Raw genomic sequence first — 144,179 nt, 5'->3', positions numbered from 1 at the left:
CCATAGTTCTATTGGCTTTCTTCTTAGTTTCTTATCTTGACAATCCATTACTTGTTTAAACTCACAATGGATTTTAATCACTAGTGTCTCCCAAGTCATAAGAAGGTGAGTTCCTAGAAACTCTCCCACTACGACAAGGTACCGTGAATTATGTCAAAGAAAACTAAATGGTATTAATCTCTTCGGTTGTGACAAGACAACAGAGGTAGTGGGATCATCATATGTCAAATAAGATGATAGAACACTTTTGGAATCAAGAATTAAATATCTCCTTTATTTGCTACTTGTTTTTCAGACTTAGTCATTTTCTTAGAAAAGTAGTATTTGTTTGAACAAAGACTTTCTTATCTATTGACAATGGGATGGTCCACCCCTAATCACTTAGAATAGCTAACAAACCATGGTTAACAGTTCTAGCTTTTCTTAAGATTTTGATTAGGTCATCCATGAATCTAGTAATGATTTACATTAAGTACCCAACCATTACATCATTCTGAAATTGTATTACCATAGAAGGATTTAGGCAACGACTAGTAACTAATCATCAATATGCAACTCGAAATTTCTGGGGAGGTAAGTTTGGATATAATTCAAAAATCAATTTAATGATCTTTGAACTGCATATCTACTAACTATTTCTCCACCCCTATCAGTTCGCAAGATCTTTAACCACTTACCTTAATGTTTTTAACCATTGCTAGAAATTAATGAAATTTTTCAAACATTTCAAATTTCTTTGCTAAAAGGTATAATCTAGAGTTATCGTTTTAAGAATACAACGAAAAATTCATATCCACCCCTGAATGTACATCCATCTGCGAATGAGATGAACTACTTTGAGTGGATATAGGCATATTAACTCTTTGCAGAGATTGATCTTGTCAAATCCACTATGAACAAGATACAAATGCCATAGATTAAAAAAATGTGGTAGTGTCTATTGATGACATAGGTTTAGTTACATCAAAGAGTTCTTAGAATACTGCAAGTGGATCCTGGTCACAGAATACCTAACTCATATTCCATACAGTTTTAATCCATCAATAGAAGATGGATATTAAACACTTGAGAAAGTGTAACTGTATTGTATTCTGGAATTAGAAATATAAGAAAATTTCTATTTGGAATCTAAAATTAAAGTCAAAGACTTAAATTTATACCAAATATAATGAGTAATTCTATCTTGGACCAGCACTACTAATACAAACTCTAAGTCAGATTTTCCCATACAAGTAGGAGATTTCTAAGATTGAGGATTTATATCAATTGGGAATAGAATTTCGGGATTATAATTATATGCGTCATTTAATTTCTTAAGAGAAAATATAATGACATGAAATGATTTATAGACCATTCATCTAATGATATATTATTGAGCTAATTCGAAATGAATAAGCTAAGAGGAATTAGGATAATTTCGTTTATAAATAAGAATCCAACGATGCTTCGATTAGCGAAAGACAAAGTAATCTTATTTATGTAATCTTCTTATTTCATATTGTAAAAATACTAGTCTAAGGTGTCATCAATTGATGAACAGCTAGATGTCGCATATACAATATTTATCTTTCGAGATCTAACACTATTATGTATGTCTAATGGTGAAAATCTATTAGGGATTTATCTCATTAGAAAAACAAATATGTTAGACCAACAATGAAGATTCGAAATTAAACTACAACTTAATAACAGAAAATAACATGGTTCAATATAAATTCATACACAATTCAGAAATTATAAACATATAGCAAGTAGGAATGACCAGTGAAAATACTAAAACATACAATCCTAAATAATTTCCAAGATTTTCAACAAACTGATACAGTGTCCCGGTAGGTGAGAGTCAAAGTATCATTCATTGAATAGAGTTGTCAGCTCATCTAAAATAGAAATCATTCTAGCAACCTTTTATTCGATCAAAATAAGAATCCAACGTTGTCCCGGTAGGCGAGAGTCAAGGTTATTCTCATTTTATGAGCTTCCACTATTGTTTCATGTTTTATGAGTTTATCTCTAAGTAGTCACCGTAGGGGAGAGTCTAAATAGAGACGAAAACTCACAAAACACTTATCAAATGAAATCTTACGGTGTTAAATGCGTTCAACGAATAACCATCCATAGGGGGACGAAGTCTAGCGTCTCGAGGTTATATTGAAAACATTTAACTTTTGTAAGACCAACAATGGAGATCGAATATCTTAATAATAATCAAGCTCATTATTTAAAGTGAGTTGTATTTTCTTTGATTCTCTTTATTTAATTTATTTATTTTAAATATATATTTATTTAAAATTTTCAATTTAGAATGAAAAATTCTAAATATAAATTTTAATTTAATATTTATAAATTTTACTTAGATGGATATTAAAATAACATGAATTATTTCCATCTTAGTAATAAGTTCCAATAAATATTTAGAAAAATATTCAATTTAAGTTGTTACAAAATTAATTTAAATTAATTTACAACTCAAATTTAATTTTCTATAAATATATATTGCATTTCGAAAAATTAAAGTATTTAAGAATACAATTTTCGAAAAATGCATATTAAAATAAAAAATAAATCTTGGAAAAATTATTCTAATTTAATGTTGGCCCAAAATTAATTAATAAAATTAATTTACAACAAAAAATATAATTTTCCTATTTAATTAATATATAAGAAAATTTCAAATATTTAAGTATGATGATGAAAATCAACTTAAATATTAATTTTCTATTTAATTAAATACACTAGAAAAATACTTCAAGCAAAAATATCATCTATCTAGATTTTTCTTTGACTAATTAATTCAATTTCTAATAATATACTTTAATTCAATTTATTTTAAATTAATCAATAAATGAAAAAAAATCATTGATTTAAGTTGATCCAAGAATTAATTAAAATAAATAATTAATTTACAACTTAATCTATTTTTCAAGATAAAATTCGAAATTCTAGCATTTAAGAAATGCAATTTCGAAATTTGATTAATAAAATAAAGAAAAAATATATTTTGAAAATTATTTAAATTTAGTTGAAAAAATAAATTTCAACTAAAAATAATTTTCTATTTAATTAAGTGTCATGAAAAAGAAATATTTAAGTATGATGATGAGAATCAACTTAGATATTTAATTTTCAAGTTAATTAAATTCAAGAAATAAATAATTAAGTGTAGAGAAGGCTTAATTATTAATCTCTAGTTTAATACTAGGAAAAATATACTTAAAATAAATTGTACCAAAATTAATTATATAAATAATTAATTTCACAATCTATATGATATTTTCCTATTTAATATTAGAAATAATAAGTAGTCTAGAAATAACTATCTAGAAAATATCTTATTTGACTAAGTATATTTTTCACAAAATTTGAAAAAATATCTAATTTAAGTTGTATTAGAAAAAATCTAGAACTTAAATATTTTCAAATTTAAATTTAATTAAATATCAAAAATTAAGTTGTAACCACTTAATTTAAAAATATTCCATTTTAAGTTAATATTCGAAAAGATATTAACTTAAAAAAATATCTAAAGAATCTTAATAACCAATGCCTAAAATTCCTCAACTTAATTTTGAAATTTTAAATCCAAAAGATATTCAGATTTAAGTTGGTTAGTTGTAGATAACTAAATATCAACTTAAATAGGAATATTTAATGAAAAATTAAAATTAAGCTTCAGAAAGAATCTAGATGGTTATAATTCTATATTTAATTAAATACAAGAAAATACATATAGTTTAGCTTAGAATAAAAAATTCTTTAAACTATAATTTTCTTAAATTAATTTCAAGATAAATGAAATTAATTATGTTGCTAATCAATTTTATTAGGTTAAACCAGTTTAATTAACCCAGTACAGTTATTCAAATCAGGCAAATGGGCCTTCACAATTGGGGTGGTTCATGTGAGGGGGTGCTGGGTTCAGTATGTCGTACCCACTACTATGGCTCCCAACTCTCACACAATGCCCAAAAGAGAGGAATTTAACCTTAAAAAGAACAACTGTTATTAATTGAATAAGCCCAAAATTAAATGGGCCTAAATAAAATCTATCAAGAACTATTATAATTTATTTAGCAACATTAACCTATATGCATCTATAATGAAATTAAACACATAGGCTCACACAGGCACACTTTGGATGGGTCCTATCATGTCGCTAGGTCATACACAGATGAAAGAAGATTGTAAATATACCAGTTACAAATTATTTACTTGACCAAGGGAGCCATCAGATCATTAGATCTGGCACAAAGTAACCATGGCTATTTGCAATCAAGTAATAATAGGTTTTGAAAACTTACAAACAAGCTAAAACACATACTCCTGCAACAAGGTTAGCTGGATAGTTGGATGTAGGATTTATTTAATTTTAAATTAAATAATTAATTTCGAAATTAAATAATTAATTTAAAAAAAAAATCGAAAATTTTAAAAAAATTTGAAATAAAAAAAATTTCGAAATTAATTTAAAATTAAACCTACAATTTTGAAAAATTAAGTTTCAACCAACCTAAATATCATTTCAAAATTTGCTAACTACTTTTAAAAATTAAATGTTATTTTATAAATAAAAATTAAATAAAAAATTAAAAAAGATAAATGAATATCTTTTTCAGATTTTAAATGTAATTTAAATAAATAAAATAACAAAATTTAAAAGTTAGCAAAATATCTTACATATATTTAAAATTACATGATTATAGTTATCTTATTTTAAATTTAAATAAGGTCAATTTAAAAAAAAAATTAATTTAAAATATTTTAAATCTGACCTTAAATTTAAAAATAAGATAAGATATAATCAATTTTTAAAATAAGATAGATTATTAAGCAAAAAGATAGATACTAATTATTTTTAAATTCAAATTACACTAATATCTTGAATTAAATTTAAAAAATATTAAATTCATTCAAAATGATAATAATAATTGAATTAGGAATAGTAATAGTATAAATACAGAACTACACAAAAAATCGGAAGTTAATTCCATGAAAAAGCATGAAAAAACGAAGAAAAACAAAAAAATTGTGAGCTGTACGGACAGTTTTCGCGATCGCAGGAAAATTTCAGCACACCTCCGATTTTTTCGAATCTTCAAAAAATCATAACTAATTCAAATTAAATCGAAATTGAGTTCTGTAAAAAAGTAACTTGCTTAATTTTTTCCATACTATCCAATAAAAATAATTCCAGAAACAGAATCGCAATTATTTTTTACAAAAATTCACAAACATCAATCAATCATCAAATAACACTCAATACAACATGATACCATCCAAAATCAAACAAACAATCGTTTTAAAGTCCAAATTTCTTGCAAGTAAATCAATTACCATGGCTCTGAGGCAAGTTGTTAGAAATTATTTTACCAGGATCTTAGATCTACTCACAAGTATGTTGATTAACACCCTAAATATAAACTTTCTAAAACGATAAATTACACATATAAAGTTTAAGAAACCTTACATTGGGTGCAGCGGAATTAAATGACTCCTTCCGTTCAGATATCTAGCCCTTGATTCCTTTCTGTAGCAGAGCATTATCAATATCTAAACCTGGATCTCTTTCTCTGAATCTTTGATGCTGAAACCTCCTTCTTGCTAAAAGTCTTTCTTCACGATCTTCCTCACTATGATTGAGGTATCACTTGCTGTGTGTGGGCACTACTCTTACACTAAGAATTTCGAAATCTCAATGAGGAAGAGAGAGAGAGAGTGGGTTCGGCCAAAGATAGGAGAGAGAAGGCTCAGGTTTTTCTCTGAAGAAAAAATAGAAAATTTAAGTGTAATTTTCCTGAAGCCTTCACTATCTATTTATAGCATTCCACTAGGGTTAGGTTTGAATTATTTGGCATTAAAATAATGAAAATATCAATTTAAATTTCCTACAAAAGTGGCTGGCCCTATACTAGTGGATTTGGGCCTCACTTTTTGCAATAACAAATATGCCCCTAAAACTCTTTCTTTACAATTTCGCCCTTACTTAGTGAAAATTCACAAATAGACATAGTCTAAATTGAGAATTATAATTGATTAATCAAAACCAATTATATGAGTCTTACAAGCAATATTATCTCAACTAGTGCGGGGACCATGGGTCTATATAATCGAACTTCTAATAAGTAGATCAAGAATTTATTACTAAAATTCACTAACTTATTAATTCTTCGTTGAATCCACGCATAGAACTTAGAATTGCACTCTCAGTTATATAGAATGCTCTATATGTTCCACCATATAGACACATCATTCGTTATCCATTGTTATAATCCTAATGCGATCAATGATCCTCTATATGAATGATCTACACTGTAAAGGGATTAAATTACCGTTACACCCTACAATGTGTTTATTCCTTAAAACACTTGACCCCGTATAAATGATATTTCAGCTTATGTGAAATGAGTACTCTACCATTTATGTTCGTTTGCTCAAGCTCGAAGGAGATCATCCTTTGCTTACTATTCGCCAGATAGAAGCTATAGATTCCATGTTTATGCTAGCGCTCCCACTCAATTGCACTACCGTGTTCCCAAAATGTACGTATCACCCTGACCTAAAAGTAGGCTTAACTAACAAATCAAAGAACACGAATAGCCTTTCAAGATTGAGCCTAATCATAACAGGATTAAGAACATTTAATCTAGGATCAACTAGGAGATATTGACTTGAATAGATATTACGGTAAGTTTAATAAATCTAAGTCAAAGTTCAATATCGGTCCCTTCCGATGCATACTCCATGCATCCAACCTGAGCTTTACTTTAACCAATGCTCTGGAAAGAACATAGCACTTCTCCAATGCAAGTAAACTCTGTTGTAGATTATCATATCAGTAAAACCCTATGTCTGATAAATCTAGGAAACTTTATTCACATAGTCATGTTTACTTTCCAATGTGTTGACGACACAATAAACAGGATCAAGTATGTGAGTATGTGAAAAGGGTTTCAAATAAATTTATACATTATGTACATATAATCATGAAATAAATCATGTGAACCATGCAACATATGTTATTTCTGATCTATATTAATAAGTAAATCTGATTATATTGAAATGAGTTTTATTTAGGGCATAAAACCCAACACTAAGTGTTTTAAGGGGCAAAATACATTGAGGGGTGAGAACGGTAAAGAAATCCCATCTCGATGTAGATCATCTATATAGAGGATCTTTAAATCACAATAAGATTATAACAATGGTTAAATGAGATAGTATATTGATATCGTGGAACATACAATATGCTCTATATAAGTCTGAGAATGCAATTCTAAGTTCTAAGAGTGGATTCAACGAAGAATTAATAAGTAGGAATTTACTTGGTAAATTTGGTTCACTTATTGGAAGCTCAGCATATAGATCCATGGTCCCCATTCTAGTTGAGAACATTCTGCTTGTAAGACTCATTAATTGATTCGTGATTGATCAATTATAATTCTAAAGTTAGACTATGTCTAATTTTATGAATTTTCACTAAGCAGGGGTGAAATTGTAAAGAAAAGAGTTTCTAGGTTTATTTATTTATTAATGGACTTTATATGTCTAATTAATAATTAAATTAAATGATAATATTATTTAATAATCTATTTTAGTTATTAAATAAATAGTTTTGGCATTTAAAAGGTTAGAATTGGAAAATTGGCGTTTTTGAGAAAATAGAGATAAAATTTGATAAAACTGCAAAATCAAGTGAGGCCCAATACTACACCATGGCCGGCCACTTAAATAGGTTTTTTAAATTAATATTTTCATTATTTTAATGCCAAATAATTCCTAACCTAAACCTAGTAGTAGCCTATAAATAGAAAGTGATGGCTCAGTCACAAAACATGCTTTCATTAGTAATCTGACAGAAATTTCTCTCTTCAGAAAAACTAAGCCTTCCCCACTTTCTATACCTGGTCGAAATCATCCCTCTCTTTTCCCTTCATCAATTGCGTGACCCTAGTGAAAGAGTGAGTGCCCACACACAGCAAGCAGTAACTCAATCATAGATTGGAAGACTGTGAAGGATCAAACTTGAAGAAGAAGGACATTCGGGCTCAGATCATGATTATACTCTGCTACAGAAAGGATACAAGGGTTAGAGATCTGAGTGGAAGGAGACATTAATTCCGCTGCATCAATGTAAGGTTTTCTTAACTTTATATGTGTTTAATTTATCGTTTTAGAAAGTTCATATTTAGGGTGTTTAAACAACATACTTGTGAGTAGATCTAAGATCCTGGTAAAATAATCCAACAACTGGCCTCAGAGCCATGGTAATTGATTTACTTACATGAAATTTGGACTTTAAAACGATTGTTTGTTTTTTTTTGGATGGTATCATGTTGTATTGAGTGTTATTTGATGATTGATTGATGTTTGTAAATTTTCGTGAAAAATAATTGCGATTCTGTTTCTGGAATTATTTTTATTGGATAGTATGGAAAAAATTAAGCAAGTTACTTTTTTACAGAACTCAATTTCGATTTAATTTGAATTAGTTATGATTTTTTGAAGATTCGACAGAATCGGAGTTGTGCTGAAATTTTCCTGTGATCGCGAAAACTGTCCGTACAACTCACAATTTTTTCGTTTTTATTCGTTTTTTCATCCTTTTTCATGGAATTAACTTCCGATTTTTTGTGTAGTTTTGTATTAATGGATTTACTATTCCTAATTCAATTCTAATTATCATTATGAATTAATTTAATATTTTTTAAATTTAATTCAAGATATTAGTGTAATTTGAATTTAAAAATAGTAAATATCTATCTTATTGCTTAGTTATCTATCTTATTTTTAAATTTGATTATATCTTATCTTATTTTTAAATTTAAGGTCAGATTTTAAAATATTTTTTAAATTAAATCTTTTTTTAAATAATTTGACCTTATTTAAATTTAAAATAAGATAATTATAATCATGTAATTTTAAATAGATGTAAGATATTTTGCTAACTTTTAAATTTTGTTATTTTATTTATTTAAATTAAATTTAAAATCTGAAAAAGATATTTCATTTATCTTTTCTAATTTTTATTTATAAAATAACATTTAAATTTTAAAAGTAGTTAGCAAATTTTGAAATGATATTTAGGTTGGTTGAAACCTAATTTTTCAAAATAGTAGGTTTAATTTTAAATATTTATTTTTAAAATAATTTCGAAATTTAAATTTATTTTTTTTATTTTCGAAAATTAATATATTTTTTTTAAAATTTTATTTTTTCGAAAATTAAAATATTTTTTTTATTTAATTATTTATTTTTCGAAATTATTTATTTAAAATTAAATAAATCCTACTTCCAACTATCCAGCTAACCTTGTTGCAGGAGTATGTGGTTTTAGCTTGTGTGTAAGTTTTCAAAACCTATTATTACTTGATTGCAAATAGCCATGGTTACTTTTTGCCAGATCTAATGATCTGATGGCTCCCTTGGTCAAGTTAATAATTTGTAACATGTAAATTTTACAATCTTCTTTCATCTGTGTATGACCTAGCAACATGATAGGATCCATCCAAAGTGTGCCTGTGTGAGCCTATATGTTTATTTTGTTTTAATATAGATGCATATAGGTTGTTGCTAAATAAAATGTCACACCATGATAGATTTTATTTAGATCCATCTAGTTATTGGACCTATTCAATTAATAACAGTTATTTATTTTAAGGTTAAATTCCTCTCTTTTGGGCCTTGTGTGAGAGTTGGGAGCCATAGAAGTGGGTACGACATACTGAACCCAGCACCCCCTCACATGAACTACCCCAATTGTGAAGGCCCATTTGCCTGATTTGAATAGCTGTACTAGGTTAATTATATTAGTTTGACCTAATAAAATTGAATTAGCAACATAATTAACTTTTAAAATATATGAAAATTTATTTTCATTTTAATATTTTAAAGTTAATTTTAAGAAAAACACTTTTAGTTTAGATATTAATTCTAGACAAACTATTTGTATTTTTCTTGTATTTAATTAAATATGGAATTTTAACTAACTAAGATTCTTTCTGGAGCTTATTTAATTAAATATTCCTATTTAAGTTATAAATTAGTTGTATCAACTGATTTTTCTTATCTAACTTAAATTTGAATATTTGATTTAAATTTTAAATCAAGTTGAGGAATCCTAAGTGTTGACCGAGGTTTCGGCAACTATTAAAATATAATTATAATAATGAGCTGTAAGAAAGTGAGATGAAGACTTTTTACGTGGTTGGGGCGTTAATGAGCCTTAGTCCACGAGCCACTGCTATTAATGGATGTATTTAATACAGATTCTACACTTGAGAGAATGTTTTTCTCTTAAATACAGAGAATGTTCTTGGTGAGTTTTTTCTCTTCTTGCTCTTTTGCAACCAAGATTCTCCGACCCCATTAAATGAGCTTTGAGGGGGTATTTATAGTGTTTTGGTGGGGTAATCCCTAGAATTGTTCTTACACATGTGTCTGTAAGTATCCATAAAGTTGGGCATTTCCGATGAATATACCATGGGTGATGCATGGTCAAATCCCTAGGTGCTGTAGGGTTTTTATGGAGAATGTCCTTTTTGTCTTATGATTGACGTGACTCTTCGCAGAGTAGTCGTCGCTAGACTTAAATGATCATTACTGTAGCGCTGCTGTTCGGGGGTTGTGCCGTCAGACTTTATTGCGTGTTACAGTCCCAACACGCTTCCTCCCATGCAGCATTAAATGCGACTTGATTTCTCGGGAGAGACCTGACACATCCCGGAGTGCCTTCATGCTATGCTAGCTTCCTGGAGTACCTTGTACTCCGGGTGTATCCTCCGGGACCCATGCGAATAGCGCTTCCTGGTGGCATAAAAAGACTTAGCAAATCTTTCCAAGTTATCTGATCCACGTGTCCCCTCTTGACTGGTCCACGTATTTTGGGCGAATTTTGGAGCAACATTTACCCCCCAAGCCTTGTTTACTTAGTAAAAATAAACCAAGGCTTGTTCAAGTGTCTCCGGTTGACCCCTCGTTCCCCTAGCTCGAGCCTCGAGCGCGTGGGGGCACATTAAATGATGTCATTTAATGCAGCAATATGCTTGTTTGCAGGAATGTTTCCAGCCGCCTCCTCGGTCTTCTGATACGACTTGGGGGCGCGTGGAGGTGTGTCTAATAATGGCATTAAATGCGGCGATTCACTTTTGCAGAGGTCGATTCGTTTCACGCCCCATGATTGATGCGGCGCATTGATGGTGTCAGACGGATACTCAAACGTTTCCACCGCCTTAATGGTAGATTGATCTGGTCCGTTGATCTTTTGGGAATTCGAATCGTGCGTTTCCCCCACCGTGCGATTGGTAGGTGAAGACGCCTGTTCCTCATGCACTTTTGCCTATAAAAGCCACCACCTTTCCTTCATTTCGGTTACTTTCCATTCCTTGCCATTTCTGCTCGAATTTCTCAGAGAGAAAATTCCTCAAAGTAGCACAAACTGCTTTAACACTTAAACACTTCTTTTAATTTTCCAGTGTTCGATTTTGCCAGTGCTTCTCAACTCTCACTCAACCACACTCAGTACCCCCAGTTCAACAATCAACTGTAAGTTTCTTGCATCTTTAGATAATAACATGCTTACATTTACTTCGTTTGTTTTCTGGGTTCGCACTTAGAGGCTTCTGGGTGTGTGAGTGTTTAAGTTCTTCGAGTTCTGCTTTATGTTTACTGTGTTAGTTGTAGAGTCGCCATTGTCATGCCTCTGTTGTTGGCATACAGCTTTGTTTGAAGAAGGCCATGTGTTCTTCGTTTAATAATTGCTTAGGGCATAGGAAGGCTTTTCTCTTTTCTTTTCCTTTTTGCAAAACCACTTTTCTGCGATTTTACTGCACCCGACACTTGTTCAGGGATTCTCTCCGCAGTTTCCTGTGTGACACGTGTCCGGAGGGGGCCTCTTTCCAGCGGTTAGGGGACCCCCACTCCCTTTTTCCTGATTTAGGGTTTGGTATGGGGCCTAACTGCTGGGTTTTTTCTTTTTGTTTTTCTCAGAACATAAAATGTCTGCTTCTGGCTCGAAATCTTCGAAGAAGAAAGGGAAAAACATAGCCACCCTGGAGGAGGTTTCTCTGGGACCCGTTGCCCAGGAAGGGTACAAGTCCCGCGCCACTGGTTGGGAAGCGGCCGAGCTTCGATCGACCCTGACTTGCCCTCACCAGCTGGAGAACATCATTAATGTGGCTGGGATCAAACCCTCTACCTCAGGGACCTTCCACCGGCCTCCTCGTGACTCGGAGACGCCTAATCACAACTATGACGGCTTCGGGGCTTGGAGTCAGACCCATTTGATGGCCGGTGCCATGCTCCCGCTCCAAGATTACTTTGTGAATTTTCTTGTATTTGTCGGCCTTGCGCCATACCAACTTATTCCTCAAGCTTACCGCCTGCTCTCAGGCTTATTTATTTTTTACACCGCCCGCGGCTGGGGGTCTCCCAGCCCGGCGGAAATTTTATATTTTCATGAACTTGTATCCGTCCCCAAGAAAGGGGACAAACTTAAGGATGGTTTTTATGGGTTCCGGATCCACCCTGCTAACGAGGGGATGGTTCCATATAATAGGCAGACTCATGTTAAGGAGTACCGCCACCGCTTTTTCTTCTCGTCCGGGTTCAGGGCCGTGGACCACCCGAAGCTTCTCACGGAGTGGGTGCGGATCCCACCTTATCAGCGGACGCTCCCCACTCAGGCTTTCCTTCGAAGGGCCCAAGCCTTCGCCTCCTACGACCATGCCGATCTTGATGTCGGGGGCCTGGTCACCACGGAGAATTGCAGGAAGGCTAAACTTATCCTTTCTCATCAATCCGTGGATGACTCCAACCTCTCAAAGGTCATCTGCCCCAATGTGAGGGCGCCGGTTGCGGAGAAGGCCTTCCGGGATGAGCTCATTGCTACGGCAGAGAAGAAGTACCAAGATTATCTCTACCGGAAGGCCCAGGAGAAGGCGTATTCTAAGGCCTGTGGCTGCCTGCGGGAGAGGGCTTCGCGTGGGGAGTCCGGTGGTGCGAAGGAGCCAAGCCATTGGCGGGAAGTCCGAAGCTAAATTTTTTGACAAGATACTTCAAGAAGAGATTGGGGGTCCTTCCGCCGGGAGGCCCCTTCGTCTTGAAGGTTCTTCTGAGAACCAGACTTCCCGGCCTCAGCCTTCAGCCCCCGAACCAAACTCGGGTGCTCCCGGTGCTAGCACTTCCGGTGCCGGTGGTAAGTCTCCCTTGATAATTCGCTATGTTCCTTCCGTTGATGAATATACCAGTCATAGGCCCATAGGGTTTGACGAGCGTCTCCGTAGGTTTAAGATGCCGTCGACCCGGTGGGGGGATCATTTGAAGGAATTTTATTTTACGAACTTAGGAGATTACCTAGGTCGGTCCCGGATGGGCTCCGGCCCTCCGGAACCTATTCCCTTAGGTCCGTCGGCTTACATAGCGTCCAGCTGGTTTCGGCCCTCGGACAGTTATCTTGGAGATGATGCTGCCAGCATTAAAGTTCGGGACTTTGCTAGGGCCGAATTAGGAAGTTCGGGTAGGAGTAGTTTATTTGCTGCACCTTTTATAAGCAGTTTCTCACGAACTTCTAACACTTGCTTATTTTATTGGAACAGGTACCTCCATGGATGCCATCCTGGAACAGCTTGCCGGGGTTCATACTCCCGTGGCTCCTCCGGCTTTCACCCCCTCTCCCCCGGCTCCTTCCTTGAAGGTTCCTTCCGGCGCTCCCCCCGAAACCATTGACTTAGTGGATGACGAGGAGGTGCTTCCGGGAGAAGGCCAAGGGAAAGGGTGGGACTTCTCGGAGGAAGCCGCCGAGGGTACTGGAGAGCCTCAAGCCCTTCCAGTGGTAGCAGAGGAGGACGAGGAGGAGCCTGAAGTGGCTCTGATTCGCAAGCGCAAGGGCAAGATGATTGCCCAGGACGAGCCGAAGAGGCCTCGGAGGGCCGACACTCCTGCTCATGGCCTAGACGGCGGGGTTTCCCCGATGGAGGAAAATCCTGCTCCTCCTCACATTGATCTTACCCCGATTCCGGGGGATGAGGTGAGGCAGGAGCTTCGCATAGCCAAACACAACTACGCTATGGACGAGTACTCCCGGGGGTATGCCGAGGTGGAGGCCCTTAGGAGGATTCTGCGAGCTGAGGTTGAGGCGAGCATCAACCATCCGGACTATCATGATCCTTGGAACCTCAACCTGGACCCCTTAACGGACTGGTTCCGTCCCCTCCTAGGGCCCACTTTGGCTCCCTTTGCCGCGGAAATGACCGGTGAGTTCGCTTCTCAGCTTACACGCTGCGCGCCCAAGCGGTTTGCCACTTGTGCCTCCTTGAACTCTATCTTCCAGGTCCAGGACCTCAGCCATTCCCTCACAGTAGTAAGTACTTTGCAATTTTTTGCGTTTCCTTTTTGTTGTTTGTATTTTGTTTTCTTCCTTTGAGAAATTTTTCCTTATACCTCGTTATGGTTCAGCTTGCTGCTGAGGCTGGTCGCCTCTCCAGGAACATCATAAACCATGGCTTCGCTCTGTCCGACTTTGGGGACATGAACGACGTCAGGAAGGTCCTCCAAGACCTCACAGCGGAGAGGCAGATCTACCAGGAGGCTGCCGAGCGCCAGGAGGCAGCGGCCAAGGCCAAGGAAGAGAAGGCCAAGGCCAAGGAAGAGGAGGCCACCCGGAGGGAGGCTCAGGCGGAGGCCATGATCCAGGCCGAGGCCCAGCGGAGAGGCAGGATGGAGGCCCATCATCAGGAGGAACTAAGGGCTCAGACCGAGGCCGCCGAGAAGGCCAGGCGAGATCTTCGGGAGGCCAGGGAGGCTTTGGATGAAATGGCCGCCAAGGTGAGGTCTCTAGAGGAGACTCACCAGTCGGATATCGAATCCAAGGCCGCTCTAGCTGCGGAGTTGAAGGAGCTTCGGGACTACAAAGATCAGTCTACCAGGAAGGCCAAGAGGGCCGAGCTCCTTTCTCCTGTCTCCTGCGCTCGGTGCCCGAAGCGCTTTGATGATGGGGTCTACATGGCTTGGGCCACCAATGATCAGAGTATCAAGCTTACTTTTTATCCCAAACCCGAGGACATGATTGCCAAATTTCGGGAAAAGAAGAAGAGGCTTGACGCTGAGCTTGAGGCACGGATTGGACCTCGTCTTCCACCGCGGGCTGACTGAGCTGCCGTATTATTGACCCAGATTCTACCCGTTCTTCTTATAACTTTTTTTTTTGTACATATTTGCTGCTGCCTTAGAACAATTTACATATAGGCGGCAGCTTTTATTTGAAGGGGAGACAATTATATCTTAAGGCCTGTCCCCGGGCCATTTACATGTGTATGACCTGCCCTTTGGGCTAGGATATTTTTATATATGCGATCTTTATTTATCACACTTATATATTTCAACCTGTCCTTTGGCTCAGGGTTTTTATACTTACGCTCTTTATTTTTTTGCGCATATTTTTTGACCTGCCCTTTGGGTCAGGATATTTTACTTAGATAGATTGACCTGCCCTTTGGGTCAGGATATTTTACTTAGATTGACCTGCCCTTTGGGTCAGGATATTTTACTTAGATTGACCTGCCCTTTGGGTCAGGATATTTTACTTGGTTTGTTTTTGTTTGTCCGTGCGGTATACCCTAGTACCCCCCTGAGTGGCATAGAAACTTTGTTTTTAAGGCACTCAGTTTTATTTGATATAGAGGAGGCATACATTTGGACGGTACAAACCCTTTGAACAAAATCTAAGTTTAATTCGCTATTGGTAATATTTTCTGAGGTGATCGGCATTCCAGGCTCTTGGGACAGTAGTTTCGTCCATTCTTTTCAGTTTGTAAGTGCCAGAACCGATTTCGTCCTCGATTTCATATGGTCCTTCCCAATTTGGTCCAAGTACCCCCACTCCGGGTTCTTGGGTGGCTGGGAAAACCCTTCTTAGGACCATATCCCCAATAGCGAATTTTCTATTTTTAACCTTGGAGTTAAAATACTTAATCACCTTCTTTTGATAAGCGGCCATCCGTATTTGGGACTCATCCCGGAGTTCTTCGACTTGATCCAGAGCTTCTTGGAGCAGGGCCTGATTGGTGGCCGGATCATAAGTCGTCCTCCTGTGGGACGGGAATAATGTTTCCACCGGGACCATTGCTTCACAACCGTACGCCATTGAGAACGGCGAGTGACCGGTTGTGGTTCTGGGGGTCGTCTGGTAGGCCCACAATACCCTTGGCAATTCTTCAGGCCAGTTATTTTTACAGGCCAGTAGCTTCTTTTTCAAGGTGACCTTTAGGATTTTATTGACCGCTTCCGCCTGGCCGTTTGTTTGAGGCCGGGCTACCGCGGAGAAGCTTTTTACCACTCCGTGTTGGTTGCAAAAGTCAGTAAATTCCTCGCAATCAAATTGCTTTCCATTGTCTGAGACTATCTTGTGAGGCAAGCCGTATCGACACACTATGTTTTTGATAACAAAGTCCAACACCTTCTTAGCAGTTATTGTCTTCATAGGCTCAGCCTCTGTCCACTTGGTGAAGTAGTCCACTGCTACTATTGCATACTTTACCCCTCCTTTTCCCGTAGGTAAAGACCCGATGAGATCTATGCCCCAGACCGCGAAGGGCCAGGGGCTGGTCATCAAAGTGATCTCATTTGGAGGAGCTCTCGGTATGTTCGCGTACCTTTGGCACGAGTCACACTTTTGGACATAGTCTATACAATCTTTTTTCATTGTTGGCCAGAAGTATCCCTGCCTCAATATTTTCTTTGAGAGGCTGGGTCCTCCCGTATGATCTCCACAGAACCCTTCATGGACCTCCAGCATGATTTGTCTAGCTTCAGGGTCCGATACACACCTTAAATAAGGCATGCTGAGTCCTCTCCGGTAGAGAATTTGATCCATCATTACATAACGATGAGCCTGATACTGAATCTTTCGAGACAGTGCCCTTTCTTGGGGCAACTCACCTGTGGTTATGTATTTTATGATGGGGACCATCCAGCTGGGTTCTTGCCCAACCGTTTGTGTGGTCTCTTTTATTTTGATGCTTGGCTCTGCCAAGCGTTCCACTGGTACTACCCCCAGCTCTTCGATTTCGCTGTCCGAGGCTAACTTAGCCAGACAGTCCGCGTGAGCGTTCTTTTCTCGGGGGATTCTTTCTATTTTATAGTCCGTGAACTCGTGGAGCAGTTCTCGGACTATTGTTACGTACGCGACCATCCTTTCGCCGCGAGTTTGGTATTCTCCGGAAACTTGGTTTACGACCACCGAGAATCGCCGTAGACTTCCACCCTCTTGGCTCCTACGGCCTTTAGCCAATTTTAGCCCCGCTATCGTGGCCTCATATTCGGCTTCATTATTCGAAGCTGTGAAGTTGAATCGGAGTGCTGCCTGGAGCCGCAACCCAGTAGGTGATATCATAGCCACTCCGGCTCCTGAACCGTTTTCATTAGAAGCTCCATCCACAAATACTCTCCAAGTGGGGATGGGTGGCTCCGGTGTATTGGTCGTTGCCTCGCCTTCATTACATTCGGTGATGAAGTCCGCCAAGGCTTGGCCTTTTATGGAAATCCGGGGCACGTAATGTAAGTCGAACTGACTCAGCTCCATTGCCCACTTGAGGAGTCTTCCGGATGCTTCAGGCTTCTGGAGAACTTGCCGGAGTGGATGATTGGTCAAAATTCTGATCGGATGGGCTTGGAAGTATGGTCTCAACTTCCGTGATGCCATCAGGAGGCAGAATACTAACTTTTCAATAACCGGGTACCTTGTCTCGGCCCCTACCATGCGTTTACTAACATAGTACACGGGGTGCTGAATTTTTTCTTCCTCCCGGACCAGTGCAGCACTGACCGCATGCTCGGAGACGGCCAAGTAAAGGAACAAGTCTTCTCCAAGGACGGGTTTTGATAGGATAGGAGGTTTGGCCATGTGGTCTTTTAACCTTTTGAATGTCTCCTCGCATTCATCTGTCCATTCGAACTTTTGGCATTTCTTCAGTATGTTGAAGAAGGGTATGCACTTGTCCGTGGACCGTGAGATAAAGCGGCTCAGTGCGGCTACCTTTCCGGTCAAACTTTGCACGTCCTTATGTTTCTTGGGGGATGGCATGTCCAGGAGAGCTTGGATTTTCTCCGGGTTCGCCTCGATCCCCCTTTGGCTGACTATGAAGCCCAGGAATTTTCCCGACTTGACCCCGAAGGTGCATTTTTTCGGATTGAGTTTCATGCCGTATCTCCGGACGACTTCGAAACATTCCTCTAAGTCGCTTGCATGGCTGTTGCATGCTTTGGATTTGACGAGCATGTCGTCTACATATACTTCCATGTTTCGTCCCAGGAGGCTTTTAAACATTCGGTTAACCATTCTTTGATAGGTTGCTCTGGCGTTTTTCAGTCCGAAAGGCATGACTAGGTAACAGTATACCCCCTTATCGGTCCTGAAGCTAGTGCACTCCTGGTCTGCCGTATGCATTTTTATTTGGTTGTACCCAGCATAGCCATCCATGAAAGACAGCAGCTTAAATCCGGACGTGGCGTCCACCATCTGGTCGATCCTGGGCAGCGGAAAGCAGTCCTTTGGGCAGGCTTTGTTTAGATCTGTGAAATCTATACAAACCCGCCAAGTCCCGTTTGGCTTGGGCACCAGGACCGGATTGGCCAGCCATTCCAGATAGTATACGTCGCGGATCATGCTATTGGACAAAAGTTTATCCACCTCTTTCTCTAAGGCCTCGGCCACCGAGTCGAGCGGGCGTCTCTTTTGTTGTACAGGGGGCATGTCCGGGTTGACATTGAGTACATGGGTGATGACATGAGGGCTGATGCCGGTCATGTCTTCTTGGCGCCATGCAAAAATGTCGATGGCGCCCTTCAGTGTTTTTATTATTTTATCTTTTTCCTCCGGATCTAGGCTTCTCCCTATCCGGAGTACTTTGGTGGAGTCGTCGTCGCACACTGGTATTTCTTCGACGTCCTCCATTGGTTCTACGACCCTTTCGGATCCTATGCGAGGATCCAGCTCGTCTTCTTCAGCCTTCTCTATCTCAGGGGGCCCCCGGACCATGAGTACTGGCAAGTGGGTGGCAACATTGTAACATTGCCTGGCCTCTCCTTGATTTCCCCTCACCGTTCCGACTCCGGCTTCCTGGGTAGGGAATTTTAGGCATAGGTGTCGGATTGAAGTTATTGCACCAAAGTCGACGAGGGCCGGTCGGCCTAAGATTGCGTTGTAGGCTGTTGGACAGTCTACCACCACGAAGGTGCAATACTTGAATGTGCTTTGGGGGGTATCCGGGCACAGGGTAACTGGGAGCCTGACTTTTCCCATCGGGATTAGCGTTGTCCCGTTAAACCCTGTGAGCTGCGATCCACTAGGAGAGAGGTCCCGGTCGGTCAACCCTATCGCAGTGAAGGCTTCTTTGAAGAGCAAGTTCACGGAACTTCCATTGTCAATCAGGACCCTAGCCACCACTTTATTTGCGATGGGGGTCGCTATGACCAGCGGGTCGTGATGAGGAAAACGCACCGTCTTGGCGTCTTCTTCCGTGAACGTTATGGGTTGGTCCATTAGCCGAGGCCTTTGAGCTGGGAGTTGAGTGACCTCCCACACCTCACTGTGTCTTGCGGCCTCGGCATATCTCTTTCGCTCCTTTCGAGTGTTTCCTCCGATATGGGGACCTCCGGAGATCATGGCTACCCGTCCATTAGGCCGGGGCGGTAGTCCGGGTATATGCTGGGTGTCACCTGCGGGAGCAGCTGGAGGCAATACTCCTGCTGTACCCCCTGGTGTTCCCGAAGGCATACCCCCTGCCACCTGCCCCGGGTTAAGGTGGGGCAACCTATTTTTGATCCACTCATAGAGGTGGCCCAAACGGATCAGATTCTCAATCTCATCTTTGAGATTTTTACACTCATTGGTGCTGTGGCCAATGTCGTTGTGGTACTCGCACCTTTTACTCGGATCTCTCCGGGAGCTGTCTCTGTACAATGGCTGGGGTCTCCGGTAGTGCGTATTCTGCCTTGTGGCAAAATATACACGTTCCTGAGAGTCCGTGAGCTCTGTGTACTGGGTGTATTGGGGTGTGTACCCCTTCTTTTGGCGCTTCTCTCCCGTTCGGGTGCTGCCCTTGGAAGACCTTTTGCTTCTCGACCCCTGGGTAGGGCCTGTTAAGCTAGCAGTCGGGGCAGCCTGTGAAGGAGCCCGTCCATTCACCCCGGACGGGTTGCCGTAATGGGAAGATGCCGGGGGCAAAGCTTGGCCCTGGCTGTATCCGGGAGTGGCAGAAAACTGTATGCCACTTATCGGAGGGGTCGCGGTCGGGACAGTACCCGAGGGCGATACTCCTGGCATGTATCCTGCTATCCCGGTGGGATAATAGCCTCCGTAAGCCACGATCTGGGCTTCTTCGAGGTTAATATATTTTTGGACTCGCTTCTGGAAGTCCTGAAGGCTAGCAGCGCCTTCTTGCTGTAATTCGTTCCAGAAGGGAGTCCCAGTGCGGATTCCTGCTTGGAGAAGCGCAAGCTGTTGTCCGTCGTCGACCTTCTTGGTCTTCGAGGCTTCCTCTCGGAACCTCTTGATGTAATTCTTCAAGGTCTCGGTGGGCAGTTGCTTGATGTTGGTCAAGGCACTAACCTCCAAGTTGACCTTCCTGGCGGCGACAAATTGTCTCCGGAAGTTGGTTTGGAGTTTGTTCCAACATCCCACCGATCCTGGTTCCAATTTCTTGAACCATTCCTCTGCCGATCCGCTCAGAGTAAGGGGGAAGCATAAGCATTTGGCGTCATTGCTGGCCCGCATGACTGTCATGACTCGGTTGAATCGTGACAAGTGATCACTGGGGTCGGAGTTCCCAGTATATGCCGCCATCTCGGGCATCTTGAAGTTTTTAGGGAGCTCCGCCTCCAGGATATGTTTGGCCCAGGGCTCCCGATCCTCACTGTCCGAGTCGGCGTCATCTCCCTTCGCCTCCGGAGACTCGGGCAATATCTTTTCGAAGTATGGCAAGCTCTGCCATAATCCCTTCGTTTACAGTACCCGAGGAGACTACGGGTCATCTTTTTTGGTCAAGGTGATCCCGGAGGTCACCTTGATTCCCATTGATTTGATTTCTCAGATCAATGGGTGGACATCTCTGTCCTCCTCTTCCTCTACCCCCTGGTTCCTGGTGCACGGAAACGCTTTTCCGGTCCCCTCGATCCTGAGGGCCAAGACGCCCTCTTTGGGGCTTGCCCCTCTGCGGACCTTTCCCTTTAGGGAAATCCGAGCGGACCTTTCGCGGATCCTCGCGCCTTTTTCTTTCGACTCAGGGGCGAAGTAGGGTTTTTTGTTTGGTTTTCCTCAGCAGGGTGCCTTATAGGGCTAGGTTCCCTAGGCCTTTGCTGCTGGGAATTAGGCGAAGACGTCGCTGGCTCCCCGTCGAGTCCAGCGGCCATCGCCTTGGGATGCACGTGAATACCAGCTGCCTCCATGGCTTTCTGCATGGCTAGCATCACTTCATGCATTTTTTGATTTTGCACTTTCTGAGCTTCGATCTCAGCTTCATGATCGATAGCTTTTTGTCTGAGGAGCACCAGCTCTTGGTAGCTTCCATCATCATAAGCATACTCGTCGAGGTGTTCCTCGTGGTTTTCATCGGGAACTATTCCTTCTTCTTCTTCCTCGGACTCCTCTGCCGCCCTTGAGGCTACATCTTCCTCATTGGGATCTTGAGCGTCTTCTAGAGGGCGAGGATGACGTGTAGCTCTTGTCTCCACCATTATCGTGAAGTTAAATGCTTGTTGTGAAGCAGCTTTCCTCAGCTCTCAATGAAAGCACCAAAATGTTGACCGAGGTTTTCGGCAACTATTAAAATATAATTATAATAATGAGCTGTAAGAAAGTGAGATGAAGACTTTTTACGTGGTTGGGGCGTTAATGAGCCTTAGTCCACGAGCCACTGCTATTAATGGATGTATTTAATACAGATTCTACACTTGAGAGAATGTTTTTCTCTTAAATACAGAGAATGTTCTTGGTGAGTTTTTTCTCTTCTTGCTCTTTTGCAACCAAGATTCTCCGACCCCATTAAATGAGCTTTGAGGGGGTATTTATAGTGTTTTGGTGGGGTAATCCCTAGAATTGTTCTTACACATGTGTCTGTAAGTATCCATAAAGTTGGGCATTTCCGATGAATATACCATGGGTGATGCATGGTCAAATCCCTAGGTGCTGTAGGGTTTTTATGGAGAATGTCCTTTTTGTCTTATGATTGACGTGACTCTTCGCAGAGTAGCCGTCGCTAGACTTAAATGATCATTACTGTAGCGCTGCTGTTCGGGGGTTGTGCCGTCAGACTTTATTGCGTGTTACAGTCCCAACACGCTTCCTCCCATGCAGCATTAAATGCGACTTGATTTCTCGGGAGAGACCTGACACATCCCGGAGTGCCTTCATGCTATGCTAGCTTCCTGGAGTACCTTGTACTCCGGGTGTATCCTCCAGGACCCATGCGAATAGCGCTTCCTGGTGGCATAAAAAGACTTAGCAAATCTTTCCAAGTTATCTGATCCACGTGTCCCCTCTTGACTGGTCCACGTATTTTGGGCAAATTTTGGAGCAACACTAAGCATTAGTTATTAAAGATTCTTAAGATATTTTTTAAGTTAATATCTTTTCGAATATTAACTTAAAATGGAATATTTTAGATATTTTTTAGGTTAATATCTTTTCGAATATTAACTTAAAAAGATATCTTCAAATTAAGTGGTTACAACTTAATTTTTGATATTTAATTAAATCTAAATTTGAAATTATTCAAGTTTTAGATTTTTTCTATCTAACTTAAATTAGATATTTTTCAAATTTTTGAAAAGATACTTAGTCAAATAAGATATTTTCTAGATAGTAATTTCTAGACTACTTATTATTTCTAATATTTAAATAGGAAAATAATATACTTTGTGAAATTAATTATTTAAATAATTAATTTTGGTACAATTTTATTAAGTATATTTTTCCTAGTATTAAACTAGAAATTAATAATTAAGCCTTCTCTACACTTAATTATTATTTCTTGAATTTAATACATTTAATTAACTTGAAAAATTTAAATATCTAAGTTGATTTTCATCATGATACTTAAATATTTATTTATTTTTCATGACACTTAATTAAATAGAAAATTATTTTTAGGTTGAAATTTAATTTTTTCAACTTAAATTTAAATAATTTTCAAAATATATATTTTTCTTTATTTTATTAATCAATTTCGAAATTTGCATTTTAATTATGCAATATTTTCGATTTTTTTTTTTTGAAAAATAGATTGAGTTGTAAATTAATTATTTATTTTAATTAATTCTTGGACCAACTACAATCAATAATTTTTTCATTTAATTGATTAATTTAAAATATATATATAACATTAGAAATTGAATTAATTAGTCAAAAGAAAATCTAGATAGGTAATATTTTTGCTTGAAGTATTTCTTTTTTTTATTCTTTTCGAAAATTGTATTTTTATATACTTTAAATTTTCGAATTCAATAAATATATTCTCAAAGGAAATTTTTAAGTTGCTAATTATTTAATTTAATTCAACTTAAATTAATTTCCTTAATATTTATATTTAAGATTATTACTAAGATGGAAATAATTTATTTTATTTCAATCACCATCTAAGTATAATTTTATAAATATTATATTAAATTCTTATTTTTGAATTTTAATTCTTAATTTCGAATTTAATGAGAATTTATTTATTGGAATAATAAAGAAAATACATTTTAAAGAATGAGCTTTATTATTATTAAGATCTTCGATCTCCATTGTGGATTTTACACCGTGTTTGTTTTAGTGAGTAATCCTCCCTAATGGAGGAACGTTCATTAGCAATTTCGCACCGTTTAATCTTGCATGATAAGTAGTTTGTAAGTGTTTTATATGGTATAGATCACCCTAATGGTGGCGACCATATTTGACTTGCAAATTGCGAAACAATGGTAGAAGCTCATAAGATAGAATAGCCTTGACTCTCGCCTAAACGAGACAACGCTGGATTCCAATCTTGATCGAATAAAAGGTTGCTAGAATGTTTAACATTTTAGATGAGCTGACAACTCTATTCAATGGATGGTAGCTTTGACTCTCGCCTAAACGGGACACTGATATCAGTTTGTTGAAAAACCTTAGAAATTATTTAGGATTGAATTTTTAAGTATTTTCTCATATCATTCCTACTTGCTATGTGCTTATAATTTCTGAATTGATTTTGTGTTAAACCATTATTAATTTCTATTTGTTGATTTCTATTATTTTGTAGTATCCTGTATTATCAAAATGAATCCCATGTTATCACTGTTGACTGAAAACAAGCTGAATGGATCTAACTTTAATAAGTGGAATGAGAACATTAATATTGCTCTCATAGGAGAAAGTGCCTTGTTTGTTTTAACTGAGCCGTCACCTGAAGTGCCTGGGGATAATGCTTCCAAAGCTGTGAAAGAAAAGTATGAGCGTTGGCAGAAAGCAAATGACAAAGCTCTATACTTTATGCTTTCTAGCATGGTTGACACCCTCAAAACTCGGTTTTCTAAAACCGAGAAGGCTGTTGAAGTTATGACGAAGTTAAATGAGCTGTTCGGTAAGGCATCACTTCAGTCACGCTTTGACGCGACTAAGAAGTACATTAATGCACGGATGGAACCTCATCAAAACGTGCGTGACCATGTTCTCCTCATGTCAAGTTATTTCCAAGAAGCCTAGGATCATGGTGCTGAAATGGACAGTGCTACTCAAGTAAGTCTTATCTTGAATAGCCTGACTCCAGCATTTCTACCATACACATCAAATTATGTCATGAATAAGAAGGAAATTGACTTTCATGAATTAGTCAATGACCTTCAAATTTATGAAAATTTGATTGGAGGACCCAAGAAGAAAGGGAGCAAACCTCATAATCCTGGAAATGGTAATGGGACGATAAAACGTGAAGCAAATGTTGCCTCTGCTTCGAAGCCCAAATCAAAGAAGAAGTGGAAGAACACCAAGAAGCGAACAAAAGCCATGAAGAATAAAAAGGCTGTTCCTTCTGGTGATGCTACACTTAAAGGAAAGTGTTTCTCTTTAACGATGAAAAAGGTCATTGGAAATCCCAGTGTCCTAAACTTCTTGCAAAGAAACAAGGTATTTCCATTTATAAACTTTAAGAGTTTTAGTGAATTATTATCCAATTGGATTTATGATTCTGGACTAACTTTGTTTATATGTTTTCTTCTTCTTATAGGCCAAGCTACTTGAACTCAATTGAGTTGGATCAGAAAGCTGGACTAAAGGGTAAAATCGTCCAGATGAAGCTCTTCAATTATTTTTGAATTAATTGTTTTAGTTTAAAAATAATTTGGATTTCAAATTTTAGTTAGGGATTTTTATCCCTGTTTTTCTCATATTGTTGCAATACATTTTTTATTATTTTATTAATAAAGTTTCTTTATTGATTAATTTAAAATAAATTGAATTAAAGTATATTATTAGAAATTGAATGAATTAGTCAAAGGAAAATCTAGATAGATAATATTTTTGCTTGAAGTATTTTTCTAGTGTATTTAATTAAATAGAAAATTAATATTTAAGTTGATTTTCATCATCATACTTAAATATTTGAAATTTTTCTTATATATTTAATTAAATAGGAAAATTATATTTTTTGTTGTAAATTAATTTTATTAATTAATTTTGGGCCAACATTAAATTAGAATAATTTTTCCAGGATTAATTTTTTATTTTAGCATGCATTTTCGAAAATTGTATTCTTAAATACTTTAATTTTTCGAAATGCAATATATATATATATATATATTTATAGAAAATAAAATTTGAGTTGTAAATTAATTTTGTAACAACTTAAATTGAATATTTTTCTAAATATTTATTGGAAATTATTACTAAGATGGAAGAAATACATGTTATTTTCATATCCATCTAAGTAAAATTTATAAATATTAAATTAAAATTTATATTTAGAATTTTTCATTCTAAATTGGAAATTTTAAATAAATATATATTAAAAATAAATTAATTAAATAAAGAGAATCAAAGAAAATACAACTCACTTTAAATAATGAGCTTGATTATTATTAAGATATTTGATCTCCATTGTTGGTCTTACAAAAGTTAAATGTTTTCAATATAACCTCGAGACGCTAGACTTCGTCCCCCTATGGATGGTTATTCGTTGAACGCATTTAACACCGTAAGATTTCATTTGATAAGTGTTTTGTAAGTTTTCGTCTCTATTAGACTCTCCCCTACGGTGACTACTTAGAGATAAACTTATGAAACATGAAACAATGGTGGAAGCTCATAAAATGAGAATAACCTTGACTCTCGCCTACCGGGACAATGTTGGATTCTTATTTTGATCGAATAAAAGGTTGCTAGAATGGTTTCTATTTTAGATGAGCTGACAACTCTATTCAATAAATGATGCTTTGACTCTCGCCTACCGGGACACTGTATCAGTTTGTTGAAAACCTTGGAAATTATTTAGGATTGTATGTTTTAGTATTTTCACTAGTCATTCCTACTTGCTATATGTTTATAATTTCTGAATTGTGTATGAATTTATATTGAACCATGTTATTTTCTGTTATTAAATTGTAGTTTAATTTCGAATCTTCATTGTTGGTCTAACTTGGTTTGTTTATCTAATGAGATAAATCCCTAGTGGATTTTCACCATTAGACATACATAATAGTGTTAGATCTCGAAAGATAAATATTGTATATGCGACATCTAGCTGTTCATCAATTGATGACACCTAAGACTAGTATTTTTACGATATAAAACAAGAAGATTACATAAATAAGATTACTTTGTCTTTCGCTAATCGAAGCATCGTTGGATTCTTATTTATAAACGAAATTATCCTAATTCCTCTTAGCTTATTCATTTCGAATTAGCTCAATAATATATCATTGGATGAATGGTCTATAAATCATTTCATGTCATTATATTTTCTCTTAAGAAATTAAATGATGCATATGATTATAATCCCGAAATTCTATTCCCAATTGATATAAATCCTCAATCTTAGAAATCTCCTACTTGTATGGGCAAATCTGACTTAGAGTTTGTATTAGTAGTGGTGGTCCAAGATAGAATTACTCATTATATTTGGTATAAATTTAAGTCTTTGACTTTAATTTTAGATTCCAAATAGAAATTTTCTTATATTTCTAATTCCAGATACAATACAGTTACACTTTCCAAGTGTTTAATATCCATCTTCTATTAATGGATTAAAACAGTATGGAATATGAGTTAGGTATTCTGTGACCAGGATCCACTTGCAGTATTCTAAGAACTCTTTGATGTAACTAAACCTATGTCATCAATAGACACTACCATTTTTTTTTAATCTATGGCATTTGTATCTTGTTCATAGTGGATTTGACAAGATCAATCTCTGCAAAGAGTTAATATGCCTATATCCACTGAAAGTAGTTCATCTCATTCGCAGATGGATTTACAATCAGGGGTGGATATGAGTTTTTCGTTGTATTCTTAAAACAATAACTCTAGATTATACCTTATGCAAAGAAATTTGAAATGTTTGAAAAATTTCATTAATTTCTAGCAATGGTTAAAACCATTAAGGTAAGTGGTTAAAGATCTTGCGAACTGATAGGGGTGGAGAAATAGTTAGTAGATATGCAGTTCAAAGATCATTAATTTGATTTTTTAATTATATCCAAACTTACCTCCCCAGAAATTTCGAGTTGCATATTGATGATTAGTTACTAGTCGTTGCCTAAATCCTTCTATGGTAATACAATTTCAGAATGATGTAATGGTTGGGTACTTAATGTAAATCATTACTAGATTCATGGATGACCTAATCAAAATCTTAAGAAAAGCTAAAACTGTTAACCATGGTTTGTTAGCTATTCTAAGTGATTAGGGGTGGACCATCCCATTGTCAATAGATAAGAAAGTGTTTGTTCAAACAAATACTACTTTTCTAAGAAAATGACTAAGTTTGAAAAACAAGTAGCAAATAAAGGAGATATTTAATTCTTGATTCCAAAAGTCTTCTATCATCTTATATAACATATGATGATCCCACTGCCTCTGTTGTCTTGTCACACCGAAGAGATCAATACCATTTAGTTTTCTTAGACATAATTCACGGTGCCTTGTCGTAGTGGGAGAGTTTCTAGGAACTCACCTTCTTATGACTTGGGAGACACTAGTGATTAAAATCTATTGTGAGTTTAAACAAGTAATGGATTGTCAAGATAAGAAACTAAGAAGAAAGCCAATAGAACTATGTTTTAATCCATTCACATGGAATAACCTAAAGTTTTCTATTATAAGGACATAAAAGGAAATTTTAGTTAATAAGTCTATTCTATGGACTTAACAAAACTTCCTGTTCCTTGTATTATAGGTTTGAGTTTATCTAAACCTATGGCTTGTGGTATACCGTGTAATTACTTACTCTAATGCAAGCAACTTACTTTAGTAAGATGCTGAAGCATTTTCTTTCTAATGGAAATCTATAGAAGCTTCACAACTTCTTAGACATAGATTTTATTTATCTAAGGAAAAGTCTCAACTATTCCAGGAAAGATAAAGCCATGAAAGAATTTCTTATATCAACAGTGAGAGGTCTTAGATATGCTTTTGTATGCCTTAGACCAGACACCTGCTGTTGAGTGGGAGTAATGAGTAGGTATCAGATTAATCCAGGAGAAGAACATTGGAAGACAATCAAGTAAATCTTAAGATTAAGAAGAGGAACTATATGTTAGTCTATAAGGGTATGTTTAAAACTCTTAGACTACACCATATCAGATTTCGAAATTTGCCTTAGTGCTAGAAAATCTTTCTGATAAGATGGTGGTTACTCTGTGGGTGGAATAGTGATTTTGGAGAAGTGTAAAAACCTATCTGAAGTCTCTAGGTCTACCAGAGAGGGACTAAATGTTAAGGTTGCAGGAAAGGTACTTATTCAGTCTAAGGAAAGTTCTATACATCTTTGGCATCATTCCAAATTGCCTTAAACTACTAGTGTTAATTTCCTGATTAACCAAAAGTAGTTGCCAAAGATATAGAATCCAGTATCCCAAGAGAGTAGACATATAGAGAGAGGAATTTCACATTATCAATGATTTTGTGATTAAGGAAGAGTAATGGTGGAGAAAAGGTTGTGGTTAATTCAACCTTTCAGATCCTATTACGAGGAGGTTACTACTACTACACTTGATTTGTATATCAAGGTGTTGAGATTATTTGAAACGCACTTTTTGTTTTATATTAGTGCAAGTGGGAGTTTGTTGGGTTTTATGCCCTAAATAAAACTCATTTCAATATAATCAGATTTACTTATTAATATAGATCAGAAATAACATTTAATGTTGCATGGTTCACATGATTTATTTCATGATTATATGTACATAATGTATAGATTCATCTGAAACCCTTTTCACATACTTGATCCTGTTTATTGTGCCGTCAACACATTGGAAAGTAAACATGACTATGTGAATAAAGTTTCTTAGATTTATCAGACACAGTGTTTTACTGATATGATAATCTACAAGAAGAGTTTACTTGTATTTGGAGAAATACTATGTTCTTTCCAGAACATTGGTTAAAGTAAAGCTCAGGTTGGATGCATGGAGTATGCATCGGAAGGGACCGATATTGAACTTTGACTTAGATTTAATTAAACTTACCATAAAATCTATTCAAGTCAATATCGCCTAGTTGATCCTAGATCAAATGATCTTAATCCTGTTATGATTAGGCACAATCTTGAAAGGCTATTCGTGTTCCTTGAATTGTTAGTTAAGCCTACTTTTAGGTCAGGGTGATATGTACTTTTTGGGAACACGGTAGTGCAATTGAGTGGGAGCGCTAGCATAAACATGGAACCTATAGCTTCTATCTGGCGAATAGTAAGCAAAGGATGATCACCTTCGAGCTTGACCAAACGAAAATAAATGGTGGAGATCTCATTTCACATAAGCTGAAATATCATTTATACGAGGTCAAGTGTTTTAAGGATAAAATACATAGTAGGGTGTTACGGTAATTTAATCCCTTTACTGTGTAGATCATTCATATAGAGGATAATTGATCACATTAGGATTATAACAATGGATAACTAATGATGTGTCTATATGGTGGAACATATAGAGCATTCTATATACTGAGAGTGCAATTCTAAGTTCTATGCGTGGATTCAACGAAGAATTAATAAGTTAGTGAATTTTAGTGCTAAATTCTTGATCTACTTATTGGAAGCTCGGTTATATAGACCCATGGTCCCCCCACTAGTTGAGATAATATTGCTTGTAAGACTCATGTAATTGGTTTTGATTAATCAATTATAATTCTCAAATTAGACTATGTCTATTTGTGAAATTTTTCACTAAGTAAGGGCAAAATTGTAAAGAAAGAGTTTATAGGGGCATATTTGTTAATTATGATACTTTGTATGGTTCAGTTAATAAATATGATAAATGACAATATTATTTAATAATTATTTATAGTTATTAAATAGTTAGAATTGGCATTTAAATGGTTGAATTAGGAAATTGGCATTTTTGAGAAAATCAGATACAAAAGGTGTTAAAATTGCAAAATTGTAAAAAGCAAGGCCCAATCCATTAAAGGTATGGCCGGCCACCTATTGTAGTATTTTAAGTTGATTTTTTCATTATTTTAATGCCATATAATTCAAATCTAACCCTAGTGGAATGCTATAAATAGATAGTGAAGGCTTCAGGAAAATAACACTTTTCTTCTGACTTCTTCTGATTCAGAAAAACTGAGCCTCTCTCTCTCCCTATCTTTAGCTACCACTTCTTCTTTCTTCTTCCTTTGAATTTCGAAATCCTTAGTGATTAGAGTAGTGCCCACACACATCAAGTGATACCTCAATCATAGTGAGGAAGATCGTGAAGAAAGATCATCAGCAAAGGAGTTTCAGCATCAAAGATTCAGAGAAAGAGATCCAGGTTCAGATATTGATAATGCTCTGCTATAGAAAGGAATCAAGGGCTAGATATCTGAATGGAAGGAGTCATATTATTCCGCTGCACCCAATGTAAGGTTTCCTAAACTTTATATGTGTTTATTTCATCGTTTTAGAAAGTTCATATTTAAGATGTTAATAAACATACTTGTGAGTAGATCTAAGATCCTGGTAAAATAATTTCCAACATCTTCTGTTTATTCAGATGTACTTTTAAAACAGTAAAAGATTTCAGTATCCCTTGATGAGTAAAGCATATAGTAAAGGATGTTTCATAAGAGTATTTATGAACTAGTTTCCAGAAGTTTGGGTGGATTCAAATATACTACACTTGATCTGAAGATCAAGACATCAGATTGACCTATTTGCACAGTTTGTTTTATATTAGTGCAAGTGGGAGTTTGTTGGCTTTTATGCCCTAAATAAAACTCTTTACAATCTGATTAGTTATCAATATAAGAAATTTGAAGTGATTGATGTTTGCATGAATTTTACATGCTAATGGTTTAATATGTTTAACATGTTTAATATGTTTATTACATTCATACACACAAAATCAGTTAAATCCAGATCATATGTTTATTCACAATTACAGTATCGTCAACACAGTGGAATGTGATTGTGATCATATGAATCAAAAGTTTTGGTCCCTGTTTCATCAGTGTTATTGGATTTACACTAATGTGATAATCAGCGATGATGTTGTTGGGTTTTATGCCCTAAATAAAACTCTTTACAATCTGATTAGTTATCAATATAAGAAATTTGAAGTGATTGATGTTTGCATGAATTTTACATGCTAATGGTTTAATATGTTTAATATGTTTATTACATTCATACACACAAAATCAGTTAAATCCAGATCATATGTTTATTCACAATTACAGTATCGTCAACACAGTGGAATGTGATTGTGATCATATGAATCAAAAGTTTTGGTCCCTGTTTCATCAGTGTTATTGGATTTACACTAATGTGATAATCAGCGATGATGTATACTTACACTTGGAGTAAGTGTTATGTTCTTTCCAGGACATTAGTAAAGTATACTAGTTTCGAATGTATGGAGTATACATTGGACTGGACCGATATTGCAACTAAGTTAAGATATTACAAACTTACCGTTATACATATCTTTCCAAGTCAATATCAGTAGTTGATCTTAAGATTAAAAGAATCTAAATCCTGATATGCTTAGGCTCAACTCAGGAGTGCTATTCATGTTCTTAGATTTATTAGTTAAGCCTACCTTTGGGTCATGGTGATACGTATATTTTGGGAACATGATAGTATCATTGAGTGGGAGTGCTGAACATAAATATGGAATCTATAGCTTCTACTGGTGTATAGAAGTCAAGTGATGATTCCCTTCGAGCTTAGCAAATAGAAGTAAATGGATGAGCTCTTGTTTAACTGACTAATCATTAGATCACTAAACACCATTTACAGGTAGCTAAGTGTTTTATGGGGCAAAATACATTGAGGGGTGAGAACGGTAAAGAAATCCCATCTCGATGTAGATCATCTATATAGAGGATCTTTAAATCACAATAAGATTATAACAATAATTACATGAGATAGTATATTGATATCATGGAACATACAATATGCTCTATATAAGTCTGAGAGTGCAATTCTAAGTTCTAAGAGTGGATTCAACGAAGAATTAATAAGTAGGAATTTACTTGGTAAATTTGGTTCACTTATTGGAAGCTCAGCATATAGATCCATGGTCCCCATTCTAGTTGAGAACATTCTGCTTGTAAGACTCATTAATTGATTCGTGATTGATCAATTATAATTCTAAAGTTAGACTATGTCTAATTTTATGAATTTTCACTAAGCATGGGTGAAATTGTAAAGAAAAGAGTTTCTAGGTTTATTTATTTATTAATGGACTTTATATGTCTAATTAATAATTAAATTAAATGACAATATTATTTAATAATCTATTTTAGTTATTAAATAATTAGTTTTGGCATTTAAAAGGTTAGAATTGGAAAATTGGCGTTTTTGAGAAAATAGAGATAAAATTTGATAAAATTGCAAAATTAAGTGAGGCCCATTACAACACCATGGCTGGCCACTTAAGTTGATTTTTCAAATTAATATTTTCATTATTTTAATGCTAAATAATTCCTAACCTAAACCTAGTAGTTGCCTATAAATAGAAAGTGATGGCTCAGTCAAATCATAAGTTTTCAATAGCCTTTCTGACAAAAATTTCTCTCTTCAGAAAAACTGAGCCTTCCCCACTTTCTATACCTTGGCCAAAACCCTCTCTCCTCTTTTCTCCTTCATCTTTTTCGACCCTAGTGAAAGAGTAAGTGCCCACACACAGCAACCAGTAACTCAATCATAGATTGGAAGACTGTGAAGGATCAAACTTGAAGAAGAAGGACATTCGGGCTCGGATCTTGATTATACTCTGCTACAGAAAGGAATCAAGGGTTAGAGATCTGAGTGGAAGGAGACATTAATTCCGCTGCATCAATGTAAGGTTTTCTTAACTTTATATGTGTTTTAATTTATCGTTTTAGAAAGTTCATATTTAGGGTGTTTAAACAACATACTTGTGAGTAGATCTAAGATCCTGGTAAAATAATTTCCAATAGATGTATACTTACACTTGGAGTAAGTGTTATGTTCTTTCCAGGACATTAGTAAAGTATACTAGTTTCGAATGTATGGAGTATACATTGGACTAGACCGATATTGCAACTAAGTTAAGATATTACAAACTTACCGTTATACATATCTTTCCAAGTCAATATCAGTAGTTGATCTTAAGATTAAAAGAATCTAAATCCTGATATGCTTAGGCTCAACTCAGGAGTGCTATTCATGTTCTTAGATTTATTAGTTAAGCCTACTTTTGGGTCAGGGTGATACGTATATTTTGGGAACATGATAGTATGATTGAGTGGGAGTGCTGAACATAAATATGGAATCTATAGCTTCTACTGGTGTATAGAAGTCAAGTGATGATTCCCTTCGAGCTTAGAAAATAAAAGTAAATGGATGAGCTCTTGTTTAACTGACTAATTATTAGATCACTAAACACCATTTACAGGTAGCTAAATGTTTTAAGGGGCAAAATACATTGAGGGGTGAGAACGGTAAAGAAATCCCATCTCGATGTAGATCATCTATATAGAGGATCTTTAAATCACAATAAGATTATAACAATGGTTAAATGAGATAGTATATTGATATCGTGGAACATACAATATGCTCTATATAAGTCTGAGAGTATAATTCTAAGTTCTAAGAGTGGATTCAACGAAGAATAAATAAGTAGGAATTTACTTGGTAAATTTGGTTCACTTATTGGAAGCTCAGCATATAGATCCATGGTCCCCATTCTAGTTGAGAACATTCTGCTTGTAAGACTCATTAATTGATTCGTGATTGATCAATTATAATTCTAAAGTTAGACTATGTCTAATTTTATGAATTTTCACTAAGCAGGGGTGAAATTGTAAAGAAAAGAGTTTCTAGGTTTATTTATTTATTAATGGACTTTATATGTCTAATTAATAATTAAATTAAATGAAAATATTATTTAATAATCTATTTTAGTTATTAAATAATTAGTTTTGGCATTTAAAAGGTTAGAATTGGAAAATTGGCGTTTTTGAGAAAATAGAGATAAAATTTGATAAAACTGCAAAATCAAGTGAGGCCCAATACTACACCATGGCCGGCCACTTAAATAGGTTTTTCAAATTAATATTTTCATTATTTTAATGCCAAATAATTCCTAACATAAACCTAGTAATAGAAAGTGATGGCTCAGTCACAAAACATGCTTTCATTAGTAATCTGACAGAAATTTTTCGCTTCAGAAAAACTGAGCCTTCCCCACTTTCTATACCTGGCCGAAATCATCCCTCTCTTTTCCCTTCATCAATTTCGTGACCCTAGTGAAAGAGTGAGTGCCCACACACAGCAAGCAGTAACTCAATCATAGATTGGAAGACTGTGAAGGATCAAACTTGAAGAAGAAGGACATTCGGGCTCAGATCTTGATTATACTCTGCTACAGAAAGGATACAAGGGTTAGAGATCTGAGTGGAAGGAGACATTAATTCTGCTGCATCAATGTAAGGTTTTCTTAACTTTATATGTGTTTAATTTATCGTTTTAGAAAGTTCATATTTAGGGTGTTTAAACAACATACTTGTGAGTAGATCTAAGATCCTGGTAAAATAATCCAACAGATGTAACTTTTAATGTTAGCAATAATAAAGCTTCTAGTTCCACTTATATGATTGAGCATTATTCTTTATTTTTGTGGCATCTTAGATTAGCTCATATTGGTTTTTCTACTATGAAAAGAGTTAAAAAATGTGACAATATAAGGAATTATGGTAAATGTGAAACTTATGTAAAAGCAAAGATGACATGTCAAGAAATGTTCTTAATAGAATACCTATGATAGTGTACTCATTTTTATGGGGGGAGGCACTTTTAACCGCATGTCATATTCTTAATAGAATACCTATGAAGAAAAATGACATGTCTCCATATGAGTTATGGAGAGGAAGAAAACCAAATATGGTTACTTCAAAGTGTGGGGGGTGTCTTGCTTATTGTAAGAAGACCGAACCAAATAGAACCAAGCTGGGTTCAAGGGCCATAAAATGTGCATTTGTTGGTTATGCCAACAATAGTAAGGCATATAGGCTATTGGATGTGGAATCCAATGTTGTAATTGAATCTAGAGAAGTAGAATTTTTTGAGAATAAGTTGTATGAGGACAACTCTCAAAGTTCCACGCCTCTAGGTGAGAATATTTTATATGATAATAATTCTCAAGCTTCTCCTTCTAAAAGAGGATCTTAAGAGGAGAACACTACTAAAGTTGTAGAACAACCCATTGAACCTAGGAGAGGTCAAAGGGTGAGAAAAGAGAAAAGTCTAAATAAGGATGAAATAGATTCTCAACTAATTTCTTTCTACGTGTTAGAAGGGACTAGAGAAGAAGTAATAAGGAAAATTCCTTTAATACTTCTTATTGAGGATGATCCTAAGACTTTTCTAGAAGCCATGCAATCTAGAGATAGTGCATTTTGGAGAGAAGCAGTTGATGATGAGATGGACTCAATTCTCTCCAATGACACCTATGATGTTGTGGATCTTCTGCAAGGATGCAAAGCAATTGGGTGTAAGTGGATATTTAGAAAGAAATATCACACTGATGGCTCTATACAAACCTTTAAAGCTAGGTTAGTAGCTAAAGGTTTTAGGCAAAAGGAGGGTATTGATTATTTTGATACTTATGCTCCTGTTGCTAGAACAACTACCATAAGCGTGTTGTTTGCATTGGCTTCATTACACAACTTGTATGTTCACCAAATGGATGTAAAAACGGCATTCCTAAATGGTGACCTTGATGAGGAGGTCTATATGGAACAACCCGAGGGGTTTGTCCTACCAAACAATGAACATAAAGTGTGTAAGTTGAAGAAATCCTTATATGGATTAAAGCAAGCTCCGAAACAATGGCATGTCAAGTTTAACAATGCTATTCTTTCAAATGGCTTTAGGCATAACAATGGAGACAAGTGTTTGTATTCAAAAACTTGTAAAAATTATGTGATAATTGTTTGCTTATATGTGGATGACATGTTAATCCTTAGTGATAACATGAAAGGAATAGAAGAAACTAAGAGGTTTCTTTCTGCAACCTTTAAAATGAAAGACCTTGGAGAAGTGGATACTATTTTGGGTATCAAAGTTACAAGGCATAGTGGGGGTTTTGCTTTAGGGCAAGCACACTATATTGAGAAAGTGTTGAATAAGTTTAGCCATCTAAAGGCTAAAGAGGCCAACACACCATTCGATCATAGTAAACCACTAGTTAAAAATAGTGGTAGGGCAGTGGCTCAGTTGGAGTATGCAAGTGTTATAGGGAGCTTTATGTACGCTGCCCAATGTACAAGGCCCGATATATCATTTGCGGTGAGTAAACTTAGTAAGTTTACTAGTAATCGAAGTGTGGATCATTGGAAGGCAATAGGGAGAGTTTTGGGTTATCTAAAGAAAACCAAAAACCTATGCCTTCACTACTCCAAATTTCCTTCAATTTTAGAAGGATATACTGATGCAAGTTGTATAGCCAACCTTGGGGATAATTTTTCCACAACTGGTTGGGTATTTACCCTAGGTGGAGGGGCGGTTTCTTGGGGGTCCAAGAAACAAACTTGCATTTCTCATTCCACAATGGAAGTGGAGTTTATAGCTCTTGCTGCCACTGGGAAAGAGGCCGAATGGTTAAGAGATCTCTTAATTGAGATTCCAATTATTAAAGAGGATGTATCTACAATATCGATACATTGTGATAGCCAAGCAACATTGGCTAGAGCATATAGTGGAGTATATAATGGGAAGTCTAGACATATTAGTCTAAGATATGGATATTTAAGTGAGTTGATTCAAAGAGGAGTCATCTCAATATCCTATGTGAGATCAAGTGAAAACTTGGCGGATCCGTTTACGAAGCCACTAACTAGAGATTTAGTGGAAAAGACTTCTAAAGGGATGGGACCAAAACTCCCTAAACCGGTTCACAATTGAGGGTAACCTATCTTAATACTAGTAACTTTACTAGTGTTAGGTTCAATAGGTAAAAACAAATCAATGTGTGAACAAATGTGATAAGTACTATATGTCCCATCCTATAAAGTTGTGAAGTACTTAGTGAGTTACCAATTTGAGGGTTAGACTTTTAAAAGTCTTTAATAGAATTCAGTTTGGAAAACAAGTATTTTGGTAACAAATACTGTAAGAATTCTACCTATATTGACCTGAGGGTGGTGCCGCCCTAAATGAGAAATAGGGAGTATATTTTTTCTCAACAAGGTCAATGAATAGAATGTGCACAAGGCCATTAACCGTGCAAAGCGAGACATGAGGTCTTGGGTGAACCTAGCAAAGGTGTGTGTGTCATTACCGTTTTATTATAACGAAAAGTTGGTTCAATGCTTTGTCAACCAAATTTTCAATAAAATTTGTGATGATTACACTATGGTTAAGTTCAAGTTGAAAAACACTTAACTTTATGCACTTAAGCAAGGACTCTATAGAGAGTGTTGATTTATTCAATCAAAGTGGGGGGTATATGAGATATTTGATTGATTAAATAAAGTGTTACAATGAGGTATCACAAATTTTAATCTAGTGGGGGAATGTTATATGATTTATTATATAATATAATGTTTAAGATTAAAATTGTGATATGTTATATATATCATTACATATAATATAATTAGGAATTATATGCATGTAATAATCACAATATTATGTGATTGGGAGATACATATAGTTGTAACATATAAGAGGTGGAGTTAATATTTTGTAACTTCCACATGATCACTAATTAAGTGGGTAAAGAGTGGTTACACAACTTAATTTTTAAAATTCAAAAACTATAATTCAAATATAGTTGTTGAGGATTGAATTTTATCATTTATATTGTGTATAAGTGATATAAAATAAAGTGGGAATGGTTTGGAATAGGTTGGAGTGTTATTTGCAAAAGCTGAAAAATTTAGTAACTAGTAACTAGTTACTATTTTTTTCAGCATTAATAGTAAAACGTTTTTTGCCATTGGGATGGCTTTGAACAACTCCCATAACCTCCAAATCACCCATTTAATCCCATTTACACCCCATTAAGAAATGGTAACAGCCATTGAGTGTGTGATGTTTGAATTTCAAAGTTTGTGATCCTAAACACTATAAATAGAGGTCTTGGTTCACCCTTTGAGACATACTCTTCTCTTCTATTTTTCAAACACAAAGCTAGAGAGTTCTAAGACTTGATAATTCCTAGAAGTATTTCCACAAAGCCCTTTTCATAGAGGGGGAAATAATCTTCTTGGACAAAGGTGTAGAAACTTTGTTCAAGCTTTTGGTGATCCCCATCTCCCCTTTGGATACAGTTTGTTCTTCTTTCTTATTTTGTTCTATTCTCAAGTTTTATATTGTTTTCTTGTTCTCCTCTAAACACTCTTATATATATACTATCATATATTTATATATTGACTATGTAGTACTATATATATTATATATACATACTATATATACACTCTTTATTTCTCTACTATATATCATCTATTATATATATATTCTATATCATATATATACTCTATTATATATATTCTATATCATATATATATATACTCTATAATATATATACACTATTATACATATATATGCTTTTATATAGTTTACATTTACTTGTATTTTTGAGTTTTGAGTTGTAACTCTTTTCCCTTTATTTGTATTTTGTGCTTTCGGATTGTAACTCTTTATTTAATATATTGTCCTTGTAATATTTTGTTTAGAGTTGTAATTGTCTTAGTCTTTTATTCATCTTATTTTATTCTTCCATTGTAATCTCTCTATTATTTCTAACATATACCATATAACAAATATACCTTACAATAGAAATATGTATATATATATAATAATAACAAATAAAAATAAAAATATATACCATGCTTATAAAATTATATGTCATGTCCAACAAAAATACAATAAAAAATATAACTTAAATATTATTTTTTAAAAAATAATATACTGTATAACAAGAAATACATATACAATATATACCATGACAACAAAATTATATACCACTATTATATATATAAATTAAAAATTAATTTAATATTATTTAAAATAAATAATATATATCATACAATTAACATATATAAAAAAATTATTAAATATATATAGCCTGCTAATAAAATTATACACATACATTAAAATATTTGTATTATGGTAACAAAATTATATACCACTATTATATATAATAAAATAAAAAATAAATATCATATAAGAATAATAATATATCATATAATAAAATAAAATTATACTGTACAACAAAATCTACATACTAACTACCCATATAAAATTGACATAATTTTAAAATAATAAAAAAAAAATTAACAGAACTAATATAGATATATCATAATAAATTTAGGGTCCTTTTCATTTTTATACTTCTAAATATTTTTTTTTTTTGCATTTTTACGGAATTTTATATAGAAATCTCTATTGCATGCAACTAGCGCTGCAACCTAAATCGCAACAAAAAATTGTATAAAAACCCTATTGCAACGTTGCAGCGTTGGAACCACTTTAGAAAACCAAACCGTAATTTTTTTTTTTTAAAAAAATAATATATAGGGTAATTCTCCATAAATTTACTAATTTTGTTTTAGAAATATAAATAATAAATAATATAAAATAGTTATTTCTTTTTAAAATAAGAATATTTAGTTACATATACAGTAGAACCTCTATCTAAGAATACACTTGGGACCAAGAAAATAATATTCTAATTGAGAGGTTATAACTAAATAGAGTTACACTTGAAAAAAAAATCAAAATATCAAAAAATATCAATGTAACAAAAATGCCAATAAACAATTCTTAATACTATATTATATTAAAGTTATTTTCGAGTACATATAATATTTATACATGTACTATAATTTGAAATAAAATTATTAATTCTACATAAGTAAATTTATAAAATATATGTATATATTTTTTTAAGATGTAATTATTCTTATATAGAGGTATATTTTATTAATACGGGACTTAAAAAATGTATAACTAATTACAATATAGAGGTTATTCTTATTTATAACTGGCCCAAATTGGGACTTCATTTTTTTATAACAAATTAGAAGTTATTCTTGAATAGAGTATTCTTGAACAAAGATTCTACTGTACTATGATTTGGCGTCATTTAATTTCTCATTTAATCTGTGTTTTTTTCTCATTAAAAAAAATCTGCATTTATCTTTTTTTCCTAAAAGAAAAATATATTAGTGTAAGTAAATGAATGTAGCTCCAGGGTTCTCTCTGCCAATGAAAGAAAAGAAAAATTCATTAATGTAATTATGGAATGATTTTTTTCTTAATTATAATCTTAAAATTGCAAAATCATGGATCCCTGAGAGAGAGAGAGAGAGAGAGAGAAAGAGTTTCAATCTCATGGAGCTGTGAGAATATTTCCGAGAAAGAAACTTTCTGATATACTCTTCAAATCTAATTCCTTTTCTCCAATTCTAATTCCTGCAAATCGGTAAATCTCAGAACTTTCCTTCGACTCTCCTCTCAGATCTTACTTTTTTCCACTTTAAATTAACCTATTTTGTTAACTAGATATGATTAACTACCCCTCTTACCAATCTTCCAAAATCAGAAATTTCATGATTCCCATTTCTCTGTTTGTGTAAATCGTGATCTGGGTATGATTTTTTTATTCAATTTTCGAAGCATTAGCTAAATTTTTGCAGTAGAATGAGCAATTATTCATTTGGGTCTTCTGGAACTCCTAAGTCTTTCAGTGCATACCCAAGAGGTGATTTTGATCTAGAATCTGGAACCATCAAAAGAGTCCGCAAGTATAAGAATTCACGTTTACATCCCATGAAAATGATCAATTCGATTCGAAATCACCTGCATTATTATTTCAAGCTCCACCCCATTTTATGTTTTCTTGGATCATTGTCCCTTGGAGTCTCAGTTTTCTTAGTTTTTTCTCTTTATGAGAGCCGTTACAAGATGATGAATGGTTATCAAAGTTATAATGTTGAACCAGATAAGTATCCATTTCCCAAGCTTCAAAATTTAGTAATGGTTGCTGGGCATTCAATTTATACTAGCAATGGCTGTGGAAAAGTTGATGAGGAGAATTCTTGGTTTTTGGAGCCTTATCAGAAGAATCCAGGTCAAGCTGCTACTTTTCTATCTCATATAGAAGGAGGAGTTGAACTTGCAGCCAAAGATGAAAATGCCTTACTTCTGTTTAGTGGTGGAGAAACTAGGAAAGATGCTGGTCCAAGGAGTGAGGCACAGAGTTATTGGGCTATTGCTGAATCAAAAGGATGGTTTGGTGAGTTACTGTTATTGATTTTTGGGTGGAGTTCATTGTTGACTAGAATTGTGGTGTTTTGTGCTTTATTTGTTTATGACAGGTTGAGTGAACACACTGGGCATTTTCTGCTCTGTTTAATTGTTTTAGTACTATGAATTTGAGTTTTTATGGTGCCATATTACTACACCTGTTATTTTCTTATGGAAATTCTTTGTCTTGATAATTCTTAGGTAAAGGAGAGAATATTAAATCAAGGGCACTTACTGAAGAGCATGCAAGGGACAGCTTTGAAAATCTTCTCTTCAGTGTGTGCCGGTTCCGAGAACTAACAGGCACCTATCCTCAGAACATAACAGTAAGTTCAATTTACTCGAAATCTTCTCTTACCCTTTTCTGTTTTGTGTTTGATATTAAATGTGGATTCTCTTTGAAAGTTGTTCTGATCATCAAGTTATTCCTAATGACACATCTCATATTATAAATATCAAGATAGAGTATGACTGATTGAACTACACGTTTCTCTGCTCTATGGTGCAGTATATGTTTGTCATTAGCAGGAAAAATGTCCACCGTGATAATAGACGACGTGAACATGTTTTGTTAGTATAGGATTTTAGGGTAATTTATAGAAGAGTGTTTCATTTCTTAGAGCAATTGTGGGACTCACTTGTACAGTAACTAGGTTACAACCTGGGGCATTGCAACTTTGATGTTTTTTTCATTATGTTTTTTCTTAGCTTAATACCGACTATTCTGTTACCAGGTGGTAAGCTATGATTTTAAGGCTGAGAGATTTTCACAGCTGCATCGATCTGCATTAGGCTTTCCGGAATCTAGGTTTTTCTTCTTGGGCACTCCAGCTACCTCCTCTGCAAGAGCAGCAGCTGAGAAAGGCGAGGCACTGGTGCGAACTCAGTTCAAAGAAGACCCGTATGGGTGTAGAGGATCACTTCTTCGTAAGAAACTAGGGCGTGATCCTTTTCACAGAACAATTCCTTATCCTATTGGTTGTCCTGAGATTGAAGGTCTTTTCAGATACTGTGGAACTGATCCTTATCCAGCCTCCCTTCCGTGGGCTTAGTAAAACTTTTACTTACCTTTGATCCCTACAACCTAAACAAAAACAATAGTTTTGGAGTCTTGGGTTACTTTTTTTGGGTTCAAATCTTTAATTATAGAAGAAATTAGAAATATTGGTTAGGTGTATCATATACCAAAAGGAGAAGAATTATTTGACTATTGTGTCACTATGAAAGGCTGGGGGTATGGTAATTCACTTCTGTGTAAAATCATAATAAAAGACACAGAATGTTGTGCTATGTAACCTGTCATTCATATGTACATTAATAATGCTGTTGTGTCATATTAAATTTTGAGTTTAAGCCCCTTTAAAGAATTCGAAGTATTATTGTGCATTCAAACACTTCTTTTGTTCCAAGATTGATGTGAATGAAAGTCTACTCTTTAAGCTGTAATGCAGCTATAAAACTGGGCTCCTTTATGTTGCCCATAGAATTTTTATTTATATTTATATAGAAATTACAGCTCTTGATGGAAGTACACAAGAGACCCAGATACAATGCTAATGCCTAATTGCATTATGTGGCAAGGCTTATTACTTCACACAGAGAATAATAGTTTAATAGCTTGATTTCCTTTAGCAGATTGTTTCAGTTGACTGAAAACACTACCCAGTTTTCTTCATTAAGGGACAAGTTGAAGCTCCATCTTCAAGGATACCACTATCCGAGCTTGAAGAACCCTTTAAAAGACCTCCCAGTAGTTCTCCGCGATCATAGAAGAACTGCACCTTCACAATCTTCTCTTGTTCATCTAGCTGCAATTTCAGACAGCAAGGAACTCATTTGATTTGTAAGTTTCTCATGCCTAGAATTACTTAAATGATGTGTATATTTTGTATTGTCACATAACATTATCATGCTAACCATGTCCAAATCAGTTGATCGGATACAATAAACAATATAACTGATAAACTGAGAAAAGGGATAGTAGGAGATACCTCGAAAATGGACATGCCAATGAATTGAACCATTTCTCCAGTAGGGGCATGACCCTTGAAAGGGCCTTCCATATAACCCCAGTGCCGGAACTTGTAAACAATAACAGGTGGGCCAGAGTAGACATGAAGAATTTCCACAGCAAATCCTCGAGGAAAGGTGGTCGTGAAAGCACGGTGAGAAGAATCTGCTGTTTCTTCTGCTGGGTTGTAGCACCGCAAGCTGTCTGGTAAGGAAGTCTGCAATAAGTTGTTGTATCCTCCCCCAAGCATAGCCACTTGTTTTAAACTCAAATCTTTCCTTCCTATACATATAGTTCCATTCTCCTTTCAAAGCATATGACACACAAACATGAATTTCTTATCTGAACAATAATAAAAATCTACTTACCATTTATGCTGACAGTGTACTTGTTTGGATCAACAGTTTTGTAGTCCTCAGTGCTTTTCTTGTGGAACATCTCCATTTCCCATGTCTTCACAAGGTTTTGCACTTTCTCTTCAAGTGACCCTGTTGGCCATATCTACCACATATACATATATACATATAATTTTTAATGATCACAACAGATTATAAGTACCAAAATGAATATAATATGTACTTATTATGGATATATATATAGTACCTTTGTTCTTCCTTCTTCAAATAGCTTGTTCACAACATCATAGTTGGGAGGAACTCCATACACCCATTTGGTGTTTTTCTCTGCTTCTCCATACATATGTGTACGGTACTTGTCTTCTTTAACTTCCCCAGATGCCATCTTAGCTAATCTTTAGTCTCAAGAGTTTATAAGATTTTTTAGCTGTTTTACTTGGGACACTTTCAACTTCTGCTGATAAGAGTTCTTTCTTATACAGATTCCAAAAGAAAATTCACTGTCACTACTCACTAACATCTAATTTTGAGGAGATTAAGACAGAAATGAGTAATAAAAATTCAGGGAAAAGATAATATATGTTGTGGTTTAAAATATATTTTGAATTGCTAAGAGTTGACTTGAAGTTTGATTGAGTCAATCAAAAAAAAAAAATTGAATACCTTTGAAATAAAACTATTTATTTATGAAAGTTATAAGTTAGTCATATATTTGTTATACATTTCTAAACATGTAAAACAAGACAAAAATAAAAAATTAGTTGACTATATTTAAAATGAATAATTTATAACATCCATATATAAATTTTTTTAATCATTCCTAGTCAATTATGTTTTGTTATTGATTTAACAACACAATTGTCACGATTCTCATCTCTGCTTTTGAAATTTCAACATATTTCCACCATTCAAATATTTAACTATTTTTCAAGCCAAAAAAAAAAAAATGTAAGAAAGAGTAACATAGATAATTTGTAAAAATTGGCAATTAATAGATGAGAGAGGCAGAATATATGTAATTAAGTCATTTTTCTTTTAAAGATAATAAGTCGATCTAAAGATGTGGGTTCTATTCATGGTATTAAAAATTTTAGAGTTGCCCTAGCGATTTTACACTTTATGTTTGTTTGTCAATGATACCATTTTGTTTGCCTGTGGTAATGAAAATGAAGCAAAGGTGTTGTTCAAGTGCCTATCCTTGTATTAGAAGTGGTCTAGCCAGGTTTGTAATAAAGCCAAGAGTAGTGTTTTTTTTCTCCAATAATATGGAGAACATCAGGAGAGACTCTATCCTCCAACTCCTAAGCGTTTCTCAAATGCACGGGGAGGAAATACATCTAGGCAATCGGTTTGTCTTTGAAAGAAGGAAGACTATACCAAGCTGAGAGAAAGCATGGTAAAGTGGCTGTAAGGTTGGAAGTTTAAGTTGTTGTCCTATGCTAGTAGGCACGCTGCTTCTTTGCCAATTTATGTCATGTCCACTAATAAAGTTCCTCTAGCTTTTTGTCGGGAACTTGATGCGCTGATCAGAAAATTTTGGTAGTTTGGAAACTTTGACAAATAGAGATTTATGGCTTTCAAATCTTGGGATACTATTTGTCAACCTGGGTGGTTTGGGTTTAAGGAAGATTGAAAGTATGAATCGAGCTTTTTTGGCCAAACTTACCTGGAGTTTACTGAGTAAGGAGCAAAAATCTTAGGTCTTTTGTCTCTTGAGTAAATATTGTTATCATGATAATTTTTAGGCATGGAGTCAAAGTGTAGCGACTCAATCTTGTGGAAGAGCATCTTAGATACTAGAGACATCATCAAACACGAATCAATAACTTTGGCTGCTAAGGGAGATTCTATTGATGTTTGGAGGCAATCGTGGATTCCCTCGTTAAATCATCATAAGTTTGATGATCTTATGGAGAGTCTTCGACCCTGTGGCTATACAATCAAGATGGTGGTTGATTTATCATCTGGTTCTAGTTGGGATCTTGAGAAGATATTACAGATTTTTGGAGAAATTCTTGGTGAAAGAATCATGGCTATCCCACCAGTTCCGCTTCCACACTCAAATAAGTTAATTTGGAAAGCAAGAAAGAATGGTATTTTATCTGTAAAGGATGCTTACTATATGGACCAAGCTCATTGTTTTGCCCTTAGAAAAGAAATTTGGAATCGTATATGGAGTCCAAAAATTCATCCGAGATTGGCCATTATGCTATAGCAAGTTTTGAATGATTCCCTTCCTACATGTTCGAGATTGCCTTTTTTAAGAGTCGAAGAGTGTGTTTTCTATGCTAGCTCTAAAGAAGATTGCTTACATATTTTTTGCGACTGTAACTTTGTCAAAGCAATATGCTGAAGGGAAGGTAGAGACCTTTAAAGCTAGGTTTGTGGCCAAAAGCTACGCACAGTGAATCGACATCGACTATGAAGATACCTTCTCTCCTATGGCAATGCTTAAATTCATTCACATTCTTCTTTCTAAAGCTACCGCATATGATTATAAGATATGGTAAATAGATGCGAGACTGTTTTTCTAAATCGCGATCTTGGTGAAACCATATATATGGAACAACCAGAAGAGTATTTATTATCAGGTAATGATCGAAAGGTGTGCAAGTTTCTTAAATCCATTTATGGATTGAAGCAAGTCTTCAGATCATGGAATATCACATTTAATAAAACTATTAAAGAGTATGACTTTGAACAAAATGAAGAAGAAGCCTGTGTATACAATATACTAAGGGTAATATAGTGGTATACCTAGTTCTTTATGTTGATGACACTCTACTTATTGGAAATAATGTGGAAATGTTATCAGATGTAAAAAAGTGGTTAGCCGACAAATTCCAAATGAAGGATTTGGGTGAAGCAAGCTATGCTCTCAGGATCAAAATCTATAGAGATAGAAAGAGGAGAGCATTAGTACTTTCTCAAAAAACTTATATCGATAAGGTGCTAGAAAGATTCCCAATAGAGAATTCCAAAAAAGAACAATTACCGTCTAGACATGAAATTACTCTATGCAAGGATCAATGTCTAAAAACACTTCAAGAGGAAGAGGACATGAGAAAGTACCTTATGCATCAGTAGTTGGGAGCTTAATGTATGCAATGTTGTGTACAATGCCTGACATATGCTACGCTGTGGGGATTGTTAGTCATTATCAATCTACTCCAGGTTTGGAACACTGGATTGCTGTAAAGTACATTCTCAAGTATCTTCAGAGAATGAGAGATCTCATGCTTGTATATTCCGGTGAAGAGTTAAATCCTACTGGATATATTGATTCTAATTTTCAATCAGACAAAGATAGTCGAAAGTTGACATTTGGGTCAGTATTTACTCTTGGTGGAGAAGCTGTAGTCTGGAGAAGCATTAAGCAAACTAGTATTACAAATTCAACCATGGAAGCAGAATATATAACAGCTTGTGAAGTAGCTAAGAAAGTGGTTTGGTTGAATAAATTCTACATAACTCTGCAAGTAGTTCTAGAAGTAGAAAAACTACTAATGCTCTACTATGACAACAGTAGAGTGGTGGCTAACTCTAAAGAACCAAGGAGCCATAAGAGAGGCAAGCATATGAGAGGAGTACCATCTACTAAGGAATATAGTAGAGAGGTGATGTGACGGTCTTGAAGATCGCTTCAAAACATAACCTGGCAAATTCATTCACAAAGACGCTACCAACGAAATTTTTTATGGGTCATATTGCTAATATTGGATTAAGGGAGACGCCCAATTTATTTTTAGGAAAAGTGGGAGATTGTTAGGGTTTATGCCTTAAAAAGCTTGTAAATACATTTTTTATTATTAAATAAAGAGTAAAACATTTGATATATGTGTGGATGTTAAATTATTAATATTTATTATTGAATAATTTATATTAAATATTAGAAAATTCCTTATTCATATATAAGGCTATGACTGTAGCTGTACAGAGAACTAAGACCATTAAGTTATAAATGAAACAGACAGCAACATATTAAAGTTATAGAATCTTTAATCAATGGGTGCAATTACGGTTCACTAATGCCCGTCTTTGGTGTAAGTAATCTTGGTTCGGATTACTAATGTAGTGAGACATCTAAGTGAAGGTACTATATATAATAGAGATTATATATGACAAAGACCGATATGAATAAAACTATCTTTATTAACATGCTATTTACTATAAAGACTTAATTCATATCATAACGATGATTAATAGTAGATCGGCTTAAATCATGAGTTATCATGAACTCCTGTTCATGTTATTAGTTTCTTTGATTCACTCGTTAAAGTTTCTCAAAGAAGATGATTCTTACAACTTCTATTTTAAGAATCTAGTAATATGGATGGCTAGAAACATGATGTACAATTATAGAATCTTGCTGTTTGGGATGTTGGTCATTGTTGTCACAGCTGAGGGCCTTTAGCAGAGTTATTAGTTGCTCTCTTCCGTAAGTTATCCCATGAGGAGTTTTCGCTGATGGTAATGGTATGGTGGTGGATTTGGTTTGATAGGAATTCAGTGTTATTTGGCAAGAAACAATCGCGAGTGAATGTGTTAGAATTGTAGCAGCCACTGCGTTCTGGGGAGCTGGTGCGAATTCTGGCTGTACTGGGTCTGGTGTGGGGGCCTGTAGTAGTGCTCCTGATTTTGGTGGTCGGGGTATTGGTGGGTCTTTGGGTACCTTAGTTGGGGGGGGGGGATTGTGCGGTGAGAGGGTGTAGTGAGAGGTAGGTTGAGGGCTGCTTCTTGCAGCAGCTGGCGTCCTCCATCTTGGGGTTCTTTCTCACTTTCAATTGATGATGCGGTTACCCTGAGTCATGGTTTTGCTAGTTGTGGAGGCGTGGTCCATGATGAGGAGGGGACTGTTTGGGTAGCTTGGGCTATTGCGGCTGAGGGCGAATTTAGTGTTGAGGTGGCAGAGCTTTTGGCACTTCGTGTTGGCCTTCAATGGGCGGACAGTTTGGGGTATATAATGTCTGTGTCTGAAACAGATTCGGTGTGTGTTTGTAATTGGGTGAATTCTCCAAGCTCTATTTTTTTATTTAGACCAATTATTATTGAAATTGTCTCTCTGTTAGCTGCTGTTGGTGGTGGTTCGTGTCGTACTATTTCGCGTAATGCAAATGGTGTGGCCAACACACTAGCAAAGTTTGTTACTAGTTCTATATGAGTGAATGTTTGGACTGACACTTATTCTAAATTTATTAGTGCTCCTATAACAGTTGATTTAGTTCGTTAATAATATCATGTTTTCTTTTAAAAAAAATTAATTTATATTCACATTGGCTTTGAAAAATTTTCAAATTGTTTAAAACTGTTAATATTTGTTATAGAGCTATTTTGCTGTAATTTTTTTTTTTTCATTTAATTTCATAAAATTGCTGCTGTGCAATTTTAGCCAATTTAATTCGGGTAAATACCATTTTGGACCCTCTGTTTTGCAAAAGTTACCAATTGGACCATGTGTTTTGTTAAATGACAAAATGGACCTTGTATTTTCTAAAATAATACAAATAGGACCCTGAATTAATTTATCAAAATAAAGTTTAATTATAATCCGATCTAAAAGTGCTATAACAAAACTGTTTACATTTTTTGTATCTGTTCGTATTAAGCATTGTCTTCAAGTTGGTTGTATTAAAAAAAAAAGTTGTCAAAAATTCAGCTCAGGGTCGTATTTTTACTATTTTAGAAAATACAAGGTCCATTTTGTCATTTAACAAAACACAGGGTCCAATCTATAACTTTTGCAAAACACAGGGTCCAAAATGGTATTTACCCATTTAATTCTCACCAAACTAATTTTATTTTTCAATGAATGGTGAATATTCTTAAACATATATTCCCTTTCACAACAACAACAACAACAACATAATAATAATAATAATAATAATAATAATAATAATAATAATAATAATAATATAGTGTACCTAATAAGTAATCAAGAGTTAAGAGTAAAGTTTCATCAATTTTGTTTCATAATTGTTTGAAAATTATTTTGCCCAAACTATTAATCATGTGAGCCACATGGGGAATTTTCTGTTAAGCTATTTCACAAGCATAAGGATGTAATTGCCAGAAAAACAAAATGGACCAAATTAGAAATTCATAATTAACTCAAGGGGTAATAGTGCTAAGAACCCTAAATTTATTAAAAAATAGGTAGATTTTATTATCATTGGAAACTAAAAATGAAAATAAATTAGTCGGTTGGTTCATATTTTGTTTTAGAAAAATTCTAAATAAAAATATATATTTAACCGAAGATAATAAAATTTTAAATTAGTAAAAGGGTCGTCGTTCAACAAATAAAAGTTATTATAAGAATAACAGGCTGATCTTTCCCAAGAGCTCACATCGACGGAAAGGTTTGGCACCTCAATGTCGGCTCTTTGCTACTTGGAGTTGTAGTATTCTAAGGGTTGGACTGTTCACCCATTAAAACGTTACATGAGCTGGATTTAGAATGTCGTGAAATAGTTCGGTTCATATTCGATGTGGGCGTTAGAGCATTGAGAGAATCTTTCTCTAATATAAGAGGGCCGAAAAGAACGCACCTCTAGTGTACCAATTATATCGTGCCCATGGTAAAAATAAAAATAACTTGAAGCATTTTGTAAATCTTGGCAGATTTTGTTTGGTATATTAAAATGATCAAAATTGACACGAAAGTGAAATTGATATGAAAAGACATTCTATAAATTTGTGTACTAGTTCTTCTAGAATGCCAGCTCTCTCTAGGCTAGGGTTGGCTGGTTTCTTATAATATAGTAGCTTTAGGATGTTGTAATACTTTTACCATAGATCATTTTTATTTGGCAAGAGTAGTAGCGTTTAGTATTACTTAGAAGTGGTTGTAATTTGTTTGTCATATTTTATAAATATTATTATATTAAATTTTATAAGATCTCATATTTAATTTTACAAATAATAATATAATATTTTGAAGAGTATTAAATATTATTAGTGTCTTTTGGTATTTCTCTTTTCAATATGATGTTCAAATTAAACTAACTACCAATAATAATAATCCTACACCAACTTCAACAATGTGTCAAATTAGTGCTAAATTACCAAAATACAACTCACTTTATATGAATGGAATAATTACATAAGGCATCATTTTTTGTAAAATATTTACATTTTTACGTTCAAAGAATTTTTTTTTTTATATATATTTTTACGGTTTTTAAAAAAATAACACGAAAACAACATAAAATCAACAAGAAAACAACATAAAAGTAACATGAAAATAACAACAAAAAAATAACAAAAAATAACATACATATAACAAAAAATTAGCAACAAATGAACAAAATTTTAACATAAAAGACCGTATTTTATGTAAATAAAATCAAAAAAATTGTAAAAATATTTAAAATTTCGTAAAACCGTATTTTTATTGTTTTTGTGCATTTGTGAAATTAACCCTTATAGAAATATATTATACAAAATTTGAGGAACTATTAATATGATACATGATTTGTATAAATGATACATTTTATTATTATTATTATTTTCATTTATACCATTTTAATTATTTAATTATTATTTTTAGATTTTAACATTAGATGCTAAACTGTTGACTATATTGTTTTTAACTATCATAAGGCTAATTTGCAATTTTTTTCCCCGAACATTGACATGTACAAAATCATGTCCTTTGTACTTTTTTGACCGTTAAAGATTCTCCCTGAACTATTAAGATTGTTAGATTTAAGGACTTTTAATTTTAGTAAAAAATTCTAACATGGATGAAAGTTCAGGGGGCATGATTTAGTACATATCAAAGTTTGAGGGGCATGATTTGGTAGATCATTAGTATATAAACAATTACTGAACAGTAAAATTGAATGAAATTAGACAAAAGTCCTTAAATCTAACAATCTCAATAGTTCAAGGAGAATTTTTAACGGCAAAAAAAGTTCAGGGGGCATGATTTAGTATATGTCAAAGTTCAAGACGAAAAATTGCTAATTAGCCCATTAATAATATATCAAGATTTTTTTTTCTAATTTTTGCAACAAAAATTAAATGAACATTATGAAATATTAGTTTTTGTACCTCACTTTTACCATTATGCAGCATAATACTAAAAATTGTATCAAATATATCTTATATTTACTTTTTGTGTAAAATATATTAAATTTTTTATATTTTCCATTAAAGATAGGAGTGCTAAATACAAAGTATTACAACAAAGAAATCAAACTAAAATAAAACAAGCTAAAAATAAGAAGAATTTAAAACAATGCCACCCGACTAAGAGGCACCACACACCTAATTTCATATTTGGGAGATAAAAGAAGGTTGAACCAGCTCTGCCAAGCCTGGTGTCGCCACCCACAACACCCCTCCTCATCTCCAAGCCAAGCCTTCCTCCATCAATAGGTCATGTAGGTTGATGAAATTTTCAAAGACAACTCACATTATCGATGATTATAATCCACCTCCCATTACCTCTTCTATGTGCCAAAATTATAAGCAATTAATGTCAACCTCAAGATTTGAACCAAAATTTCTTCAAACCTTGAGAATATCCTATCAGCGTCGGTCTTAAAGTATAAAAGATTTAAAGAAAAATTAAATTTAGTTCTAATGCTTTAGTGTAATGGTAAAAATTAGAGATTGATCTCTTGACCTCTTGACTTAAAGTAAAGATTAGAGAATATCCATTCATGGTGTGGAATGAAATTTGGTGCATAATTTAATATGATCTTGGGTGAAGTGGTAAGAAGATTCCACATGAATTTGTTGGAATGATGAACCATTAAAAATGCTCTTTTAGAACTATGTTTCTCACTTTTAATTTTTTTTAAAGGCTAATTAGAAATTTTTTTTCCCTCGAACTTTGACATATATCAAATTATGCCCCTTGAACCTTTTTGGTCGTTAAAAATTCTCCCTGAACTATTGAGATTGTTAGATTTAAGGACTTTTGTCTAATTTCATTCAATTTTATTGTTTCAGTGATTGTTTATGTACTAAACCATGCTCTCCAGACTTTGATATCTACCAAATCATGCCCCTCGAACTTTGATATGTACTAAATCATACCCTTTGAACTTTCATCAATGTTAATGTTAGATTTTTTGTTTACTAAAATTGGACGAAAGTCCTTAAATTCAACTATCTCAATAGTTCATGGGGCATTTTTAACTACCTTAAAAGTTTAGGGGGCATGATTTGGTACATGTATAAGTTTAGGGAAAAAAATCCTAATTAGCCTTTTTAAATGACATGGACCTGCAATAATAGAGCAACATCTAGCATAAAAAAAAATCATTATATTTTGAAATTTATTATTTTAATATTATCAATTTATTATTTAATTAATTTCTTAATTAAATGCATTTTAATAATAAAATTTGTGCTGAAACAATTTTCTGTAACTACAAAAGGTAATTATGTAACTTCAGAATAAACTAAAAAAATAAATAGTGCAGAAACATAAAAGCATATAAGGTTATTGTACGCAGTTTTAACAATTCTTGTAGATTGTTACTAGTTCACGAGGCTACGCCCAGAGATAAGATTTATTAGATAGATCTCAAATATACAAAATAATTGACTTATGCATTAATAGACTTCCTCTTATTGTATGCCGCAAGCTTGATGTCTTCTACCTTCTAATCGAATCTTGTTGAAACTTCAAGTGCTCGAACTCCCTTCGATCTCCTTGAAGAGTGCTTGCTTCCTCCCGAGTCAGCACTGTTGTAATTCTTTTTTTTTGCAGACTTGAATACAGACTCAAGATAATACAAAATACATATAAACAAAATAAGAGACGAACACACTCTTCTCTACAAAATGAAGACTCTATTTTCTAAAGATATGAATACAATTCAAAGTGTATAAAAGAGATGCTAGACCTAAGTGTTATAAAGTGTATTTATAATCAATATACACCTTATTGACAGCCCATATACAGTGGTTGAAAAGACCATAACTCACTTACAAACTTTCTTAAAAAATTCTTCAATTATAGAATCGTGAGCGTGAGGAGTAAGTGCGAATTTTCTTTTATAGAAAAAGAAAGTCTTGATTTGGTTTTCTTTACAAGAAATCTGATCAAATATTTTACGAAATTCACAAAAGATTAGATATACACAGCTGGATAGATAGAAAATAGATAAGTCATCAAACTTACCCTTTATGCCTTATTTTCCATAAATAGAAAAGCTAGACATATTTTCTTCTATATAATTCAATCAATACAAAATAAATATGGAAACCAAATAATTATACCTCAATCAAAATTAATATCAAATTATAAAATATTTTTATCACAATAAAAATAAAAATAACAAAAATAAAATTAACATATTTAACAGGCTAGCAAGTAGTAACATACAAATGAGTATAATCTTAAACTAGTATATAAATGTATAAACTAAATAAATATTAAATATTTATATCACAAATATCCTGTAAAAATAACCCTAGAGGAACTTATCACTATTGATACATTGAATTGAAATTGAATGCAATAGTGTTATTTTTGAATAATTTTTTAAAGTCATCTCAAGAAACTTGGAAGACTACAATATTTAACTTAATTAGCGGTGGACTACGCCGTTAATAAACCCCAATTTGACCGCTATAGGCTATTAGCGGCGGTAATTCTCCATTAATAATATGTCGCTATTAAATAGCCGCTAATAATAGTTATTAGCAGCGCAATTAAGCTCCGCCTTAATAATATTATTAGCAGCCGGCATTAGTGGCTGGACCCCATTGTTAATACTTGTTGCTAATAAATTTTAAAAGTAAAAAAATAAATTAATAAATATACAAAATAATGATAATATATAAATATAATTAAACCAATTATAAATATTATGATTTAACTCCAACAATATTTATTAATAATTTAAAATTGTTTCAAATTAAACTACACAACAATGTTCAACATTAATACTATTAAAATGTCTCAAAATTAAACTAAATTACTAAAAAACATAAACTAATTATTCCATAAAATCTTCATTAAGGTCTCGAATTACAAAGTCTCTTGATCTGTATTATTATCATTCCGAGGTCCCGATGGCTGTGGCGGAGAAGTAACATATGGTTGATCTGACGATAAACCAAGTGTTAGGTTCCATAGCTGAGCTTGTTTGGGAATAGGAGTCAAAAAAAATTGTTGCTCCTGCGATGAACTCCCAAATATTCCAAAATCAGCAAAATTTGAGCCAAGCAGAGGAGACTTCGATGGGGTTCTATATAAGAACTGATTTTCCAATTGCGGACTAGACTATTGTTGTTGTTGAGAAAAAGACTGGTGTTGTTGCTGCGAAAAATTCTAGAATTGATGCCAAGAAGAAGGCCGAAATTGTTGCTGCAAAGTAGGTTGTTGTTGATGTTGTGGAGGAGCGGCATAACTCTAAGAAGATGAACCACTAGGCAACTGCGATTGATTGTACATTTGAATAAAGTTCTCAAACCGTAGATTATATAAATTAGCACGTTGTTCAGGGGTCAGACTACTCCCTAATGTGTCACGTATAGTTGTGAACATTTTAGCCACAGTATTAAACATTTCATTTGGGGGCGAAGGAGGCGCCGACGACTGACTTTGACTTGATGATTTTTTTTTCTTTGCCTTTGACCTTATAACCCACGCCTCTTTGATAGTTAGATCTTTCGCCAAGAACTTTTCCAAGTACGTCGAACTGATAACCAACATCAGATTCAGTACCAGATTTATCGCTCCGGGGTTGTCTTTCGAATCATTTCCTATCAAGCTCCTTAATCAGTTCCTCCTATTTAATTAAAAATTATTAGAACATATAATTAATATAAAATTTAAATTTTAATAATACCATATTTTATTCACTTATATAATCTTCTCGAGAAACTTCGTTAACAAATTGTAATAACTAAAAAATAATTTTTGTTTTCACATATAAAAATTTATAAATAATTTTATTTGCACCCTAAAAATTTATAAGTATACTTTATTTTAGTAATTTTTTTTACATAAAATATATATTTTAATTATATTAATTTTTTTAATTTTTTCTTCTAATTGATATTCTTAGATTATATACATACATAACAAAATTAGATTATATTTTAAATATTATAAAAAAAAAATATATAAAATTTTATTAAAAAAAATAAAAAGTTTACACATGATTTAAAAGGGGCTTTTTCATTTTTACACTTCAAAATATTTTTGTTTTTTTGCATTTTACGAAATTATACATAGAAACCCCTATTGCAACTAGCGCTGCAACCTAAATTGAAACAAAAAATCGTATAGAAACCCGTATTGCAATTAGCGTAGCAACCACTTTAGAAACCCAAACCGTAAATTTGAAAAAAAAAAAAAAAAGTTAAACAAATAGTATATGGGGTAATTCCCCTTAAAAAAAATTATGAAATTAATATTAAAATTGACACAAAATAATTTTAGATAAAAAATCTTAAAAAAATGTTAAGAGTTTTTCTTTTATGAATGAGGATCATTGTATTTCTCAATCACCAATTACATACACCAATTACAAATCAAACAATTACTATTGTATACATCTTCCCATAAACTATTCTCTATCTATAGCTTTATCCTTTTTTGGCATTACATGATAAATTCTATATTGCAAATCTACTTTAATTTTTTGTACAGTATTCCGAATACACTACACTTTTGATTCCAAAGAGCATCATTTCGGACCCTCCAAATGTGGTAAGCCGTGACAGCAAGTGCAGCATGAAGTATGCTCTTCTGAGTTACAGATAGCTTCGCTTTATCAGTCCATTTAGCTAGTTGCAGCGGGCTACTTGCCTTTGTTTTCCATTACAGCCATTCTTTAATGCCTTGTACACACATGTTGCTGTAATGAAAATTAAAGAAGAGATGTTCCAATGTTTCAGAGCCATTGCTACATAATAAACAAGTCTTATCCACCAATGGATTAAACTTTTGTATTTGCTTTTTTATTCTGAGCTTTTGCAGCAATATCAGCCATATAATCACCCTGTGTTTTGGTATAGTTGGCCTATTCAACTATTTTACTCCAGTTCACATCCACTGGTTTGGTAAACAATAAATCAATACTAGTTTTGATGTCATACCTCAATACCGAAAAAGCTTGTTGATCAATCTTAGCTGTGAGGGTGTTCTTTACTGCTACTATCCTCTTCCAGTATGAGTTGCAATCAGTTGGTGGCTGGTACTCGCACCACTTCTTCCCCATCAAGTATACTTCATTGATCCATTTGACAAATAAATTGTATTTTTTGGTGACAATTGCCTAAACATATTTCCCCATTGCTGCAGTATTCCATTCATGTATATTTCGAAAGCCTAGCCCCATGCTTTCTTTGGTGAGCACACCTGCTGCTATGCTACTAATCCACGCCCTGAATTGATTGTCATGCCTTTCCAAAGAAATGCTCTACAAATGCTCTCCACATCCCTCAGCAGTTTCTTGGGCAAGATTGTGATTTGAGCCCAATATGAGTGAATAGACTTTAACACCGAGTTGATGAGTGTTATTCTTCCCATATAGGATAAGTTCCTCGAGCTCCATACTTTAATACGCGCGACCATCTTCTCAAGGATACCTTTACAGTCGGCTGAAGAGATTTTCTTAGAAAAAATTGGAATACCAAGGTATCTAAAAGGAAGACTGGCCCTTATGTACCCTGATACTTCTAGTACTCTCTTTACTTCATCATCTTTCATTCCACTACAGAACACTGCTGTTTTCTCTTCATTTGGAACTAAACCAGACGTGGAGGAGAAAATCTTTAACCCTTGTAGCATTAAGAGTATGGAGACATAATTACCATGGCAAAAAAGTAATAAGTCATCAGCAAAGCACAAATGATTAAGCTTTAATGGAGTACACCTATCATGATGCTTAAATCCTGGCCGAGTGCTCACAACTCTCATGATTCTAGACATGTATTCCATGTAGGACTGAGCATTTAACCCGCTGGGCCGACTAACCCGGCCAACCCAAACCGAAAATGGGCCGATCAGCCCATATAATTATGGGCCGAAGTTTATTTGGTTTGAAAAAATTACAACCCATGAGTTATGGGTCGGAAACGGCCTGGGCAAATTACAACCCAATAAACCCAACCCGGGCCAGCCTTATAACATAATATATATATATATATATATATCAATATGGGCTTTAAATATTGGGCTGCTACTTTCACTCTTACCTTTACCCTAACCCTAGCAAACATATACACCTAACACAATGCAGTACACACACATACAAATGAGAACGGCAGCTCTCTCTCTCTCTCTCTCTCTCTCTCTCTCTCTCTAACAGTTGCCCTAACCCTAACCCTAACACAATACCGCCTCCCCTTTCTAAGTCTCTGCCCACCTTTCTTTCTCTTGTTCTTGACTCGACTGACATACACTACAACAAACCAAGTCATCGCCTCTTGATCGAGAAAACTCACACAAGGGCGTGAAGAAGGTAACTCGTCTTTCCTCATTTCTACTTTTTTTTTTTGGATTTTTTTCCTGGAAAGAGACTCATTCTCAATCTCAGTCTCACTTATTTCTTTTCAAATTTTTTTTTTGGGTTTGAAAATTCTAAGTTACGCCGCCACACCGGAGTTCCCTCTCTCCACGAACCCCTTTGTTTGCCGCACCACCAGGAGCAATACAAGCCACCAACATGCTCACGCACGATAGGAAAGGTATTTCATATCTTTGATTTGATTTTTCTAGTTCATAGTTTCGTCACTTTATATTTATTTTCTCTTTTTAGTCATGTAATATATTATATTATTTTAATTTTCTATGGTTTTAGATTTAAATCTGATTGTATCGTTAAGATAGTATTGTTTAATTTATTTTACTTTTTGATGATTTCATATAACAGTGTATTATCTGTATTATTTTGTTTGCTTGAGTTTGGTCTTTTGAAACAATTTTTTGTTTTTTTTTTCGTTGTTAAATATCTTATAAATATATTAATGTGTGTTATGCAAGAATATATAAAGTTTAAATCTGAGTATTTTAAAAATTTGGATTGTAAAAAAGGAATTAATAATGTTAGAAATATATATTATGTTATATCTTATTAAAATAAGAATGTTTAATTGTTATTACATTTTGGGAAATCATAAAGTAACAGTTTGGATTTCAAATGTAATAATTGAAAATGAAAGATATGAAATTATTATTTTGTTTGATTGAATATTTGGAAATATTTTATAATTTAATTACAATGTTATTCATAACAATATATCCCTTTTTTAATTGTAGACAGTTAACCTAACAAAGAAGCTAATGCTACAGCAAAGGAGAATTTAGGAGATGCCTATTCGGTGAATTCTATCATTTTAGTTGCAATTGTTTTAAGTTTTATTCACTACAATTTTTTGGGACTGTATAATAATTTTAAATTTATGTTTTTGTGACTGTAACATTTTGGATACTAAACTTTGACATAAATTTCTTTGCGTTAGGTTTTAATTTAACGATTCTTATAAGAATAAACAAATGGTAACAAAAATTAAAGGACAGAATTTTGAAAGGGTTATAACCCAACCCAAACCAACCCAACCCAACCCGATGTATAGTTTGTTGGGTTGGGTTATACAAAAAAGAAGTTTTGAATGGGTTAGAAATTTCCAGGCCGACGTAATTGGGTTGGGTTGTTAAAATACCTCCAACCCGGCCAACCCAACCCATGCACAACCCTAATTCCATGCCAAGAACAAATAAGAGAGGAGACATCGGGTCTCCCTGTCTCAAACCCCTTTTGGATTCAAAGAATCCATACAGTTCACCATTAATTAGTAAGGAGAATTTTAGAGTTTTGACACATACCATGATAAGCTCAATAATCTTTTGAGGAAAGTGAAAGGCAGCAAATATTTCTTCAAGGAAGTTCCAATCCACGGTGTCATACGCTTTCCTCAAGTTAATTTTGATCATGCAACTAGGTTTACAGAGGAGCACAAGCAAATATTGAATCAACCATTTACTAGACTTGATGTAAAGACCGCTTATATTAACACTTTGGATTAATAAATAACTAGGGTTTATTCAAGAGATTAAATATTATTTATAATATTGCATATTGGTGAAAATTTATTTAATTGCAATATATGTTAAATATGATATATGTGAATTTCTCATTTTCTGTGATTGTGTTCGGAAGCTGTGGAAAGCGACGTTGGGCATTCAGAGAGTCGCATTTTATATGTTTTAGAATATTAATACTGGGGTAGCATTGTTAAGTATTGGAGGAGTTGGAATTTTTGGGGTTTGAAAATGACTTATTTACCCTTGATGAACATGGTAGCTTTTATTTTAATCAAGGGGTCATATAGGTCTTTTACTAGAGGGCTTTTGTCTTTATGGACATTATTATGAGGGTTAATATACTAACCTAAGTGTTTAATATTATAGAGATTTATTTTAAAGTTGAAGGAAAAACCTAGAATCCTCTAAGTCCCTCTCTTTCTCTTTCGAACACCAAGGGGACCAGCTGGGAATTGGCTGTGGTTAGCTCGAATTTTGTGTGATCTTAGCTAATTAGAGGACTCCAATTCAAGGTATATAACTCTAGCCTCTTCTCCATGATTTTCCTTAGCTCAAAGTAAGTTTTATGCATGAACTTTGGTGTTTAGGTTGCTGTAGGTTTTGGGGTGGTTTGATTTCGTGTCTTGGGGTTAGGTTGGGTGTATGTTGTTTGATTTACGCTGACTTGGTAAGCTTTGATGAGGTTTGGCTAAGGTTTGAGTTTAAGAACTTAAGCCATGCCCTTTAATGGTTGATTGAATTTCTATGATTGTTGATGAGTTTTACTGCTTGATTATGCTTCATTATAGTGCTTACAGGTATACTGGAGAGTTTGGTAAAGTTTGGTTTGGTTTTGAGGTAATAGGGTCAATTTTTGGGTTCCCAGCACAGAACCGGTCGACCGGTTTTGGGGGACCATTAGAACCGATCGACCGGTTGGTACCCAGGAACCGGGCTTTCAGTTGGGAACCGGTCTGCCAGTTGGGACTTTTTCCAGAACCCTAGTTTTCTCCGTTTTGTGTTGTTTAAGGTGTTAGCATCCTATTTATTGATAGGGTTATACTTAATTTCAATTTTTAAATCCCCGATAAGTGTTTTAGCGCGTCTCTCATCGAATTTTGAACGTTGTGGTTTAGGGCCCTGTAAAGCGTCAAGCTGCACTTCCACTCAGGCTGACCAGCACACCTGAGCACGGAACGAGGTAAGATAGCATAAATATTACATATATGTGAATGGATGCTTGTTTTGGATGTTTACACTACTAACACTAATGTGTATGTGATTTTAAGGGTGTTATAGTATAGTGTAGGATATCAGTATGGTTACGGTGTTACTAACACGAGTAACAGGGGGTACGTCTGTTGGGTTTTGTGCCCTAAATAAAACCCATTACAATCTGCTTAGTTATTAATTTAGAATTTTGAAGTGGTTTATGTTAACATGTATTTTTCATGTTTATGGTTTAAAATATATACACAAAATCAGTTAAGTCCAGAACATATATTTATTCACAATTACAGTATTGTCAACACAGTGGAATGTGATTGTGATTATATGATTCAAAAGACTAAGTCCTTGCTCATCAGTGTTTTGGATTTACACTGATGTGATAATCAGCGATGAAGTATACTTACACTTGGAGTAAGTGTTATGTTCTTTCTAGGACATTGGTAAAGTATACTAGTTTCGAATGTATGGAGTATACATTGGACTGGACCGATATTGAACTTGGTTAAAGATATTATAAACTTACTATTGTATCTTTCCAAGTCAATATCAGTAGTTGATCTTAGATTAAAAGAACCTAAATCCTGATATGTTTAGGCTCAATCTCAGGAGTGCTATTCATGTTCTTTGATTTATTAGTTAAGCCTACTTTTGGGTCAGGGTGATATGTATATTTTGGGAACATGATACCATGATTGAGTGGGAGCGCTAAACATAAATATGGAATCTATAGCTTCTACTGGTGTATAGAAGTCAAGTGATTATTCCCTTCGAGCTTAGTTAAATAGAAGTAAATGGATGAGCTCTTGTTTCAGTGAATATATATTAGATCACTAAAACATCATTTACAGGTAACTAAGTGTTTTAAGGGGCAAAATACATTGAGGGGTGGAAACAGTAAATTTATCCCATCTCGATATAAATCATCTATATAGAGGATCTTTGATCACATTAAGATTACAACAATGGTTAAATGAGAAAGCATATCTATATCGTGGAACATATTATATGTTCTATATAAGTCTGAGAGTGCAATTCCAAGTTCTAAGAGTGGATTCAACAAGGAATTAATAAGTTAGGAATTTACTTGGTAAATTCGGTTCAACTTATTGGAAGCTCAGCAATATAGATCCATGGTCCCCATTCTAGTTGAGACCATACTGTTTGTAAGACTCTATAATTGATTTACGATTAATCAATTATAATTCTAAAAGTAAGACTATGTCTAATTTGAGAATTCTCATTAAGTAAGGATGAAATTGTAAAGAAAAGAGTTTCTAGGTTTATTTATTAATTAAGAGATTTTGTATGTCTAATTAATAATTATATTAAATGACAATATTATTTAATAATCTATTTTAGCTATTAAATAATTAGTTTTGGCATTTAAATGGTTAGAATTGGAAAAATGACAATTTTGGGAAAATAGAAATAAAATTGTGGAAACTACAAAACCCATGTGAGGCCCATTCACACCATGGCCGGCCACATGTTGTGTGTTTCCCAATTATTATTTTCAATTTTTTAATTGCCAAGTAATTGCTAACCTAAACCTAGCAGCTATCTATAAATGGAAAGTGGTAGATCACACCAAATAAGGCAGTTAATCAATTACCCAGTAAAAGAGGAAATTGTTTATTTTGGAAAGTTGAGCTTCCCTTTTCCCTATATATAGCAGCCCTCATCTCTTCCTCTTGCATGCATCATACACACACGAAATCAAGAGAGAAAAGAGAGAGAGAGGGAGAATTCGAAATCCTCTCTGAGAGAGAAGTGCCCACACACAACAAACAGTACCTCAATCATAGATTGGAAGACTCTGAAGGATCACATCCATCTGAAGAACATTCGGGCTCAGATCTTGATTATACTCTGCGACAGACAGGAATCAAGGGTTAGAGATCTAAGTGGAAGGAGACACATTCTTCCGCTGCCATCACTGTAAGGTTTCTTAACTTTTTATGTGTTTCGTTTATCGTTTTAGAAGTTCACATTTAGGTTGTTAAATCAACATACTTGTGAGTAGATCTAAGATCCTGGTAAAATAAATTCCAACAACTGGTATCAGAGCCATGGTAATTATTTGCTTGCAAGAAATTTGGACTTAAAACGATTTGTTTGTGATTTGGATGGTTTCATGGTGTGTCATATGATGTTTGATTGATGTTTGTGAATTCTGGGAAAAGTAATTGATTGTCTATTTCTGAAATTATTTTTATTGGATAGTTTGGAAAATTCTAAGCAATTTACTTTTTTACAGAACTCGATTTCGATTTTATTTGAATTAGTTATGAATTTTTGAAAATCAGAAAAAATTAGGGTGGTGATCACCCCTCCCACGCGCGCGGAAATCCTGCCTAGGGGTGCTTGCGCCGAGTTTTCTCGACTGTTTCCCTTCATTACGCGCGCGGACAGTATGCTTTGCATACTGTCCGTACCACCTGCCATTTTTTTCGTTTTTCTTCGATTTTTCATGCTATTTCATGGAATTAACTTCCGATTTTTTGTGTAGTTTTGTATTTTGATTTTATTTTTCAGATTTCAAATCTAATTATCAGAAATGAATTAATTTGATTTTTCAAAATTAATTTTAGATATTAGTGTAATTTGAATTTGAAAATAGGTTAAAATCAATTTTTGCTTACCTTTTTTTTTTTTTTTTTTTTAAATTTAGTTATTTTATCTTATTTTAAATTTAAGGTCAGAAATTAAATTTTTTTTATATATAAAATATTTACTTTTAAAGTATTTTGACCTTATATAGAATAAGATTACTATAATCATGGTATTTTAAAAAGGGAAATAAGATATTTTTGTTAACTTTTAAATTTTGTTATTTTTACTTATATTAAATTATAAAATGAGAAAAGGGTATGTATTTATCATTTTCTTATTGAATATTTAATTTTAAAATAACATGAAATTTAAAAGGTAAGTTAGCAAATTTATTTTGAAATGATATTTAGGTTACTTGAAACCTAATTTTTCAAAATTGTAGGTTTAATTTTAAATATTATTTTATTTCATTCATTTTAAAAACCGTTATTTTATTATTTTTGAAATATATTTAATATTTTAAAATTAAATAAATCCTACATCCAACTATCCAAATCTAACTTGTTGCAGGAGTATGTGTTTTAGATTGTTTGTAAGTTTTTCTAAAACCTATTATTGCTTGATCTAAATTGTCATGGTTAACTTGTTGACAGATCCAATGATCAAATTTTAACCCATGGTTCAGTTGTCAATAGGTCAAGTAAATAATTTGTAACAGGTAAATTTTACATTCTTCTTTCATCTGTGTATGACCTAGTAACATGATAGGGTCCATCCAAATCTGTGTGTCTGTGTGAGCGTATATGTTTATTTTATTATAGATGCATATAGGTTGTTGCTAAATAAAATGTCACACCCTGATAGATTTTATTTAGGTCTATTTAGATTTTGGACCTATTCAATTAATAACAATTATTTATTTTAATGTTAAATTCCTCTCTTTTGGGCCTTGTGTGAGAGATGGGGGCCAATAAAAGTGATTACGACATACTGAACCCAGCTCCCCCTCACATAAACTACCCCAATTGTGAAGGCTCATTTGCCTGATTTGAATAACTGTACTAGGTTAATTAAATTAGTTTAACCTAATAAAATTGATTAGCAACATAATTAACTTTTAAAATATATGATTTTTTTTATTTTAATATTTTAAAGTTAATTTTAAGAAAAACACTCTTAGTTTAAGATATTGTTTCTAGATAAACTATTTGTATTTTTCTTGTATTTAATTAAATAAAGAATTTTAACTCACTAGATTCTTTCTGAAACTTACTTTTATTAGTGGGCTTTTGGGTGGTAAGGACAATTGGTTCCATACCAATGATTTATCCCCTATTGTGGGATCTAGTTCCAGTTCGAGGAAAAGGAAAGCTGCTGGGAATGTTTCTCCCTTAATTATCCAGAACCAAGGAAATAAATCGGGTGGTAAAGAATCTAATCAAGTTTTCTCTGTGGGAGTTTCTTCTCCATAGCCGAAGACTAACAATTCTAAGAGACCTGGGAATTGGAAAAAATCTTGCACTAGAAGCAGAGGGGGGCAAGGCAACAAAAACCATGATTCTCCGAATCCAGGTAACATCACTTGTCCTATCTCTGAGCTGGGGAATATGTTCATTGAAGTTAACATTGATCAAAATTTTCAAGTGGGCGAGGAGGCGGCCCTTACGAAGCCCCCCACTGCCCCATGAAAGCCCTCTCGTGGAATTACCGAGGTCTCGCGAGACCTGCGGCAATCCAAGCTCTTGTAGCTTGGGTTAATAAATGGAAGGTGGATGTTGTGTTTCTGATGGAAACGAAGGTTGGGGAAGTTGATATGCGGAGAATTTGTAGAAGATTGCAGTTTTAACATGGGAGTTATATAGATTCGGTGGGCATAGCAGATATATTGATCTTAAAGTGGTGGAGAAATTTGAAACAAGATTTTCTTGTGAGGTAATGGATCATGCGGTTAATCACCCGTGGCATCTCTTTGCAATTTATGGCACCCCGTACATGGAAAATAGAAGGGAATTCTGGACGGATTTGGCTAGTTCCATAAGTCAATGCAACGGCCCTTGGGCACTTACGGGAGATTTGAATGTTATTCTTTCTAAGGAGGATAAAATGGGAGGCAGAGCCTTTGCCTATCGTGATGGTTCTATTCTTAGGAACTTTTTGTTCGACACTGGAGGAGTGGATTTGGGTTTCAGTGGATGCAAGTATACTTGGCAGAACAAAAGGAGCAGCGGTCAGTTGGTTAGGGAGAGAATTGATCGGGTTACTGTGGATACTGGTTGGATGTCTATTTACCCTTCGGGGGGGGGGGGGGGCGGGGAGGTTCACAACCTTCTAATTCTTTGTTCGGATCATGGGGCGATGCTCTTTAATTCTCACGCCTTTAATCAAAGAGGCTCCCGTCCTTTCAGGTTCTTTGAAGCATGGTTCTCGGATCCAACCAGTTTGGAGGTCATTAAGGAAGCTTGGGGAGATACGGCCTTGTCTGTGGAGGATTCAGCTCTGAATAGAAAATTGACTAACACCCAAAATGCTCTGCGTGGGTGGAGCAAGAACGTTTTTAGGGATACTGAATTACGGCTCAAACACTTGGAAAACGAGCTTCGATCTCTCCAAACCAGGGAGGATCATGCATTGGATTTGGAGGAGGAGAAGCGAGTCCAACCGGCCATCCTTGATTTATGGGATCGTAAGGAGTCTATGTGGAAGCAACGCTCACGGGAGTTGTGGTTACAGAAAGGTGATAGGAACTCGTCTTTTTTTCATGCCTCAACAATGGTGCGCAGAAAGCAGAATCACATTTAGAACCTCAAGAATCCTAGAGGCCAATTGCGTTCTAAAGAGCAGGAAAATGGGAGTATACTCAATGACTATTTCAAAGAGTTGTATATGTCTAATGGCGAGGTTCAATTCGATGGGTTGGAGGAACTTATTGACCTCTCTGTTACCATGGAGGAGAATTCTCTGCTTACGGGTATCCCTGATGCTGAGGAGATCAAATCCCATGTGTTCAATATGCACCCTCTCAAAGCCCCAGGACCGGACGGGTTTTCGGGATGCTTCTATCGAAAATGTTGGAACGTTATCGGTAGTGATGTTGTTGGCTGTATTCAGAAGGTTTTCTCCACTGGGGTCATGTGTCCGGGGTTAAATCATACGTTCATTTGTCTCATTCCCAAAGGCACCAACCCGGATAGTGTCGATCGGTTCCGCCCTATTGCTCTGTGCTACTTTGTTTATAAAATAATTGCTCGAATCCTGGCGCAAAGACTAAGAGTGATTCTTGACAAATTGATTGCTCCTACCCAATTGGCTTTCCTACCGGGACGGTGGATTGCTGAATCGACACTTCTAATCCAAGAAATTGTGGGAGTTATTAAAAAGAAGAAAGGGAAAGAGGGTCTAATGGCGATGAAGATAGACATGAACAAGGCTTACGATCGAATGGAGTGGAAGTTCTTGGAGAAAGTGCTCCAATTGTTCGGGTTTAGTTCGTCCTTTATCAAACTGATCATGGTGTGTGTTACTTCGGTTTCATACGCGGTCCTCTTGAATGGAAGACCTCTTCGCAAGTTTTATCCGGGAAGGGGGCTAAGGCAAGGTGATCCCTTGCGCCCTATTTGTTTTTATTGTGTAATGAGGTGTTTTCTCGTATCCTGTACCAAGAACAACAGAAGGGGAACTTACATGGGATTCGGGTGGCTCAGAATAGTCTTGAAATCTCCCACTTAATGTTCGCAGATGATAACATTATTTTCCTCAGAGCCAATTCTTCGGAAGCGGAAACTTTGGTTCGGTGTATCAAGAAATTTGAAGCCTGGTCTGGCCAGGTCTACAGCAAGCCAAAATCGGGTCTGCTCATTTCAAACAACTGTCATCCTGGGCTGAAAGAGAATTTATGGAGGATTTTGGGAGTTGGAAATGTCAATGAATCCAAAAAACATCTGGGCAATCCTTTCCTTTTTGAGCGAAGTAAGAGAAGGGACTTCAATTTCATCAAGACCAAGCTTTGTGAACGCCTTGAGGGCTGGAGAATCAAACATCTCTCAAAGGTTGGTAGAATGACTTTTATCAAGTCGGTTGCTCTCTCGATCCCCTCATATACCATGTCCACTTTCAAACTCCCAAGCCTCTCTTGCAACGAGCATGATTCGATTGTGAGAATGTTTTGGTGGACAGGTTCAATTGATACTAAACATTTCCTGGCCACGAAATCTTGGAATGCTCTATGCCAACCGAAGTAGAGAGGAGGCCTTGGCTTTCGTCGGTTCGAGGATATCAATGAGTCCTTCCTATCCAAACTGGCCTGGCAGCTGGCCATTAACGACAATCGGCCTTGGTGTCAAGCTTTGAAAGCCAAGTATTTCCCGAGAGAGAGTTTTTGGAGTGTGTCGGAGAAGAACTCGGATAGTTTTGTTTGGAGGAGTATCCTCAAAGCCATATCTGGTGTGGCTGAAGGTGCTTGTTCTGTCATTGTCTCTGGTGAGTTCATCGATATCTGGTGGCAATCGTGGTTCCGTGGTTGGGTTATAACGAATTCAGGTCTACTATGGAGAAAGTGAGAGAAATTGCTCCTTACCTAGTTTGTGTGGCTGATCTAATGTACCGCAATACAAAGAGTTGGAACCATGGCTTTCTGAGATTTCTGTTTGGTAATGAGCTTGGTGCAAAGATAGGGGACATCCAAATTGTGAAAAATGGGAAAGAAGACTTCCTTATGTGAAAGAGTTCCACTACGGGGCGTTTCTCTGTTAAAGGGGCTTATTGGGCGGCTCAATCGGGTAGATTCAATGATACCAACAGATTGTGGAGTTGGATTTGGAATGCTAATATTCACCCTCGATTAAGCTTGATGCTGTGGCGGACTTGTGCAAATGTCCTCCCCACGCTAACTTACTTAATCCCAACAATAGTAAGTGTTTCCTTTGTGATTCGTGTGCTGAGAACCCCCTTCATTTATTTGCATCCTGCCCTTTTGCTTTGGCTCTTTGGTTCAGCTGCCGGTACCCTATAAGGTTGGATACAATTCATTTTGGAAGCATCACTGAGTTGCTGTGCAAACTCTGTGAGGGAGTTGATATTGAAAGAAGAAGTCAAATGCTTAGTTGTTTTGCTGTACTGTTTGAGACCATTTGGAATGTAAGGAACATAATTCTCCACAATGCAATTGCCTCTTGGAGTGTTGATCAGGCGCGAAGGGACATTGCTAACCGGTATCAAGAATTTGTCTCTGCCCCTCCTTCACCTTCTCCAAGCAACTCTGCCTCTGGGACCGTGGAGGTTTCTCTTAACATCACCTCTAAGAAGCTGGTAGTGGTGGATGACTCGTTCTCTAGTGGTTTGTTTGGTTGTGTTGCTATTTTATTAGACCGTGACTCTTTGGAGTGGGGTCACTTCTCGGCTTTTGGTTCCTGCGCCAGTGCACTCGCGGCAGAGATGGAAGCGGTAATTCATGGAATTAAATGGGCTCAGGATGATGGTTGGGACGATTTCACCATTGCTTCAGACTCCAAAATTCTGGTTCATGCGATCCGAGCCAGGAAGTTACCTGACTGGCAACTTGCAGGGGAGTTTTATTCAATGTTATAGCTCCTTCACTCTTGTTCTTTTATTAATGTAGTGTTTGTGAGAAGAAATGTTATCACTTTTGTTGATGAACTTGCTAAGAATGCTCGACATTCTCAGAGCGGTTCCTTAAATTGTAAAAGGGAGGGATTTCCCCCTGTGAATCCCACTCTTTTCTGGTGTTAATCTTTTCGAACTGAGGTTCATTTTCAAAAAAAAAGTTATAAATTAGTTATTACTATTTTTCCTCATTAACTTAAATTTGAATATCTTTTGAATTTAATATTAAGTTGAGGAATTCTAGGAATTGGTTATTGAAGATTCTTAAGATATTTTTTAAGTTGATTTTAAACTTAAAATGGAATATCCTTAATTAGGTAGTTACCACCTAATTTTAATATTTAATTAAATTTTATTTGGAAAATTTTAATTTGCTTATTATAGATACTTTCTATAACAACTTAAATCAGATATTTTCCAAATCTTGAAAAGATACTTAGTTAAATTAAGATATTTTCTATATAGTTATTTATATACTAATTATTATTTCTAAAATAGGAAAATATCATTGATTGTGAAGTTAATTGTTTAACAATTAATTTTGGTACAATTCAAGTTAAGGATATTTTTCCTAGAATTAAACTGGAAATTAATAATTAAGTCTTCTCTATACTTAATTATTTATTTCTTGAATTTAATACATTTAATTAAATTGAAAATTAAATATCTAAGTTGATTTTCATCATGATACTTAAATATTGCAATTTTCATGACATTTAATAAAATAGAAAATTATTTTAAGTTGGATACTTTTATAACAACTTAAATTTGAATAATTTTCAAAATATATTTTATTTATTTTATTAATCATTTTTCGAAATTGCATTTGATTATGCAAGATGATTTTGTATTTATCTTGAAAAATAGATTAAAGTTGTAAATTAATTATTTTAATTAATTTTGAATCAACTTAAATCAATGATTTTTTTCATTTAATGATTAATTTAAAATAAAGGAACTAAAATATATTATTAGAAATTGAATTAATTAGTCAAGAAAATCTAGATAGATAGTATTCTTGCTTGAAGTATTTTTTCTAGTAAAAATTAATTCATTTTTTAATGTATTTTGAAAATTGTATAATTTTATACTTTAATTTTTCGAAATACAATATATATATATAGAAAATTTAAATTTGAGTTGCAAATTAATTTAAATTAATACAACTTAAATTAAGTAATTTTCTTAATATTTATTAGAAAATTAATACTAAGATGGAAATAATTCATTTTATTTTCTTAACCATCTAAGTTTAATTTTATAAATATTAAATTAAATTTTATTTAGAATTTTATTCTAAATTAAAAATTTAATTAAATAAATATATACATTAAAAAATAAATAAATAATAGAAGAAAATACATTTCAAATAATGAGCTTTATTATTGTTAAGATATTCGATCTCCATTATTGGTTTTACATAGCTTTTGTTTTAGTGAGTAATCCTCCCTAATGGAGGAATGTTCATTAGCAAGTTAGCACCGTTTAATCTCGAAAGATAAGTATATTTGTAAGTGTTTTATATAGTATTGATCACCCTAATGGTGGCGACTATATTTGACTTACAAACGTATGAAACAATGGTGGAAGCTCATGAAATAGGAATGACCTTGACTCTCGCCTAAACGGGACAACGTTGGATTCTCTTTTCGATCGAATAAAAGGTTGCTAGAATGTTTGTCATTTTAGATGAGCTGACAACTCTATTCAATGGATGATAGCTTTGACTCTCGCCTAAACGGGACACTGATATCAGTTTGTTGAAAACCTTGGAAATTATTTAGGATTGTATTTTTTAGTATTTTCTCTAGTCATTCCTACTTGCTATGTGCTAATAATTTCTGAATAAGATTTTGTGTTAAACCATAATTGATTTCTATTTATTATTTTGTAGTATACTGTATTGCCATGTCGAATCCCATGTTGTCACTGTTAACTGAAAATAAGCTAAATGGATCTAACTTCCCAAAATGGAGAGAGAACATTAATATTGCTCTCATAGGTGAAAGTGCCCTGTTTGTGTTGACTGAGCCGTCTCCTGAACAGCCAGGTGACAATGCAACCAAAGCTGTTAAAGAGAAGTTCGAGCGTTGGCAGAATGCTAACAACAAAGCTCGATACTTCATGCTTTCCAGCATGGTTGACACCTTGAAAATAAGGTTTGCTAACGTTGTCACGACTGCAGAAATCATGACGCAGTTAACTAAGCTATTCGGTATGGCATCTATCTAGTCTCGCTTTGATGCGACTAAGAAATTCATCAATGCACGGATGGAACCCCATCAGAATGTGCGTGATCACCTTCTCCAAATGGCAGGTTATTTCCAGGAAGCCCAGAATCATGGTGCTGAAATGGATCAGACTACTCAAGTGAGTCTCATCTTGAATAGTCTGACTCCAGATTTTCTGCCCTATACATCAAATTATGTCATGAACAAGAAGGAACAAGACTTTCACACGTTAGTCAATGACCTTCAGACATATGAAAATTTGATTGGAGGACTCAAGAAGAGAGGGAGTAAACCTCAGAATTCTGGAAATGGTAATATGACGAATAATCCTAAGGCATACGTTGCCTCTACTTCCAAATCCAAGAATAAGAAGAAGTGGAAAAATGCCAAGAAGCGAGCTCTAGCTGTGAAAGCAGCTAAGAACAAAAAGGCTGCAGCTTCTTGTGATACACCAAAAGGAAAATGTTTCTACTGCAATGAGAAAGGCCATTGGAAACCCCAATGTCCTAAGCTTCTTGCAAAGAAACAAGGTATTTCTTTCTATAAACTGATGTGTTTTAGTGAATTATTATCCATTTGGATTATTAATTCTGGACTACTAACCTTGTTTATTTTTCTTCTTATAGCTCAAGCTTCTTAAACTCGGATGCTGTCTTAGCGAGTTGGATCTGAAAGCTGGATAAAGGGATGGATTCGTCAAAGATAAAGAAGAAGCTCATTTATTTATTTATTTTTGAATTAATTGTTTCAATTTTAAAACAATTTGGATTTCAAGTTTGGGATTTTATTCCCTGCTCTCATAATATTGCAAAAAAAATTTTTATTCATAATAAAGTTTTTTCTTACAAATAAATTGCAATCTATGAGTTGAGCTTCATTACTTTATCTTATAAATCAATTACCAATTATTATATTTATTATTTTTGTATGTGTATGTGTTTTTATTATCGATACAAATTCTATAGTTATTTAAACTCTTTACAGAGTTATTACTACATAAACACTAGAAATTATTTCTATGTTTATGAATAATTGTTAATTCTAAAACAATTATTAAGAATTTGTTTAATAAAAAGATCTTTTGATCTGATAGGGGTGGAGAAAAAGTTAAGAATAATATGCAGTTCAACGATATTTTATATCTAATGAACTCTGGATTATATTCAACTCCATATAATCTCTATTACACTTAGAGAATCATGATCTCTACAACCTTTAGGGGTGGATCATAATTTCTATATACTTAGGGGTGGACTTTATTCCACAGTACTCTTTGTGACACATAATTTTAAACATGCAAGTAATATAATAAATTAGCTATTATCAGAATGAATCCTTGATCTTGATTATATGTTCCAGTTTAGATTTACTATATTGATACCAATAAAGCTCTTTGATAATGTATCACACTACCTTAATTGAGTGGGAGAATATTAAAATTCTTTACCCATCTTCATTTGGTTGACACTTGTGATAGGAACTTAAGAACACCACTGATAAAACAAATCTAACCATTCACGTAGATAGAAATAAATTATCAGAAATATGAGAATAAGATAGAATAATTCTTGCATAGTCTATTCGAATGACTTGAGTCAAGATTTCTAATCCTCATAACATTTTATGACATCTTAATTTGATTGCTTAATCTCTAGCAAGTATTTTACACTTCAAATACTAGACTGCTATGTTGATGACCTAGTCTTAAAGAAACTTACAATTTCAGACTAAGACAATAAGTCACAACGAGATATCCCTCAAACAATAGTAAGAGGTTAAAAGTTTTAACCAGACATCTGCTATTGAGTGGGAGCCATCTGAGATGCAATTAAATAAGGAACATTAGGGGACAATCAAGAAAGATTTATGAAAGTGACCTATATGTTAGATATTAAGGAACTATACATTAGTAATTCTAATATCCACACCAATTCATTAAGAATTTAAGATGGTGGTTACTCTGGGGGTGGAGGAATTATTGTAGAAGAGTGTAAAAACTCATCTATAATAATTCAAGCTCCATCAGAGAAGATATACATAACTTTGTAAATTCAAAATTACCAGAAAGTTATTTTACTGAAGAAAATTCTACACTGCATTATCTCAATTCCAAATTTTAAAATTTGAGAGATATGTCTTCTGTTTGTTCAGATGTACTTAATGGGCAGTAAGGATTTCAGTATCCCTTAATGAGTAAAGCATATAGTTAAGGATGTTTCATATGTTTTATGAACCTGGTTCTAGAAATATGGGTGGATTCAAATATACTACACTTGATCTGAAGATCAAGACAAAAGATTGATTGTAATGCACAACTTGTTTTATGTTAGTGCAAGTGGGAGTTTGTTGGGTTTTGTGCCGTAAATAAAACCCATTACAATCTGATTAGTTATTAATTTAGAATTTTGAAGTGGTTTATGTTAACATGTATTTTCCATGTTTATAGTTTAATATATATACACAAAATCAGTTAAGTCCAGAACATATATTTATTCACAATTACAGTATTGTCAACACAGTGGAATGTGATTGTGATTATATGATTCAAAAGACTAAGTCCCTGTTCATCAGTGTTTTGGATTTACACTGATGTGATAATTAACGATGAAGTATACTTACACTTGGAGTAAGTGTTATGTTCTTTCCAGGACATTGGTAAAGTATACTAGTTTCGAATGTATGGAGTATACATTGGACTGGACCGATATTGAACTTGGTTAAAGATATTATAAACTTACCGTTGTATCTTTCCAAGTCAATATCAGTAGTTGATCTTAGATTAAAAGAATCTAAATCCTGATATGTTTAGGCTCAATCTCAGGAGTGCTATTCATGTTCTTTGATTTATTAGTTAAGCCTACTTTTGGGTCAGGGTGATACGTATATTTTGGGAACATGATAGCATGATTGAGTGGGAGCGCTGAACATAAATATGGAATCTATAGCTTTTACTGGTGTATAGAAGTCAAGTGATGATTCCCTTCGAGCTTAGTTAAATAGAAGTAAATGGATGAGCTCTTGTTTCAATGACTATATATTAGATCACTAAAACATCATTTACAGGTAACTAAGTGTTTTAAGGGGCAAAATACATTGAGGGGTGGAAACGGTAAATTTATCCCATCTCGATGTAAATCATCTATATAGAGGATCTTTGATCACATTAAGATTATAACAATGGTTAAATGAGATGGCATATCTATATCGTGTTACATATAATATGCTTTATATAAGTCTGAGAGTGCAATTCCAAGATCTAAGAGTGGATTCAACAAGGAATTAATAAGTTAAGAATTTACTTGGTAAATTCGGTTCAACTTATTGGAAGCTCAACAATATAGATCCATGGTTAGAATATTATTTAATAATCTATTTTAGTTATTAAATAATTAGTTTTGGCATTTAAATGGTTAGAATTGGAAAAATAGCATTTTTGGGAAAATAGAAATAAAATTGTGGAAAGTGCAAAACCCATGTGAGGCCCATTCACACCATGGCCGACCACATGTTGTGTGTTTCCCAATTATTATTTTCAATTTTTTAATTGCCAAGTAATTGCTAACCTAAACCTAGCAGCTATCTATAAATGGAAAGTGGTAGATCACACCAAATAAGGCAGTTAATCAATTACTCAGTAAAAGAGGAAACTGTTTATTTTGAAAAGTTGAGCTTCCCTTTTCCCTATATATAGCAGCCCTCCTCTCTTCCTCTTACATGCATCATACACACACGAAATCAAGAGAGAAAAGAGAGAGAGAATTCGAAATCCTCTGTGAGAGAGAAGTGCACACACACAAAAAACAATACCTCAATCATAGATTGGAAGACTCTAAAGGATCACATCCATCTGAAGAACATTCGGGCTCAGATCTTGATTATACTCTGCAACAGACAAGAATCAAGGGTTAGAGATCTGAGTGGAAGGAGACACATTATTCCGCTGCCATCACTGTAAGGTTTCTTAACTTTTTATGTGTTTTGTTTATCGTTTTAGAAGTTCACATTTAGGTTGTTAAATCAACATACTTGTGAGTAGATCTAAGATCCTGGTAAAATAAATTCCAACAACATCATGCATGTGGTACAACACTTAGTAACTCCCGGGAGTACAATAATGGCTCTACCAACACGAGTATAGGGTCGGTACTTTAGTGCATTTGGTACAGTGGTCGTACTTTCCTTAAGAACGTTCTTAACCGTTTGGTGAGGTCGGTTTTTGAGCTCAGGGCGGCTTAAGCATAAAGTCGGTCTAGCATTGCTTATATATATGTATTGCATATCTTACTGAGTCTGTTGACTCATCAGTTTGCTACCTTGTGTAGGTAAAGGAAAGGCTAAGCTGGAGGAACAGTGAGATGGAGCTCGGCAGTGATTGTACATATCGCGGCAGTGCAACCTGGAGGGTTTCGGTCTTTCAATATTTTGAGTTGCTTTTTGTTATTGCCTGTCGTTTGTAAAAAAAAAGTTAAAGGATTTTGTAATAGCAAATGTAGTTTTTAACTATGTTTTATAACTCGGGATCTCGACCTATATGGTTAATTAATTACAATATAAAATAATTAGTTTTTGAGTTTAGTAAATTTCAAATACGGGCGTTACACTTGAGGTCAAAGATACGATCTTTGCTATCCCTAGTATGAAGGCTCCTGGCCCAGATGGATATGGTAGTGCATTCTATCAGGACAACTGGGATTTAGTGGGAACAGAAGTTGAAGATGCAGTGATTAGCTTCCTCAGCACTAGGAAAATGCTTAAAGAAATTAATGCAACAACGATTACATTAATTCCTAAAGGCAAATGCCCAGGTAGTGTGAAGGATTACAGACCAATTTCATTCTGCAATGTGATTTATAAGGTTGCTACAAAGGTTATTTGCTCAAGATTGAGAAGAATACATCCTGAGATCATAGCTGAAAACCAGGGTGGATTTGTTCATGGGAGATACATTGCTCATAATATTCTAGTTTGTCAAGATATTGTGAGGCATTATGGGAGAAAGAATATTAAGAGTTATCCTTTTTTCTTCTTTTTTTTTTTTTAAAAAAAGGCTAATTAGCAATTTTTTTCCCTTGAACTTTGACATGTACTAAATCATGCCCCCTGAATTTTTTTGGCCGTCGAAAATTCCCCCTGAACTATTAAGATTGTTAGATTTAAGGACTTTTGTTGAATTTTAGTAAAAAAATTCTAGCATGGATAAAAGTTCAGGGGGCATTATTTAGTATATATCAAAATTTGGGAGGCACGATTTGATATATATCAAAGTCTGGGAAGCATGGTTTAGTACATAAACAATCACTGAAATAGTAAAATTAAATGAAATTAGACAAAAGTCCTTAAATTTAACAATCTCAATAGTTCGGGGGGAATTTTTAACGGCTAAAAAAGTTCAGGGGACATGATTTAGTATATGTCAAAATTCGAGGAAAAAAATTGCTAATTAACCTAACTTATCTGTATACATCAAAGATAGTTGCCAAATTCGTTTTTGGCAAGTTTGTCATTGAAGTTTAGTTTTTCTTGTAAGTTGTAATGGTGACCCTGTGAGTTAAAATGTCCTTTTGGGGCATGTTAGATTGTTGACACAGCTACATGTTTTTATAATAAAGTGGTCTCTAAACTTTTAATTAAGTATTACTATTGTAATTATAGACATTGAAAAAAAATTAATATTATTCATTAGTTTTCAACTCTAAAATATTAAATTTTAATTTTGATTAATACATATTTTTATGGGTAAATATTATTTTGAACTCTGTATTTTGTAAAAATTATTAATTAGACCCTCTATTTTATTAAATGACAAAATTGATTCTATATTTTCTAAAATTGTACAAATAGGATTCTGAAATTATTTTTTTATCAAAATAAAACTTAATAATAATAATCTGATCTAGAGATGTTATGAAAAAACTGATTATATTTTTGTATCTGTTTGTGTTAAAAATTGTCTTGAAGTTTGATATATTAAAAAATAAAATTATTAAAAATTGAGCTCATGATCTTATTTTTACTATTATAGAAAATATAAGATCTATTTTGTCATTTAATAAAACAGATAGTCTAATTAATAACTTTTACAAAACACAAAATCTAAAATGATATTTTACCTGCTGTCATTGTGTGGAATGAAGCTCTACATGGTTTGTAAACCATACATAATTAATCACAGCAGTAAGTAATTAGGCAAGAAAGGTAGATGTGCCTACCATGCATGACTTCTAAAAATGGATGGCTTTCAATTTTGAAATGAGGACAAAAATTATTTTACTATAAATATTGTTAATTTTTCATTTCTAATTAAGCCTTTCTTTCCCTCTTGTCCTTTTTAATCAACAATAATCCTCATGGAGCTCTCATCAGTTTGTAACTTTTCATTTCAAACTAATTACCATACTTTATTAAACCCTCATAATAAGAATCCCAAGAGCTCACTATTATCTTATCAACACCCCAAAACACCAATAATTACATCTTCTTATAATAATTTTCCCTCTAACTATTGCTCCAACAAGAACTTTCATCTACAAAACAGATGCTCAAAATCATTATTAATTGCAAAAAATTCCATTAGGGTATGTGTGGGTTTCTTGCTTGTAGATATATATATTTATATGGCAATTTCTTTCTTTCTTTCTTCCTAAATTATACATAAGATAGAATTGAGTTTTCTATTTTACAATTAAGAAAAATAATATTGTGTTAACATTTAATAGACAGATACTGCAAATCAAACTGAGCCTCCTGAATCTAATACTAAATATTCAGTAGTAACTAAAATTTTAAGCTTTGGGCACACATGTTGGAAACTTCAAAGACCGTATACATTCATAGGAGTTATCTCATGCGCTTGGTAAGTACTCATTATTTTCAATATGCTCTTAATTTTAATTCCAAATACGGTCATTTGTATAATTATATATATAAACATTTTCTTTTTAAAAATGTTTTTTTTTTTCCTAATAATTATTATTTTGTACTTACTCCAAATGTTAGGAAAATTTTAGGGAAAAAAAGTATTTGTAACTTGTAACTAATTGGGTTACCCTATGTGTGTAACTAGCTAGGATTAGGAAGAATCCGGAGAGGAGGGGCGTAAGCATCACTATGGGTAGCATATCTTTTAAAAATATTAAAAATCTCTATAGTAAAAATATAATATTTTATTTTATATTTTTTTCATTATTTTTAACACTTTTTTTTTTTTTTAAAAAAAAAAAAAAACATTCTAATACTATAACACTTTTAAAAAATACAACAATTATAATCTAATACATTATATTGCATTTGTCTAAATATAATCCCCTAAACTAATAACAGAAGTTGCCAATATATATTGTAATTATATTAAATATTTTATCAAATTTTGAATATTTTTGAATAATTTATATTGTCAAAAAGAGAATTCAAACCGATAATTACACATTTTTATTTTTTATTTTTTATTTTTAGGTAGGTGCATTTAAATTTACTATTTGGAGTTTAGTTTTGAATATTGTAAATTATTCATAATTAATTTTTTCAAAACCTATTGGATGTACTCTACTATAACTTTAATGTAGACAATCTTATAGAAAAAAAAAAATAACCGATCTATAATTTGATCACATTCAAGAAATACACTCTTATCAATAGGAAAAAAGGGACACATTTTAACAAAAATTAGAAGTTTTTAGAAAAATATTAAATTTTGGGTAAAAATTTATAATTTTATTATAACATGAAATTCTTTTATAAAAATAATGTCTTTTTATTGAACAATCGCAAAACAACAAAACAGAATAATTAAAACAACAGTGAAAAACTAAAATTAACCGTGAAACAACAGTAAAAACTTAACACAGTACACACTACACAGTATAAAACTTACACAGTATTTTCGAAAAAAAAACAGTATTTTTGAAAAAAATTTACCCTACAATAAAAAAGTATAAAAATTAAAAATTTCAATATGAAATGTAAAAACTCCTTTATAATTTGAGCGAAAATTTCCTTTATTCATGAATCATGTGTCACTAAGAAAAAAAACCTATATCCTTTATAATTAATGATGACTTTTAGTCACAATTTAGATTTTATGAAACTAAACATCACTCTTATTCATAATAAAATGCTAACATATTTAGTCCACCATATTTTTATTTTTAGTTATAAATTTTGTAGTAATTAAAATAAGATTTTTTGTAATATGTGTATCAAGTGTATATATGTGCAACCAACTTGATTGCAATTGATGTATTAATTTTGTTTTGTTATTGGAGAACAGTGGTTTGTTTGGGAGAGAGTTGTTTCATAACACAAATTTATTGAGTTGGTCTCTGATGTTGAAGGCATTCTCTTCTTTGATGGTTATTTTGAGCGTTAATTTGTGTACTAATATCATTAATCAGATTACCGATTTGGACATCGACAGGTACAATTATCACTACATTTTTAATTTTGTAAAATTAAACTAATATTGATAATTACACTTAATTAATATAATTTTCATTATCAGGATAAACAAGCCTGATCTACCACTAGCTTCAGGGGAAATGTCAATTGAAACAGCTTGGATTATGAGCATAATTGTGGCCCTAACTGGGTTGATACTAACTATAAAATTGAACTGTGGTCCACTCTTTATTTCTCTGTATTGTGTTAGTATTTTGGTTGGAGCTCTCTATTCTGTTCCACCTTTTAGATGGAAGCAAAATCCTAATACCGCATTTTCCAGTTATTTTATGGTAATTTATTTTATTATAAGTAATGATATATGCACACAAATAATATATATAGAAAAAAATATCACTTTTATATTAAGCCTGAGCATATTTTATAATTTATATATATATCATTACTGTTTACTTTACTATGAGTAATTAATGAATGTTACACAAAATATTATAGCAACACTGCTACGTTATTAAAAGTAGTATTTTAGTGCACGTTTACTACTTCTTATCTTTAACTGTAACTTTTGATAATTTTTCTATAACTAATTAATTAATTAATTTTTTCAAAAGAAATCAATTTAATATGAGGTAATTATTTATTAAAATATATAACACTGTGCAGGGTCTGGTGATCTTAAATTTCACATGTTATTATGCTAGCAGAGCAGCTTTTGGTCTACCATTTGAGATGAGGTGGGTACTACCACAAATTTATACCAATAAAAATTACACATATCAATAAATTTGTTAGTGATTAAACAATACAAAAAAACTAAAGAAAATAGAAAAATAAATACTACCATCATTTTGATTACAATATTTGTACTCCAAAAATATTCAAAGACAACTATCGATGTAATTAATTTGTTAAGTCTAATTTTTATTGCTTTTCTCATAATTTTTGAAAGAAAAAAAAAGTCATCATAGTGTATTAATTAAATATTGAGAATATATGAAAGATTTTGTTTTGAAATAAATAAAAAAGGTTAAAATAAAAGAAGAATCATGTGCTTTTGTTTAAAAAATAAAAATCATGGAAAATGAGAAATTAATCAAACTCTAGACTAAACTAAAATTATTCCAATGATCACTTTAAATTTTAGCAATTAAGGAAACGTTTGGTAATATTTTTATTTTTTTAATTTTATAATCACCAAAATAAAAATAAAATTTGTGTTTTTAATTTTTTTTTAGAAAATAGAAATGTACTTCTCTATAACCACTGTTATTTTTTAATTTTTTAATTTTATTTTTATTTAAGTCGAATTCAAATCTGTGTCTGAGGTCGAGGTTGTGGTCCGAGTCCACGATTGGGGCTAGGGCCGGAATCTGGGTCCCAAGGTCTAAGTTGGGGTGGAAGTCGACCAAAATACTATTTAAGAAAAAAAAACCGTTTAAAAAATTGTTAAAGTGATTATTTTTTTTTTCAAATTTTTTAAAAGTTTAATTCTCAATTAAAAAAAGTGAAAACAATTTTATAAAACATGTTTTTAAAAAGTATTTTCATTTTTCTAAAAAAATAAAAAGTTAATTAGAAAAATGTTGGCAATTTAAATTAATGAGGTATATCATGTAAAATGATTTTTAATTATTTCTTCATTGGGATAATTCGACTTTTGTGTTTTTTTTTTTTTTTCTTGCTGAACGATTCTTATCAAAATTTGATGTATTATAACATCTCATCATGTGTTTGAATTTGAATTTGAGTTTCAGTCCTCCTTTTACTTTCATCCTAGCCTTTGTTAAATCAATGGGATCAGCTTTATTTTTATGTAAAGATGTTTCAGACATTGAAGGCGACTCCAAGTATGTTAAATTCTTATGCCAACCTTAATTAGTTTAATTAGTTATTTTATTTAAAATTATCATTTATAAATATTTTATTATCATTTTTTTTCCTTTTTTTTTTTTAAACACACACTTAATAATATTACTTATTATCTTATTTCTATATAGGCATGGCATATCAACCTTGGCAACCAGATATGGTGCTAAAAACATAACATTTCTTTGTTCTGGAATTGTTCTTCTAACCTATGTATCTGCTATACTTGCTGCCATTATTTGGCCACAGGTATTTTATTAATTATACATTATGAGGTACTAAAATATTGTCTAACACACATGCCATTAATTATTATTTGTATAATTTAATATTACATTTTAATACATATTCTAATTTAATTAGATAAAATTTAAATTCATATCATATTATATTTACCATATGAGTCACACCCGAAATAATACTCATAAGATTCATCCATTCAATTCTTGATTAATTTATTATTATTTCTAAAATAATTCAAGTATTTTATTTATTAATGTTAATTGTCTTTTCATCATTTCTTATTTAATTACAGGCTTTCAAGAGTAACGTAATGTTACTTTCACATGCAACCTTAGCATTTTGGTTAATTTTTCAGGTTTGCCATTTAAATTCTCACAAAAGAAATTAAGAGCAAATATATTATTATAATAATTTTTTTCACATATTTATAAATATTTTTAATTGTTTAATTGCGTACAGACTCGAGAGTTTGCTCTAACAAATTACAACCCGGTAATTATATACACTTATTATTATTATTATTATTATTATTATTATTATTATTATTATTATTATTATTATTATTATTATTATATACATAAAAAATAATATAATTTTCTAATTAATTATTAATCATACATTAATTATTTATATATATATATTGGTTGTACAATGCAGGAAGCAGGCAGAAAATTCTACGAGTTCATGTGGAAGCTCCATTATGCTGAATATTTAGTATATGTTTTCATTTAGAGCCTTGTTATTATAAAACACACTTACTCTCAACATATTATAAATAAAATTTATTGTTATTGATATAATTTAGTAGCAAATCTTTACATAGTTATATTTAAATTAATGTTCGCTCTCACTTAAAATGAAGAAAAACCATACTTGTAAACAGTTATAGCTGGACGAGAGTTGACATGAAGATTCCACAGCGAATCCTCATGCCTAAAAAGGCGATAGTGAAAGCAAAATGAGAAGAATCTGCCAGGTTTTAACACCACAAGATGCTTTGTAAGGAAGTCTACAACAAGGAGTTTGTATCCTCCTTTCACAACATATATATCATTCACAAACATGAATTTATTATTTGAACTGATGTGATCAATGCTTGATCATGTACCTCATACACAAACATGAGTTTGTATCCATGTACATTTTCTCCTCTTCAATTTTGGGTGATTAGCTCTGTGTTAACTTGAAATATGTGCTAACTGGTTTTGCTTCACTCATGCAGAATTTGTATCAATTTTTGTATGTAACTTCTCTATGATAGTGAAAGCTTCTCTGATCTGTCTCTTCTTATGTCAATCCTAAGTATCATCTTGGCTTCTCCAAGATCTTTCATTTCGAATTCTGTATTCAGACTTTGTTTTAATTTTTCTATAGCCTGCCTTTTGTTAACAATTATGAGAATATCATCAACATACAATAGTAACCAAATTGGTTCATTGTTATAATACATACAGGGGTCATAATCACTTCTACTATACCCAATACTAATCAAAAATTCATGAAACCTTAGATTCCATTGCCTTGGGGCTTGTTTAAGCCCATAAAGTGATTTTTGTAGGAGGCATACCTGGTTTGGTTTGCTGCTTTTGTATCCATCAAGCTCTTCCATTTAGATTTATTCTTCAAGTCGATCTCCCATGCAAAAATGTTGTTTTCACATCCATTTGGTCCATTTCTAGGTCATAACAACCTCAAACCAGATTTTTTATAATAATTTACACACCAATTAACTAAGAAATTCTAACTAGAGTTAGTGTTGAATTAGAAGGAGTATCAAGGTAACCTATCTCCTTTGTCTCTTTAAATTTTTAAAAGAAAAGCTTTTGTTGTAATTAGTTTGGATTTTATGGGTTAGGTTTTGTAGAGTTTGTTTGAGCTTAAAATTGTTGTTGGTTTGATTTAAGGTTGAATTCTGTGTTGGTTTGTAAGATTTTAGCTGATGTAGTTCGTGTTGGAGGAGTTCGAGTTTTTGAACTCAAAGTCCACTCAACAATATGGTGAAATTAGTTTTAGGTGGTTTTAGATGCTTTTGAAGTGTATGTTTTGTTTAGATTACCCTCTTTTTGGTAAGTTTGATAGCCTTTGGTCAAGGAATGACTTAATTTTGAAGGTCTGAAAGTTGAGTAGTTTTGAACTCTTTTCTGCCCAAAATGGTTTCGAATGAGTTGTACTTGTCATATGTGATTTGAGTGGTAAGGTTCGGAAGGGTAGTCCTAGACAGTGTTTTCAATGATTAGGTTTGGGGTTGGTGAATCTAGAGTTAAGAGCCTAGAGTTTTGGTTGCTTGGATTGGTGTGACCTGGTTGTTAGTATCCTTATCAAGGGATCCCGAATAGGTGATGAGTGAGGTTTGGATGGTATATTCTGGATCAAAGTTTTTAGATGGGGTCCAAATTGATAGTTTCAAAAATGTGTGTGTGTGGTTAAGGATTTATTTTGAGAAGGCTCTAGTTGGGAGGTCCCGGATTGGAAGTTCTAGATGTGAGGCTCCGGGTAGGAGGGTCCTGTAGGAAGATTCTAGATGGTATTTGGTGGTCGAGATGAGGGATTTCCGAACATGTTTTAATAGTTACAATAATTCATAAATTTTCAACACTAAATCAAAATATTAATTTTGATATGATTGTATAAATTTAATCTCATCGTAGTGTAGAGCTCTACATGCATGCATGGTTTGTATAGCCATAATTAATTAATTAGGCAAGAAAGATAGATGTGCCTACCATGCATGACTTCTAAAACATGGATGACTTTAAATTTTGAAACCAAGCAAAAATTGTTTTACTATAAATCTTGTTAATTTTTCATTATTGATATCACTATGTTATTCTAACCCTTTCTTTCCCTCATTTTTTCTTAATATTCAATCAATAATAATCTTCATGGGACTCTCATCAGTTTGTACCTTTTCATTTCAAACTAATTACCATACTTTATTAAATCCTCACAATAATAATCCCAAAACCTCATTATTATGTTATCGACACCCTAAAACACCAATTAAATACTCTTACAATAATTTTCCCTCTAAACATTGCTCCACCAAGAGTTTTCATCTACAAAACAAATGCTCAGAATCATTATCAATCGCAAAAAATTCCATTAGGGTATGTGTGTGTCTCTTACTTCTATATATTTGTATATTTTTTTTTCTTCTTAATGATACATAATATTTAATTAATATTATATTTAATTAGAGGGTAATTATAATTGTGCTTTCCATTCTTCAACCTAAAAGAAAAAAATACACAACAACAACAATAATAGTAATAATGATGTGTTAACAGGCAGCTACTACAAATCAAACTGAGCCTCCAGAATCTGATAATCATTCAGTAGCAACTAAAATTTTAAACTTTGGGAAGGCATGTTGGAAACTTCAAAGACCATATACAATCATAGCATTTACTTCATGCGCTTGGTAAGTATATATTCATTCTCATAATTTTATTTTTAATATATTAATTTACAAATTGAGAAAATTACAAATTTTATGAGTTTTTATACTTTCTGTGCAAAAATATGGCATTTTTCTCAAATATGAAAAAATCAAATAAGAATACCCTTAGAGTTACTAGAGAAATGAGTAGTTACTTTATATTATTTTTTTCATATTTTTTTAAGCTTTTTTATTTTAAAATTTTCCATAAAATAAAAAAAAAAAACTATATATATACTTACAAATTTATATCTTAAAAACTATAAAAATAAAAATTAGGGATCGCAATTATACCTGCGGGTACTTGCTCCTAATTGGGTAAGGGCGGACTTTCGGGGGTGGGAACAGGTATGAGTTTAAATATTCATACTCGAGTCAAAAATAATAAAGGGGCATGGGAATAGATACCCACCCCGAACCCGTCCCGATATGATATATGTATATGGGCATTTCACAAAAATACTGGATTTGGGGTAATACTTATCAATTTTACTGCCACACGGCAGAATTAACATTTATACTGTCCTCCTTTTTTTTTTGTTCTTTTATACTGTCAATACCAAAACAAAAGTATGAGACCTCCATCTTTGACAATCACAGACATAACCACCACAACAACACCAAGACAACCGAAAAATAACCATTAATTCCGACAAGATTGAACAAAAGTAGTAAAATCGACGTCAATAAATAATCACGGCAAAACAACGGTAAAACAACACTAAAACAATCAAACAAAACAAAAGAAAAAAATGATCAAAAAAAACAAACAATCTGCGGCACAACCTCAACACCAGATGCAAAATCAACTATATTTGCAAGTCTATTCCTAGAAAATTATAATAAAAAAAACTACTAAAACAACACTGAAACAACACAAAAACAAATGAAGCAAATATAACTACTTAGAAAAATGTAAAAGAAACACACACCTCAAAACTCTCTTGTGAGTGAGCTCGTCAAATATATTTATAGGAGAACCAAAAGAAAAAAACCACAAAAATAGCCAAAGAGAACGAAGAAGAAATGTATTTATAGCCTCCATCTTCCACACTCACAGACAGAACCATCACAACAACACGAGAACACCCAGAAAATACCTATTAATTCCAGCGAGATGGAGCAAGGGCAGTGAAATCGACATCAAATAAATAAATCATGAAAAACAACAGTAAAACAATACTAAAACAATACTAAAACAAATAAAACAATAAAAGAAAAAAATGATCAAAAATTAACTATGTTGTGCACATCCTCAATACTAAATGCACTATATTTGCAAGAAAGTTCTAGAAAATTAGAACAAAAAAAAACCACACTAACTCTTATATTTTCAAAAAAAAACATAATTAAGAACTTCAAAAATTTAAAAACAAAAAAAAAAGAAAAAAAAAAGAAGAAAAGAAAAGAAGATGAAGAAGAAGAACTGAACATGAAAAAAATAAAAATCATAAAAAACAATAGTAGAACAATACTAAAACAACGGTAAAGATGAAGAAAAAAAAACTTGAAGAAGAAGATGAATATTAGAACATGGGGGTGAGATTTATGTGAAAAGCTAGAAGATAAAGATGAAGAAGAAGATGAATCGTGAGAAATGGGAGTGAGATTTTTAAATCTATTTAAATAAAAGAAAAAGAGTGAGACATGGGGTGTGATTTTTAAATTTATTTAAATAAAAGAAAAAGTAAAACATGTCACTTTTATGACACATCCCATCAACCTTTTCATCAAAATAATAATTATTAAATTATCTCAAAAAATAATAATTATTAAATATTAAAAATAATAAATAATAATTTTTACATCCATTAAAATAAAAAATTAAATAAATAACTTGAGCCCATGTCCCAATCAATCAAAAAAAAAAAAACAAAACAATAACATATACAATTTGGCAGTATACTGCCGAAATTAAAAAAAAAAAAAACAGTATAAACGTAAATTTGGGCGTGGTACAGTATTTTTGTAATACATGGGGAAAAGTTAGTAAAGAGTGTAAATTTCCCTATATATTTAAGTTTTAAAATCATAATACTACAATTAAAATAACTTCATGCTTTTTTTTTACTGATTACACTAATGAGATATTTCAATTTTCATAAAAAAGTTCGAGGTGATGCATATTAATAATCACATTTAACTGCTTTAAAAGAAAAATGACACTTAACCATTTATTTACGATTACCAATTTTGTATTTATTAATTCTATTTACTATACACACTATTTCACTTATGTTTATTGTGTTAATGAGTTTTTATGCTTGTTATTCTTTTAAATTCTCTTTGAGACATTATTTTTTTCTTTTAAAAATATATATGTAATGAGTACTTAATAGGAATCTTTTTCCTGACAGGTAATTCTGGTCCCGTCTTTGTTTTGATTTAAATAAGTATTGAGGTGAATATAGAGTAAATTTAGAAAGTATGTATGGAAATAGGAAAGAAATCTCTGTCCTTGCCCCGCCCTCCTGTTGACATTTAAGTTGGTAGGGGCATGGGCAGTAGCGAGCTGAGCTATAAGACTAAGTATCATAATATATAATATGCTAAAAAATTGTATTTTTAAGGGCCCTATTTTTAAAGTATTTAATATAATTTAAAGCTAAAACATAATGATATAGATTTTGGTGTCAATGGATAAGAAGCTCTTTAATAAAATTCTTAATGGTAGGAGTTTAATTTCTATCATGAGCATTTTCATAAAATAAAAAAAAAATAAATAAACTTTGGTATTTGAACACACATATGTAAAGTACTAATTTTACTCTAACAAACCCTTTGTTAATTTTTTATTGCTAGTTTTAATTATACTATATGATGTAATTAATTTAAAAATATATGTTATAATTTTTATTTTAAAGGGGTGGCGCTCACCCTCATCTGCACGTAGGTACATTCCTAGGTATAGGCATACTTTTAGCATTTTGAGACCTTGGGTCGTAGTCCGGGTTTGGGGTTCGGTGCTAAAGTTGGGGCCAGGTCTGGGGTTCGGGACCCAAACCCGAACCCCATATCCTTTGTAAATATTATTAAACAAGTTAATACGAATCATTTGTTATGTATTAAATTATACAATTCACATTGTATTAGAGCTTATTTGGTAGGTCGTATAAGGACTGTATTGTATTAAATAATAAATGTATTGTATTAATTATTACGACAAATTTTTAATACAATGTAAGTTGTATTGTTTAATACATAACAAATAGTCTGTATTAGCTTATATTATAATTTATTTATAAAAGATCTGGAATCAACCCCAATCTCTGACCCGAACCTGAACTCGAGACTCGAATCGAGATCTGGACTCGAAACTAGACTCGGACCCAGACCTAAACTTGGGACCGGACCCGAACCTGAGACCCGGACCCAGACATGGACTCGGACCCAAACCCGACCTAGAACTAGGACCTGGGACCCGGACCCGAACCCAAGACCCGAGACCCGAGACTCAAACTCTAAATGGGTTGGATTTAGATTTTAATTTTTAATTAATACAATATAATATTTTATCTAAACGTAATGTTACTTATTATTTAATACAATATAATTCTTATATGACCAAAGGAGCTCTAATTGTACATTATTTACTAACCAAAAAAAATTGGACAGATCATAGCAAACATAGATTAACTTTCTTATTCTTACAAACCCAAACCCTCATAAGTTATTGGTTTTACTTTATATAAGCAATGATTTAGTGGGCCATAGAAAAATAATTATTTTTGAGTCCTTATTTAAAAAAAAAAAAAAAAAAAATTTAAACCCTGGAACTAGGTGGATCGTAGGCACATGCTTGGTCCGTCTATGCTTAAGGTTGGACCTTCATATGATACAAAGAGAGATCTCGTGAGAGAAAAAAGAAGAAGAGAGATCTCGTTACAAAAAGAAGAAGAAGATGACATAATTATTTTTTTATATATTATTTTTAATTTGTTATTATTTTTTAAATTTCAAAATTAATTTTAAATCAATTTTATAATATTTAAATAACTAAACTTATTCGAACATATAAAAACACATACATCCACATGTACAATGTCAATCTATTTGGCATTTAACATAAGAAAGAAAAGGCCACCTTAAATAACAAAAAAGATTAACATATTTTGTCCCCAAAAATTTAGATTTGAGAGTTAAATGTGGCAATACATAAATATTAAGTTGCATAATATTGAATAACATTGTTACAAATAATTAATATATGATATTTGTTTTAATTTTGGTATGGGAGAGCAGTGGATTGTTTGGGAAAGAGTTGTTGCATAACACAAATTTAATAAGTTGGTCTCTCATGTTCAAGGCATTCTTTTTTTTGGTGGCTGTATTATGCATTGCTTCTTTTACAACTACCATCAATCAGATTTACGATCTTCACATTGACAGGTATCACATAATTCTAATTTCAATTTTTTTTATATAACAATCTAAATTCTACTTATTAAAAGAAATTTGAATAGATTTCAAAAAAAAAAAGAAAGAAAGAAAGAAATTATATGCATTTTATGATTATTTTTTTTTTGACTGTGTTTTTAATTATTAATTTGAGTTAATAATTTTAGTAATATTTAATTATACTTGTTATGCTATCGAACTTCTAGTAGGATAACAATTATAATTTTTGTGGGTCATAAATAAAGTTGGGTTATTTGTTTATTAAAAGAATGTGTAAGATTTTTTTTAGATTTATAAAAATAAGTGCACTACTAATCTCCCTAGCTACAACAATTTTTTGTAACAAAAAAAAAAATTAAGATGAATTTTAAGTTATTGATGAGTAATAATTTTCAGAATAAACAAGCCTGATCTACCACTAGCTTCAGGGGAAATATCAGTAAACACAGCTTGGATTATGAGCATAATTGTGGCACTGTTTGGATTGATAATAACTATAAAAATGAAGGGTGGACCACTCTATATATTTGGCTACTGTTTTGGTATTTTTGGTGGGATTGTCTATTCTGTTCCACCATTTAGATGGAAGCAAAATCCTTCCACTGCATTTCTTCTCAATTTCCTGGTATTTTACTTTACTAACAATAATCATATCTTCACACAAAATATGTTCTCTTTAATTATAACTATCATATTTTTTCTGTTACTAATTTCTTAATTTTATTAAGATCACCATTTAGTTAGATGAGATAATTATTAAAGTAAGATTTCTATCAAAAAATTTATTAAAGTAAGATTGTACACTCCCATATTTATATATAAATATATATATTCGTTGGAATTTTATTTTTATGATTTCTAAAGCATAAATTTGTAAAAACTATAGCTTTTTCTTAAAAAAAAAAAGTTAAAAAAATATATAAAAAAAATAACATAAGATATTTAGTTATTTATTTATAGTAATTATTAGTTACCTCTCTGCTTACTATAAGAGTATCTAGTTACCAGATTTCTCATATTAAAAAAAAACTATATTTTTACACTAAAAATATAAAAACTTATAAAATTTATAATTTTCATATTTTTTTTTTAATCTGCTTGCACAGGCCCATATTATTACAAATTTCACATTTTATTATGCCAGCAGAGCAGCTCTTGGCCTACCATTTGAGTTGAGGTGGGTAATAGTATCTATTTAATTAAAAACTCAATACTATCCTAAGATATACTATATAATATAGGATAAGTTTATAATACACCACTTAAGAATTTTCTTTTAGCATTCGAGAGTAATTAAGTTTTAGTTCAATTTTTTCATATATAATTATCTGTAAAATTTCAAAACAAAAAATTGAATAATTTAAAATATTCAAATAAGATTCAAACAATATATATATAAAAATAAAAATCATAAATGTAATAATATATTTAATTAAATATTATTTTCAACACCATAAACTATTTAATTTTTTTTAAAAATTTACATGTGTAAAAAATTCTGATAAATACTAAAACACGTATTTTAGAGATTGGAGTGTACTTAAACTTTGTAAACTTTTCCAATAACATAAACGATTTCCCTGTATTTTAAATTTGATTGTATTATATGTTTGAATTTCAATTTGATTTTCAGGCCTTCTTTTACTTTCCTGCTAGCATTTATGAAATCAATGGGTTCAGCTTTAGCTTTAATCAAAGATGCTTCAGACGTTGAAGGCGACACTAAGTATGTTAAATTCTTTTATATAAACCTTATAATTAGTTTAAATTAATAATTATTATTGATGAAATAATTTTTATATATTTTTTTCAATTCAGATTTGGCATATCAACCTTGGCAAGTAAATATGGTTCCAGAAACTTGACATTATTTTGTTCTGGAATTGTTCTCCTATCCTATGTGGCTGCTATACTTGCTGGGATTATCTGGCCCCAGGTATCTCATCTATATTATTTGTATTTCAATATATATTGTGAGACAATTAATAAAATTTAATATCACAATTAATATACTCTAATTTAAATGAAAAACTTTTTAATCAAACCAAACCAAACAAAACAAAAGCCTACTGGAATAAATGCAGCAGCTCAAAGAAAGCCAAACTACCAATTTTGAAGCCTACTAATATGATTGGTAGTATTACAAGTAAAGTCAAAAATGCAATTGTTCCTGTTCAACCACAAAAATTAAATGGTTGTTGTCATGACAGAGTTTAAAACACTATCTTGCAAATTAGTGAGAGGCTTGAAGTACCAATTCTTTCCACTCTTTAAAGTCTTGAGGCCATTGATACAGACCAAGCCATCTTCCTATATCAGTTATAATTTTGTTGGTAAAACAACAATTCACAAACAAGTGATGGTGGGTTTCTCTATAAGCTTCACAAACAGGACACAAATTAGAAGGAATAGGCATAATGTTGCTTATGTGATCCCTAGTTAATAGTTAATCATTAATAGCTTGTCAGTAAATAAAGGGGCCGGTGCTTAGGTATAATATTGAGCTTGTGCCAAACTTTTGGAGCATATTCAACTTTTTTTGCTTTGATTAGAGAGAGATAAAACTCTTTGACTTTAAACTTTCCATACCTGCCAACTCGAATCAAAGCCTCTATGTCAATGGTGGCCCTTAGCTTTAAGAATTTATTAAAAAACCAGGTTTGCCATCATTTCTTCTCATCATTTCTTATTTAATTACAGGCTTTCAACAGTAACGTAATGTTACTTTCTCATGCAATCTTAGCATTTTGGTTAATCCTCCAGGTTTGCCATTTTGAATTAAATTATCTATTTAAAAAAAACAAATATATCATTATATTTAAAAAAAAATTCTAAATATTTTTAATTGTTTAATTGTACTTTACAGACTCGAGATTTTGCGTTAACAAATTACGACCCGGTAATACTCAAAATGACTACCATTAATTGTGTTATTATCCTCTTTATTAGTACATAAAAATAATACTAATTTTCTAATGAATTAATTTTACATCTGATTATATTTTATATTGGGTTGTACAATGCAGGAAGCAGGCAGAAGATTTTACGAGTTCATGTGGAAGCTTTATTATGCTGAATATTTAGTATATGTTTTCATATAATTAAGACACATTAGGTGTCCAACACATTATATTATTTATAGCTAAATATTCGTATAATTTAGTGGTGGATCTTACCTATTTAAATTTAAATGTATGCATTATTTGTTTACAGCAAAAATAATATAATAATATAGTGTAAGACACTAAATTTTATTTAAAATTTCACTTTCATATTTCCACATCTAGAGTTGTAATGACCCGACAAATATCTTAACCTTGAATTTTTTTTTTGAACAAGAAGAAGATCTTTATTCAAACAGACAAAACAAACAAGCAAACAACACCAGCTGCAGACCGAAATCTGCCATTAAAACCAGCTGGAAATTACATTAAAAATGTGATTATCTAGCTTCCCTTTTCCCCCATTACAACCAATTAAACATCTATATTTTACACAAGATTTGATCTCTCTACTTAAGGTGCTAGCTGTCTTACAACTCAACTCAAATATGCAACTATTTCTGTTTGTCCAAACCATGTAAAGGGTAGCCAAAATAACAGCATTGGTGATTCTTCCCTGCAAGTTGACAGCAGCCTTTGAGAACCAACAGCTGAAGTCGATTGGCCAATCAATATGGCCAAACCATTTGGTAATCTCATCAACCAGATTGCGAGTAAAGCAGCAGGTTACAAAAAGATGCTGGTGCGATTCATTTTCCCTACAGCAGACCGGGCACAGAGGAGAAGAGATTGGCATAACTCGGCTTAGATTGTCCCTGGTTAGCAGCTGATTATTCACTATTTGCCATCCTATGAACCTATGCTTTGGAACAATCATTCTATTCCAAATGTTCCTTGCATAATCAATCTTTTGAGCTTGAATAAAAGAGAGATAAAAGAGTTTAGCACTAAACTTACCTCTTTTAATAGCAGCAGTGACTATTGTTTCATTGACAGTTGAACGAAGACGAAGTAATTTTTTGAAGTACCAGCTCGCATCTTGCTTGAATTCAACTGTCCAAAAGCTCAGCCCTCTCAGATAGATTGCATCAATCCATCTAACCCAAAGGTTATCCTGTTTACTAGATATAGCCCAGATATACTTTGCCATAAGCGCTATATTCCAAGCCTTACCTTCTCTAAAGCCAAGGCCTCCTGCATTCTTGGGGAGACAAACTTTTTCCCAAGAAGGAATATGAAGTTTGCTTCTGTTTCCCACAGAACCCCAGAGAAAATCTCTGCAATATTTGTCAATAGCCGCCGTAATTTTTTGAGGAAGCAAAAATAAGCCCATCCAATAATTCCTGATCCCCAACAAAATCGAATGAATCAATTGAGCCCTTCTAGCAAACGAGAGATTCCTACTAGCCCAAGTGTGTAAATTCTTGTGCAGTTTGTCTAAAATGATACCACAATCAGTTGATCGCCACTTGGTTGGTCTAAGATTCACCCCGAGGTACTTCATAGGGAAAGAACCCTCTTCCATTTGTAAGATGTTGGCAAGTCTCTGTTTGCTGGCATTTGGAATACCCCCAAAAAACACCGTTGACTTGTCTTTGTTAGCAACCAGGCCCGTTGCTTCACTAAACCGATTGAAGGCATTTTTCACCATCTGAACAGACTTGTCATTGCCCTTGCAGAAAATAATGAGATCGTCTGCAAAACACAGGTTGACAAGGCCTAAGGATTTGCACAACGGGTGAAAACCAAACCCTTTCTTCTTAGAACATTGAATAAGAAGTCTGGTTAAGTATTCCATTATAATAACAAAGAGAAGCGGGGACATCGGGTCCCCTTGAAGAAGGCCTTTTTCACCTTTAAACGACCCTTGGATTCTTCTATTAAGCAGAAGGGCATAAGAAGCTCCGTGAAGGCAGCTTAAGATCCAGGTGATAAATTTAGAAGGGAAGCGAAGAGCTTTTAAAATATCAGCCACAAAGCACCAGTCTACCGTATCATAAGCCTTGCTCAAATCAATCTTCATAAGACATCTAGAAGAAATGGTCTTCCTAGTGTATCCTTTTAGAAGATCCTGCAAAATCAAGACGTTATGAGCTAAAAGTCTCTTCTTGACAAAAGCACCTTGGTTTTCATGAATAAGGACCGGGAGAACTTCCGAGAGTCTGGTACAAATCATTTTTGAAATGCATTTGTAAGTAGTGGTGCAGCAGGCTATTGGTCTGTAGTCAGTAGCTCCTTGAAGGTTATCAATCTTCGGTATGAGAGATATGGTTGTTGCACTCACTTCCTGAGGAAGCTTACCGGTTTGAAAAAATCCCAACACCGCACAAGAGAAGTCATCCCCAATATCATTCCAAAGCTCTCTGAAAAAACCCGAACCAAACCCATCCGGCCCCGGACTTTTGGTCGAGTGAATCCCAAACAAAGCTTCTTTCACATCCTTTTTGCTGAAAGGACGAATTAGACTCACTTGATGTTCGAGAGTAAGCTTTTGCCCAAACTCGAGGCATTCCTCATCCATTCGTCTAGAAGCCGAGCTTTGCCTCCCCATGAAGTTGCGAAAGTGGTTTAAAAAATGCTCAACCACTTTGTCATACTCATCAACAACAACTCCATTGGCAGTAAACGAACACACTTTATTCTCAACTCTCCTCTTTTTCATGATAGCATGGAAATAACTGGTGTTTTCATCTCCAAGCTTTAACCAACAAGCTTTCGAGTGCTGATGCAAATAGCTGAAATACTGTTTTCGGGCAGCTATGTAGTTAGCATGATTCACCTTTTCAGTTGTAATAGCTGTAGGACACAAAGGGTTGATGGCCAAGGCTTCTTGCGTTGCTATAAACTTGTCCCGAGCTTCATTGTACAGACCAGTAACATCCTCACTCTTCTTAACATAGTGGGTTTTCAGGATATGCTTCACTCTGAACAGTTGCTGGTGCAGAGTGCTCAAATCAGTAACCTTGTGCTTCTTCCAAGAAGAAAGGACAGTCTCTCTGTAACCCTCTTTGAACATCTAGTGATTGCTAAAACGAAAAGGCTTAGTCCCACGGATACCAGTCTTAATGTGTTTAATGAGGCAATAACTGTGATCTGAGAGGGCCCCCCATCTGAAACTAGCTTCTGTATTCGGGAACTTATCTAACCAACTTTCATTCGTAAGAACTCTATTTAACTTTGAGTAAACACGGCTACCTTCCTCATGGTTATTAGACCAAGTAAAAAAGGATCCAGCAGTCTTCAACTCTTCAACCTGACCCCAAGCAAGCCAGTTTTGACTGTCCTGGATTTCTGAACTTCGAACTTTCCTACCCCCACTTCTATCTTTGTACGCAAACATGGCATTGAAGTCACCTAGAATTATCCAATGAGCGTTTAAGTGCCCAATGTTAGTCAGTTTATTCCAAAGATCTTTCCTCTCGTTCAACGAATTACTACCATAGACCGCAGTGAGAAAAAACTCCTCCTTGTAACCCACCATTTTGAGTTTACAGTGAATGAGCTGCCTGTCTATCAACAAAATATCCACATTAACTAGCTTGTCAATCCAAATCAACAAAATTCTAAACGAAGTCTCCTGACTAGAATAAATCTTCCAGTTCGGATTATTTTCCATGAGCTTACTAACTCTATCATGATGAATTTTAGTCTCAAAAAGAGCCCCAAAACCCACCTTATTTATCTTACAAAGATCAAAAACCTCTCGCTGCTTCTCAACATTATTCAGCCCCCTAACATTCCAACCTAGAAGATTGAGACTATCCATTAGAAAGGAGTCTAAGATCAGTAACCAACACTCCCTCTGCATCCTCTAAAGCCTTATATTCGTTGCTGGTCATAACTTCTCGTTGCAGCCTAGTGACATGCTTTGAACCTTTCCTCTTAGGTGTTAACCATTGTTCATTACTTGCAGGTAAAGAAGCATTTTTAACAGCCCCTGTACCCTCAGAAATGGTCCCCCGATCCTCTAAATTACTAACATCAGCAGACTCGTTCCTGGCCTGTAGAACAGTATTTTGAGTTTCAGTATTGCTCTCTGCTGGTTTCGTAACACCATTCCCTTTCTCAAAGACAGTCTCCAGTTTTCCAGCAACATTCTCGACAGCAGGTCGCGTATCCCCTTGCTTGTTTTTCTTCCACATAGCAGGCTTCCCTTTGTTACAGTTAGCGATTGAGTGTCCAAGCATATCGCAAGCCGTACACTTGGTTGGAAGCCACTCAAATTCAATAGGCTGTTCTATTAATTGTTTCTTCTCATTGACAAAGGCTATAGTTCTCGGAAGTTCTTCTTTAATCTCAACATCCACCAACACTCTGGCGTACTTGATCATAGACCTCTCAAGAGTTACCTTATCCGCCATAATCGGTTTCCCTATAGTACTAACAAGGGCACTCAAACTCTTCTTCCCCCAATATTGTAACCCCAGGCCATTTAACCTCACCCAAACAGGGACCGATTTGACCATCCGAGCTGTGTCCATATCCTCCGTCCAAGGCCTCAAAATCACAGGTTTCCTATCAAATTGGATGACCCCAGTCTCAAGAATAACATTCCTAGTAGCTTCATCCTTGAAACTAACTAGAGTGAACCCTGAGTGCATTCTCACTATCCTTTCCACTCCCAAGTTCCCCCATATTCTCTTGATAAAACCCTCAAACACTCTAAAAGGTGGGTTGGTCCCTAATACAATACAGATAATCGAAGATTTCCAGAATGAGGCTTCTACCGCTACTTCATCCAAATCAATATTTGCAACTACCTGATCCCCAATTTTAATCGGTTCAGTAAAAGAGAGTTGAGAGGATGGAGATTTCACCTGATTCAAATTGAATTTGCTCCAAGTAAACTGAGCCGAAGCTTGATAATCCATCTCCGCCGTATCGTCCGCCCAAGTCGGTTTAGGAGTCGACTTAATCTCTTCTGCAACGAACTCCTTCTCCGGTTCCAGTACATCGCACGGGTCCAAGAAAACCTCCGAAGCATCATCTTGGATTGAGGGCAGCTCAGGGCTCGCTCTCACGACTTCCTTGCTGGCAGCACTAGGCTTCGACGCACCTTTCCTCTTCTTCACCATGGGAGGAGGAGCAGAGCACCATACGCCTTAATTGCAATTTATAAAAACCTTGAATTTTAATATGTAATAAATTATATTTTTTGAATTTTCAAGGTCGTTAAAAATCCTTCTAACTTATTGAGATTGTTGGATTTAAGATTATTTTCCAATTTTAATAAGGAAAATCTAACATGGATGAAAATTTAGGGGACTTGATTTGGTATATGTCAAAGTTGGAGGGACACATTACAAAAAATTTTACTTTTAGTCACAACAAAATTTGTGACTAAATGTAAAAAAGTTGTGGCTAATTATAAATTATTATTCTTATGTTGTGACTAAAAGAACCGTGACTAAAGGTATATAGTCACAACAATTATAATTCGTTGTGACTAAATGTATTTTTAGTCACAATACTTGTTATGACTAAAACTAAATCAGTGACAACTTGTGTCTAAATAGTATGTTTTAATCACAAATATTTTTTTGTTGTGATTAAAAGTCACATTTAGTCACAACAAATTTATATTGTGACTAAAAAGTTGTCACTAAAAGTAGCAGTTTTTTGTGGTGACATGATTTGGTAGATATCAAAGTCTATGGAGTATGATTCAGTACACTACAAAAAAAAAAAAAACACCTTTTGTGACAATATTTTAGTCACAACATAAATTTTTTGTGACTAAATATTAGCTCGAATGAGCTTGAAACAGAGTAGGAAAGAAAGAGAGAAAGAGAGAAAGGAATTAACAGAATTGTCTATCATCAAATCTAAGTGTTACAAAGTATTGATCAACTACTTATAGCAGCTAAGATTACAAGAGAAACACACTAACAAACTAACTAATCGTGATTGAGCTAACCTCTTAGCTAACTAGCTTTCTATCTTACTAATCAATGCACTAATCAAGTTTAATACTCCCCCTCAAAATGGAGACGGACTGTAAATGTCTTTCAATCTCATCTTGTGTTTGAAAGTGTTGAATTGATTAGGAAAGAATGGCTTAGTTATGATATCAGCAATTTGATCTTTTGTAAAAACATGAAATGTCTTGATGATGCCTTGTTGTACCTTTTCTCTGACCAAATGACAGTCAATTTTTATGTATTTGGTTCTCTCGTGAAACACTAGATTGGCTGCTATGTGCTGAGCAGATTTGTTATCTCAATATAACAGTGCAGGCCCTTCATGTTCAACTTCAATTCCTTCAAAACAGAAAGAAGCCAAACCACTTCATAAGTGGTGTTAGCCATTGCTCTGTATTCTGCTTCTGCAGAAGACCTTGAAATGCTGTGTTACTTCTTGCTCTTCCATGAGATGATGGTGTTAACTCAAACTTATAGGTCTCCTTGTTTTGATGATTAACAAATATTTGATTATTATTTGTTACTAATGATTTGTTGATTTTGTAACAAAATTAAAAGATAAAATAAATCTTTCATGATAAATTGGTATTTTTACCAAACTTTTGAAAGCAACCCAAAATGGATTCAACAAGCTTATCAAGAGCAAAAATATTCTTCAAGGGATCAACAACTCAAGACCCTATTCAAAAGAGGTCTTCAAAAGCCCAAAGTCAAAAGTCAACCCGAAAGTCAAAGTCAAAGTCAAAGTCAAAAGTTAACTCTCAGGAAAAGTCAACATGGGATCAAAAACATGCAAATCAAGCTAGGAGGCTCATCTACATCAAGACTACTCAAAATCAAATGGTATAAATTTACTTTAGTCTTGTTAAAGTGATTTGCATAGCACACTAAGTTTTATAAATTTAAATTTTGGCCCATTCACTAACTTGTGCAACAAGTTTTCTCACACAATAGTTCAAAAAAAATTTTGATTGAATTTCTAAATCACATTTTATTTAACTAAGAGAACAAAGTTGGAATTTTTAAAATCGGATAATCAAGTAAGAAGTTATGCGCATTTTAGTCCCGAAAAATGTCATTTTTCCCTCTGTGTTAGCCATCCGGAATTCTTGTTGGAATCCGGAATTTTGGTTGTCATCAATCCGAAATTCCGATTCCCATATGGAATTCCAGTTCACGGCTGACTTTGTCTCGGGAAGCGCGCTAACGACTATTTTTCTCTTGAACACTATATAAACTCGATTTTTCTCTCAAAAAGTAAGTTTGTTGAGCATTTATATCAAATACCTAACCTACCTAAGTGATATTAATGAGCTTCCAAGTTTGAAATCCAACAAACACTTTTCACACACTTTGAGCCAAAATTTGTGTTTATTCATCTTGAGTGTGCTTACTTTTCACTCTAGGTTTCCATTGTATCATCATATTTCTAGAGTGATTTCGCTTGTAATATCAAACACATTTTCATATTGTGATTGAGGTGAGGTTGGCACCGGTATTGTAAACAATCTGGTTATAGTGAGATTGGCACTTCAACAATCCGAGAAAGAGGTTAATAGTCCTCGGGGGTGCGAAACTATTGTAAGAGGTTTAGAAATACCTTGGTGAAAATTTCCCGGTTGTAAGGGTTAGTCAAGCCCATTAACTTCGCTCGATATTGGAAGTCAAAGCTAGGTCCATAGCTTTGAAGACCAAGGACGTAGGTGTCATAGCTCTACCGAACATTGTAAAAATTGAGAGTTTGCAATTTCTAATCCTTAAACTCTTTACTTTACAAGTTTGATTATTTGTCATAATATATTGCTTGCAATATTACTTGCTTTTATTTGATTAAGTGACTAATTGCTTAATTTTGTGTTAAAAGTTTTAATTTACCGAAATTAGTTTAAATTTCCAATTCACCCCCCTCCTTGGAAACATATCTTAGGCTAACAGATGGATGATCCTCTTGGGTTTTATGCCCTAAATAAAACTCATTTCAATATAATCAGATTTACTTATTAATATAGATCAGAAATAACATTTAATGTTGCATGGTTCACATGATTTATTTCATGATTATATGTACATAATGTATAAATTCATCTGAAACCCTTTTCACGTACTTGATCCTGTTTATTGTGCCGTCAACACATTGGAAAGTAAACATGACAATGTGAATAAAGTTTCCTAGATTTATCAAACATAGGGTTTTACTGATATGATAATCTACAACAGAGTTTACTTGCATTTGGAGAAGTGCTATGTTCTTTCCAGAGCATTGGTTAAAGTAAAGCTCAGGTTGGATGCATGGAGTATGCATCGGAAGGGACCGATATTGAACTTTGACTTAGATTTATTAAACTTACCGTAATATCTATTCAAGTCAATATCGCCTAGTTGATCCTAGATCAAATGTTCTTAATCCTGTTATGATTAGGCTCAATCTTGAAAGGCTATTCGTGTTCTTTGATTTGTTAGTTAAGCCTACTTTTAGGTCAGGGTGATACTTACATTTTGGGAACACGGTAGTGCAATTGAGTGGGAGCGCTAGCATAAACATGGAATCTATAGCTTCTATCTGGCGAATAGTAAGCAAAGGATGATCTCCTTCGAGCTTGACCAAACGAACATAAATGGTGGAGTACTCATTTCACATAAGCTGAAATATCATTTATACGGGGTCAAGTGTTTTAAGGAATAAATACATTGTAGGGTGTAACGGTAATATAATCCCTTTACAGTGTAGATCATTCATATAGAGAATCATTGATCAAATTAGGATTATAACAATGGATAACTAATGATGCGTCTATATGGTGGAACATATAGAGCATTCTATATACTGAGAGTCCAATTCTAAGTTCTATGCGTGGATTCAACGAAGAATTAATAAGTTAGTGAATTTTAGTGTTCAATTCTTGATCTACTTATTGGAAGCTCGGTTATATAGACCCATGGTCCCCGCACTAGTTGAGATAATATTGCTTGTAAGACTCATGTAATTGGTTTTGATTAATCAATTATAATTCTCAATTTAGACTATGTCTATTTGTGAATTTTTCACTAAGTAAGGGCAAAATTGTAAAGAAAGAGTTTTAGGGGTATATTTGTTAATTATGATACTTTGTATGGTTCAATTAATAAATATGATAAATGACAATATTATTTAATAATTATTTATAGTTTTTAAATAGTTAGAATTGGCATTTAAATGGTTGAATTAGAAAATTGGCGTTTTTGAGAAAATCAGATGCAGAAAAGATAAAACTGCAAAATTGCAAAAAGTGAGGCCCAAATCCACTAGTATAGGGCCGGCCACTTTTATAGGAATTTACCTCTGATATTTTTATTATTTTAATGCCAAATAATTCAAACATAACCCTAGTGGAATGTTATAAATAGATAGTGAAGGCTTCAGGAAAATTACACTTTTCTTCTGACACTTCTGATTCAGAAAAACCTGAGCCTTCTCTCTCCCTATCTTTGGCCGAACCCACTCTCTCTCTCTTCCTCATTGAGATTTCGAAATACTTAGTGTATGAGTAGTGCCCACACAGAGCAAGTGATACCTCAATCATAGTGAGGAAGATCGTGAAGAAAGACTATCAGCAAAAAGGAGTTTCAGCATCAAAGATTCAGAGAAAGAGATCCAGGTTCAGATATTGATAATGCTTTGCTACAGAAAGGAATCAAGGGCTAGATATCTGAACGGAAGGAGTCATTATGTTCCGCTGCACCCAATGTAAGGTTTCTTAAACTTTATACGTGTTTATTTCATCGTTTTAGAAAGTTCATATTTAGGGTGTTAATCAACATACTTGTGAGTAGATCTAAGATCCTGGTAAAATAAATTCCAACAACTGGCCTCAGAGCCATGGTAATTCATTTACTTGCAAGAAATTTGGACTTTAAAACGATTGTTTGTTTGTTTTTGGATGGTATCATGTTGTATTGAGTGTTATTTGATGATTAATTGGTGTTTGTGAATTTTCGTTAAAAATATTTGAATATCTGTTTCTGGAATTATTTTTATTGGATAGTATGGAAACAATTAAGCAAGTTACTTTTTTACAGAACTCAATTTCGATTTAATTTGAATTAGTTATGATTTTTTGAGATTCGAAAAAATCGGAGTTGTGCTGAAATTTTCCTGCGATCGCGAAAACTGTCTGTACAGCTCGCAATATTTTCGTTTTTCTTCGATTTTTCATGCTTTTTCATGGAATTAACTTCCGATTTTTTGTGTAGTTCTGTATTTATACTATTACTATTCCTAATTCAATTCTAATTATCATTATGAATTAATTTAATATTTTTTAAATTTAATTCAAGATATTAGTGTAATTTGAATTTAAAAATAGTTAGTATCTATCTTTTTTGCTTAATAATCTATCTTATTTTTAAATGTGATTATATCTTATCTTATTTTTAAATTTAAGGTCAGATTTTAAATATTTTAAATTTTTTTTTAAATAATTTGACCTTATTTAAAATTTAAAATAAGATAACTATAATCATGTAATTTTAAAAAGATGTAAGATATTTTGCTAACTTTTAAATTTTGTTATTTTATTTATTTAAATTACATTTAAAATCTGAAAAAGATATTCATTTATCTTTTTTAATTTCTTATTTAATTTTTATTTATAAAATAACATTTAATTTTTAAAAGTAGTTAGCAAATTTTGAAATGATATTTAGGTTGGTTGAAACCTAATTTTTCAAAATTGTAGGTTTAATTTAATTTTTTTTTTTTAAATTTCAAATTTTCAAATTTTTTTTAAATTTTTGAAAATTATTTTTTATTTAATTAATTATTTTCGAAATTAATTATTTAATTTAAAATTAAATAAATCCTACATCCAACTATCCAACTAACCTTGTTGCAGGAGTATGTGTTTTAGCTTGTGTGTAAGTTTTCAAAACCTATTATTACTTGATTGCAAATAGCCACGGTTACCTTTTGCCAGATCTAATGATCTGATGGCTCCCTTGGTCAAGATAATAATTTGTAACAGGTATATTTACAATCTTATTTCATCTGTGTATGACCTAGCAACATGATAGGACCCATCCAAAGTGTGCCTGTGTGAGCCTATGTGTTTAATCTCATTATAGATGCATATAGGTTGTTGTTGCTAAATAAAATATCATAGTTCTTGATAGATTTTATTTAGGCCCATTTAGTTTTTGGGCCTATTCAATTAATAACAGTTGTTCATTTTAAGGTTAAATTCCTCTCTTTTGGGCCTTGTGTGAGAGTTGGGAGCCATAGTAGTGGGTACGACATACTGAACCCAGCACCCCCTCACATAAACCACCCCAATTGTGAAGGCTCATTTTCCTGATTTGAATGACTGTACTAGGTTAATTACACTAGTTTAACCTAAATAAAATTGATTAGCAACATAATTAATTTCATTTATTTTGAAATTAATTTAAGAAAACCATAGTTTAAAGAATTTTATATTCTAAGCTAAACTATATGTATTTTCTTGTATTTAATTAAATATAGAATTATAACCATCTAGATTCTTTATGAAGCGTAATTTAAATTTTTCATTAAATATTCCTATTTAAGTTGATATTTAGTTATCTATAACTAACCAGCTTAAATTTGAATATCTTTTGGATTTAAAATTTCAAAATTAAGTTGAGGAATTTTAGGCATTGGTTATTAAGATTCTTTAAATATTTTTTAAGTTAATATCTTTTCGAATATTAACTTAAAATTGAATATTTTAGATATTTTTTAAGTTAATATCTTTTCGAATATTAACTTAAAATGGAATATTTTTAAATTAAGTGGTTACAACTTAATTTTTGATATTTAATTAAATTTAAATTTGAAATTATTTAAGTTCTATTTTTTTAATACAACTTAAATTAGATATTTTTTTAATTTTGAGGAAAAGATACTTAGTCAAATAAGATATTTTCTAGATAGTTATTTCTAGACTACTTATTATTTCTAATATTAAATAGGAAAATATTGTACATTGTGAAAATAATTATTTAAATAATTAATTTTGGTACAATTTATTTTAAGTATAATTTTCCTAGTATTAAACTAGAGATTAATAATTAAGCCTTCTCTACACTTAATTATTTATTTCTTGAATTTAATACATTTAATTAATTTGAAAATTAAATATCTAAGTTGATTTTCATCATGATACTTAAATATTTCTTTTTCATGACACTTAATTAAATAGAAAATTATTTTTAGTTGAAATTTATTTTTTCAACTAAATTTAAATAATTTTCAAAATATATTTTTTCTTTATTTTATTAATCAAATTTCGAAATTGCATTTCTTAAATGCTGGAATTTCGAATTTTATTTGAAAAATAGATTAAAGTTGTAAATTATTTATTTTAATTTTTGACCAACTTAAATCAATGATTTTTTTTCATTTATTGATTAAATTAAAATAAATGAAGTAAAATATATTTTATTAGAAATTTAATTAATTAGTCAAAGGAAAATCTAGATAGGTGATATTTTTGCTTGAAGTATTTTTCTAGTGTATTTAATTAAATAGAAAATTAATATTTAAGTTGATTTTCATCATCATACTTAAATATTTGAAATTTTTCTTATATATATTTAATTAAATAGAAAAATTATATTTTTTGTTGTAAATTAATTTTATTAATTAATTTTGGGCCAACATCAAATTAAAATAATTTTTCCAGGATTTATTTTTTATTTTAACATGCATTTTTCGAAGATTGTATTCTTAAATACTTTAATTTTTCGAAATGCAATATATATTTATAGAAAATAAAAATTGAGTTGTAAATTAATTTAAATTAATTTTGTAACAACTTAAATTGAATATTTTTCTAAATATTTATTGGAAATTATTACTAAGATGGAAATAATTCATGTTATTTTCATATCCATCTAAGTAAAATTTATAAATATTAAATTAAAATTTATATTTAGAATTTTTCATTCTAAATTGGAAATTTTAATTAAATAAATATATATTTAAAATAAATAGATTAAATAAAGAGAATCAAAGAAAATACAACTCACGTTAAATAATGAGCTTTATTATTATTAAGATATTCGATCTCCATTGTTGGTCTTACAATAGTTAAATGTTTTTAATATAACCTCGAGACGCTAGACTTCGTCCCCCTATGGATGGTTATTCGTTGAACGCACTTAACACCGTAAGATCTCCTTTGATAAGTGTTTTGTAAGTTTTCGTCTCTATTAGACTCTCTCCTACGGTGACTACTTAGAGATAAACTTATAAAACATGAAACAATGGTCGAAGCTCATAAAATGAGAATAACCTTGACTCTCGCCTACCGGGACAACGTTGGATTCTTATTTTGATCGAATAAAAGGTTGCTAAAATGGTTTCTATTTTAGATGAGCTGACAACTCTATTCAATAAATGATACTTTGACTCTCGCCTACCGGGACACTGTATCAGTTTGTTGGAAACCTTGGAAATTATTTAGGATTGTATGTTTTAGTATTTTCACTTGTCATTCCTACTTGCTATATGTTTAATAATTTCTGAATTGTGTATGAATTTATATTGAACCATGTTATTTTCTGTTATTAAATTGTAGTTTAATTTCGAATCTTCATTGTTGGTCTAACATGTTTGTTTTTCTAATGAGATAAATCCCTAGTGGATTTTCACCATTAGACATACATAATAGTGTTAGATCTCGAAAGATAAATATTGTATATACGACATCTAGCTGTTCATCAATTGATGACACCTTAGACTAGTATTTTTACGATATGAAACAAGAAGATTGTATAAATAAGATTACTTTGACATTCGCTAATCGAAGCATCGTTGGATTCTTATTTATAAACGAAATTATCCTAATTCCTCTTAGCTTATTCATTTCGAATTAGCTCAATAATATATCATTGGATGAATGGTCTATAAATCATTTCATGTCATTCTATATTTTCTCTTAAGAAATTAAATGACGCATATGATTATAATCCCGAAATTCTATTCCCAATTGATATAAATCCTCAATCTTAGAAATCTCCTACTTGTATGGGCAAATCTGACTTAGAGTTAAATTAGTAGTGGTGGTCCAAGATAGAATTACTTATAATATTTGGTATAAATTCAAGTCTTTGACTTTAATTTTAGATTCCAAACAGAAATTTTCTTATATTTCTAATTCCAGAATACAATACAGTTACACTTTCTCAAGTGTTTAATATCCATCTTCTATTAATGGATTCAAACTGTATGGAATATGAGTTAGGTATTCTGTGACCAGAATCCACTTGCACTATTCTAAGAATTCTTTGATGTAACTAAACCTAAGTCATCAAAAGACACTACCCTTTTTTTTTAATCTATGGCATTTGTATCTTGTTCATAGTGGATTTGACAAGATCAATCTCTGCAAAGAGTTAATATGCCTATATCCACTGAAAGTAGTTCATCTCATTCGCAGATGGATGCACATTCAAGGGTGGATATGAGTTTTTCGTTGTATTCTTAAAACGATAACTCTAGATTATACCTTATGCAAAGAAATTTGAAATGTTTAAAAAATTTCATTAACTTTTAGCAATTGTTAAACACCATTAAGGTAAGTGGTTAAAGATCTTGCGAACTGATAGGGGTGGAGAAATAGTTAGTAGATATGCAGTTCAAAGATCATTAGATTAATTTTTGAATTATATCCAAACTTACCTCCCCAGAAATTTCGAGTTGCATATTGATGATTAGTTACTGGTCATTGCCTAATTCCTTCCATGGTAATACAATTTTAGAATGATGTAATGGTTGTATACTTAATGTAAATCATTACTAGATTCATGGATGACCTAATCAAAATCTTAAGAAAAGCTAGAACTATTAACCTTGGTTTGTTAGCTATTCTAAGTGATTAGGGGTGGATCATCCCATAGTCAATAGATAAGAAAGTGTTTGTTTAAACAAATACTAATTTTCTAAGAAAATGACTAAGTCTGAAAATAAAGTAGCAAATAAAGGAGATATTTTTTTTCTTGATTCCAAAAGTGTTCTATCATCTTATTTGACATATGATGATCTCACTGCCTCTGTTGTCTTGTCACAACCGAAGAGATCAATACCATTTAGTTTTCTTAGACATAATTCACGGTACCTTGTCGTAGTGGGAGAGTTTCTAGGAACTCACCTTCTTATAACTTGGGAGACACTAGTGATTAAAATCTATTGTGAGTTTAAACAAGTAATGGATTGTCAAGATAAGAAACTAAGAAGAAAAGCCAATAGAACTATGGTTTAATCCATTCACATGGAATAACCTAAAGTTTTCTATTACAAGGACATAAAAGGAAATTTTAGTTAATAAGTCTATTATATCGACTTAACAAACTTCCTGTTCCTAGTATTATAGGTTTGAGTTTATCTAAACCTATGGCTTATGGTATACCTGGTAATTACTTACTCTAATGCAAGCAACTTACTTTAGTAAGATGCTGAAGCATTTTCTTTCAAATGGCAATCTATAGAAGCTTCACAACTTCTTAGGCAAAGATTTTATTTATCTAAGGAAAAGTCTAAACTATTTCAGAAAAGATAAAGCCATGAAAGAATTTCTTAAATCAACAGTGAGAGGTCTTAGACATGCTTTAGTATGCCTTAGACCAGACACCTGCTGTTGAGTGGGAGTAATGAGTAGGTATCAGATTAATTTAGGAGAAGAACATTGGAAGACAATCAAGTAAATCTTAAGATTAAGAAGAGGAACTATATGTTAGTCTATAAGAGTGTGTTTAAAACTCTTAGACTACACCACATCAGATTTCGAAATTTGCCTTTGTGCTAGAAAATCTTTCTGATAAGATGGTGGTTACTCTGGGGGTGGAATAGTGATTTTGGAGAAGTGTAAAAACATATCTGAAGTCTCTAGGTCTACCAGGAAGGGACTGAATGTTAAAGTTACAGGAAAGGTACTTATTCAGTCTAAGGAAAGTTCTATACATTTTTGGCACCATTCCAAATTGCCTAAACTACTAGTGTTATTTCCCTATCAACCAAAAGTAGTTGCCAAAGGTATAGAATCCAGTATCCCAAGAGAGTAGACATATAGAGAGGAATTTCACATTATAAATAATTTTGTGATTAAGGAAGAGTAATGGTGGAGAAAAGGTTGTGGTTAATTCAACCTTTCAGATCCTATTACGAGGAGTTTACTACTACTACACTTGATTTGTATATCAAGGTGTTGAGATTATTTGAAACGCACTTTTTGTTTTATATTAGTGCAAGTGAGAGTTTGTTGGGTTTTATGCCCTAAATAAAACTCATTTCAATATAATCAGATTTACTTATTAATATAGATCAGAAATAACATTTAATGCTGCATGGTTCACATGATTTATTTCATGATTATATGTACATAATGTATAAATTCATCTGAAATCCTTTTCACGTACTTGATCCTGTTTATTGTGTCGTCAACACATTGGAAAGCAAACATGACTATGTGAATAAAGTTTCCTAGATTTATCAGACATAGGGTTTTACTGATATGATAATCTACAACAGAGTTTACTTGCATTTGGAGAAGTGTTATGTTCTTTTCAGAGCATTGGTTAAAGTAAAGCTCAGGTTGGATGCATGGAGTATGCATCGGAAGGGACCGATATTGAACTTTGACTTAGATTTATTAAACTTACCGTAATATCTATTCAAGTAAATATCGCCTAGTTGATCCTAGATCAAATGTTCTTAATCCTGTTATGATTAGGCTCAATCTTGAAAGGCTATTCGTGTTCTTTGATTTGTTAGTTAAGCCTACTTTTAGGTTAGGGTGATACGTACATTTTGGGAACACGGTAGTGCAATTGAGTGGGAGCGCTAGCATAAACATGGAATCTATAGCTTCTATCTGGCGAATAGTAAGCAAAGGATGATCTCCTTCGAGCTTGACCAAACGAACATAAATGGTGGAGTACTCATTTCACATAAACTGAAATATCATTTATACGGGGTCAAGTGTTTTAAGGAATAAATACATTGTAGGGTGTAACGGTAATCTAATCCCTTTACAGTGTAGATCATTCATATAGAGGATCATTGATCAAATTAGAATTATAACAATGGATAACTAATGATGCGTCTATATGGTGGAACATATAGAGCATTCTATATACTGAGAGTCCAATTCTAAGTTATATGCGTGGATTCAACGAAGAATTAATAAGTTAGTGAATTTTAGTGTTAAATTCTTGATCTACTTATTGGAAGCTCGGTTATATAGACCCATGGTCCCCGCACTAGTTGAGATAATATTGCTTGTAAGACTCATGTAATTGGTTTTGATTAATCAATTATAATTCTCAATTTAGACTATGTCTATTTGTGAATTTTTCACTAAGTAAGGGCAAAATTGTAAAGAAAGAGTTTTAGGGGTATATTTGTTAATTATGATACTTTGTATGGTTCAATTAATAAATATGATAAATGACAATATTATTTAATAATTATTTGTAGTTATTAAATAGTTAGAATTGGCATTTAAATGGTTGAATTAGAAAATTGGCGTTTTTGAGAAAATCAGATGCAGAAAAGATAAAACTGTAAAATTGCAAAAAGTGAGGCCCAAATCCACTAGTATAGGACCGGCCACTTTTATAGGAATTTACCTCTGATATTTTCATTATTTTAATGCCAAATAATTCAAACATAACCCTAGTGGAATGTTATAAATAGATAGTGAAGGCTTCAGGAAAATTACACTTTTCTTCTGACACTTCTGATTCAGAAAAACCTGAGCCTTCTCTCTCCCTATCTTTGGCCGAACCCACTCTCTCTCTCTTCCTCATTGAGATTTCGAAATACTTAGTGTATGAGTAGTGCCCACACACAGCAAGTGATACCTCAATCATAGTGAGGAAGATCGTGAAGAAAGACTATCAGCAAAAAGGAGTTTCAGCATCAAAGATTCAGAGAAAGAGATCCAGGTTCAGATATTGATAATGCTCTGCTACAGAAAGGAATCAAGGGCTAGATATCTGAACGGAAGGAGTCATTATGTTCCGCTGCACCCAATGTAAGGTTTCTTAAACTTTATACGTGTTTATTTCATCGTTTTAGAAAGTTCATATTTAGGGTGTTAATCAACATACTTATGAGTAGATCTAAGATCCTGGTAAAATAAATTCCAACAGATCCAACAAAAATACAGAAACCAATGGTCGATCTCCTTGTATCTGGGCATGCTGCCCAATCTGAGTCAGTGTAGGCATGTAATTTAACTTTTGTGTTTGCAACAAAAAAGATTCCTTGCCAAGGGCAACTCTTGACATACTGTAGAACCCTTTGAGTTGCATGCATATGTGTGACTAGAGGTGTGGATAGAAACTGAGTCAGCTTATTCATTGAGTATGAAATATCTGCTCTAGTGATTGTTAGGTACTAAAGTTTTCCAACAATCCTTCTATACAGTGTTTGATCAGCCAGTTTTTCTTTCTCATCTTGGCCAAGTTTGAGATTGGCTTCCATTGGTGTAATCATAGGCTTACTTCCTAGGTATCCAAGGTCTTCTAACACTTGTAGTGCAGAAGGTCTTTGGGAAACAAAGATTCCTTTATCTAATCTTACAACTTCCAACCCCAAGAAATACCTTAATTTCCCCAAGTCATTTAGCTGAAATTGAGCATGCATTATGACTTTTAATGCTTCAAGTTCATCCAAGTTGTTGCTGGCCAGGATGAAATCATCCACATAAACCAGTAAACCAGTAGGAAAATAAAATTGCCATCAAAATGCTTGATGAATAAGGAATGGTCTGTGGCTGAATGATCTGTGGTCTCTGTGTAGTTTCCAAAGCTACACTTAGTTTGAAGGGGTTGTCAAGGATACTAACATGTTAGTTAGTTATCCATGTGTTAGTTAGGTGTTGATTTTACTTGTTATACCCAAAATCCAGCTGCAATTCAGAAGTTGACACGTGTCCTGCGGTGGAATATGAACCACCTGATATAATAAAGTTATATCATTAAAAGAAAAATAAAATAACTCGTTATAAAAGTTTAATAGAAAATATTAACAACTCGCTGACTATATAGTATTAAGCGAGATAAGGATAAAAAATTATTAAAACTGATATTAACGAGACACGCGCCTGCCTTGGAGTACATAGTCAAAGAAGATATTTATTTATTCGTAGAATAAATACAAACATACATGGTAACCTCGAATTACATATAGCGAGACGACACTTCACGATCATAACTCAAATAAAGAGACATAATGAGGCAAACTATCTGCTCACACTTAGCATTTTTTCCACATCACGATGGACAAGGGAGATAACTCATGTTAAGCGAGATACAATCGTCCAAATCAGCATTAATCATCGAAAAGGATAAGAACAAAAGGCAGTGCAGTTATCAAATATTATCCCACATGCAATTAAACAAAACGTGGGAATTGTTCCTGTTTCATGAACAATTACATTTTTAAACTGATCCCAAGAAAATAATTGCCAACCTATATTCCTATAAATAGAGACAGATTCCACAGAAAAAGGGACGAAGAATTTTTTAGAGAAGAATATTATTAATTTTATATTGTATTCTGTACTCAAAATACCATTAATAAGAAAGACTCATGGAGTATGCAGATTTTAACTGCAAAACCACGTAAAAATGTCTGGTGTTATTAATTTCATATTATCTGTAATATATTTATTATTACGAAAAGGCTCATTAATGTTTTGTTAACAAAAATCTACGTTAACATTACTGTTACAAACTGTTTGTATATAAATACCTTTTTTTGTAATCAACACTAATACAATAAATTATTTCAATCTCTCTTTTAACTCTGTTTCTCTCCTTTCTCTCTATTCTGTTATTTCTGTTATTGTCCATATCGTTACAAATACTATGATATTGACTTGTATTAATAGATTGTGTAAAGTTATAATATATGTTCAATAAACTCGACCCCAAAACCAACTATGGGTCAGGTCTGGGTCTAGGGTCTGGGTCCGAGTCTCGGTTTCGGGTCCGGGTTAGGATCCCGGTTATGGTCTGGGATTTGGGTAAAGGTCTCAGGGTTGGATCAAGGTTTGGGCCTGGGTCCCGGGTTCGGATTCCGAATCTAGGTTCGGGTTCGGGTCCGAGTTTGGGTCTGGGTCCAGGTCAGGGTCCGAGTCCAAAGCCCGAGTCCAGATCTAGGTCCGAGTCCAGGTCTTGAATTTAATGTTTTATATGTATTGAATTTGGGTCGGATCAGAGATCCGAAAAAAATTAGGCAGGGCAAAGCGGATTTGATCCGAGATCTAATAAGTATCCGAATGTTTTAGATCCAATAAGTATTGGAATCGGAACTCCAGCCCAATTCAACTAAATGGATCTCTTTAACACGCCTACACTTAATCTAGAGACCAAGTATATGTTAGTCAACAAGAACATATAGCTAGTAAGTGGAGTATGTCACTAACAAAGCTAGTAATTATGAAGGTAGGGCAGCGGTAGGGCCGGTCCTAGGCATAGGTGGGCTAGACCCATGTCTAGGACCCACTCATTTTAGGGACCTAAATAAAAAAAATATCTTTTAAAAAATATATATTTTTTTAATAATTTTTAAAAATACCATTTATCTTTAAGGGTTAAAAGAAATGATTTATAGTCCATTTTAACTAGGCAACATTAACATAGACTCGGTCTCTAAATTAAGTAGTTATCGTGCGACTGTAGATAGATCTTCACTTAATTGGCTCGTCATCCTTATGTATAGTTACATGTGAATCTCATCTTTATATTTTCTACATATCATGAGCTAACGTTTAAGTTAATAAGTTGGATGTTATTGTTCGTTATCGGGTTTGGCATTAAAATTAGATTCTATAAGGGAAATTTACACCCATTACTGATTTTTCCCAATTTCTTTCTTTTATACTGTTACACGCTGGAATCAACTTTTATACTGTTTTTTTTTTTTTTGGCAGTTTACTGCCTTGCAAACTTTATTATGTAATGGGCTGATGCTTGCCACTTGTCACGATAGGGTTTTGCCACGTTTTTTTTTTTAAACAATTTTTTTTTTTGGCACATTTGCAAACTTTACATAAAATATATATCTTTATATATTAAAAGTGTCTATTTAACGGCAATTCTTGGTTTAACAGAATATACTTAAAAATAAAAGAATATTCTGTTAAATTTAACGATTAGGTTTGATCTCCCGTTAACAAATAAACCCAATAATTAAACCCAAAAAAATTAAACAATCTTTTAAATATTAATAATCTCTTTTTAAATTAAAAAAAACATCTTAGCCACATATCTCTCTAACAAACCTATCTTGGGAGAATATTAATATATTTTTTTTATTTATTTTTTAAAAAAGAAAAATATTTATATATTAAAGTTAATCTCACGTTATCTAATGTTTTCTCTGGATAAGCATAGGAAGCAGAAATACCACTTCTATCTTATAGGAAGCAGAAATACCACTTCTATCTTTGTGTGATTGCAGATATACCACTTCTGTCATTGACCCACTTTTTAGCTTTATAAATGGAGATGTTCATATAATATTAACACTTTACAGAATATTTATAGATATAAACTTACATTACATGCTATATTAAAAAAAAGAACTGAATAGAATAATCTACTACTCCAATAATAAATTTATTTACAATTTTATAATTACACTAATATTATTTTTAATACATTATTAAATAATATTTCAAATATAAATATTTAATTTTTTCAAACAAAAAATTTGTAATCTTTAAAAATAAAATACATTCAAAATCTTAAAAAGACCAAAATCTTAAATAAAACTAGCAATACGTGGCACGGCACGTACATTCACCTAGTATATATTATAATCTTAAAAAACGTGTGCAGTGGGGGGTTTTTCATTTTTTTTTTTTTTTAATTTTCTTTTAATTAAAATTATATTATATTTTAAAGGTATAAATGTGTGATGTGACTTGTGTTGTCACTTTAGTGACATATATTTTTTTTTATTATTTTTTAATTGAAATTGATGATAAAAATATGTCACCTAAAATATTTCAAACTTATTTCTTTCACTTTAATCTCTCTTCTCCATTATTCTCTCTTACTATTCATCATCTTCTTCATTTTTTTCACTCTCTACTTCCTCAAGTTCTCTCTATTTCTCTCCATCAACATATAACTTTTTTATTTTTTTTCATGTTCAGTTCTTCTTCTTCATCTTCTTTTCTTTTCTTCTTCTTTTTTTTTTTAATTTTTTGAAGTTCTTAGTTACGTTTTTTTTGAAAATATAAGAGTTAGTGTGGTTTTTTTTTTTGTTCTAATTTTCCAGATCTTTCTTGCAAATATAGTGCATTTAGTATTGAGGATGTGCACAACATAGTTAATTTTTGATCATTTTTTTCTTTTATTGTTTTTTTTTTGTTTTAGTATTGTTTTAGTATTGTTTTACTGTTGTTTTTCATGATTTATTTATTTGATGCCGATTTCACTGCCCTTGCTCCATCTCGCTGGAATTAATAGGTATTTTCTGGGTGTTCTCGTGTTGTTGTGATGGTTATGTATGTGAGTGTGGAAGATGGAGGCTATAAATACATTTATTCTTCGTTCTCTTTGGCTATTTTTGTGGTTTTTTTCTTTTGGTTGTCCTATAAATATATTTGACGAGCTCACTCACAAGAGAGTTTTGAGGTGTGTGTTTCTTTTATATTTTTCTAAGTAGTTATATTTGCTTCATTTGTTTTTGTGTTGTTTCAGTGTTGTTTTAGTAGTTTTTTTTTATAATTTTCTAGGAATAGACTTGCAAATATAGTTGATTTTGCATCTGGTGTTGAGGTTGTGCAGCAGATTGTTTGTTTTTTTTAATCATTTTTTTCTTTCGTTTTGTTTGATTGTTTTAGTGTTGTTTTACCGTTGTTTTGCCATGATTATTTATTGACGTCAATTTTACTGCTTTTGTTTATTCTTGTCGGAATTAATGGTTATTTTCTGGTGTCCTGGTGTTGTTGTGGTGGTTATGTCTGTGATTGTCAAAGATGGAGGCCTCATACTTTTGTTTTGTTATTGACAGTATAAAAGGAAGAAAAAAAAGGAGGACAGTATAAATGTTAATTCTGCCGTGTGGCAGTAAAATTGAAAACTATTACCCCAAATCCAGTATTTTTATAAAATGCCCTTCTATAATTGTAGTTAAATTACGAAGCACTCTAATTAAAATAAGTTGAACCAAGTTGTATCCAAAAAATAAATGACGATCGATTTAATTACACATGAAAATGTTTTGTAAATAAAATCTTAAAAATTTATAAATTTGTTGATTGAAACCCAAGTATAACTAAATGGCCTCCCCTTGTAGTGAAAGAGGTCTTTCTGAGTACTTTTGTCCAAATAATTGACGTTTTTGTGTCCCAATTTTATGTAATAAACATATATATGTTATATTATGGTCTTATATAAATACATATACAAAGTATTCAGCATAATATAGCAACCAGATAAACTCGAAGAATTGTCTGCTTGGCGCCTGCATCCATATTCAATATTATCAGAAAATTACTGTTTTTTTTCTAAATTAATAATAATAATAATAAGACAAGTGTTTATTCAGAATATATTACCGAGGCGTAATTTGCTAGAGCAAGCTCACGAGTCTGTACAAAATTAATTAAACAAATTAAAATCGATATTTAGGTATAATTTTGTTTAATAATATATATATATAATATAACATTTTTCTCTTATTTTCTTTTAGAGAAAGGAAATAGAATTTAATTGTGGTGGCAAACCTGGAAGATTAAGCAAAATGCTAAGATTGCATGAGAAAGTATCATTATGTTACTCTTGAAAACCTGAAATATAAGAAATATGAACACACTGATGATTTTGTTCTGTTATGGAATGCTCTTGTGGTCACCCCAGCATAGTCACTATATATAATTATTAGATTAAGATTGAGAAGCTTATATATACTACATCACCCAATGGTTCTATTTTATATATATATATATATAGTGCATTAAATTATGCATTTAATATTATCATATGTATCATATCTATATGCTTTATTTTAAATTATTTGTATATGAGACTGGTATATATGAAATTTCTATTGAGTAATTTGGGACATTAATATTTAAGTTTAATTTTTAGTTGTAAATAAATACTTAAGTTTAATTTTTGACGGTAATAATATCTAAGTTATATTTGTAAAACTGTGTAAGTACTGAACGTTAAATGTCAAGTCATTATCTACGTATTATTTTCGTATTGTACATATAAATTATTTTTAAAAAAAAAATAAAAATTCATCTTGGACCAATCTGAAATTTTCACGTGACAATTTACTTAATATATTTAATAACGAAGTACGAGTTTCAGAAATATAACTTAAGTATTACTGCCGTCAAAAATTAAATTTAAGTATTTATTTACAATCGCAAATTAAACTTTATTTATGCCGCAAAATACTTAATTTCAATATACATAATAGTATCAAATAATGATATTTAAATTCATACCCGAGGCCAAATTATTCCAATAGATATAGCAACCAAGTAGTTTAGAAGAAGAACTCCAGAAACAGCAAATGTCATGTTCCTAGCACCTAATTTGGTTGCAACAGTTGATACCCCATATCTACAAATTAACATAATTATTATTGTTAATTTATGGTATTTAATTAAAATTGTGTGAACGATAAGGTCATCACTATTTTCTTTTACGATTTACAATGAAAAAATATCATAATTATCTTTTAAGAAAATTAAAATATTAACTTGATCAGATAATTTCCAGTGATTATTAAATAGGTTAGGATGATAACATACTTGGCGTCGCCTTCAATATCTGATATATCTTTGGCAAAAGCAATAGTTATACCCATAACTGTCATGAATGCTATGATGAAACTAAAAGCAGGCCTGAAACTCAAATTAAAATTCAAACAAACTACTATTAAATTATGAATAGAGGGAAATGGTATAGTGTAAGCAGGGCCCGCCCTCTTATGGGATTCAAACCCATGACATTGTATAATATAACATTGTTTACAATACACTTAATTTTACTTAAATAAAAGCCTAATAATTTTTTTATTATTTTGAGCCCCGAAAGGTGTGGGTCCTAGGCACGGGCCTAGCCCGCCTATGCCTATAGGGCCGGCCTAAGTCTATAGTACATCCCTTAATTAAAGGGTCGCTAATAGGTAGGTTTTTTATTTGTTTTGGCATTCGAGATAGTATCACTTGTAAATTTTTAAAAAATTTCGATAATTTACCGTATTAAAAATAAGGTTCAAATATTTTATTACACGTGTAACTATCTTTACTTATATGTGTGGTAAGTAATTGTTTGAACATATATTATTTTCCATGTTATATTATTTAGAATTTTCTGAAAATTTATAAGTTATCATAAATAGTTACAACGTATTCAATTATGAAGAAAAAAAATAAACTAAAACACTCTCTCAAATACTAAATTAAATAAAGAGTCTACCGAAATAACTGTTGAGAGAAAATTTTAATTGTGCATTCCTTATATATTTTTGGTATATGAATATAGGGAAGTTCTAAGAGAAATTTACATCAGATGACACAAATTTCATTTTAATTATAAAATTCTGCCCGGGAATTTTATTACTCAAATTACTGCCGATTTTAATAGTAATACCGCCAATTTGCATAATGAAATACCGCTGGTCCTCTGACAAACAATTTCCTTTTCTTTTTCATTTTCTTTTATTATTTTGCTTCGTTTTTCTTGAATACTAAAGGTACGGATTCAATTATTTGAATTTTGACAGCTTTTTTTTTTTTTCAATTTTACAATATTATCAAAAAACTTTCTGTTTTTTTCAAAGATTAAAAAACTTTTTTTAAATTTTTTAGGTTCAAAAATTATATTATTGTGACTTATTTTTTAAGATTGTTATTTTGATATGTAGGAAGTATATATTTTTTGCATTTTTTTTTTCAAATAATTAACCATATATTTTAATAAAAAAACTAAAAAAATGGTCAAAGTTTAAATTTGACTGAAACTTAATAAACTAACCAATTTTATGAGTTATTAAAAATTAACAATTTATATTCTTCTTATGCTCCTGTTATAGAGCAATTTCAATAGGTTTTTAAAGTAATTTCTAAAAAAGTACCAAATAGTATCTATATATACATGATCATTGCTCTATAGTAACTTTTATATGTAATTATAATTATTAATTTCTTAAATATACTTACAATTAACTTGCAAAGTTGTTTAAGACAAAATAATCTAGATATATGTTAAATAAGTAACCAACTTCATGAGTTACTAAATGATATATATAGAACAAGTTCATTTAATAGAGTTGTTTTAATATATTTTTTAAAAAATAACAAAGTAACCAAATAGCATTTTAAACATTGTACAATTAGTTATACTATGAAAATTATTATTTTTATAGTTGTACTATATTGTATCTCATTAAATTATTAAATATGTTTGAAAGGTAATGAAAATGTTGCTACAATACAAATATAAAAAGCAACATAAACTTCTTTTAAATAAGACAAAAATTTACTTAAAACAAAGTTTTAATAATGTAATTAATTTTAAGATATTTAAGATACTATTTAGTTTCTTTAGATAATAAAATGTATATAAGATAATATTATTGTAAAGTAACACTTATTAAAGTAAAACTAATTAGTATGTTACCATCTTACTTTTTAACTATATAGTAACTTTTAAATATAAAATAAATAAAAGATTTTTATAAAATATTGAATTTTGTTTGAGTTTAAAATTGGGTTAATTGTTTTCTTAAAAACTAATTTAAATTATGTAAAAGATTTTTAAAAAATACCTTTAAGTCTAAGTATTTTATATTGTAAGAGTGAATATATATATGTATATATATATATATATATATATTTACCACTTATTACACTTATTAAAATAATCACTAGGTTAAATAGGTACCAATCTTGAGTTAATGATAAAGCTAAAATTATAAGAGAAAAAGTTACACATAGATGTAGACAAAAATAATAAATAATAAAGAAAAGAAAAACAAACAAACAAAATGTTGTCATGCAAATGCAATAAAGAAAGAGAATGAAAACAAATGTGATAAGCACCGTCTTAAGAAAATGACAAGAAAAGATGTGATATTAATTACGGTACGGTATGAGATTGATTAAAATAGCTAACAAGAATTATGTAATTTTTTTACAATTTGCGTATATTATTGAAAAACTCCCAAGTTCTAATGTAGGGCCGGCCCATTCTTCCTCATGGCATGAGAACATTATTTAAACCAATTAAAAGTAAAAGAAATAAAATGTACTTAAATTATGTTGTATTCATAATAGCCAATATTTATAATGAAAAAAGGTAGTAGAAAGTTGGTCCAATAATAAAAAGACACGGTTATTTTATATATGTCCTTTATATATACATTAAATTAAATGATTTTTTTTCTACTTTATTTTAATTAGATTTGTTATTTTAATTTTTTTATTATTGAAAAAAATATATGTTAAAAAAAATACATATGATTTTAAAAATAGAAAAAAAATATATATATTATATTTATAAGAATGTATTATCAAGTGTAATTTATGGCTTGGCTAAATTAAAATTTATGTATAAATAAGAAAAATGTATGAATTCAAGTTTGTATAGATAGTAGCATTAAAAAGTGCATCAGAAGTAGATTTAATTTTGTACATGAAAAAAAATTATTTAACATAGGGATGTTCGCGGTACGGGTGGTGTAATTTTTAGCTTTTTTCAAACCAACCCGCACATGCAGTTTTTTCAATTTCCCAAACCGCACCAGTACGGAAACTAAAAAACTGCAGAAATCGCACCGCAAAAAATGGTACGGTGCGGTTTTTACAGTTTTTGCGGTTTGGACTATCACCAATAATTAAACTATCACAAATACAACAAAGTTTGAGCAACACTTGTCAAAAATATCATAAGGCTTGAAAATAAATATGAAAAAAAATTAAGTTTCAATAATACAATAATTAGTGGGCTTTGGATTTTTTTTTTTTTTTTTTTGAGATAAAGTGGGCTTTGGGTTGGACATTCACATATTAGACCTAAATAAATATAAAAATTAGTATTTTTATAATGTGTGGTGCGGTTTGAACCGCAAATTAACAATTCAAAACTGCAAACCGCATTACACCGCGCGGTTTAGGAAAAATTCAAACCGCGACTGCACCATAAAAAATTTCAAACCGTATTTTTTTTGCGGTGCGGGCGGTTTGAGCAATTTGATGAACACTCCTAGTCTAACATAGATAAAAATTTTCTTAAAAATATAAAAGAGTTGTAAGTTTCTCTTTTGAATGGGAATTCCCTTGTGAATATAATTGACTCGGTTTGATTAATAAAAATTATCTTGATAAGAAAAATTAATAAAGTGAATTAATTTAAAAGATAATTATGGTAGAACTATATATGTAAATAAATTAGTGATGTTTTGAAAATAAATATTTATATAAAAATAATTCAAATTATTTTTTTTAAAAAAATAATAATTCAAAATAAAAATTAATAAATTTTTTATTATTAATATTATTTTTTAAAAAATAAATTTATAATAAATATTATTATAATATATATGAAGTTTTAATTGTATACAAGCAGTTCTATCGTAAGAGTATAGACTTTATATTATAATAATCACAGGATCTAAAATCAATGGTTAAAAAAGCTTCCTTACTGGTAGGGAACTTTTACTAAGTCCTACCATAGTCTTGCCCATATAAATATCTATATAACTGTATTTATATACATTTCGTGATAATAACATGCATGTATGTATAGGCAGACCCACTTAAAAATTAAGTGAAAAAATCAGGAAAAGAAATATACTTGTATATTAATTCATCACAACATATATTTTTAAAATATACTTTATTTACTTATATATCTATATCTATCTATAACTATATAAAAAGAGAGAATACTCTTTTCGGCTTTCTATAATAAATTACAAAAATATCATTGGTGTTCTTATTAATTACCATAAAATCTTTTTATATAATGACATGAATAATGATAGTTTTTCTAATATGAGTTATTGTGATCCATGGCATAGATTAGAGAGCTACATTTTTACTATTACCATTTTCAATTTTTTTTGTTGAACAATATAATTTTGGAATATTATTTTAACTATGATAATAAAAACATGATATTAAATTATTCAAATCTTTAAGTTTTTTATAAGTTATGCAATTTAATTTTTATTTAAAAAATTAATTTGTAGCAAAATTAATTAGTAGTCTACAACATTACATTTAAACTATTATGTAATTTACATATAGTTTCAAAGTTGTAATTAAGTCAGTAAATATTCTTTTTATCTAACAAATTAAATTTTACACCAATTTAGTAGTTTTTAGGCACCCTCCATTAATAGAACAAATTAATTAAATTAATTTATCTTTGTTTTAATTTATTAAATATTTTTCAAAATGATGTAATGTACTTTTTTAAAAATGAAAAATAATTTAAAAAATTTAGAAATATTTCTAACGTACACGTACATTGTTACATTAACAAAGTATTTAAAAATTTAAAAGTATAATAATATAAAATTAGTTTGAGAATAATTACTAAAATTAAATTACATAATTTCGTAAAGCTTTTACTAAAAAAATTAATATGTGTGTGGTACTTAATTAATAGATAATTCAATTATTTTTACAATAATTATTGTGAGGTATAATTTTACAAAATATATATATATATAGAAAAATAATTTAGTTTAATTTAATATTATTTTTACAAAAATTTAAGTCTTTTTTCTCATAGAATAATAAAAAGTTTTTGGAAAATTCTACAATGCACCTCCTTAAAATGGATATATTAATGCTACCCTATCTGTTTTAACATCGGAAATATTTTTAGTCAAATTTTTTCTCATAGTCATGTATGTTATAGTTATTTAAGACATCCTGCAAAATTTTAAGAAATTGAGAAAAGTTTAACACACCGAAAATTATGTTCAAACAGTGTGTTGCACGCGTGACTATTTTATTTTATACACGTGTAAAATAGACTGTTTGAACATTATTTCCTATATTGTAAATTATTCCAAATTTTTCAAAATTTTGTAGAATATCTTAAATAGCTATAACGTACATGAATATGAAAAAAAAAATTAGAGTAAAAAATTTTTCTGGATGCCGAAACAAGTTAAGAGTGCATCAGTACATCCCTTTTAAGGGGGTGCATTGTAAAATCACCCAAAGTTTTTTTATATAACATGAATCATATTTTATAAATGCATTATTATTAAATTAATTTTATATAATTTATTCTATTTTAATTATATAATGCACGTGCATAGCACGTGTTTTCTCCACTAGTATATAACAAAAAATTCAAAAAAAAAAAAATTCAAAAACAAATGATCTTCTTTCTAGCTAGGATTAGACCCCAAGTTATATTAGCACTTTAACTATTGTGATTAAATATGTTATTATTATATTTTACATTAAATTATATTTAACATTATAAAAATTACAAATTTATATCAACTTTTAATAAATTTTTAGCATATTATATTATTTAAAAATAACATGTGCTTCCTCTTAAGTTAAATTTTTAGTTAGGAGTTTTTTTTATTTTTATATTTTAAAGCATCTTTTTTTTTTTTGTATTTTTACGAAAATTCATATAGAAAATAGAAACTCATATATCAACTAACGGAGGAACTTAAATTGCAACCAAAATTTATAGAGTAACCCAGATAGAAATTACTGGAGCAACCCAAACTATAAATTTAAAAGAAAAAAAAAACGTCAAAAATAGTATATAAGATAATTTTTTCTTTTTATATACACATATCAAAAATATATTTTATTTAATTTTTATTTTTATTACGATAAATTATTCATAATTTTATATATATATATATTTAAATGAACTTTTTATATATTTTAAATAACTAACATGTATATAATATAATCCTAATACAGTAGAACCTCCATCCAAAAATACACTTGGGACCAAGTAAATTATATTCTAATTGAGAGGTTATAACTAAATAGAGTTACAATAGAAAAAAAAAATTAAAAAACTAAAAAATATCAATGTAATAATAATAACAATAAATAATTATTAATACTATATTATATTAAAATTATTTTAAAGTAAATATAATGTTCATACATGCATTATAATTTGAAATAAAATTATTAATTTTACATAAATAAATTTACAAAATATATGTATATATTTTATTATGATGTAATTATTCTTATATAGAGGTATACTTTGTTAAAACGGGACTTAAAAAATGTATAACTAATTACAATTTAGAGGTTATTCTTATTTATAACTGGTCCGAATTGAGATTTGATTTTTTTATAACAAATTAGAAGTTATTCTTGAATAGAGTATTCTTAAATAGAGGTTCTACTGTATATATGTTTTTTCCTTTTCTAGAATTATGAATATCTATGTACCAAAGTTGATCAATAATTACCTAAACTAAAACACAAAAGTGCATACATATAGGACTTTTTTACCGTGGAGAATTTTCTAAATGCTTTATTTGTATGGTATTTAATAGTTTGTTCTAATTGGGTAAGTGTAATATTGTGGTCTTGAATGCAACATATTCAATCTAAGATTAATTAGAATATTTTTTTATTCTAACTTTATTTTCTAACATTTGCTATTTAATTGAGAAATGTTATTTGTATCCCACATGTCCATCTGTATCATCTAACCAATTTTTTATAATTACTTTTTTATTAATTTATTATTTAATTTTATTCAATACTATGGACCCCACTGATATAATAATGCATTAATTGGGGTAAAAAAAAAAATTCTGCTCATCGTTTCTTCTTTGCCTCGTCTTCTTCTTCTTTCATGTTTGCAGAGACGTGGGCTTCTGCAAGGCCAACACTCAAGAGCTGTCGTTGACCTAGAAAATAACGGTGTTTTGGCAGTCTTTGATGATAGAGCTTGATGGCGATTATAGTTACTCACTGTGATGACACTTTCGATCTGACTAAGCAGGGACTCAATGGCGATGGCAAGGTGATCTCATGACTAGATCTCTCATGTTTGGGCTGTGTGAGATAAGTGATGGAGGTGACCGATGGTTTTTGAAGTTGAAGGTGGTTGGGCTACGTGAGATGAGTTTGTAGATTTGGAATTTTTCACAATTTGATAGGTGTAAAATTTTATGATTAATTTAAACGATAACGTTATTTTAGTTTGGATTGATGTTGGGCATTTGATTTTCAGTCGAGAGATATTAATAGATGAGTTCAGATTAATTTTTTTCAATTTTAGGAGAAAATATATAATCCCACCTATTTGGTGAGGATTATTTAAATAAAAAAAACAAAACATTGAATAAGTGGGACCCACGATATAAATAAATAAAAATCTCCTACACTACACCACATTGTAGTGGCCATGTACCCCTTTTATATTCCAAAAATATAGTGAGATCTATTTTATAATAAATTCAGGTTGCACATTTTCAAAATTCTCCACATTAAAAAAAATCTTATATATATATATATCAATATATGTTCCAATTTTAAATAATAATATACAAGTAATTTACTACTAATAATAATATACTAGCAAAATAGCTATAATACAAAATTGTGCAAAGAAAAATAATTATGGAAACCTAAACAATTTAAATATAATAAATATTATTTTGTATTCTTTATTTTACAAAAATTATTGAACGTATCCTCTATTTTATTAAATGGCTTAGACTTTGCATTTTCCAAAAAGGATATTTACAATATAAATATCTTATGTTTTTAGTTTCATACACTTCTATACCACATGTTTTTTTTTCAACAAATTTAATATTATATATTATTTTTTTCTACTGATTAAATACTATATGTTACGTTTTTATTGCAGCTTTTAATTCTAATTTCATTAAATCTTATTAAATATGACTAAACTAACGTGCGCCAATAAATCAATTGTCTACTTTCAATAAAAAATGATTAAATAATTTAAAAATAGAAAAAGAACTAAATAATTATAATTATTTAATTATAAATACTAAATAAATAAATAAAAATATATTTTTATTGTTCTTTTTCTTGATATTTCAACATCTATTGTTATTTATTTTAAGATTATTTAATAATTTTTTAAAAATAAAAATGAGGTTGATCGTGAATATAATATGTGATATTTTACTTAACTAAATCAACACTTAACAAAATTTGTAGTAACGACAGTAATAAAAACGTAATATATAATATTTAATTTGTATAAAAAAAGAAGAAATATAATATATAAATATATGAAACTGAAAACATAAAAGTGGTAAATTTTTTTATAAAAATAATACAAAATAATAATATGTGTTCAATTTTTATTAAAATAAAATTTAATAATAATCTCTATAAATATAATTTTAGAGTACCTACCTCCACACAAATGGTAAACCAAGAGCTGATGTGGTTGCAGAATATGATGTGAAAGCTAAGCCCACATGACTCTGTAGACACATTACAAGTTTTGTAATTTTCAGTGTCAAAATTCAAAGAATATTAAAAATAGAAAATTACAAAAGTTATATTAAAGAATAGTAAAATACCGATATGATAATTAGAAAATTGGTAAAAGGATATTGCTTCCATCTAATTGGTGGAACAGAATAGGCAATCCCAGCAAAAATACCAAAAATGTAAATGAAAACAAAAAGTGGTGCAGATTTCAATTTTATAGTTACTATCAACCCAGTTAGTGCCACAATTATGCTCAAAATCCAAGCTGTTTCAATTGACATTTCCCCTGAAACTAGTGGTAGATCAGGCTTGTTTATCCTGATCATCATCATCAAAGTTAAATTAATTAAGTGTAAATAATTAATATTGGTTTAATTTTACAAATTAATTAAAAATGTAGTGATATAGTTAGTAATTGTACCTGTCGATGTCCACATCGTAAATTTGATTCATGATTGCTGCAAAGAAATTAAAGGACAATATAGGCACCAAAGCAAAGAATGCCTTCCACATCAAACCCCAACTGAATAAATGTCTGTTATTGAACAACTCTCTCCCAAACAAACCACTGCTCACCAACAAACAAAAACCATTATTTAATTTATTAAGTTGGAAAATTCTATGGAGCTAGTAGTCAGGCCCCGCCCTTTCAGATAGGCGGCTGAAATTTTTCTGGCCACCTGCCAAAGTAAATTTTTTTTTCCTCTTTTAAAATTATATATTTTTTTTACCGATTTTGTAAAATACTACATTTTTTCTAACATAAGGGCCCAAATTTTTTTTTTTCCCCTATGGCCCACTTTATTTCAGGGCCGGCTCTGCTAGTAGTAGTAGTACCTCTCAAAAATTGATCTATGCATGCACATCCTTTATGTTTTTGATATTCTAATAATTGTATGGGTAAATACATTTTTTAATATTATATTTTATAAAAAATTATGCATTGGACCTTCTATTTTGTTAAATGATAATTCAAATTTTATATTTTTTAATATAGTCCAAAGTAGACTCTTGAGATTAATAATAACATGTTTTGGAGGTGTTATAATAAGATTGATTATATTTTTTTGTATTTATTTGTAGTAGAAACTAGTTTTAGGTTGGTTATATTAAAAAAAATTAACAAAAAATTGAGTTCAATGTCTATTTTGTACTATTTTAAAAAATACAAAGTCTAAATTATACACAGAATTCAAAATAGTATCTATTCTAGTTATAATCTTAATATTTATATAGAGATATTGGTGGCTAAACTACTTAAATTTTAAATTTTTTAACACTTACCAAACAAAATTAAAATTTTTACGGCAAAACCTACTGAACCCCTATTTCGTTTCACTCTTTACACTTCTGTTAAAAAACCTCAGTTAAGTGCCACAGTGGCATGCCTACGTGTACGCTTGGCAAATTTTTAGTGGTCTACACAATATTTATTATTAAAAAATAATTTAAAATAATTAAAAAATTTAAATATAAAAAAGATAATTATATAAAAATATATTTTATTTTATTTTATGTTTCTTTTTTCTTCTTCTGGAGAGAACAAAAAAAAACCCTACATCTTCTTATCCATCCCGACTGCCTCCCCTATCTCATTTCCCCTTCTTTTTTTTTTTTTCTGTGTTATTCATCTCTTATCATCATCACCACCACACAACCACTATTACCATCACCACCACAAAACCACCATTACCACCATCGCCACTGTTTTTTAAATCAAAGAAAAATAAAAATTAAATTAGGGCAAACATTAATGGTTGGGGCAGATCAAGAGAGAGAAGTGACGTGGAGCTTCGGCTCCGGCGACCACCACGAAGAGAGAGAGAGAGAGAGAGAGAGAGAGAGAGAGAGAGAGAGAGAGAGAGAGAGAGAGAGAGAGAGAGAGAGAGAGAGAGAGATGGTCTGGGAAGGAGAAGATCGAGAGAGAGAGAGAGAGAGAGAGAGAGAGAGAGAGAGAGAGAGAGAGAGAGAGAGAGAGAGAGAGAGAGAGAGAGAGAGAGGGCAAATGGCTCTGGCGAGAGCCTAGGTGCTTCAGCGAGGGCCTGGGTGCTTCGGCTCCAGCGAGGTCCAGACGAGAGAGAGAGAGAGAGAGAGAGAGAGAGAGAGAGAGAGAGAGAGAGAGAGAGAGAGAGAGAGAGAGAGAGAGAGAGAGAGAGAGAGAGAGAGAGAGAGAGAGAGAGAGAGAGAGAGAGAGAGAGAGAGAGAGAGAGGGCCTGGGAGGGAGGGCTGAGAGATTAGGGTTTCAGAAAGTTTAAGAAATAAATAAGAAGAAAGAAGAAAGAATAAGAAAAAGAAAAAGAAAAAAAAATAAAATTATTTTTTTTTCTGATTTTTTAATTTTTTAAATATTTATAATTATTTTTTAAAATTAATATTAAGTAGACCAATAAAATTTGACACGTGTATGTATGTGTACACGTGGGCTCGTCCACGTAACACTTAACTAAGATTTTTTGACAGAAGTGGAAAGAGCAAAATGGAATGGGGGTTCAGTAGGTTTTGTTGTCGAAATTTCAATTTTTGTAGTTAAGTGTCAACAATTTTAAAATTTAGATGGTTTAGCGCCAATATCCCTTTATATATATAATAGATGATAGATGATAGTATGTATGTTATATTTTTTTAAGACAACATGTAAAGTTTTTAAAGAAATAATTTATAATATAGAAAATAGTGTTCAAACATTTTATTTCACACATATAAAATATGAGACACTGTAACAGACCGCTTGAACCTTATTTTTAGTCCGTTAAATTAATCAGTTTTTTGTTTTTAAAATTAGAAAAATAAAAATATTTTTCAAAATCATGTTCTTTAAAACTGTTTTTACTTTTCAATTTTTCTAATTCAAAATCACATTTTTCAAAACTAAAAAATCACTTTCAATTTTTTTTAAACAGTTTTTTTATCAATATTTTGGACTCCCACCCCAACCTAGACATTGAAACTCGGACCTGGACCTCGACCCAGACCCTAACCTAGACCCAAACCCCGACCCTGGACTCGACTTAAATAAAATCAACAAATAAAAATAAAAAATAGAATTTTAGAATACACTTTTATTTTTTGTTTTTAAAATTGAAAAACAAAAGTAGTTAGAACACTTTTTTATTTTTCAAAACTAAAAATTTACTTTTATTTTTGTGATTAAATTTTTTTTTAAAAAAAATGTTATCAAATACTACCATAATTATTCAAATATTGAAAATAGAAATGTGGTGCATCGCCACACCTATTTTTGGGATATACCATAAAAGCACTTTTTATTTTTTATTGATTAAGGAGACGTTTGGTAACACTTATTTTTAAAAAAATTTAATCACAAAAATAAAAGTAAAATTTTTGTTTTTAAATTTTATTTTTGAAAAATAAAAATGTGTTCTATAACTACTTTTGTTTTTTAATTTTAAAAATAAAAAACAAAAATGTGTTATGTAAATTTCATTTTCATTTTCATTTTTATCTATGATTTTATTTAAGTCGGGTCCAACGAGATCGGGACCGGGGGCAGGTCCAAGTTTGGGGTTAGGTCCAGGTTCAGTTTCTAATGTCTAAGTTAGAGTCAGAATCTAAAATATTGATTAAAAAAACTGTTTAAAAATTTAAAAATATATATATTTTTTAATTTTTAAAATTTAGATTCTGAATTAAAAAAAAATTAAAAAGTAAAAACAGTTTTTATACAACATGATTTTAGAAAATAATTTTACTTTTTAATTTTGAAAATAAAAAACTAATTAAAAAAATATTACCAAACGCACCCTAAATAAATAGTTTTTTCAGTAAAAAGTTACATTAGTCCTAAGACCCTTGAATCAAAAGAGCTCAATCTTCTGAGAATTTTTATTTTTAGTTTTTCTGAATATGATTGTTTACCATCTAATTACTTCTCTAAGGGCCCGTTTGGTACGCAGGACTGGATTGGATTAGACAGATTAATTTGTCTAATCCAGTGTTTGGGCATGTTAGAAGTCTGGATAACTAATCCAGCTAACCTTATCTGTTTGGGATTATTTATCCCACCTTGCTGAGTGGGATAAATAATCCCATGCAAGTGAAATTTTTTTTATCGTTTTTTTAATTTTAATTTTACTTTTATTAATATATTTTAAATTTAATAAGAATTTAAAGGAAATAATTATCACACATTTATTTATACATTTTTTTCTTATCAAAAACTTATTCATTAAAATTAGTAAAAATGTATAATTTTGAATTATTATACATAAGTTTTCAAAAGTTAAAATATTATTAATTAACCAATAGTTACTTAAATTGATTCTAGAAAAATAACATGACAATAAAATTATATATTATTTTTAAATTACTAGAAAATTTATATAAATATTTTAAAAAAATTAATATTTATAATAAATTATTGTTTAAGATAAACAATTTTATATTATTTAAGTATTTTTATTTTACTATTTTAATTATTTATTAAATAAAAAATATGATAAAATATTTCATTATATATTTATGATATATACTTAATTGATATATTATTTTATTTTATTTCTATTTTTTGTTACGAATTATTCATTTTTATTTATTTATTATTATATATTTTAATTTAATTTATTATTATATATTTTTATTTTAATTTAAGTTTTTTTTTTTCTAAAAGGAAATAAATAAAATAGTCCAGTCTATTCTTAAACCAAACATAGGATTACTTTCAGCATAATCCAATCTTGTCCAGTCCAGTCCAATCCTGCGTACCAAACGGGCCCTAAACGTTTTTTTTTTAAATTATTATTTTATTTATTCCATCTCTTTCTAAATTAATTATTTTTAATATTCCTTGTCTTCTTTTTTTTATTATTTTAATTACTAAAAATACAATTTTTAAATGATTTAATAAAAAATATATATATAAAAATAGTGCATGATGTAATGTAAAAGTTAGAGTTAACAAAAAAAGTGCTAAAGGGCATCAGTATTGGTGTTTAGCACTACCTAAAATATTATATTGCTATTAGTATAATTAAGTATTGATCCCACACAATTTAATTTAATAATTATTATGGAATATGGCTATTAATTTGCAAGACAATACTTCAAGGTAGTACTAGGCACCACTGATATTTGATAACAATGTCTTTAATAAAATAAAAAATATAGGTGACGTTTGGTAACACTTTTTTAATAAGTTTTTAGTTTTTAAAATTAGAAAAGTGAAAATATTTTTCAAAATCATGTTCTATAAAATTGTTTTCTCTTTTCATTTTTTAATTGAGACTCAAAATTTTGAAAACAAAAAAAAATTACTTTTAATATTTTCTTAAACAATTTTTTTTCTTAATCAATATTTATGACTCTGACTAGACCCAAACCGAACCGAACCCCGACCCCATCCCTGGCACTAAACCTAACTCCTAACCCGGACTCAGATTCGACTCTAGACCTAGACCCGACTTAAATAAAATCAAAAAATAAATATAAAAATGAATTTTACAGAACACGCTTTTGTTTTCTATTTTTTAAATTGAAAAACAAAAGTGGTTATAGAACAGATTTTTGTTTTTCAAAAATAAAATTTTCAAAAGCAAAAATTTTACTTTTATTTTTGTGATTTAAAAATTAAAAAAATAAAAATATTACCAAACGATACTATAATATTTTAGTAAAATATTTTAAACAGTAAAGTTTCAATCTATTGGGAGTTACTATACATAGCTTAACAAGTTGGTCCCCAACTTTGTTTTCACTTAAAAAGTTATCCTCCAACTATGATTTCTTGCCAGCTTAACGAGTATTATTAAACCCCAACAAAAAATTAAAATTTGAGGACTAATTTGCTGAAAAAAAAAAAAAAAAGTAGGGAACCAATTTCTCAATTATACTAATTAAACTTTTAATATATTAGAAGGCTCTTTTCCATTTTGTTGTAAGGAGTATATTTTTTGGTCCCTCTATCTTTGATTTGCTTGACACCAATATTTTTTTAAAATATATATATATATATATATTTATATATATATGCAACACTTTTTAATGGGTATTACCCATTTACTAAACAAATTTAACTATAAATATTAATTTTAAAAATATCAAACTATCGAATTTTGATCTAATAATGAATAATGAAATCACAAATTTGAATTTCTATGCTTAATTGAACTACCTAATCAAAAAAATGTCAAAAAATATCTCTTTTTACACTAAATCAAAAATATGTTCATATAAAAATATTTAACTCAAACTCAACTTTTTTTTTCTTGCTAAAACACTTTTTTTAATTTTTTTTTTTTACAGATGGAACAATCTCAGTCCATATGATATAAAAATGAGAGATTTTTTTTAATTAGATAGAAAAATTAAGCATAAAAACTCAAAAATTTTTAATTTTACCTATTTATGGATAATACCCAAGTGCACCCATATATATAATACAAATTATCACAATATATTTTTGGACTAATATTATGAACATATTGAAAAAATCATTCTATATAAAATGAGTTACTTACCAAGCGACTGAAATCATCCCTTTTACTGCATATGGTCTTTGAAGTTTCCAACAAGTATGTCCAAAATTTAAAATTTTAGTTGCTATTGAATTATCAGATTCATGATGAGGAGAACCTTCAATTTGATCGCTACCTGCCTGTTAATTAACAAAGTATTATTATTATTATTATTATTATTATTATTATTATTATTATTATTATTATTATTATTGTTATTTTTTTTTCATATTTTTCCGTAGTTGTAAATTAATAACACAATTCTATAATTATAATTGAGATAATATAAAATATAAATATATATATATGGAACACTTCTTAATGAGTATTACGTACCCATGAATAGTTACTCAACAAATTTAATTATAAATATTAATTTTAAAAATATCAACAAATTTTGATCTAATAACGAATAATGAAATCACAAATTTAAATTTCATATATATATATATATATTATACACACATACTTACCCTAATGGACCTTGATTGTGAGCTTATTCTGTTGTGTGAATTGAGTCCAAGTAAATGGAAGTTCTTGGTTAAGCAATATTTAGAGGGAAAATTATCATAAGAGGATTTAATTATTGGTGTTTTGGGGTGTTGATAAGATAATAATGAGTTTTTGGGATTCTTATTGTGAGGGTTTAATAAAGTATGATAATTAGTTTGAAATGAAAAGGTGCAAACTGATGAGACCTCCATGATGATATTATTTATTTATTAAAAACCAAAGAGGGAAAGAAAGGCTTATTAGAACATAGTGATGATCATGAATGATTAGCAATATTTATAATGAAATAATATTTTGTTTTGATTTCAAAATTTAAAGCTACCCAAAAAGTTTTAGAAGCCATGGATTATTAATTGGATGGTAGGCAGGCACATCTATCTTTTTTGCCTGCATGCCTTGATTACCATATTGTGTTAATTATGGCCAGAAATTCCATCTTGAGTGCTCTTTAATTTCACCTAACCTTTAGATCCTTATTACTCCCGTTAAGACCAAAATTGTAATTTTAGAACTATTGCATATCTAGAAATGCTAAAAGGTAGCTTTGTGTCTAGCACCACTTAAGGTATGTTTTATTGTTGTTGATGTAATTAAGTATTAAGTTCTAAATAATTTAATGTAATAATTTTTTATAAAATATTGCTAATTATTAGTAAAATATCATCTCATAATGGTTATAAACACCACTGGTAACTATCTATAAAACAACATTTTATAGCGTACTTATGTCTAATAACAATGCTCATCATATACAGATGTGTCCAATTAATCAATCGATGTGTAAAAAAAATTCCGAACAGGAAAAAAGCTAAAATTAAATTTCAGGAGACCAATATAAGAATGTGTGTCCATTGAGAAAAAATATCATAGTTTTTGTTTTTATAAATATTTAATACATTACTCTAAAAATATATATAAATCAACTAATAATCCTAAAAATAAAATATGTGGTGATTTAATTAAGGTGTTAAAAGACTTAATTTAATACTACCCATATTTTCTTGTAATTAATTTCTGAAAGAAATAAATGTGTATCCACTAATACTAATTTAAGAGTATTATAATTTTTTTTAACTTTTAATACATTAATTTACGTACATTTACATTAAGACTAGGTGATTGTTACGTGCCAAGCCACGTAGTGTTAGTTTTATTTAAATTTTAGTTTTTTATTTTAATTAATAATTAAAATAGTATAATTATTTGAACGATTTGTTTTATAAAAATAAAATATATGTCAGTATATTTAGTAAGTAAAACATATTTGTGTTATAATAATGTATGTTATACAGTCTCACACACATATATTTATCTATACATTTTATCTTTTCTAAATAATTACAGAAGGGGCAACTCATATTCAGTCTCACATTTATATTATCACATTTTATCTATATTTTTCTTTTTTAAAAAATAAATAAAAAAATTATTAATATTCTCCCAAGATAGGTTTGTTAGAGAGAGATGTGGCTAAGATGATTTTTTTAATTTAAAAAGAGATTATTAATATTTAAAAGATTGTTTATTTTTTTTTGGTTTAATTATTGGGTTTATTTGTTAACGGGAGATCAAACGTAATCGTTAAATTTAACAGAATATTCTTTTATTTTTAAGTATATTCTGTTAAACCAAAAAGTGCCGTTAGATAGACACTTTTAATATATAAAGATATGTCAAACTTATATATTAAATTAAATATAATACAATTGGGAATTTTAAAAAATACCATCTTTTATGTTTTATTTAAAAATTTATGACCTAAAGTTTTTATATACAAAAATACACTTGTTAAACTTAAAATTACAAAAATACACTTTGTTAAAAAAAGTAAGAAAACAACTAAAACAACGAAAAATTAACTTCAAGATAACTATAAATCAACTGTAAATAAAATATAATACAATCAAAAATAACTTTATGATACTATCATACAACTATAAATAAACTATAAAACAATCAAAAAATAGTTTATTATTTTTATTGAAGAGGTATTATTGTAAATAAAAAAAATTCTAAGCGTAAAAGTAAAAAATAAATCGTGTGAGACATATTTTTATAATTTTTTTAAAATTTTTAGTTTATTATATAAATTTCTCTAATACAAATAAGGATAGTATAATATAATTATACATTTAGGGCATTTTTGTTTGGTATGTCATATTGTATTGTATTGTGTTGGATTGTATTGTATTGTATTAGTATTATTTAATATAATACTATGTTTGGTATTGACTTGTATTAATAGATTGTGTAAAGTTATAATATATTTTCAATAAACTTGACCTCAACACCGACTCCAAGTAGGGTTCAGGTCCGTGTCCAAGATTCTAGTTCGGGTTCAGGTTTGGGATCCAAGATTTGGGTCCGAGTCCCAGGTTTGGGTTTGGGGTTTGAGGTCCGGGTCCGTGGTCTGGGTCCCAGTTTGGGGTTCGGGTCTGATCTGGGTCCAAGGTTTAGGGTTCGGTCTGGGTCCGTCATTCGGGTATGGTCTGAGTCCCAGGTTGAGTCCTAGTTTGGGATCTGGGTACGGGGTCTAGGTCTGGGTCTGGGTGCGAGGTTCGAGGTCCGGGGTTCAGGGTTCGGGTCTGAATCCTAGGTCTGGGTCAGGGTCCTAGTTTCTGGTCTGAGTCCCAGGTCTCAAACTCAGGTCTAGGTCCAGGTCTGGGTTAGAAATTGGGGTTGACTTCAGATTATTTATTGTAATAGTTAATACAATACATTACTTTATCCAAACAAAGTGTTATTTATTATTTAATACATTACGACCCTTATACGACCTACCAAACGAGCTTTTATAGTTTATTTTAAAGGAAATTTTCAATAATACCTTTCTTTTATGTTTTATTTATAATTTTACAGCCTAAAATTTTTAATTATAAAAATACACTTATAAAGTTTTAAAAATTACAAAAATACACTTTGCTCAGTAAAAAATAAAAAAACAATAACTAAAAAACAACAAGAAACCAACCACACAATAACTATAAATTAACCATAAATAAACTATAAAACAACTAAAAACGACCAGAAAATCAATTCATAACAACTATAAATAAACTAAAACAGCAAAAAAAAAATTATTTATTATTTTTACCGAAAAGATATTTTTATAAATAAAAAAGTTGAAAGAATAAAAATAATTTTTTTTTTCATGTTAATATATGTTTGTAAATTTTTTTTGATTTATTATGTAAAATTTTCTTAAACATAATTTATATATATGTGTGTGACGTTGAATAAGTCAACACCCACAATTACAATTTTCTACCCTTAATGAAAAATGTAAATTAATTTTCACTAAAGAGAGGCCATATACTATAAATATATCTATTCTATATAAAATGTCTTTATATAACTGAATTCTTGGTTTATGAGAAATTCATGGGTTATTTTTTTTTTTAAAATAATTTTCTATTCAAAAATAATAATTTTTTTTATTAAGATGTATTTTAATATTAATTTTTAAATAAATTAATATTACTTTTAAATTTTAATCGGGTTTATGAGAAATTTATGGGTAACTTTTTTTTTTTAAAATAATTTTCTATTCAAAAATAATAATTTTTTTATGAAGATGTATTTTAATATTAATTTTTAAATAAATTAATATTACTTTTAAATTTTAATCGTATAAACCTAACCGGAAACACAATCTCTGAAAATTCTCAATAAAATAACTAACCCCAAGATGATGAGCAACCAATCGTGATTATTTAGGATAATCATTTATAATTTCTTTTTCTAAATCTCAAACCCTCAAACCCTATATTGCTATTGAATTATTGCCTCATCTATTCTCTTTGATCTTTCAGCTTCTATGATGTGATTCATGGCCTCTCTGTTGCGATTCCTCACTTTTTGTTGATTTGGGTGTAATATTCAGTGTTCTATTAGCGAGTTATCCTTTGTTGCTCAAGTAATTATTTATTTGAGTAAGTCTTCTATTCCATTGCTATATTGCTTTACTTTTAAACTGCTTTGGGATATGCGAAATATAATGTCATCCGTTAGAGAGTTTGTTGGGTACACCAAAAGTAACAAGATATCATTTTCAATTTATAATCCTTGAATTTTTGATGATGCTCATTTTGAAAGGCTAGGTGTAATTGTAATGTCGGAGTAGCTAGATTTTTCCCAGAAGATAAAACTCACATCAGCACCGCCATTGCTGGCACCCATTCTAACGAATACTATTCTTCTAAGCTCATATCTAACACACAATCTTATGGGAACAACATAAAGTTGGGTTGAACCAAGATGAGATAAATATTTTTAAGTGTAATACCTTTTAATATAATAGAAAATACCTAGCATAAAATTTAGTATACGTGCCTCGCACGTAACTTTTTACTAGTATATATATATATATATATCTATTCTATATAAAATGTGGATATATAACCGAATTCTTAGTTTATGAGAAATTATTAGGTGATTTTTATTTTTTAAATAAAAAAAATAACAAATTATTAGATGTTGCCACGTAAAGATTACAATTAATAATAAATTTATTCATATTGTTTATTTTTTTATTAAAAATTATTTTTAAATTTTGATATTTAAAATTAGTTAAATTTTAAATATTATTTTAAATTAAATTTAAATATTTTGATAGTTTAAGTAGATGAGCATTTTTATTAATTGCGAAGATTAAGACGAATAATAATTTTTTTTTAATTACTATTATAAAGTATAATAGTAATTTTTGTTTTTATTTAAATAACTATTATGCTTTCAAATTTCAATGATTATCACTACATTGAATATTATTAATTTAAAATTATGATATTAAAAAAATTAAAAACTAAAATTAAATTAACATAAGTGACTTGACACGTAACATCTATCTAGTCTTTATATAATAAAAGTGTCTATCTAACGGCAATTCTTGGTTTAACGATTCTTTTTTTATTTAGCCTTACACGATTAACTTAACAGACTGTTAACGTTAAACGTTAATAAATAAATAAACCCAATAATTAAACCAAAAAATTAAACAATCTTTTTCTAAATTAAAAAAATATCTTACTCACATATCTCTCTAACAAATCCTACCATTTTTGAAAATTTTTTACACGGCTAAATTCAAATTTAAAAAAATAAACTCAATAATTAAACCCAAAAAATTAAATAATATTTACGATTAACTTACATATCTCTCTAACAAACTATAATTTTTGAAATTTTTTTACACTGCTTCATTCAAATTTCAAAAAATAAACTCAATAATTAAACCCAAAAAATTAAGAATTTTTACAAAAGCCTCTCTCTCTCAATTTCACCTACTGAAATAGAATGCAATCATCAGTTGTTAATTCTCATTGCTTTTGGTAAAATTTACACACGCTTTGCTAATTCTTAATTTTGTAATATTTATTTTTCCAGGTCAAAGATGTTCTTGCTGCTATTATTTTAAGAACTGGAACAAATGCAACATATATTATAACCTTATTATTATTGTTTCCAATATGTTTTTACTGGACATAAAAGTTTATTCTAAATTTATTATTCAAATCTCTCTAAATTAAATATTATTTATTTTTTATTCATTTATTTCCTTCCGAACTCATAATATAATACTTAATATAAAACATAACGTGCGTGCATCGCACGTAACAATATACTAGTATATATATATATATATATATATATATATATTTATAAATGCTCTATTTTCACTCTTAGCTTTAGGGTGTAGATAAGATAAAAATTTATAAAAAAATATGACATACAACATATGTTTTATTTTACATAATTTTTTAGATGTAGAACAACATTATTCATATAGATCTAAATTTATTTTATTATTTTTTTGATTTAAATTGTTTTTTATTTTTCGGCTCATGTAAATGTGTGTATATACATGATGAGATAATTTAAAATAAATATAATTATATAATATCAAATAGGTAAATATTAATAAATATGAGATTTTATAAAAGTTGGAGAATATATTTAACATAAATAAAATATATTAAAAATATAATATATAAATGATATAAAAAAATTAGAAAAATTAATGAATGATGTGATATAAAAAATTATTGTAAAATAGAAAAAATAGTATTTTGATTATATATTTTAAAAGATAGAAAAATAGCAATTAGGAGTGCTCTTAGTATCAACTTATTATAAAAATACTGGCCATGTGAGCTTATATATAGCCTTCCCTTTGTTTCGAGAGATGAGTTATATTCTAGAATCTTTATTTATTTATTTATTTAGAAATTGATCACTTTATTTTTAATTTGAACATAATAAAAGTATATTACAACATCCTAAATGTTGAATATAACATATATAATTAATGAACAATAAATTAAAGATAATAACAAGAAACCAACCCTAGAGAGAGTATAGATCAGAAAGATTTATTTATTTTTATTGTGTTTGTGTGTAGCCACGTGATGTCTTCTATGTACCAAACAAATCTACCAAAGGGGCTTTTTATGAAAAGAGTATTCTTATGAGGTATTAATGGTGTTTAGCGCCACGATGAAGTATCGCTTTATAATTGGTTAGCAAGTTTTTATAATATTTATTAGAGTAAAATAAGTAGGACTTAATATTAAATTGCACCAATAATAATATTACGTTTACAATAATATTTAGCACTATAAATACCCTTTAGCATTTCTCTTATGAAAATGGTAATGTTACCTTTTTCTTTCTCTGAAAAAAATATATATTAATGTTGTATTTTTATTTTTTTTTTGACTTAAATGTAACTTTCATTGAAAAAGACAATTAAATACAAGTTACACAATATTAAAAGCTAGAACAGAACCATTCCAAACTAACTTCTTATCAAACCCTAAAGTTCTTTAGTTAAATTATGGGAATTAATATTACACTGTCTAGGTATATGTCTAATAGCTAGAGACTTTAGGAAATTTAGATAAATAGTTACAAATATCAATTACAATGCCCGACAATATAGAAATCTTTTTTTTCAGCTTTTAATTTTATCCACTAACATCTTCAAGTCAATTTCTACAATAACAATCAGGCATCTTGATGTTAAGACACCATTGGAGTGCAAATTTAAGAGCTAGAGCCTCAACTAAAGTGGAATGGACAACACCTGCAACAGGACCGGCCATGAGCATAGGCGGGCTAGGCCTGTGCCTAGGGCTCACCTAGCTCAGGGGCCCAAAAAAATTTGTCCCCTTTTAAAATTACACATTTTTTTTATCAATTTTAAAAAATACCACATTTTTTTCTAAATGAGGGCCCAAAAATATTTTTTTTTCCTATGGCCCACTAAATTTCAGGGCCGGCCCTGACCTGCAATGGGAATAGACATGCCAACCACAATATTACCTTTCCAGTTTCTAATAACAGCTCCTATTCCAATTTTCCAACTCTTTGAATTTGTTTGCTGTAAAACGTATATTCAAATACCTTTCTAGGACTTTTGAATTTGGCTTATGGTACTCAAGAGATACTAACATGTCTATTGTTGGTTTTATTGATTTTGATTGGGCTGGGAGTTTGGATGATCGTAAAAGTACCACAGGAGGCTGTTATCTCGAGACTAATCTTGTCTCGTGGTTGAGTAAGAAATAAAATTCCATATCCCTTTTTACTACTGAAGTTGAGTATATAGTCAGCTAGGAGTTATTGTACTCAACTCATTTGGCAAAACAAAATGGTAACTAATTATGGTTTTCCACAAGACTCTTCGGCATTGTTTTGTGATAGCACAAGTGATATTAACATTTCAAAAAATCCAGTACAACACTCTCGCACAAAATACATTGACATACAGTATCATTTTATTAGGCAAATGGTGGAATCTAAGCTTTTAAATATTACTCATGTGTCCACATGTGCTCAACTTACTGATCTGTTCACGAAGGCATTAGATGCTCACACTTTTGCTCATCTAAAAAATTCTATTGGTATGTGTACCATCTGACCTTGTGAAAGTTGCCTCTGGACATCTTCACAACTGTGCTCGAGTTAGTGGTTTGTTTGTCAATGGTTGTTGGTCTTTTTGGTTGATAGATCTCATATAACTCTATAATTGGATTTCCTATTTTGATCATGAACAGTGTGTTGTCCCAGTTGAAAAGGCTACCTTTCACGGATGTAATGGGAAGAACTACCCTTGTACCATTGTGTGACTTGAGAAGTTTGCTCATTTTTCTTGTCACTCTTTGAGAAATATTCATAGGGTAACGATTACATCTCTATGAAAGCGTGAAAGCCACAACTAGTTGGAAAAGTCATTGTGTGAAGTAATCTTAAAAAAGACATGTGCTCAAAATACTCAATTAGTAATTTTTTTAGAGAGATGAGTGAGATGCCTTGATAAATTTCTTAGTGTCTCACATGAGGACACATCACACACTTATGATGACATTGTTGTTCATGTATTTATTTGAATTCTCGTTGACAGTATATATTGTTGGGTTTTGTGCTCTAAATAAAACCCATTTCAATATAATCAGATTTACTTATTAATAAAGATCAGAAATAACATTTTATGTTGCATGGTTCACATGATTTATTTCATGATTATATATATAATGTATAAATTCTATTTAAGTCCAGAACATATGAATTTGTTAATGATTATAGTGTTGTCAGCATAGTGGAATATAATCTTGATTATATGTTCGAAAGTTTATTCCCTGATTTGTCAGTTCACTGGATTTAGACTGGCATGATAATCAGCGATAGGTATTCTTACACCTTGGAGAAGTGGTATGTCCTTCCCAGGGCATTGGCAAAGTTTACCAGTATCAGATGTATAGAGTATACATCGGAAGGGATCTATATTGAACTTTGATTAGATATGTTAAAATTTACTGTAATATCTATTCAATTCAATATCACCTGTTGATCCTAGATCAAATGATCTTAATCCTGATATGGTTAGGTTCGATCTCAAGAGTATTATACATGTTCTTTGATTTGTTAGTTAAGCCTACTTTTGGGTCAGGGTGATACGTACATTTTGGGAACATGATAGTATAATTGAGTGGGAGCGCTAACATAAATATGGAATCTATAACTTCTATAGGAATTTAGAAGTGAAACGATGATATCCTTCGAGCTTGGCTAAACAGAGATAAATGGTTGAGATCTCATTTCACTTCGCTGAAATATCATTTATACGGAGCTAAGTGTTTTAAGGATAAAATACATTGAAGGTGTAACGGTAATTTAGTCCCTATTCAATGTAGATCATCTATTAGAGGGTCATTGATCAAATTAGAATTATAACAATGGATAATTAATAGTTTATATATATCGTGGAACATATAGAGCGTTCTATATAACTGAGAGTGCAATTCCAAGTTCTAAAAGTGGATTCAATAAGAAATTAATAAGTTAGGGAATTTACTTGGTAAATTCGATTCGGCTTATTGGAAGCTCGGTTATATAGGCCCATGTTGACCATACTGCTTGTAAGACTCAGTTAATTGATTTTAATTAATCAATTATAATTCTAAAGTTAGACTATGTCTAGTTTATGAATTTTCACTAAGCAAGGGCAAAATTGTGAAGAAAATAGATTCTAGGTTTTATTTGTTAATTAAGAGACTTTATATGTCTAATTAATAAATATATTAAATGACAATATTATTTAATAATTAATTTTTAGTTATTAAATAATTAGAATTGGCATTTAAATGGTTGAATTTGAAAATTGGCGTTTTTGAGAAAATGAGATGCAGAAATGATAAAACAGCAAAATTGCATAAGTGAGGCCCAATATCCAAAGCCCATGGCCGGCCACACTTAATGGCTTTTATCATTAATTTTTTCATTATTTTAATACCAAATAATTCTAACCTAAACCTAGGTGGTTACCTATAAATAGGTAGTGATGGCTTCACGAAAAAGATGATGCATCTCATTCCTTCAGAGAAAACTTTCTAGCCGCCACTTTCCCTCTTCTTTTCTTCTTCAATTTCGAACCTTGAGTGAATGAGTGAGTGCCCACACACATCAAGTGGTATCTCAATCATAGTGTGGAAGATTGTGAAGAATCCAATCAATAAGAAGGAGAATCAGCATCAAAGGAAGGAGAGAACGAGATCCAGGTTCAGATCTTGATTATGCTCTGCTACAGAAAGGAATCAAGGGCTAGAGATCTGAACGGAAGGAGTCATTATATTCCGCTGCACCCAATGTAAGGTTTCTTAAACTTTATATGTGTTTATTTCATTGTTTTAGAATTCATATTAGGATGTTAATAAAACATACATGGTAGTAAATCTAGATCCTGGTAAAATATTTCCAACAACTGGCCTCAGAGCCATGGTAATGATTTACTTTCATGAAATATGAATTAAAACGATGATATGTGTTGATTTGGATGGTTTCATGTTGATCTGTGTGTTATATGATGATTGATTGATGCTTGTGAAATTTTATGAAAAATAATTAATTTTTCGTTTCTGGAATTATTTTTATTGGATATTTTGGAAAAAAATTAAGCAATTCACTTTTTTACAGAACTCAATTTCGATTTTATTTGAATTAGTTATGAATTTTTGAAAATCGAAAAATATTAGGGTG

At 31.6% G+C, this 144,179-nt stretch overlaps 7 protein-coding genes across 9 annotated transcripts; 4 read left to right on the top strand and 3 right to left on the bottom strand.

Moving 5' to 3' along the window:
- Positions 1-40,773: 40,773 nt before the first annotated feature.
- Positions 40,774-43,380, top strand: LOC115713222 (uncharacterized protein C57A10.07). The gene is made up of 3 exons (XM_030641707.2): positions 40,774-41,910; positions 42,123-42,247; positions 42,656-43,380. The coding sequence occupies exons 1-3, from the start codon at positions 41,316-41,318 to the stop codon at positions 42,971-42,973; spliced, it is 1,038 nt and encodes a 345-aa protein (XP_030497567.1). The 5' UTR covers positions 40,774-41,315; the 3' UTR covers positions 42,974-43,380.
- On the bottom strand, positions 43,374-44,855 carry LOC115713227 (pathogen-related protein). Of its 2 annotated transcripts, none has more exons than XM_030641718.2 (4): positions 44,536-44,855; positions 44,301-44,433; positions 43,913-44,136; positions 43,374-43,729 (listed from the first exon to the last, which is right to left on the bottom strand). In XM_030641718.2, exons 1-4 carry the CDS (start codon positions 44,671-44,673, stop codon positions 43,580-43,582), a joined length of 645 nt encoding a protein of 214 aa, XP_030497578.1. In that variant the 5' UTR covers positions 44,674-44,855; the 3' UTR covers positions 43,374-43,579. The 2 variants fall into 2 exon arrangements, with proteins under 2 accessions (XP_030497578.1, XP_030497572.2); XM_030641712.2 differs by having other exon boundaries at positions 43,913-44,214; positions 44,536-44,841.
- A 12,772-nt stretch (positions 44,856-57,627) lies between these two features.
- On the bottom strand, positions 57,628-58,203 carry LOC133032159 (uncharacterized). The gene has a single exon (XM_061106021.1). It carries the CDS (start codon positions 58,201-58,203, stop codon positions 57,628-57,630), a length of 576 nt encoding a protein of 191 aa, XP_060962004.1.
- A 7,803-nt stretch (positions 58,204-66,006) lies between these two features.
- On the top strand, positions 66,007-66,870 carry LOC133032158 (uncharacterized). The gene has a single exon (XM_061106020.1). The coding sequence runs from the start codon at positions 66,007-66,009 to the stop codon at positions 66,868-66,870; it is 864 nt and encodes a 287-aa protein (XP_060962003.1).
- An 11,342-nt stretch (positions 66,871-78,212) lies between these two features.
- Positions 78,213-83,720, top strand: LOC115713205 (geranylpyrophosphate:olivetolate geranyltransferase, chloroplastic-like). Of its 2 annotated transcripts, XM_030641688.2 has the most exons (10): positions 78,214-78,496; positions 78,638-78,774; positions 80,188-80,334; positions 80,419-80,647; positions 80,979-81,049; positions 82,070-82,162; positions 82,313-82,430; positions 82,717-82,779; positions 82,884-82,916; positions 83,082-83,720. In XM_030641688.2, the coding sequence occupies exons 1-10, from the start codon at positions 78,269-78,271 to the stop codon at positions 83,154-83,156; spliced, it is 1,194 nt and encodes a 397-aa protein (XP_030497548.2). In that variant the 5' UTR covers positions 78,214-78,268; the 3' UTR covers positions 83,157-83,720. The 2 variants fall into 2 exon arrangements, with proteins under 2 accessions (XP_030497550.2, XP_030497548.2); XM_030641690.2 differs by lacking the exon at positions 82,070-82,162 and having other exon boundaries at positions 78,213-78,496.
- A 1,475-nt stretch (positions 83,721-85,195) lies between these two features.
- On the top strand, positions 85,196-93,522 carry LOC115713215 (geranylpyrophosphate:olivetolate geranyltransferase, chloroplastic-like). The gene is made up of 10 exons (XM_030641700.2): positions 85,196-85,531; positions 85,712-85,845; positions 90,106-90,252; positions 90,658-90,886; positions 91,368-91,438; positions 91,895-91,987; positions 92,080-92,197; positions 92,962-93,024; positions 93,128-93,160; positions 93,288-93,522. Exons 1-10 carry the CDS (start codon positions 85,307-85,309, stop codon positions 93,360-93,362), a joined length of 1,188 nt encoding a protein of 395 aa, XP_030497560.2. The 5' UTR covers positions 85,196-85,306; the 3' UTR covers positions 93,363-93,522.
- Positions 93,523-116,376: 22,854 nt separating this feature from the next.
- Positions 116,377-134,083, bottom strand: LOC115713185 (geranylpyrophosphate:olivetolate geranyltransferase, chloroplastic-like). The gene is made up of 10 exons (XM_061106831.1): positions 133,604-134,083; positions 133,134-133,270; positions 127,082-127,228; positions 126,750-126,978; positions 126,580-126,650; positions 117,973-118,065; positions 117,664-117,781; positions 116,932-116,994; positions 116,764-116,796; positions 116,377-116,669 (listed from the first exon to the last, which is right to left on the bottom strand). Exons 1-10 carry the CDS (start codon positions 133,832-133,834, stop codon positions 116,595-116,597), a joined length of 1,197 nt encoding a protein of 398 aa, XP_060962814.1. The 5' UTR covers positions 133,835-134,083; the 3' UTR covers positions 116,377-116,594.
- Between the last annotated feature and the right edge of the window lie 10,096 nt (positions 134,084-144,179).

Source organism: Cannabis sativa, chromosome X (genome assembly GCF_029168945.1).
Source record: "Cannabis sativa cultivar Pink pepper isolate KNU-18-1 chromosome X, ASM2916894v1, whole genome shotgun sequence".
NCBI classification, from domain to species: Eukaryota; Viridiplantae; Streptophyta; class Magnoliopsida; order Rosales; family Cannabaceae; genus Cannabis; species Cannabis sativa.
This window is presented reverse-complemented; position numbering and strand designations above follow the sequence as displayed.

Excerpts from the sequence above, each read along its gene's own strand:
- LOC115713227 (XM_030641712.2), bottom strand. The coding sequence starts at position 44,673 with ATGGCATCTGGGGAAGTTAAAGAAGACAAGTACCGTACACATATGTAT. Across the intron at positions 44,215-44,300 it reads GTACACTGTCAGCATAAATG|GAAGGAAAGATTTGAGTTTA; the intron begins GTAAGTAGATTT and ends CTATATGTATAG. Across the intron at positions 43,730-43,912 it reads TTGGCATGTCCATTTTCGAG|CTAGATGAACAAGAGAAGAT; the intron begins GTATCTCCTACT and ends CTGAAATTGCAG.
- LOC115713185 (XM_061106831.1), bottom strand. The coding sequence starts at position 133,834 with ATGGAGGTCTCATCAGTTTGCACCTTTTCATTTCAAACTAATTATCAT. Across the intron at positions 127,229-133,133 it reads GGGATGATTTCAGTCGCTTG|TGGTTTGTTTGGGAGAGAGT; the intron begins GTAAGTAACTCA and ends GTTGGTGAGCAG. Across the intron at positions 116,797-116,931 it reads CATTTTGCTTAATCTTCCAG|ACTCGTGAGCTTGCTCTAGC; the intron begins GTTTGCCACCAC and ends AATTTTGTACAG.
- LOC115713222 (XM_030641707.2), top strand. The coding sequence starts at position 41,316 with ATGAGCAATTATTCATTTGGGTCTTCTGGAACTCCTAAGTCTTTCAGT. Across the intron at positions 41,911-42,122 it reads TGAATCAAAAGGATGGTTTG|GTAAAGGAGAGAATATTAAA; the intron begins GTGAGTTACTGT and ends GATAATTCTTAG. Across the intron at positions 42,248-42,655 it reads CCTATCCTCAGAACATAACA|GTGGTAAGCTATGATTTTAA; the intron begins GTAAGTTCAATT and ends TTCTGTTACCAG.
- LOC115713215 (XM_030641700.2), top strand. The coding sequence starts at position 85,307 with ATGGGACTCTCATCAGTTTGTACCTTTTCATTTCAAACTAATTACCAT. Across the intron at positions 91,988-92,079 it reads GACGTTGAAGGCGACACTAA|ATTTGGCATATCAACCTTGG; the intron begins GTATGTTAAATT and ends TTTTCAATTCAG. Across the intron at positions 93,025-93,127 it reads CATTTTGGTTAATCCTCCAG|ACTCGAGATTTTGCGTTAAC; the intron begins GTTTGCCATTTT and ends TGTACTTTACAG.
- LOC115713205 (XM_030641688.2), top strand. The coding sequence starts at position 78,269 with ATGGAGCTCTCATCAGTTTGTAACTTTTCATTTCAAACTAATTACCAT. Across the intron at positions 78,775-80,187 it reads GGAGTTATCTCATGCGCTTG|TGGTTTGTTTGGGAGAGAGT; the intron begins GTAAGTACTCAT and ends ATTGGAGAACAG. Across the intron at positions 82,431-82,716 it reads CTGCCATTATTTGGCCACAG|GCTTTCAAGAGTAACGTAAT; the intron begins GTATTTTATTAA and ends ATTTAATTACAG.
- LOC133032158 (XM_061106020.1), top strand. The coding sequence starts at position 66,007 with ATGGATCATGCGGTTAATCACCCGTGGCATCTCTTTGCAATTTATGGC.
- LOC133032159 (XM_061106021.1), bottom strand. The coding sequence starts at position 58,203 with ATGGAATACATGTCTAGAATCATGAGAGTTGTGAGCACTCGGCCAGGA.